Source organism: Entelurus aequoreus, linkage group LG28 (assembly GCF_033978785.1).
Source record: "Entelurus aequoreus isolate RoL-2023_Sb linkage group LG28, RoL_Eaeq_v1.1, whole genome shotgun sequence".
Lineage (NCBI taxonomy): Eukaryota > Metazoa > Chordata > Actinopteri > Syngnathiformes > Syngnathidae > Entelurus > Entelurus aequoreus.
This window is the reverse complement of record NC_084758.1, coordinates 35,614,934-35,759,112: the sequence shown is the minus strand read 5'-3', so window position 1 is coordinate 35,759,112 and position 144,179 is coordinate 35,614,934. Positions and strand designations below refer to the sequence as shown.

Below are 144,179 nucleotides of genomic sequence, written 5' to 3'. Positions count from 1 at the left end.
TCCTCACATTTGCACATTGTTTACACCAGCAGCGAGAGCGATTCGGACCGAGAAAGCGACGATTACCCCATTAATTTGAGCAAGGATGAAAGATTTGTGGATGAGGAACGTCAGAGTGAAGGACTAAAGTGCTGTGCAGGACATATCTTTTTTCGCTCTGACCGTGACTTAGGTACAAGCTGGCTCATTGGATTCCACACTTTCTTCTTTTTCTATTGTGGATCACTGATTTGTATTTTAAACCACCTGGGATACTATATCCTCTTGAAAATGAGAGTCCAGAACGCAAAATGGACATTCACAGTGACTTTTATCTGCACGACAATACATCAGTGAGGCACGGAGCTAACGGGATAGCATCGTGCTTAAATGCAGATAGAAACAAAAGAAATAAGCCCCTGACTGGAAGGATAGACAGAAGATCAACAATACTACTATCAAGAGACACCGAACCAAACACTGGACCTGTAACCACACGGCTAATGCTGTGCCGCCTGTCGAAAACTAGCAATGCTGTTGCTAACGACGCCATTGAAGCTAAGTTAGCTAAGGGCCAAGATAAAAATATTAGCGCTCCACCTACGCCAGCCCTCATCTGCTCATCAACACCCGTGCTCACCTGCGTTCCAGCGATCGACGGCGCGACGAAGGACTTCACCCGATCATCGATGCGGTCGGCGGCTAGCGTCGGATAGCGCGTCTGCTATCCAACTCAAAGTCCTCCTGGTTGTGTTGCTGCAGCCGGCCGCTAATACACCGATCCCACCTACAGCTTTCTTCTTTGCAGTCTCCATTGTTCATTAAACAAATTGCAAAAGATTCACCAACACAGATGTCCAGAATACTGTGGAATTATGTGGTGAAAACAGAGCTGTTTGTATTGTGATACAATGTGTCCCAATACTTCCGGTTTAACCATTGACGTCACGCGCAAACGTCGTCATATCGAAACGTTTTCAGCCGGAAGTTTGCCGGGAAATGTAAAATGTCACTTTATAAGTTAACCCGGCCGTATTGGCATGTGTTGCAATGTTAAGATTTCATCATTGATATATAAACTATCAGACTGCGTGGTCGCTAGTAGTGGCTTTCAGTAGGCCTTTAAGGCGCCTTATAATCCGCTGCGCCTTATATAGGAAAATAAATAAAAAATAGACCATTCATCGGCAGCGTGCCTTATAATCCGGTGCGCCCTATGGTCTGGAAAATACGGAATTTAAACAATATGTTTGATATAACTGTGGTAGTTTGAAGATGGATCACACAGAGTTGTTTTTGGTTACTGTAACACGTCGTGTTGCGGAGTTCGCTGTGAACCGGAAGAAGCCGGCTGTTTAGCAGGATTTTGAGTTATTTTTATTCTATTTCCTATTTCTGGTTGTAGTAGAATTTCTGACCTTTGAACTATATTTTATGTCTGTCAAGAATGTGCGCTCATTTCATTTCTCTTCTATTGTGTGCCATTGAATGGACCGGGTGTGGGACAAAGTTGAATATGAAGTCGTGCCAACCTGCCTACAGAATGTTTTGATTGTCTAAGTAAGATGAAGGGATTCAAGGATGTTGCAAAACAAACATGTCAAAAACCACAAAGCCGTGACGCACAAGGAAAACAGACTGACGCACGAAGAAACAGATAAAACTGGCCAGGAGACCAGGACTCGAGAGAGATTGCTTTTTTGTGTGTCCTCCGGAGGACGTCTTTTTGTTTGCGGGGACAAAACAACCCAACTTATGCACTTTTGACTGTGAGTAAATAAACTTGTTGTACTAAATTCACTTTTGTTGCTGTTTAAAGGCCTACTGAAATGATTTTTTAAAATTTAAACGGGGATAGCAGATCCATTCTATGTGTCATACTTGATCATTTCGCGATATTGCCATATTTTTGCTGAAAGGATTTAGTAGAGAACATCGACGATAAAGTTCGCAACTTTTGCTCGCTGATAAAAAAAAGCCTTGCCTGTAGCGGAAGTAGCGTGACGTCACAGGAGCTAGTATTCCTCACAATTCCCCGTTGTTTACAATGGAGCGAGAGAGATTCGGACCGAGAAAGTGATGATTACCCCATTAATTTGAGCGAGGATGAAAGATTCGTAGATGAGGAACGTTACAGTGAAGGACTTGAGAGGCAGCGATGGACGTATCTTTTTTCGCTCTGAGCGTAACTTAGGTACAAGCTGGCTCATTGGATTCCACACTCTCTCCTTTTTCTATTGTGGATCACAGATTTGTATTTTAAACCACCTGGGATACTATATCCTCTTGAAAATGAGAGTCCAGAACGCCAAATGGACATTTAAAGTGCCTTTTATCTCCACGACAATACATCGGCGAAATGCTTTAGCTACGAGCTAACGTGATAGCATCGTGCTTTAACTGCATATAGAAACAAAAGAAATAAACCCCTGACTGGAAGTATAGATAGAAAATCAACAATACTATTAAACCGTGGACATGTAAATACACGGTTAATGCTTTCCAGGCTGGCGAAGGTTAACAATGCTGTGCTAACGACGCCATTGAAGCTAACTTAGCAACCGGACTGCACAGAGCTATGCTAAAAACATTAGCTCTCCACCTACGCCAGCCAGCCCTCATTTGCTCATCAACACCCGTGCTCACCTGCGTTCCAGCGATCGGCAGAAGGACGAAGGACTTCACCCGATGCGTTTGGCGGCCCGGAGACGTAGGAAGTCAAGGTGAAGTCGGCGGCTAGTGCGGCTAGCGCTCCAACAAAGTCCTCCTGGTTGTGTTGCTGTAGTCCACTGCTAATACACCGATCCCACCTACAACTGTCTTCTTCGCAGCCTTCATTGTTCATTAAAAAAATTGCAAAAGATGTCCAGAATACTGTGGAATTATGAAATGAAAACAGAGCTTTTTGTATAGGATTCTACGGGGTACCATAACTTCCGTTACTCGTACTTCGTCACGCGCATACGTCATCATACCGCGATGTTTCAGCCGGATATTTCCCGGGAATTTTAAAATGTCACTTTCTAAGTTAACCCGGCCGTATTGGCATGTGTTGCAATGTTAAGATTTCATCATTGATATATAAACTATCAGACTGCGTGGTCGCTAGTAGTGGCTTTCAGTAGGCCTTTAAGCTTTGGACAATCCACTACATGGTCTCTCTTTCTCTTCCTCACGCTCCGTCTCTCTCTGTCTCTCCGGGCTCCTCTCTCTTCTCCGGACCCTCACGCTGCTTAAATAAAGAGACAGGTGATTAGACAACCTGTTCCAGCTGGGTTGTCCACTCACCTGCAGCTGCTTTGTAGCCAGGAAGAAGATAAAAACTTAGAAACTTCTTCTCCATTAGACCTCATTGGAGTGTGTGAGTGGTCCTGGTGTTGTGGTCAGTGTGCATATAAACACAATCTAGATAATGTATCATTGCTCATCTTTGCTCATCAGATGATGAAAGGTCTTTTTTATTCCTGCTGTTGTTAAATTCAAGCGCTCATGAAAAATGCAAAGTGTGTTGTTTGGCATAAATCACGCCAGATGGCACGCGGTGTGACTTTAACCTTTTGTCAGCACATTAATTCCCCAGAGGAAATAATGGAGATACGGCAAACATAAGGGTTGAAGGTGATAATTAGTCATGATGAGTTAAAGATGGCCGCGTTTGGGGACAGAAAAGTAGACAAAGTGGACGCCAACAAGGTTCTTTCCGTCCCAGCACTCGCTCATGGCCGCCGCATTTTGTATTGGGTCATGTGATCAGTCACAGGAAGTCAAGTAAGGAGCTGAACATTTCCACAACACTTTGGAGAGTGTGTGTGGGAATTGTTGTGAGGTGAATGCTCCGACAATCCATCAAGCGGTGCGGCTTAATAGCTTACCTAAGTTTGTTGTTGCTTTTTAGGATCTTTTTTTTTGAACAGCCGTCATATTGCAGTCCACACGTATCTCTTAAGTGTGACTGCCATCATATTGGAGTTCACACGTATCTCTTATGTGTGACTGCCATCATATTGCAGTCCACACACGTATCTCTTATGTGTGACGGCCATCATATTGCAGTCCACACGTATCTCTAATGTGTGACGGCCATCATATTGCAGTCCACACGTATCTCTTATGTGTGACTGCCATCATATTGCAGTCCACATATCTCTTATGTGTGACTGCCATCATATTGCAGTCCACACGCATCTCTTATGTGTGACTGCCATCATATTGCAGATTACACGTATCTCTTATGTGTGACTGCCATCATATTGCAGTCCACACGTATCTCTAATGTGTGACTGCCATCATATTGCAGTCCACACGTATCCCTTATGTGTGACTGCCATCATATTGGAGTCCACACACGTATCTCTTATGTGTGACTGCCATCAAATTGCAGTCCACACGTATCTCTTAAGTGTGACTGCCATCATATTGGAGTCCACACGTATCTCTTATGTGTGACTGCCATCATATTGGAGTCCACACATATCTCTTATGTGTGACTGCCATCATATTGCAGTCTACACGTATCTCTTAAGTGTGACTGCCACCATATTGGAGTCCACACATATCTCTTATGTGCGACTGCCATCATATTGCAGTCCACACATATCTCTTATGTGTGACTGCCATCACATTGCAGTCCACACGTATCTCTTATGTGTGACTGCCGTCCACTGGTCACACTTATTACACCAAGTACCAAATAAAATTGCTTCGGGGTCGGTAAGCACAACCAGAATTAATCCGTACATTAGGCGCACCGGGTTCTAAGGCGCAATGACGATTTTTGAGAAGATGGAAAGATTTCAAATGTGCCTTATAGTCAGAAAAATTCGGTAAATGAGATAACGTAGTCAGTGCAAAATTACATCATTATTTGTTTCTGTGATTTTATATCGTTTGAGGATGATTCCCCGAGAGCAACAACACTTGAAAAACACTACATTTAAAATTTTACCGAACACACTGGATATGTTTGCACAAAGTATCGGATCGGTATCACTGATACCAGCCTGAATTATTGTCAGGTGTATTTATAACGACATGGCTTCCCACACTTGAAAAGGAAGGACTCGATGAGGCTCAGGATTTCACTCGTATTTCAGTTTATTAACTGGAATCTTGGAAGGTGAAAAACCTTTAAACACACAAGAATAAAAGCTTTTAAATAAAATACAGCATTTTGCAACAAACAAAGTAAGTACATTAACTCAGGTATTTTATAAAGGTAAGTACATTTTTAACATTAATTAATACACATTAACCAGCATTTCACTTAACTTAATTAACTTAGATTAATAAGGTAAATTAGGCATTAAATAAACAGAAATATAGTTCACATGTTAGAACCATCTACTTTTAAAGCAACGTGTTTTACCTTAAGTTTTAGCCTAAATTATTTTATACAGACTTTAGACATGAATTTCTACAACAAGTTTAACTTGACACTTCTCTATTAATTCATATGAAATCAAGCATTTTAAACCAATATTACTGTAGTTTTTAACATAAACACTTTTAACAGAAATACTATTTTTATACATGAATTAAATGTTTTACTTTGCCTTTTAATAAAGCAAAATCCACTCTCTATATTAATATACTTCAAATTACATTTACAAGGCTTTAAGCGCCCTAATTGCCCATTTCTTGTCTCTACAAGTAAAACAAATATTTGTGGTGAATAAGATAAAGAAAAGAAACAAAATAAGCACCAATTGTACCTTATTTAACAGTTCAATTATCTAAATAAACATTCTTCTGAAGTTGAGCTCTGCCATCAATCACAGCGCATAAACTTCAACAGTCGGATCATGATTAAACAGTCCAGTGGAAAGAGGTGAGCTCACCGGTAGTCCGTTTGGTTTGAGTCCTTTTTCCCATGCGTTTGTGAAGTGCTTTCGTGGTTTTAGTGATCGTCTCTGTCTCTGCTGCTCTCAGCTCCGTCCTGCACACTGAATGAAACGGGTGCATTTGTTTGCTTTGTCCTGTCTGCGCTGCTCATCAGTCTGATTGCGCTCACCTGCTGGAGAGCGCACCTGGTGAGGCGCGCCGCGGAGCAGCGCTTCTGCTGTGACGCGCATGCAGCGCTTCTGCTGTGACACGCATGCAGCGCTTCTGCTGTGACGCGCATGCAGCAGCACAGCCGCTGTCACACACACACCTTCAGCCGCACCTCCAGGCAGATCGCCGCAACACCTCCCACTCGATCTTTGCAGTGTAACCTGGAAAGATCGCACCTCTCAGGCGAGCTGGTCTCCCCTGACCTGATCCTCCGCCGGGATGAGGACGACAAGGCGTCGGACGTCTCGATGCAGTATGGTGCCCTGGAAGTCCTTCTCCTTAGACCTGGACTCTTTAACGACAGGGTTTGGAGTCTTCACCTGAACGCACCCACTTGGAGAGACTTTCACGTGGACATCTCGGACAATGCCTTTGGGATCTGCGTTCACACTGACAACTCTTGCTAGCTTGAACTGACCCCTCAGTGCATTTTGGTCGCAGAGCCACACTATGTCTCCAATGGCAGCATTTCTTTCAGCAGTATGCCATTTACTGCGGATGAACAGGTTTGGACCTGCGAGTTGGCTCCAGGACTTCCAAAAGTAGCTGACTTGCATTTGAATCTCTTGCAGCCTTTTGAAGGGGTAAGTTGTGTAGTCGAATGTTTTGAAATCTCCACTTTGTGTGGCTCGACCAAGCAACAGGGTGTTTGGAGTGATGTATTGGATGCCGTCCTCACGGCACTGGACTCTGGCGTCGATAGGCCTTTCGTTGGCAAGGTTGGCGGCCAGCTTGAGTACAGTCAGGAATTCACTGAAGGCAAGGCCTTCTCCTCTACCAAGGCTTTGTAGAGCTCTTTTGGTGATCTTGACAGCAGCTTCGGCGGCACCGTTTCGGTGAGGTGAATCGGCTGGAAGGATTCTCCACATCCAGTCGGTCCCATTCCTGGCAGCATATTCTTCTAGTGATCCTTTGTTTTGTCGTCTCAGGTAACTGTACATCTCTTCAAGGACAGGTTTTGCTCCAATAAAGTTCGTACCTGGATCGGACCAGATCTTCTGAGGATGGCCTCGGACAGAAGTGAACCTCTGGTAAGCAAGTAGAAAGCTCTCCGTTGTTAGCGTGTTTGCCAGTTCGACATGGTTGGCTCGGCTGGACATGCAGCAGAAGAGCACGCCCCATACTTTCATGCTCACCCTCCTCTTGACATCATCCTTCACTTGGTACGGTCCGAACAGGTCGACAGATGTGAATTGAAATGGTGCAGCCGGATTCGATCTCTCCTCAGGCAAGTTTCCCATTATTTGCTGGCAGGTCTTTGCTTTTGCTTTCTTGCACACGACACACTTGTCAACAACTTTTTGGGCAATAATTCTTCCTTTGATGACCCATGCTTTCTTTCGCATCCGCAGTGTAGTTCCTGCCACTCCTTCATGTCCCTCACTGTGTGCTTCCCGGGCTAGGAGGGTGGAGATCCAGGCCTGGAACGGTAGCAGGGGAACAGCTCTGTGGTCTTCTCTGAAGGTCTGGATCCTGCCACCACACATCAGGAGTCCGCTTGTTTGGTCCTTGTAAACAACCAGTCTGTCTGTTGTTGTGTTTGGAAAGTGTACGCCCTCCTGTGCTGCCAAGCATAGGTCTCTGAACACATCTTCTCTTTCGTTCACAGTGATGACACCAGATGAAGGTACTGCCTCCCACTTTTCTTTATCGCCGGGGCACAGGAATTTCTTTACTGCTCTCCAAGTCCATACTATTGTCCCGACCAGCCGTCTTAGATTGCTGAAGCGCCTTTCGTCCAGTAGCTTTTGGACTGCTGCTGCTGCAGGTGGTCTTCTGAATCTGGACTCTGTTTCTTGGACTCTTTTTGGGTCCTGTGCTTTCTGTTGACTTCGGGTGAGTACGGCGACAAATGTTTTCTTCTGTATTTTTGTGATATTGTCTCTTGCTTGTGCGGCGACGTCTTTGGCTGATTTCTTCGGCCACTCACTTTCAGGAAGTCGAAGGAACTTTGGACCTGACTGCCACTCGGATTCCTCAGTTAAGTCATTTGGACTGGCCCCTCTGGTTATGATATCTGCAATGTTCTCGGGCCCTGGAATCCACCACCAGTCTTGGACATTTGTGCTGCTTTGGATCTCGCCGACTCGGTTGGCAAAGAAGGTCTGGTAACCATAACTCTCCCGCTGGATTGCGCCTAGGACGGTCTGACTGTCGACGAGATGGTACCACTTCTCAACATCGATTCGGCAGTGTCTCTGGAAGTAGTTCTTCAACCGGGCGGCAAAGACTGCTCCACACATCTCCGCCTTCACAGGGTCACCCTTGTGGTCGAGAGGGGTCAGCTTGGCCTTAGATTCAACTAGCCTCACAACAACACCATGGCTGCAGCTCCAGCGTAGGTACAGCACAGCGCCATATGCGTGCTCACTGCCATCAGAGAAGGTGATGCCACTTGGTTTTGCACGTGGATTTGGTGGTGTCAGGGGTCTGGTGAATCTGAGTTGGCTCAGCTCTGCATAGTCTTCTAGGAGCTTTATGGCATCTTCTCTGAGTCCTTTGGACAAGGCGGCATCCCAGGTGTCTTCTATGCAGTACATGACTTTTGCTTCTTGAAAAGCTCTTCGGATGAGGATGGCTCCCTTCTGCTTTGCAGGAGCCACGAGGCTGAGTGGATCATAGAGACCAGAGACTTGGCTCAACAGTTCTCTTCTGGTGAATGGATCTGGGGTTTGTCTTCTTACTTCATCTCTCAGTAAGTCCTGACCAAGGCGCATTTTCCTCTTCTTCTTGGAGAAGTTCACTGCAACCATGACATGTAGTGTGTCATCCTCAATGGTGTAACCAAGGCCGAGGGCTTTGTTATCCTCTTCAGTGAGCTGGTTTGGCAGGATCATGGTCTTTGACTCCATCTTCTCACCTCTCGGCCCTTTCCTCCCACTTTGATCGGAGTAGACCCAGGGCTTCATGATGAATCCTCCAGCTTTAAGGATCTGTTCGATGTTGGATGTGAGGAGTTTGAGGTGCTGGAGGTTATTGTGAGAGGTCAGGATATCATCCACGTATGCATCTTCCTCTATCACACGTTTCTCTTCTTTGAAGTGTTTGAATGAAGGCAAGTTGGCGGTCTCTCTCATGGCGACTTGGGCTATGCAACCAGCAGGTTTGTCTCCCATGTTGACCCTTGTTATGGCGAAGTCTGCTATTTCAGCCTTTTCAGTGTCACGCCACAGGAACCTGTGCAGGTGGACCTCTCTCTCTTCCAACCAGACAGAGTTGTACATCTTGCGGATGTCACCGAGGGCAGCAAAGACACCAGCTCGGAACCTCAGTAGGACAGCTCTGATTGGGTTCAGGACGTCAGGACCTTTGATTAGTATGTCGTTCAAACTCAGGCCTCTGTACTTCTGGCTGCTGTTCCATACTAGCCTCACTGGGGTGGAGACTGAATGTGGATTTGGTGCAATCAGGTGACTTATGTACCACACTGGCCCAGTCCAACTCTGCAGAACCTCTTTGGATAGCTTCACTGCAGCTTTGCGATGAAGCATTTCATGGACTTGTGACATGTAGGCTGTCTTCAACTCCGGTTCCTTTGCCAGCTGCTTCTCTGTCCTGAGGAATGTGGCTTCAACCGCTCTCCTGTTGTTGGGTAGAGATGCTGGATCTTCTGTCCAGGGATACTTGGCATGCCAGTGGGGATCAGGGCTGTGATGGTCTCCATTCACATACATCAACCCGTTCTTCACTATCTCCATCTCTCTTTCTTCAGCCAGTGTCATTTCTTTTCCCCCGGGTTGGCAATTCCCACAGCGACATCCTCCACATCTTGGCTCACAAGCAGCTCCAATACTTTCCCACTTCCACCACTTCAGAAAGTCTCTGCTGCTAGTGGCTGTATTGGACTGGGTGTGGGGCTTGTCGGGAGACTGGCAGGAGATTGGATCTCTACAGATGAGTTCACTGTATTTGACTGCTGCAGTTCTCATGGATCTTGCGAAGTGTGTCTTTGATGTGTGGGCCATTAAGGTGACTTCTTCAAAGAGGTCCGGGTGTGTGCCTCCGATCGTCTTGCCGAGGGGGCCGTCCCAGAGCACAAGGTTGCCAACAGAACGAACCTTCTGGGGTACTAGCTGGCCTTCCTTGTGGCTGATCAGGAGTTGCACCTCTTTGGGTCTAGCAAGGTCTCTTAGGGGAACATCTGGGAAGATTTTCTGTAGCTTAATAGCTGGAACATGTCTGTGAAACTCTGCAATCTTATCAAGGCCATAGCAGATTAGTTGATGTGACCTGAGGGTCCCTCTCGGAGTGTTGACCCGAATCTTGAGGAGGTAGCGCTTAGTTGCAACAGACACCTTCATCCCTCCAACGCCGTAAACCACCAGTGTCACATCTTCACCTCTCAGGTTCAACTTGCTGGCAGCTCTATGTGTTATATAGTTCGTGTCTGATGCCAGGTCGATGAGGGTCCCAATTCTCTGTCCATCGTTGGCAGTGACATCAAAGAGCATCAGGATCACTGGATACTCATGCAAGCCATTTTCCTCTAGAAGACCTCTTTCAACTGCTGTGGTGTTGTATGCTCTGGATGTGACGTTGCAGAAGGTGTCTCGACACTGCTGCGCCAGCTCAGGGGTAAGCCTGGATAGGAAGTCTTTTTGAGCTTCGGTGTATCTTTTCCCCTCAGCTCTCACTGGACTGGATTTAGGTGTTCTTTGGGACTGGGGTCTGGCAACTGGACAGAGAAGGTAATGGTGTTGGTCTTTGCACTCTGGGTTCCCGCACAGATACGTGGTGTTTCTGCAGGGGTCGCTGCTGTGGACCTCGAGACATCTCTTGCAGGCACCGAGCTGTTGTGCTGCATCCCTCTTCTCCGATGGCTTTAGGTTGATCCTAAACCTTCTGCAGAAATAGAGTCTTCTTCTGTGCTTTGGGTCACCACAAATGATGCAGCCTGCTGTTTCACTGCTGGACTTGGCTGACTTTGTTCTGGCATACTTGATGAGCTTAGTCTGCTCCTTGGCGGGTTCAAAGACGTTACTCAGTTGATCTAGTTGCTCATATATAGATTCTTGGGACTTTAGGAATGTGATGAGCTTGTCGAAGCGGTTCTGGGGGTTAACAGTGTTTCCTCTGTCAGCAGCATAGGTGAGCCAGTCTTTCTTCAGAGTTTCTGGGAGTTTGCTCTCGATGGATCTAATCACCAGTGGGTTCTTTAAGGCGTCTGCATTATCCAGTTCGTTTAGATCATAAAGGGCCTTTTCCACAGTTTGGATGAGCTCTACGATTTTCCTTGGATGGCCGCTCCTGGCTGATGGTCTTGCTTGTAGCTCTTCTATGATCTCAAGAGCAATGCTGGCTTGGTTCCCAAACCGGTTTTCCAGGACTCTGAAGATCTCATCTGCTGAGCTGTACGTTGACAGACGTAGTTCCCTGGCCACCTTTTCATCAAGGCTATCCAGTAGTTGGAATTTCTTAACCTCTGAAGATCCGGTTGGTTCACCTTGCTTCTGCAGAGCCTCCCATTCCTTCCTCCATCTGTAGTAGTTTCGCTGGTTGCCGGCAAACTTTGGTAAGGCTGTGGCCTTTAGCTTTATCGCTGCCACTGGAGCTGAGCTGCGGGCTGAGATGGGCTGGGGTCCAGCGTCTTTCTTTATACTTGCTGCTTGGATGAGGGGGGCCTTCTGTGACACCAGCTTGGGAAGGACCACCTCGAGCTCTCTTAAACGGTAATCAAAGTCCTTTTTCTCGGCAAGCGGAGCCCAGTGGTTCCAGTTCTGGTGCGCTTCCTTTGCCTTGTCCACCAACTTCTGTAGGTGGGTCAGCATGAACTCACAAGCCTCCAGAGTTGTGTCTGGCTGGAAGGAGACGTTCCTGAATTCGGCCTCTGCAACTTGTAGAGCCAGGGAAAGTTCCTTTTCTCCATATGTGGTCCAGAGCGTCTCTCGGATTAGGAGTTTGACTTCTTTCGTCTTCTGCTCACATTCTTTCTCCGTCTTTGCTATGTCGGCTTTCTGGGGGTCGCTCAGCTCCTCAGCGTCTGCCATGTAAGCGGCTTCCACTTCTTCGTTTGCCTCGAAGACACGAGAGCTCTCTAGCATCAGCTTCTTGAAGTTCTCCTGTAACTCCTCCTTAGACATCTCTATGTAGGTTCTCGTAATGTTGTTGGCAAGGCGGGAGAACTGTCTCTTAGCTGTGGTCCTCTCCACTTTCAGTTCATCTGTTGGCTTTGGATCAGCCATCTTGCTCTCTTTGGCTGACAGACAGCAGTCTTTGTCCTCCAGGCCCCAGGTGGAGTGTCCTCCCTCTCGGTGGTGGCCGCAAGTGGAGTCTTTTGCTGGTCACAGACGGTTTTTCACTGTCAGGTGTATTTATAACGACATGGCTTCCCACACTTGAAAAGGAAGGACTCGATGAGGCTCAGGATTTCACTCGTATTTCAGTTTATTAACTGGAATCTTGGAAGGTGAAAAACCTTTAAACACACAAGAATAAAAGCTTTTAAATAAAATACAGCATTTTGCAACAAACAAAGTAAGTACATTAACTCAGGTATTTTATAAAGGTAAGTACATTTTTAACATTAATTAATACACATTAACCAGCATTTCACTTAACTTAATTAACTTAGATTAATAAGGTAAATTAGGCATTAAATAAACAGAAATATAGTTCACATGTTAGAACCATCTACTTTTAAAGCAACGTGTTTTACCTTAAGTTTTAGCCTAAATTATTTTATACAGACTTTAGACATGAATTTCTACAACAAGTTTAACTTGACACTTCTCTATTAATTCATATGAAATCAAGCATTTTAAACCAATATTACTGTAGTTTTTAACATAAACACTTTTAACAGAAATACTATTTTTATACATGAATTAAATGTTTTACTTTGCCTTTTAATAAAGCAAAATCCACTCTCTATATTAATATACTTCAAATTACATTTACAAGGCTTTAAGCGCCCTAATTGCCCATTTCTTGTCTCTACAAGTAAAACAAATATTTGTGGTGAATAAGATAAAGAAAAGAAACAAAATAAGCACCAATTGTACCTTATTTAACAGTTCAATTATCTAAATAAACATTCTTCTGAAGTTGAGCTCTGCCATCAATCACAGCGCATAAACTTCAACAGTCGGATCATGATTAAACAGTCCAGTGGAAAGAGGTGAGCTCACCGGTAGTCCGTTTGGTTTGAGTCCTTTTTCCCATGCGTTTGTGAAGTGCTTTCGTGGTTTTAGTGATCGTCTCTGTCTCTGCTGCTCTCAGCTCCGTCCTGCACACTGAATGAAACGGGTGCATTTGTTTGCTTTGTCCTGTCTGCGCTGCTCATCAGTCTGATTGCGCTCACCTGCTGGAGAGCGCACCTGGTGAGGCGCGCCGCGGAGCAGCGCTTCTGCTGTGACGCGCATGCAGCGCTTCTGCTGTGACACGCATGTAGCAGCACAGCCGCTGTCACACACACACCTTCAGCCGCACCTCCAGGCAGATCGCCGCAACAATTATATCATGTACTAGTATGCTTAAAAAACATGCTCATTGTAGCCATTAAACCTTTTCGCATGTCAAACGCTTTGTCCAGCCGAAAACAACGCAAGCACAGAGCATTTTTATTCGATAAAGACTAACTGGCGCCTAGTACCCATTAAGAACAGATCCTGGCTTGACCATCACGCATATTAATGAGCTGGACATGAGCCAGACGTGTCGTCATTTAAATCCAAGCAATTGGTGCCATTTTGGGGTCCTTATGCACACACCATAATAATATGTGAAGCACAGTACGTCTGACTACCATAGCCGTAATGCTCCGACAATCCATCAAGCGGTGCGGCTTCGTAGCTTACGAAAGTCGTATTAAAACATTTTGACAGATTTTGACCCCCCACCTCAAGCCAAGACCAAGACCCCCCACGCCAAGACCAAGACCAAGACCCCCCACGCCAAGACCCCCCATGCCAAGACCCCCCAAGCCAAGACCAAGCATTGCCATGCCAAGACCCTCCAAGCAACCAAGACCCTCGCCAAGACCAAGACCCTCGCCAAGACCAAGACCAACCATGCCAAGACCAAGATCAAGACCAAGACCCCCCCATGCCAAGCTTCGCCGCCTGACGCGCCACGCCAAGCTTCGCCGCCTGCCATGATGACGACGCGCCTGCCTCCTCGTCTGCCACGGAGGTGGCCACTGCCTGGTCGTCCGCCACGCCAAGTGCGCCCACCTCATCGTCGGCCACGCATGTGGCCCTTTCCGGGCCGCCCACCTCGCCTGTGGCATAGTCAGGTGGCGGCGGCGTTCCACTCGCCGCCGCCACCTGACTATGCCTCGGTGGATTCGGGGCCACTTGGCCTGGCGACCCACCGCCATGTCCCCCTCCCGCCCTCCCATGACTCTTGATCCTGTTTTTTGTTTTTTGGACATCTGGGATCTGTCCGTAAGGGGGGGGGGGGGGGGGGGGGGGTTCTGTCATGTCTGTTCATGTTTTTGTTTTGGCCATGTGTTTGTTTTTTGGACTCATTTTTAGTTCCTGGTTGCACTTCCTTGTTTTGTTGGTTTCCATGGTCACCCATTAGTTTTCACCTGTCATGTCACGCACCTGTTTCACGTTTTGAGTCACGCACCTGTTGTTAATCATGTCTGTGTTATTTAAGTCGCCAAGTGCCGCCAGTCGCAGCGCCACACCGCCAAGTGCCGCCAAGTGCCGCCAGTCGCAGCGCCACGCCGCCAAGACCAAGACACCCCAAGCCAAGACCAAGACCCCCCACGCCAAGACCAAGACCAAGACACCCCAAGCCAAGACCAAGACCCCCTACGCCAAGACCAAGACCCCCCACGCCAAGACCCCCCACGCCAAGACCAAGCATCGCCATGCCAAGACCCTCCAAGCAACTAAGACCCTCGCCAAGACCAAGACCCTCGCCAAGACCAAGACCAACCATGCCAAGACCAAGATCAAGACCAAGACCCCCCACGCCAAGCTTCGCCGCCTGACGCGCCACGCCGAGCTTCGCCGCCTGTCATGATGACGACGCGCCTGCCTCCTCGTCTGCCACGGAGGTGGCCACTGCCTGGTCGTCCGCCACGCCAAGTGCGCCCACCTCATCGTCGGCCACGCATGTGGCCCTTCCTGGGCCGCCCACCTCACCTGTGGCGGCGGCGTTCCACTCGCCGCCGCCACCTGACTATGCCTCGGTGGATTCGGGGCCACTTGGCCTGGCGACCCACCGCCATGTCCCCCTCCCGCCCTCCCATGACTCTTGATCCTGTTTTTTGGACATCTGGGATCTGTCCATAAGGGGGGGGGGGGGGGGGGGGTTCTGTCATGTCTGTTCATGTTTTTGTTTTGGCCATGTGTTTGTTTTTTGGACTCATTTTTAGTTCCTGGTTGCACTTCCTTGTTTTGTTGGTTTCCATGGTCACCCATTAGTTTTCACCTGTCATGTCACGCACCTGTTTCACGTTTTGAGTCACGCACCTGTTGTTAATCATGTCTGTGTTATTTAAGTCTTTCTTTCTGTTCTCTCGTCCTGCCTGCATTGTCTTTGTCACACCAGTTCATGTCTCTTGCTGACCAAGTCAGTTTTCAAAGTCCATGTCATAGCTTCTGCTAACTAGCAGCTTCATTTGTGTTTTAGGCACGCTTGCCTTTTTTGTTGTATTTTTGTGGTTATGGTAGTGAGTTATTTATGTGAAATCAATCCAAGCCTACCTTCACGCTGTCGTCCGGAGCCGTCTTTGCACTGGAAGAACAAGCTGCGACCTTCCCTTCTTGACAAGATCTTGTCTTTGCAGTCTATTCAGTTTAATATAAGTTGAGGAGGATTTGCAAATCATTGTATTCTCTTTTTATTTACCATTTACACAACGTGACAACTTCACTGCTTTTGGCTTTGGTAGAAAGCCAGGACATGTTAAAGTCATGCTGTGTATGTTAATGTAAAACGTGCCTGGAGTTTGATAAAGTCAATAAAGTGTTGAATGCTCAGCATGCCAGACTACATTTCTATCTTGATTACTCTCACTGTCCTATATAAAATATGTTGATCAAAAAATGACTGGAATACTAAAAACTATGTACGGTGTGCTTTTGAACTTTGATCCACACGGCTTTAGGTCAGGAGAAGGGAACCAAATAATTCAGAAGAAATACGCCGTAAAGCTGCCTCGCGCATAAATCACACAAGTCTTTGCCTTGGTAATACGACTACCAACAATTTAACAGAGAAAGCAAAAATATGTTTTATTTGTATTCTAGTTTGGGTTGTACAGTATACCGTTACTAGTATAGCACCACAATGCTAATTAATCATATTCGGTACTATACCGCCTCTAAAAAGTACCGTCTCGCAACCCCCACCCCTCTGTCGTCGTCACGTGGTGACATTGCTGGTTTTACGAGCAGAGGAGCATGTTCGGCAGTGCGCACACAAGCCAACATCTGTTCTAAATGGGTCATAGGCGACATTTAGCCTTTCTCAAATAAAACTCCCCTATGCTTGGGTGGTTTTCAGCTGTGTGAACCGTTCAAATCGCGAAAATACTAAACATTTCTTTAGAGTTCCTCGAAAGGTCATCAAAAAGGGCGAAAGATTTTAAGAGTTTACGAAACGACATTGAGGAAAAATGGTGTGCATTCCGCATGTTGTCCGCATTCTGGAGGGTTAGACTTGCTGTTGAAGCACTAAAAACGACAGGTGCAACAAAGGTGACGGGGAAAAGACGCTGTCGAAGTGGAGGCACGTAAATAACAGCGTCCTAAAGAGCAAGCGACTTGAAAATGATGTGTAAAACATCATCTATGTAACATTTTGAGCAAAGAACCACCATGACATGTTATGTAGACCACAAGGAAGTCTTTTATATGTCGAAGAAATATGGAGGGTTGAGGGTTCCAGGTTCGATCCCCGCTTCCGCCATCCTAGTCACTGCCGTTGTGTCCTTGGGCAAGACACTTTACCCACCTGCTCTCAGTGCCACCCACACTGCTTTAAATGTAATTTAGATAATGGCTTTCACTATGTAAGTCGCTTTGAGTCACTAGAGAAAAGCGCTATATAAATATAATTCTCTCTTCTCTCTCCCTCCAATGTGACCCTTTTAATGCACCTCATACTCTTGTGCGCCTTTGTATGAATATAGATTGAATAAATCCGCTCATCAGCACTGTGCCTTATAATCCGGTGCGCCCTACGGTCAGAAAAATACTGTACTAGAACTAAAGTTGCTCCAAAATGTATTTCCATACTTTTCGGTACATTTCGGTACTTTTCTAAATAAAAGTGACAACAAACATTTGCATTATTGGCTTTATTTCAGGGTACATGAAACATATGTTTATTATTGTAATTTAGTCCTTCAATAAAATAGTGAACATACTAGACAACTTGTCTTTTAGTAGTAAGTAAACAAACAAAGACTCCTAATTAGTCTGCTGATGTATGCGGTAACCATACTTGCCAACCTTGAGACCTCCAATATCGGGAGGTCGGGGGTGGGGGGTGGGTGGTTGGGGGCGGGGGGTGTGGTTATTTACAGCTAGAATTCACCAACTCGAGTATTTCATATATATTTCATATCAATATATATATGTGTATGAAATACTTGACTTTCAGTGAATTCTACCTATATATATATATATATATATATATATATATATATATATATATATATATATATATATATATATATATATATATATATATATATATATATATATATATATATATATATTTATTTATTTTATTTACATAGAAATAAAAAAACAAAACTTGAATTTCAGTGTTCCGGTGGCTATCCATTAGATGGCAGAATTGTCCTGTTTAACTTCTCCGTTCATGATGAGTATATCATTTCGGCCACCGTGTTCAATGGAGAAGTCTGTTCTACAAAATTTACAGGCAACATACACCTTCCCCTTCCAACTGTCCTGGATGAACTGAAATTCTTGTTTCCATTCGTTTTGGAACTTGCAAGCGTATTTCTTCATCTTGCTCGTCGACGGCGTCGCCATGTCTGTAACTTCCTCGTTCTTCTGCTTCGTCTCCTTGTTGTGTGCGCAGTTGTGCACTCTACTCTCTAAAAGCCCTAGATGTTATGACGTCATTGGGCAGTGATGGAACGAGATATTTTCCATATATCCATATTTAAGTGTTACTTCTTTCTAAAAACTCCTATAGTCATATTTACATCAGCTAATGTCTCGTGTGGTACAAAGTGCTTGGATTCGAGTGTCCTTGAGTAGACAGGCAGAGCGCTGTTGAGACTGCCATAACATTCCTGAGATAACGAGCACAGGGGAGACCGAGCTAGACCGATCTGGACCGGGCTAGGGAACGCTTGGGTGCTGGATTGGTCTCATTATTGCCAAAGCTTTGACAATAAACAACGAAATACCAACTACTGCTTTTGGTGGTCAATTTAACATCAGCCTATTTGCCATTAAAAGAACTTGGGAGTGGACAGCAGACTTTGACTTCCTTGGGAGGAAGAGCTGTCGACGCAACAATTTGGGGGCTTCGTCCGAGATGGCACGCTGTTGATCGATGACTTCTTGCAATCTTCTGGACAGACTCAATTGGCCAATTCAAGGTGAGCAGAACCTTTCTTTTTAGATAAAATCTGCGTTAGGAGTCTGTCCTGAAGTCTGTAAGTCAAACACTATATTGTACCCCAGACGCAGAGTTGTGATTTCGATAGATTGATTGCATTTTTGCCGAGCCTGCCATTGCATTAAAATTGTAAATAAGTGGTCAACTCACGGCATTGTGTCTCGATTACCGTGACGGGCAGTTTCATTGACGAGTGAACTAATAGTTGGGTGTGGCTCACCCTGGGTAGTTGGTCGCCGCCTAAAAGAGCAACGGGGTGATAGATCCCAGTGTGATAAGACACTAAAACTAAGGAAGCGGGTTGATAGATCCCAGTGTGATAAGACACTAAAACTAAGGAAGCGGGTTGATAGATCCCAGTGTGATAAGACACTAAAACTAAGGAAGCGGGTTGATAGATCCCAGTGTGATAAGACACTAAAACTAAGGAAGCGGGTGATAGATCCCAGTGTGATAAGACACTGAAACTAAGGAAGCGGGTTGATAGATCCCTTTGCGTTGAGGGCACTAAAATTAAGAAAATATAGACACAATGGCCTTGGAGTGTGCAACTCACGGCATTGTGTCTCGATTACCGTGACGGGCAGTTTCATTGACGAGTGAACTAATAGTTGGGTGTGGCTCACCCTGGGTAGTTGGTCGCCGCCTAAAAGAGCAACGGGGTGATAGATCCCAGTGTGATAAGACACTAAAACTAAGGAAGCGGGTCGATAGATCCCAGTGTGATAAGACACTAAAACTAAGGAAGCGGGTTGATAGATCCCAGTGTGATAAGACACTAAAACTAAGGAAGCGGGTTGATAGATCCCAGTGTGATAAGACACTAAAACTAAGGAAGCGGGTTGATAGATCCCTTTGCGTTGAGGGCACTAAAATTAAGAAAATATAGACACAATGGCCTTGGAGTGTGACAAACAGAAATGTGATGGCGGCGGGGCAAAATGTGATGATTGGCTACCGTTCAATGATCAATTGAATGGACGGTTGTCGACAATGGAACTAGCAGGTAGAGAAAAAAAAAAAAAAAGAAAAAAAAGGAGAACGTTCCTTGAAAGGGTTAAGAGGGAGTTTACAATACTCGAAAAGTCGTGAACTCAAACGTCTGGTAAAATAAAATACAAAATAAATTAAAAAAAAGTAACTGGAAGTTTTATGGTAAAGTGAAACGCAGAGATAAGGGTAGGTGCAGCTTTTTCTTGTGTGTGTGTGTGTGTGTGTGTGTGTGTGTGTGTGTGTGTGTGTGTGTGTGTGTGTGTGTGTGTGTGTGTGTGTGTGCTGCAGGTTGCGCATGCTCGTGTGTGTGCGTAAGCGCTTGCTTGCTCATGTGCTTACATGTGTGTGTGTGTGTGTGTGTGTGTGTGCGCGCGCTGGTGAAAATGGAACACTCAAGGAGAGAATTTAAGAGTTTGGCGTATGATAAAAGTAAACGGGGATTACGTGGAAAAACGAAATGCAGCAAAAGAAACGATGATTAATGACAGAATGAACTGATTGGTTTTTTGTCTGCCGCGCATGCGCAAGACAATTCAAACGACCCGCCCAGACTTTGACTGACACCGCCCCCTACTCCAGTGACAAGAGAAGGAGGTATTAACACGCCCCCTCTAAGATTGATCTTGCCTCCGAAAATTAACCCCTTCTACACGTCTGTCCATTTTCCTACGGCAGACATTTTTGACAAATGACATTAACAATAGGGGAAAAGGATGTTTATAACCTTACGTTACGTGAATGGTTTCTAGGACAACAGAAAATAGAAACATTGTGTGAAGTGTAAGGAAGAGTTAGGGAACAGGAGGTTGTTTGTAAAGGAAAACGAAAGTGAAAGAAAGATGAGAAAGTGACAAATGAAGGTATTCGTAAATGGTATGCTGTTGATTGTGGTTAGCTGCAAGTTTGTTTATTTGTTTGTTTGTTGTTTGAGTGAAATGGGAAGAAATCAATAGGAATAATTAGATGCAAAATGGAATAAAACTATGAGTGCGATAGAAAATGAATGAATAAATGAAATAAGTTTATTTCGGTCATATAATCAACCATCAACCATCAACCATCAATCAATCAATGTTTATCTATATAGCCCTAAATCACAAGTGTCTCAAAGGGCTGTACAAGCCACAACGACATCGGCCTATCCTATACATTCACTGAACATTAAATTACCTGGAACATCAACGTTAAAAGAGAAAGTATTAACCGCTTATTTTGCAAGTCTGACCATTTTCCTCCAGCAGAGGGCGGTGCATACCAGACATTTTTGACACATGACAATTATAGGGGCCTACTTTAATATAAGTCTCTTGCCGATGCATACATGCAAGCCATTGTTGACCTTGTTTTCCCACCTGTACCTCCGGGAGGGAACCTTTGGCCAAACACTTTGGACAAAGTTAACCCTGATATACACGGTGCCAAAAACAATATATGGCAGGACATTTTATTCATCCCATGGAAAATAGGGCTAATGACAGAGCAACAAGGAAACGACTACTTAAATTACAGATCGCTGAAGATAAAAGGTTAAAAGAACCAAAAGGTCAAAGATCAGCTAGAGTATATTCGGCAGTAGGTGACCTTGCTTTTGAGTTCCAACAGGTGGAGGAAAGAATCCTCAACAGACGTGCGGTTGGACTCGGGTGGTGGACAACACGATGCTTCAAAGCCAGTCTGGGGTAGACACTGTTTCAGCTGTGACCAGCCTGGTCACTGGAGTAGTGACTGTCCGAACATTTCCGAACAGGAAAGGTTCCGTCGTGCCAACAAACGAACACGAAGGCGTGTAAGAGGACGCCCACATCAGGAGCCGCAGCAGGAAGTACAGACAGGACCCCTGCTGGACATGAGTGTCAACGGACAATTTTATCAGCCACCCATTCGATTCTGAATGCAGAGGTACCAAAAAAAAACTGTGTGCTTCCTCTTTAAAGGTCGAAGGCTTCGCTGGGGTCACAAGAAGGTTACCTGTCACCAAACCACTTCCGGTTCAGATTGCTGGACCTCCTTTACAGACTGTACCCTGACATTCAAATCGCAAAGAAGGAACATTCCTGGTGTTACCTGACGGCTGAACCACCCAGCTGCGACACCACTACCAAGCATACCACAGCCTGAAACAACAGGAATGGCTCTAACGGTGAAAACCCTGACTGACTGAGATGCTTCCGTGTGTTCTGCCACCCGACTCGCCATATGTTATGATTATTTATATATGTTGGAACTCAAGGTGTGGCTGCTCATGTTGACCTATCTTTGCAACAGCTAGCATGGTATAAGATGGACACAATAGTGTCCCACATTGTTCCCTTGCTCTCTGTCTCGCCTACAAAACCAAAGAACTTAGGTGCAATGATAAGACACGGCGTAGCTGCCAAACATTACACCGACACCCAAATACCACATTTTCAATTGTTTAGGTTTAGCCCATGGTTATGTTAAACACATAATTATGGGCTGCACTTTAGACACCTGTAGGCTATGAGGAGCTAGCAGCTACACAACAGCTGAGCTAAAACGACACATTACACATTTAAGCATATCAAATAATTATAGTTGCTCATTACATACACAAAGTTGCCATGGCAGAAGTCTGATAGAAAGTATTCAGTAACAAACGTGTCCGCATCATTCAACTTTCTACAACATGAGCTTGACTTAATGAATTATTGGGGCTACCAGGTGTGGTAAAATTTCAAAATACTATTGCTAAAGCATTCGCCACAAGGGTAGTATTTTTCTAGTATTGGTGACAATATAAATATAAGCATATTTGTTACTTTCACCATATTGAATAAGTTACATAAAAGTTAGGGTTTAGTTGAGTTTGAGTTATTTGTGATATCGCTAAGGGGTCCCCTACCCTAACAACACCCCCCAGTGGACCATAGAGGCTAAAGAGACTTTCATTGACCTCAAACATGACCTGTCCTCCGCTACTTGACTATTAGCTGACCTTTTTCTTAGATGTTTCTGAAAGTGATAGTATGACTAACACAGTCCTTTTTTCAGAAACAAAAGGGGGTGAGTGAGGGTGGATACAGACTCCTTGGAACAAAATCGACAATCATCCGACTCTGACACATTCCATAGTTTTAACGTTTTTACCGTGGGTAAGAAGTTAGAACTAATTTTAATTTGAAAATAACGATTTTACACATCGATAGTAGTTTAATAGATCAAATTTAGAAAATGGAGGAGGTGAGGGTGAACCAGGTATAGTCTTTGATTTCACTGATATGATCAATACGGTACAAGGGAAAAGGTACGTACTGACTTGTGTTGACAATCACAGTGGTTGGCCGGAAGCAACAACAACCTCAAAAGAGGATGCAATATCAGTAATTAAATGACTTGTGAATGACCTAGTACCCCGACATGGTTTCCCCAAAAAGATTAGGTCAGACAATGGCAACCATTAAAAAAATACTCACTTAGCCTTGGTCGAAAAGGCTTTCGGACTAGAACACAGGTTTGGGGTACCATCCTGAGTCCCAAGGCAAGGTTGAAAGGATGGACCAGAACATAAAAAACTAATTGGCTAAAATCTGTGCACAGACCAAATTTAATTGGATTGGCATGTTGCAATTAGTGTTAATGATCATTCGAAGGTCCGTGAATAAAACTGTTTTACCGCCCTTTGAGTTTTTCACCCTATGAGCTGCATACAGGTCAGCCATTCCAAGGACCAGCAGCCCCCATGGAAGGAGGACTCAGTGTAAAACCAAAATGGTATTTTACACAAAAAATTGCAGAATTTGTGTGCCAGTTCTTCTGTACAGATTCCCTTCCGCCCGCTGAGAGGGTCAAGATCAAGGTCATCAAACGCAAGTGGATGGAGCTCAGGTGGACTGGTCCCTTCAAGGTCGTGGAACGGACGTCCCACGCCCTTCGACTGGCTGGTGGAGGGGACACCTGGTACCACCTCTCCCTCTGCACTACAGCTGAAGAACCTGACAGATTACCAGCGGATGTCATTGCTGACATCGCCACAACATCTGCCCCACAGCCCAGGAGACGAGAGAGATTTTCTACCTACATTACTCTTTTCAACTTCTATATTGTATATCCTTGTGTGAGACCAATCCAGTATGCTAAATGTTTCTTAGTTTTTCTTGCTTGTTTGCAGCATAACTATCTGTGTCGTTACATTAAGTGAAAAGTTTGATGTTTATCCCCGTTTTGTTACCTAAATGACTCTGATATTGATAGACGAAAGGCAGGATGTTGCACCCGGTAGTGTTCCCTGACGGACTGGTGCTTGGGCGTGTTCTACTGTCTTTGTGTCTCAGTTCATCCTTCCTGACGACAGTGACTGACAAGTGTCTAAGAACATACAGCGGACTTTAAATAGACTGGGTCAAAGGGGATAGCAAGACTTATTTTTTGACCTGTGCAGTGTGATTAATTACGGGGGACACAATAGCTATTACCGTGGTAATAACCTCTATATTTGTTACGACTCAACCCTGAACCATTGGTGTCGGATGCAGACAACATACTCTGGTAAGTTGTGCCCATCTTCCCTTTTATGTTGTTTTGGGGCTTGACCTGACTGATACAGACGCTAAAGGAATTATTAAAATTAATGTCCTTGAGAGGGCGTTAACTACCTCTACACCCTCTGTAGCACCTAAAGTACCACCCCACCTCGGTGGTGTTTCAAAGGCTCACATCCGTGCGTGCTAATGACATCACCACCGAAGGCCTGGTAACTTTGACCTTTGACCTTAGGAGCGGGTGCAGACAACCTGTGGCTCAGGTGGATGCCAAAACCTGGGTGACTGTGTTGCTTCTTCCGCTGGACGTCCCTTTTCCCACACTTAACCCGCCCCTTTTAAGTTGACTGACATGTGTACCCTTCTGTTGACAATGCCACCCGACTTCTTCCCTTTGTGGCCCAAAAGCTGAATTACACGCGTTTTCAAATTACAGGACCCTCTCCGTCCCCCAACAAATTGGGTGACATCAACCATTACTGGTGCACCACACTGATAGATGGCTCTAGGATAGGCCCTTAGGCACGAGCTGACTTATTCTGGTGTTGTGGGAAGCACAGATTGTACATTAGAATCCCGACGTCAGCCGTTGGGCTTTGTGCTATGGTTAGACTGGTGACCCCACTCACCAAATTAACATCCCTTGGAACTCCGGTTTCAGCGGCCTCTCTAACTCCCCGCCGCCGTTGAGACTAACCAACCTGACTTGTGACGCCGTTGAGGGACTTGCTGAACAACTTGCCCCGACCTTCATTCCTAACAACACTACCCCCGATGGCTCAGTTCAGAGGGCCTTAAAGGGCCTCCAGGCCCTGTCTAGGGACACATTAGGCAGGTGGACTGACCTAATTAAGTCTGTCTTGGTCTCCATTCGGAGCTTTTTTGGCCATCATAGCCTCATGCGGTTGCTTTATCGCCCCTTGGGCTAAGTGTCACTAAAGGGGGTCTAGCAAAGTGGTGACTTTAAGACTTTCGAGAATTGTTGGTTTACTTCCCTGACCATGATGACATTGACGTGGACTCCCTCCATCTATCTCCCATGTAAATAAGCGGTTGTTTTATTGCTAGCTTGCTCAAGGAAAAAAAAACAGCACCTACTTTAATGTGGGGCGTGCTTTAGAAGTGTTTAACTAGTAGTAAAAGATCTTATAAGAAGATCTTAAAGGGGGAGTGATGGAACGAGATATTTTCCATATATCCATATTTAAGTGTTACTTCTTTCTAAAAACTCCTATAGTCATATTTACATCAGCTAATGTCTCGTGTGGTACAAAGTGCTTGGATTCGAGTGTCCTTGAGTAGACAGGCAGAGCGCTGTTGAGACTGCCATAACATTCCTGAGATAACGAGCACAGGGGAGACCGAGCTAGACCGATCTGGACCGGGCTAGGGAACGCTTGGGTGCTGGATTGGTCTCATTATTGCCAAAGCTTTGACAATAAACAACGAAATACCAACTACTGCTTTTGGTGGTCAATTTAACATCAGCATATTTGCCATTAAAAGAACTTGGGAGTGGACAGCAGACTTTGACTTCCTTGGGAGGAAGAGCTGTCGAGCAAGGCTGTTTATATTGTGGGAAAGCGGACCTGAGAACAGGCTGTCCCCACTCAGTCTCAGGTCCGCATTGAGCTGGAGGGGGCGTGGCCTCCAGCTCCGGCTGAATACCGGGAGTTTGTCGGGAGAAAATCTCTGCCGGGAGGTTGTCGGGAGAGGCGCTGAATACCGGGATTCTCCCGCTAAAACCGGGAGAATTGGCAAGTATGGCAGTAACATATTGTGTCATTTATACACCTATTATTTTGTACGCATTATGAGGGACAAACTGTAAAAATGCATTATTAATCTACTTGTTCATTTACTGTTAATATCTGCTTATTTTCTCTTTTAACATGTTCTATCTACACTTCTGTTCAAATGTAATAATCACTTATTCTTCTCTTCTTTCATACTTGACATTAGTTTTGGATGATACCACACATTTAGGTATGGATGTGATACCAAGTAGTTACAGGATCATACATTGGTCATATTCAAAGTCCTCATGTGTCCAGGGACGTATTTACTGACTTTATAAATGTGGAAGGGGATGTAGGTTGGAGTAAAGGTCAGCGCCGCTGTCCAGGGTGCTGAAAACAGCGCGCCATCAGACGGGGGCGTGGCATGTGCTGACCGAGAGACACAGCTGGCAGATGATTAGTTTGCGCAGGTGGTACGTGTTAAACTAATCATCTGTTGTCTTTAACAGTGAGCGGCCGGGTGCGGGAGGAGGAAGTTGGGAGAGAGACTGAAAAGTAAAAAAAAAAAAGAGCAGAGTATTTGATGGTGGTGTTGAAAAACATTAACAAACTATTGTAAACTCTATGCGCTTGGTCACTTTGACGTGCATCTGTGCAACCGCAAGACTGCAACTTCTACAAGTTAAAGGCAACAGATGATTAGTTTAACACGTACCACCTGCGCAAACTAATCATCTGCCAGCTGTGTCTCTCCGTCAGCACATGCCACGCCCCGTCTGATGGCGCGCTGTTTTCAGCACCCTGGACAGCGGCGCTGACCTTTACTCCAACCTACATCCCCTTCCACATTTATAAAGTCAGGAAATACGTCCCTGGACACATGAGGACTTTGAATATGACCAATGTATGATCCTGGAACTACTTGGTATCGGATCCATGTGTGGTATCATCCAAAACTAATGTCATGTATCAAAGAAGAGAAGAATAAGTGATTATTACATTTGAACAGAAGTGTAGATAGAACATGTTCAAACAGAAAATAAGCAGATATTAACAGTAAATGAACAAGTACATTAATAATCCATTTTTACAGTTTGTCCCTCATATTGTAGACAAAATAATAGGTAGATAAATGACACAATATGCTATATCAGGGGTCACCAACGCGGTGCCCGCGGGCACCAGGTCGCCCGTAAGGACCAGATGAGTAGCCCGCTGGCCTGTTCTAAAAATAGCTCAAATAGCAGCACTTACCAGTGAGCTGCCTCGATTTTTTAAATGTTATTTATTTACTAGCAAGCTGGTCTCGCTTTGCTCGACATTTTTAATTCTAAGAGACAAAACTCAAATAGAATTTGAAAATCCAAGAAAATATTTGAAAGACTTGGTCTTCACTTGTTTAAATAAATCCATTAATTTGTTTACTTTGCTTCTTATAACTTTCAGAAAGACAATTTTAGAGAAAAAATACAACCTTAAAAATTATTTTTAAACACATATACCTTTTTACCTTTTAAATTCCTTCCTCTTCTTTCCTGACAATTTAAATCAATGTTCAAGTAAATTAATTGTTTTAATTGTAAAGATTAATAAATACTTTTCAATTTAATTTTTCATTTTAGCTTCTGTTTTTTCGACAAAGAATATTTGTGAAATATTTCTTCAAACTTATTATGATTAAAATTCAAAAAAATTATTCTGGCAAATCTAGAAAATCTGTAGAATCAAATTTAAATCTTATTTCAAAGTCTTTTGAATTTCTTTTAAAATTTTTGTTCTGGAAAATCTAGAAGGAATAATGATTTGTCTTTGTTAGAAATATAGCTTGGTCCAATTTGTTATATATTCTAACAAAAGTGTAGATTGGATTTTAACCTATTTAAAACATGTCATCAAAATTCTAAAATTAATCTTAATCAGGAAAAATTACTAATGATGTTCCATAAATTATTTGTTAAATTTTTTCAAAAAGATTCGAATTAGCTAGTTTTTCTCTTCTTTTTTTCGGTTGAATTTTGAATTTTAAAGAGTCGAAATTGAAGATAAACTATGTTTCAAAATTTAATTGTCATTTTTTCCCGTGTTTTCTCCTCTTTTAAACCGTTCAATTAAGTGTAAATATCATTAATTATTAATAATAACATCGAGTTAAAGGTAAATTGAGCAAATTGGCTATTTCTGGCAATTTATTTAAGTGTGTATCAAACTGGTAGCTCTTCGCATTAATCACTACCCAAGAAGTAGCTCTTGCTTTCAAAAAGGTTGCTGACCCCTGATATGCTACATGCATACGTCAGCAGACTTTGTTTGTTTACTTACTACTAAAAGACAAGTTGTCTAGTATGTTCACTATTTTATTTAAGGACTAAATTACAATAATAAACATATGTTTCATGTACCCTAAGATTTTTATCTAAAATAAAGCCAATAATGCAACTTTTTGTTGTCAGTTTTATTTAGAAAAGTACCGAAATGTACCGAAAAGTATGGAAATACATTTTGGTGCAACTCTAATTCTAGTACAGTATTTTTCTGACCGTAGGGTGCACCGGATTATAAGGCACACTGCAGATGAGCGGATTTATTCAATCTATATTCATACAAAGGCGCACAAGAGTATGAGGTGCATTAAAAGGGTCACATTGGAGAGAGAGAGAGAAGAGATAATTATATTTATATTGCACTTTTCTCTAGTGACTCAAAGCGATTTACATAGTGAAAGCCAATATCTAAGTTACATTTAAAGCAGTGTGGGTGGCACTGGGAGCAGGTGGGTAAAGTGTCTTGCCCAAGGACACAACGGCAGTGACTAGGATGGCGGAAGCGGGGATCAAACCTGGAACCCTCAACCCTCCATATTTCTTCTCCAAACCCCATTTCCATATGAGTTGGGAAATGGTGTTAGATGTAAATATAAACGGAATACAATGATTTGCAAATCCTTTTCAAGCCATATTCAGTTGAATATGCTACAAAGACAACATATTTCATGTTCAAACTCATAAACTTTATTTATTTTTTTGCAAATAATAATTAACTTAGAATTTCATGGCTGCAACACGTGCCAAAGTAGTGGGGAAAGGGCATGTTCACCACTGTGTTACATGGCCTTTCCTTTGAACAACACTCAGTAAAGGTTTGGGAAGTGAGGAGACACATTTTTGAAGTGGAATTCTTTCCCATTCTTGCTTGATGTACAGCTTAAGTTGTTCAACAGTCCGGGGGTCTCCCTTCTCACATTGCAGGTGCCACACATTTTCAATGTCTGGACTACAGGCAGGCCAGTCTAGTACCCGCACTCTTTTACTATGAAGCCACGTTGATGTAACACGTGGCTTGGCATTGTCTTGCTGAAATAAGCAGGGGCGTCCATGGTAACGTTGCTTGGATGGCAACATATGTTGCTCCAAAAGCTGTATGTACCTTTCAGCATTAATGGTGCCTTCACAGATGTGTAAGTTACCCATGTCTTGGCCACTAATACACCCCCATACCATCACACATGCTGCCTTTTACACTTTCACCCTAGAACAATCCGGATGGTTCTTTTCCTCTTTGGTCCGGAGGACACGACGTCCACAGTTTCCAAAAACAATTTGAAATGTGGACTCGTCAGACCACAGAAAACTTTTCCACTTTGTATCAGTCCATCTTAGATGAGCTCAGGCCCAGCGAAGCCCACGGCGTTTCTGGGTGTTGTTGATAAACGGTTTTCGCCTTGCATAGGAGAGTTTTAACTTGCACTTACAGATGTAGCGACCAACTGTAGTTACTGACAGTGGCTTTCTGAAGTGTTCCTGCGCCCATGTGGTGATATCCTTTACACACTGATGTGGCTTGTTGATGCAGTACAGCCTGAGGGATGGAAGGTCACGGGCTTAGCTGCTTACCTGCAGTGATTTCTCCACATTCTCTGAACCCTTTGATGATATTACGGAGCGTAGATGGTGAAATCCCTAAATTCCTTGCAATAGCTGCTTGAGAAAGGTTGTTCTTAAACTGTTCAACAATTTGCTCAGGCATTTGTTGACAAAGGGGTGCATACTTGCCAACCTTGAGATCTCCGATTTCGGGTGGTCGGGGGTGGGGCGGGGGCGTGATTGGGGGCGGGGGGCGTGGTTGAGGGTAGGAGTATATTTACAGCTAGAATTCACCATATATATATATATATATACATATATATATATATATATATATATATATATATATATATATATATATATATATATATATATATATATATATATATATATATAATATATATATATATACATATATATATATAAATATCTATATTCTGAAAATATGCAAACAAATCTGTGTTTAGATAATTGATACTTCAAACTTGCATAAATAGATCTTAAGGAATATAACATAACTTGGCTTTTGAGAGCTTCAAAATGTAATGAATAGAATGCTAAAGTTGTTGATAAACAAGCAATTATTTTAATAATTAAATATGGTCATTTTAAATGAATTATTATGATAGTTTAAAATTTATTATTTCAAATATGTTTATTTTAATGTATAATTCTATGACTGGATGTAAAAAGGAGTCAGAAAAAATACAAATAAAAATACAATTAATTTGGATGTTTTTAGAAAAATATAGAAAACACGTATTTAGTTGTTTTTTTTAATTAATAAATATATTTATTTTTAGGTAAGATAAACATAATAATACAATTTATCTCTAGTCTGGATGATTTAGTTCTTGTCACCCTGTTGTCCTCCCGTTTCCTCCCCAAGGATGGCTCCATGAGCTGGGCAAACGCCTGGAGATGCCCTAGTTACTATGGTAATCTGATGAGTTACTATGGTCATGTAATTAGTTACTATGGTAATGTAAGTCACAGCAGCTCGGACGAGGCACCGAGCAGTGTGGGTGGGGGAGCTTTTCCACAGTATTTTTCTCTTTACTGTAAAATATGTGGATGGAGAGGTGGTGTGTTGTTGTCAATATTCAGTGTTTTATCGTTCATAGTTAATATTTGAAATCAAACATTCTTTATTTCCATGTACATTCTGGGTGTGTCATTCGGTCGAAGGGGCCGTAGGTGCAAATTGGCAGCCACGCTTCCGTCAGTCTACCCCAGGGCAGCTGTGGCTATTAATGTAGCTTACCACCACCTTTAAGTGTCTGGTTGATAGAGAGAAAAGCGCTATGTAAAAATTGAATCCATTATTGTTATTATTATTAGGGCCCCGGAATAACAGTGTTACCGATGTCTTGCTTTTTCCTCTTCCGCTTTCCTGAAGCGTAAGTTTGTTGTATTTTTCAACCATACAGTAGTTTGACGCGCAGAGTCAGCAAACGTTCAGATTACCTCGCGACGAGTGGCCGCGCACATCCTTTTCCAAGAGTGTTTTGGTTGCCGGGAGGGCTCCCCTTGAGGGGGATTCTGACAGTGTCTTTCACATTGTCATTGTATTTGCCCGTCATACAATCACAAAGTTGTTGTAACTGTTCAATTTCAATACATAGCGAGTCATTGTCTGGGGGGCCTCCTTTCAGCTGGGGCTCTAAACAATGACCTATTTTACCCACCCGGGTGCGACGGGGGCCTCAGCATACAGTGCATATGGAAAGTATTCACAGCACTTTGCTGTGAATGGTGTAACCTTATTAGATTTTAGATTGTTTTTGTGATTGTATTTCAAATAAAAAATAAATGACATACATAAGTATTCACAGCCTTTGCCATTAAGCTCAAAAGTGAACGGAGGGACATCCTGTTCCAACTGATCATCCTTGAGATGTTCCTACAGCTTAATCCAATCCACTCTATTTATATAGCACATTTACACAACAAGAATGTTTCCAAAGTGCTGCACTGCCATGTTAAAAACAATATTAAAAACACAATTAAAAACAATATTAAAAACGATATTAAAAACAATATTAAAAACAATATTATGCTACACCAATGACTGAATAAAAACAAAGAATAAATGAATAGAAAACCAATACAGAAACAATATTAAAAAAAAATGATTAAAAACGATTTTAAAGGGTAAAACCAATTAAAACAGTAAAATAGACATCAAAATGTATAAAAACCACAGAGGATAACAGAGGACAGAAGACCACACAACTCACGTAGTGTTAAAAGCCAAAGAATAAAAGTGGGTCTTAAGACGAGACTTAAAACAGTCCACTATGGGAGCAGTTTGAACATGGAGGGGCAGAGTGTTCCAGAGCTTAGGGCCGACCACAGAGAAGGCCCTGTCTCCCCTGGTTTTAAGTCTGGTCCTGGGCACCACGAGCTGGAGCTGGCTCTCGGACCTCAGAGCGTGCGCAGGAGTGTAAATTTGGATGAGGTCCGAGATATACTGAGGTGCCAGTCCATGTAAAGCTTTAAAAACAAACAGCAAGGTTTTAAAATCAATTCTAAAATGAACAGGGAGCCAGTGCAAACTCCGAAGAATTGGGGTTATATGCTCACGTTTCCTGGCCCCTGCTAAAAGTCGTGCTGCCGCGTTCTGGACTAACTGCAACCGGGAGAGAGCTTTTTGGCTAATGCCAGCATAAAGTGCATCGCAGTAGTCCAGGCCACTTGATATAAAAGCATGCACCACTTCTTCAAAAAGGTTCAAAGATAAAAATGGTTTTACCTTTGCTAAAAGACGAAGATGATAAAAACACGATTTTAAAACGCCATTGACTTGTTTGTCAAATTTAAAATGGCTGTCTATAGTGACGCCAAGGCTGGTGACTTTGGGACGCACATGATTTTGCAATGGTCCCAAGTCAGTGAGGGCCGGACCAAAAACTGAAATTTCCGTTTTTCCCTCATACATTATTAAACAATTCTGGGCTAACCAAGCCTTGACATCACATAGACAGTTGAGAAGGCGTGTCAGGGGGCCGTGGCCTTTTCAAATTGGCATATACATTTGGCAGTCTTCTGCATAAAAGTGATAAGACACTCCATGTTTCTTAAAAATCTCTCCAAGAGGGAGAATGTACAAGGAAAACAGGATGGGGCCTAGAATGGATCCCTGGGGGACACCACAGTAAAGCGGAGCAGAAGAAGAGGAGGCGTCCCCCAGCCTGACAGAGAAGGACCTCTCTAGGATCTGAACCACTCTAATGCAGTCCCCCTGACACCCACACAGTCTCTCAGGCGCTCTACAAGAATTGTGTGGTCGACTGTGTCAAAGGCAGCTGTAAGATCTAAAAGCACTAAAGTGGCAGAGTTACCAGAATCAGACATTAAAAGCAAGTCATTAAAAACCTTTAAAAGTGCAGATTCAGTACTGTGCAAAGCTTTGTATCCATGAATTGGAGTCCACCTGTGGTAAATGCAGTTGGTTTGACATGATTTGGAACAGCACACACCAGTCTATATACTGTATGAGGTCCCACACTAGACAGTGCTTGGCAGAACACAAACCAACAATGAAGTCGAAGGAATTATCTGTAGACCTGCGAGACAGGATTGTCTCTGGCACAATTCTACATAAACATATCAGCTACCACAAAACACCAGGGGCCGTACTTATCAAGCTTCTTAGAGTGCCATTTTACACTGAAGTCCTGAACATTTGCCAAATTTAGTCCTACTCTCAAACTTAAGAATAAAAGCTTTTTATCAACGTTCTTAAGTCTAAGAATCACTCCTACTCTCCACCATATTTAAGAGACCTTCAGAGGTGTCTTAAGTGGTTAGGAGTTGCCAGCAGGGGGTGGCACTGAGGCGAGAGAGACGTGCGCCAACATTCATCTTTGTTTTTTTTTTTTTTTTTTTTTTTTTTTATAATGTCCTGCCCAGCTTCTCGGGCAAATGCCATTCATCTTTGTTTGATGACGAGCAGCTGATCAAACGGTATCGTTTAGACAGAGCAGGTATTATTTTTGTCACAGATTTAATACTTTTCCATTCCTTGTTGATTTCTGTATGTGTCTGCAGTGGACTAGTATATATAGAGCCACCCACACCACTTTCAAATTGGTTGCCTAATTAATGAATTGGAAAGAAAATGTTATGAGTGTAGCGTACGCTAGGTTACAGAGGTGAGTGACGTCAGTGAGTGTGTGGGCGAGAGAGAGAGGGAGCGGTATTGTGAGTGCGAGCGGGGACTAGTTTGTCTTGTGTTGGATTGGCTGTGTGCAAGCAATCAATAAAGCAAGATTTGCAACCAATCGCCGGACTCATCATTCACTCTAAAGTCGTCCGCTGTGGTGAGCCACTGTCGGGTAAAGTGAAGGGTGTTGCCCCGAGCATACATCCTGGAGAAGTGTCTCCCCTGCCTCTTTGTTACGGTCTGGGAGCAGGAAGCAGGAAAGGTGCAACAAAAAGGAAACATTTATTTTTGATTCATTGCCAATATTGTTTATTTGTTTTGTATTATTTTGTAGTTTATTGTCAAAATATACACTCCCATTGTCCACTTAAATATTTCCAAGATATTTCTTTATTCTGAGACAAGGGATTCCCTTCCGTGATTGGTCATTTCTATGGACACAGAAATGACGTCACCTAAAATTGCGTTTACGGCACATAGTAATGTCGTAATTCAGCTCTGAGTGTGACACTTAAGATTCAGTCCTACACTTCGCTGAAAGTGTGAGTAAGACGCTTGATAACTAACTTTTAAGTGCAGCTTTCAGCCAAGAATTTATTTACTCTTAAGTCAACTCTTAGCAGACTTCTTAGGAGTCATTCTAAGAAGCTTGATAAGTACGGCCCCAGATTGTTTTGTGGTTGTTGGGTGTCCGGTCTTTAGAATGCACCAGTCTCTGTCTCAGGGTGTGTCCTGGTTTGAAATGTGCTGGGATGTTGTGTTGGTTAAAAAATATTCTGAGTTTCTCAGATAGACCTGACACATATGGCATGACAATAGTTTTGCGTCTATCATCTTTTTTCCTCCTCATTCAGTCTGTTCTTGTTATTTCTGGAACTGGATGCACTTTTCACAAGCGACCAGTTGTGGTGACCACAGCTTTTGAGGGCTTCCCTCAAATGCCTATGCTCCTTCTCTTTGGCCTGTGGGCTGGTAGGAACATTATCAGCTGTGTTGTAGGGTTCTGATAACGCCCACTTTGTGTTCCAGTGGGTGGTGTGAGTCAAAAAGTAGGTATTTATCAGTATGTGTGGGTTTTCGGTAAACCCCGACATGGAAGCCCCTGTTCTCTCCAATGTGGACATCACAGTCCAGGAAAGGCAACTTACCGTCTTTGACATCCTCGCAAGTGAACTTGATGTTTTTGTCCACTGAGTCTATGTGCTCGGTGAAGTCTTGCACTCCTTGGTTTCTGATTTTCACCCACGTGTCATGCACATACCATGAATTGATTAACGTGGACCCCGACTTAAACAAGTTGAAAAACGTATTCGGGTGTTACCATTTAGTGGTCAATTGTACGGAATACGTACTGTACTGTGCAATTTACTAATACAAGTTTAAATCAATCAATCAATCAAACATATCTGTACCAATGACTTGGTGCTGATCCCTTAAACGAGCTCTCTTTTCCATGTCCTCCATGTAAAGTTTTGCTACGATTGGGGGTACAGGTGATCCCATGGCACAACCATGTTTTTTTTGGTAAAACATTCTCATGAATTGAAAGTACCTAGTATTAAAGTCCTACTGAAAGCCACTACTAGCGACCACGCAGTCTGATAGTTTATATCTCAATGATGAAATCTTAACATTGCAACACATGCCAATACGGCCGGGTTAACTTATAAAGTGACATTTTAAAATTCCCGCCACACTTCCGGTTGAAAAACTCCTTTAGATATGATTTATGCGCGTGACGTCACAGAATCCACGGAAGTGGTTGGACCACATCGAACCCGATACAGAAACTTCTTGTTTTCTTCAACAAAATTCTACAGTATTCTGGACATCTGTGTTGCTGAATCTTTTGCAATTTGTTTAATGAACAATGGAGGCTGCAAAGAAGAACGTTGTAGGTGGGATTGATCGGTGTATTAGCGGCTAAGTACAATACTTACAGCAACACAACAAGGACTACTTACTACGCCTAGCCGATGCTTGCCGCCAAACCCACGGATGAAGTCCTTCGTCGCGCCGTCGATCGCTGGAACGCAGGTGACCACGGCTGTTGATGGGAAGATGAGGGCTGGCTGGCGTAGGTGGAGCGCTAATGTTTTATCATAGTTCTGTGAGGTCCGGTTGCTAAGTTGCTAAATTAGCCTTAGCGTCATAAGCAACAGCATTGTTAAGCCTTACCAGGCTGAGAATTATTAACCGTGTAGTTACATGTCCATGGTTTAATAGTATTGTTGATCTTCTGTCTATCCTTCCAGTCAGGGGTTTATTTATTTTGTTTCTATCTTCACTTGAGAACGATGCTATCACGTTAGCTCAGCAGCCAAGTGTATCACCGATGTATTGTCGTGGAGATAAAAGTCACTTTAAATGTCCATTTCGCGTTCTGGACTCTCATTTTCAAGAAAATATAGTATCCCAGGTGGTTTAAAATACAAATCCGTGATCCACAATAGAAAAAGGAGAGAGTGTGGAATCCAATGAGCCAGCTTGTACCTAAGTTACGGTCTGAGCGAAAAAAGATACGTCCATCGCTGCCTCTCAAGTCATTCACTGTAACGTTCCTCATCTACGAATCTTTCATCCTCGCTCAAATTAATGGGGTAATCATCGCTTTGTCGCTCCGAATCTCTCTCGCTCCATTGTAAACAACGGGGAATTGTGAGGAATACTAGCTCCTGTGACGTCACGCTACTTCCGCTACAGGCAAGGCTTTTTTTTTATCAGCGAGCAAAAGTTGCGAACTTTATCGTCGATGTTCTCTACTAAATCCTTTCAGCAAAAATATGGCAATATCGCGAAATGATCAAGTATGACACATAGAATGGATCTGCTATTCCTGTTTAAATTAAAAAAAATCATTTCAGTAGGCCTTTAAAGTTCGCAACTTTTGCTCGCTGATAAAAAAAAAGCCTTGCCTGTAGCGGAAGTAGCGTGACGTCACAGGAGCTAGTATTCCTCACAATTCCCCGTTGTTTACAATGGAGCGAGAGAGATTCGGACCGAGAAAGTGATGATTACCCCATTAATTTGAGCCAGGATGAAAGATTCGTAGATGAGGAACGTTACAGTGAAGGACTTGAGAGGCAGTGCAGGACGTATCTTTTTTCACTCTGACCGTAACTTAGGTACAAGCTGGCTCATTGGATTCCACACTCTCTCCTTTTTCTATTGTGGATCACGGATTTGTATTTTAAACCACCTGGGATACTATATCCTCTTGAAAATGAGAGTCCAGAACGCCAAATGGACATTCAGTGCCTTTTATCTCCACGACAATACATCGGCGAAATGCTTTAGCTACGAGCTAACGTGATAGCATCTTGCTTTAACTGCATATAGAAACAAAAAAATAAACCCCTGACTGGAAGGATAGATAGAAAATCAACAATACTATTAAACCGTGGACATGTAAATACACGGTTAATGCTTTCCAGGCTGGCGAAGGTTAACAATGCTGTGCTAACGACGCCATTGAAGCTAACTTAGCAACTTAGCAACGGGACCTCACAGAGCTATGCTAAAAACATTAGCTCTCCACCTACGCCAGCCAGCCCTCATCTACTCATCAACACCCGTGCTCACCTGCGTTCCAGCAATCGGCAGAAGGACGAAGGACTTCACCCGATGCGTTTGGCGGCCCGGAGACGTAGGAAGTCAAGGTAAGGTCGGCGGCTCATTAAACAAATTGCAAAAGATGTCCAGAATACTGTGGAATTATGAAATGAAAACAGAGCTTTTTGTATAGGATTCTACGGGGTACCATAACTTCCGTTACTCGGACTTCGTCACGCGCATACGTCATCATACCGCGACGTTTCAGCCGGATATTTCCCGGGAAGTTTTAAAAGTGACTTTATAAGTCAACCCGGCCGTATTGGCATGTGTTGCAATGTTAAGATTTCATCATTGATATATAAACTATCAGACTGCGTGGTCGCTAGTAGCAGGTTTCAGTAGGCCTTTAAGGCAAAATTACAGCAAAAGGCAAATCTGTTCTGGGTTTAGTGTGGATCTTTTGGCACCAGCTGCTAGACAAGATGTGACCAATCTAAGCCTAAAACTAGATTTGATCAATTTAAGCCTTATACTAGATCTGACCAATCTAAGCCTAAAACTAGATCTGACCATTCCAAGCCTAAGACTAGATCTGAGAAATCTAAGCCTAAGACTAGATCTGACCAATCTAAGCCTAATACTAGATCTGACCATTCCAAGTCTAAGACTAGATCTGAGCAATCTAAGTCTATTAGCATGAACTGATGAAGCCTACTTGGATGAGAGGCGAAACGTCTTCTAGGACAAACCAAACAATCCAGTTGTGATTGATTGAAGTCAAACAAAAAGTATCAACATCCCTCAGTCCACAATCTATTTACACATATAAGATTATATCAAGAAACATGTTTGGGTGTTCCTATTGTGTTCCACTGAATGGAGTTGTTCTCATCATATTTTTTGGCATCTTCCAAACAAAAAGCAGAGTTGTGTTGGATGCTAACACGCCCAGAGGGGCCGCGCTGGCAGAGCTGCAATAGATTCTGATGTTGTTGCAAAAATGACTTCCCCCAAATCTTTTCTGTGATCTCGGCTAAGGAGATTGCATTTTTATTTATAACTTTGCTGCTTTACAATGCAAATCCCTCTCAGTGGTTTATAGAACATGCTAACATCTGACAGTGTTGGAAAGGGAGACATCCACATGCATTTTTCCTTTCATCCTTGACAGCTGTCATTGAGGGGCTTTAAATATATTGATTTTAAAAAAATACATTTTTTGCACTCTAAATGTTTAAATCAGGTGTGTCTAAACCTTTTGACTTGGAGGCCACATTGGGTTGAAAATATTGTCTTATTCCACTCTTGTGCTCGCAAGTTCCCCCTCTGTCTTATTGATGTATAAAACAATATTGACATACATACTGAACAAAAATATAAATGCAACACTTTTATTTTTGCTCTCTATTTTCATGAGTTGAACTCAAAGGTCTAAAACTTTTACTACATACACACAATATCTATTACTCTTGAATATTCTTCACAAATATGTGAGTGACAACTTCTTTGCCAAGATAATCCAACACAGATGGACATCATGTGTGTGTGTGTGTGTGTGTGTATATATATATATATAAATATATATATATATATATATATATATATATATATATATATATATATATATATATATATATATATATATATATACACTACCGTTCAAAAGTTTGGGGTCACCCAAACAATTTAGTGTTCGAGCCTTCATTTCTAAGAACAAGAATAGACTGTGGAGTTTCAGATGAAAGTTCTCTTTTTCTGGCCATTTTGAGCGTTTAATTGAGCCCACAAATGTGATGCTCCAGAAAGTCAATCTGCTCAAAGGAAGGTCAGTTTTGTAACGAGCTAAAGTGTTTTCAGATGTGTGAACATGATTGCACAAGGGTTTTCTAATCATCAATTAGCCTTCTGAGCCAATGAGCAAACACATTGTACCATTAGAACACTGGAGTGATAGTTGCTGGAAATGGGCCTATGTAGATATTGCACCAAAAAGCAGACATTTGCAGCTAGAATAGTCATTTACCACATTAGCAACGTATAGAGTGTATTTCTGTAAAGTTAAGAATAGTTTAAAGTTATCTTCATTGAAAAATAAGGACATTTTAATGTGACCCCAAACTTTTGAACGGTAGTGTACATATACATATATACAGTGCCCTCCAAAAGTATTGGAACAGTGAGTCCAATTTTTTTATTTTTGTTGTAGACTGAAAACATTTGGGTTTGACATCAAAAGATGAAAATGGGACAAGAGATCAACATTTCAGCTTTTATTTCCAGGTATTTACATCTGGATCTGATACACAACTTAGAAGATAGCACATTTTGTTTGAAACTACCCATTTTTCATCAGAGCAAAAGTATTGGAACATGTGACTGACAGGTGTGTTTTGTTGCCCAGATGTCTCCCAATTACATTGATTATTCAAACAATAAATAGCACTGAATGTCTGAGTTCAGTTTCAGATTGGGTAGGATAGGTTTTGCCTGTGCAGACTGCATTTAGAGGTAGAACCAACATGAAAACCAGAGAGCTGTCTATGGGTGAAAAAGAAACAATTGTGAATCTGAGAGAAGATGGACAATCAATCAGAGCCATTGCACAAACATTGGCCATAGCCAGTACAACAATTTGGAATGTCCTGAAGAAGAAAGAAACCACTGGTGTACTAAGCAACAGATGTGGAACAGGTAGACCAAGGAAAACATCAGCAGTTGATGACAGAAACATTGTGAGAGCTATAAAGAAAGACCCTAACACAACCGTTAGTGACATCAGCAACAACCTCCGGAGGGCAGGAGTGAAGGTATCCCAATCTACTGTTCGCAGAAGACTTCATGAACAGAAGTACAGAGGCTACGCCAGAAGATGCAAACCACTCATTAGCAAGAAGAATAGGAAGGCCAGGCTGGAATTTGCCAAAAGGTACAGAGATGAGCCTCAAAAATTCTGGGAAAAAGTTTTATGAACTGATGAGACAAAGATTAACTTCTTCCAAAGTGATGGAAAGGCGAAAGTTTGGAGAAAGAAAGGATCTGCTCATGATCCCAAACATACAAGCTCATCTGTGAAACACGGCGGAGGTAATGTCATGGCTTGGGCTTGCATGGCTTCTTCTGGGACGGGCTCTTTCATCTTTATTGATGATGTAACACATGATGGCAGCAGCAAAATTAACTCAGAAGTCTACAGAAACATTTTGTCTGCTAATTTAAAGAAAGATGCAACCAAACTGATTGGGAGATACTTCGTCATGCAGCAAGATAACGACCCAAAACACACTGCCAAAACAACAAAGGAGTTCATCGTGGGCAAGAAGTGGAAGGTTTTGGACTGACCAAGTCAGTCTCCAGACTTAAACCCAATAGAGCATGCATTTTACCTGCTGAAGAGGAGACTGAAGGGAGTAACCCCCCAAAACAAACAACAACTGAAAGAGGCTGCGGTGAAAGCCTGGAAAAGCATCACAAAAGAAGAATGCAAAAGTTTGGTGATGTCAATGGCTCACAGGCTTGATGCACTTATTGAAAGCAAAGGATTTGCAACTAATTATTAAGTCTTATTCACTTTAATCTATTTTAAGTTTATATGTTCCAATACTTTTGCTCACCTAAAAATGTTGTGTTCCATTACAATTAATGCTATCTTCTAAGTTGTGTATCAGATCCAGATGCAAATACCTGGAAATAAAAGCTGAAATGTTGATCTCTTGTCTCATATTCATCTTTTGATGCTAAACCCAAATGTTTTTAGTCTACAACAAAAATAAAGGAATTGGCCTTACTGTTCCAATACTTTTGGAGGGCACTGTATATATATATATATATATATATATATATATATATATATATATATATATATATATATATATATATATATATATATATATATATATTTGTTTTTTATGTATACACATGTGTATACATGTTTATGCATATATATATATATATATATATATATATATATATATATATATATATATATATATATATATATATATATACACACACATACACAAAGATATTGTCACACCTGGGTGAAGTGTGGTCTGGGTGAAGTCTGGTTTCATGTTGTTTTGTCATTTCCTGTTTTATTTTGAAATGCTGACTCTCCCTCTCGTTTCAGGTCACTTGCTCTTCCTCCTGTTTCACTGGTCTGACGTCTTTCCTGATTTCCTGATTGCGCCCACCTGTGTCACCCTCCCTCATGTATATAAATGTCTCATCGTCCTTCTGTCCTGTGCCAGAGTGTTTTGTATCGTCTTGTGCGTACCTCCAGCGTTCCTTGCCACAGTCTTGTCTTCAGCCATAGCCACGTTTTGTGTACCTTTTTGGATCCACGGGAGTATTTTGGTTTGTAAGTTTTCTCAGGTCAGATTAGCTTCCTAGCATCACCTCCGTTGGAGCGCTTTTTGTTGTATTTTGTAGTTTTAGTTCTTAGCCCCTTTTTCCCTCCATAGCCGGAGCGTTTTTAGTTGTTTATATTTTTGTTAGTTTAGTGGTCAGGCTAGATCTGTTTTGATAGCCTGTTTTGTTTCTCCCGTTTTGGACCCCTCCCCTTGTGAGAATAAATAACTGTTTCTCAAATCCTGCATCTGTGTTCAGAGTCCTGTTCTGGTCGTGACAGTACACTCTGGCCAGTATGGACACAGCAGGATCAAAGCAGTGGGGTGCGGCGCTTCACACGCAGGAATCCTGCCTCTCCGCTGATGAGGAGCGGGTGGCAGTTTTGGGTCAGGGAATCCAGAGGATCGCCCGAACCCAGGAGAACTTCCGGACCGCTGTAACCACCCAGGTGGGCCAACTTGCGGAGCAGGTGCAACTTCTGCTCACGCAAGTGACCAGGCCTGGTCCCGCACCCCCTGTGCCCGAGCCACCGCCAGCCCCCATGACTCAGGTACACCCCACCATTCAAAGTGGAGTGGGAGCCCGTTGGCCCCTCCTGAACGCTTTGCAGGCGAACCCGGACAATGCAAAGTATTCATCATAAACTGTGCGATGCATTTTGAGCTTTCGCCCCACGCATTTGCCACCGACCGTGCTAAGGTGTCCTTCATGATCTCTTATCTGGCTGGGAGAGCAAGGAAGTGGGCCATGGCCGAGTGGTCCAGGGGCTCTCACATATGCAGCTCACTCCGAGACTTCACAGAGTCTCTCCAAAAGACTTTTGATCCTGTCTCTTCCGAGCGCGAAAGGGCTAGAGAGCTCCGCGGGATTCGTCAAGGGAGGGAATCAGCTTCAGATTATGCCATTGGTTTTCAAATCCTGGCTGCGGAGAGCGGATGGAACACTACAGCACTCTATGACGTCTTCCTCAAGGGGCTGGCCGGCCCGCTTCTGGAGCGACTTCTAACCACAGACCTACCCGCAAACCTGGACGACCTCATCACACTCGCCATCAGGACAGACCAACGAGTGGGAGAGTCAGCATTTCAAAATAAAACAGGAAATGACCAAAGAACATGAAACCAGACGAAACCCAGACCAGACTTCACCCAGGTGTGACAGATATACTTTATATTTATGTATATACAAACACAATGTCATTAACTAATTTTATACAGTTCTAAAGTTAGTTTAGTGATGTAGATTGATAAATATATCTGTAATGTAATTAAATAAGCATCTTAATACATTTGATATTGAAATCACTACACTAACTTCAGGTTTTGTTTTTATTATTTATTCCAACTCTGTGCTGATTTGTGATCAGGTGTTTTACACATAATCAGCGTCTGCATAATAATTTCAGTTGTAGAGGGAAGTTTGCCAAACATTCAAGAATAAAGAATAAAACCCAATTTTCAAGGGTAATTGCCAATACGCGTTTTTACGGATGCGCGAGCACGCACACCCACAAGCACACGGAACACTTTTTTACGCCACACAGCAGAGCGTTGATTGTGACAAAACAACAATCATTTGTACCAAAATAAGGAATGTGGGCTTGACAATATTTTGAGGAAATGATCACACACTTCAGTTTGCATTGATTTAAGTGAGCTAAACAGCAACACATAACTTCAAACACTGAAATATTAACACACCCCCCCCCCCGCTCCCTCCCCCCACCCACACACACACATCAGACGACGACATTGCAATATGAAGTATAAACGATAAACCATTGAATATTAAGAGTATGTTAAAGTTCGACTCCTACCTCTTTTACTTTCATGACAACATCCTTAACGTTTTATAATCAAACAGAAATATCACGCAGCTAAAATGTGTAAAATGTGGGCAAGTGTGGAGACAGTGTTTTGCATATCACCCATCATGCATTGCAGTGGATTTACATGGGTGTTATTTTAAAATATGTGTGGTGCTTGGCAATGTTTTATAATGTCCACAAAGGTCAATGAGCAGTGCGTTATGTGCGACAAGATCTGCCAGGGGACGCGGTCATACGCCTTCTCCAAATCCACAAAGCACATGTAGACTGGATAAGCATATTCCCAGGCCTTCTCCAGGATTCCCGCAAGAGTAAAGAACTGGTCAGTTGTTCCACGACCAGGACGGAATCCACATTGCTCTTCTTGAATCTGAGGTTCGACTATCGGCCAGACCCTCCTTTCCAGTACCTTGGCGTAAACTTTCCCAGGTAGGCTGAGTAGTGTGATACCCTTGTAATTAGCACACACCCTCTGGTCCCTCTTTTTGAATAGGGGAACCACCACCCCAGTCTGCCACTCCCTCGGCACCATCCCAGACTTCCATGCAATGTTGAAAAGGCGTATCAACCAAGACAGCCCCTCAACACCCAGAGCCTTCAGCATTTCTGGACCGATCTCATCAACCCCCGGAGCTTTGCCACTGTAGAGTTGTCAACAGCCTCAGTGACTTCTCTCCGAGAGATCGACGTCGATCCCCCATCATCTTCAGGGTCCGCTCCTGTCAGGGAGGGTGTGTCTCATGTAGTTGGGTTCAGGAGTTCCTCAAAGTGCTCTTTCCAACGCCCTACAACTTCCTCACTTAAAGTCAGCAGAGTCCCATCCCTGCTGTACACAGCTTGGATGGTTCCCTGCATCCCCCTCCCGAGGTGCCGTATGGTCTTCCAGAACAGCTTTGGTGCCGCCCGATAGTCCTTCTCCATGGATTCCCTGAACTGCTCCACACCCTCTGCTTAGCCTCGTCCACAGCCACGGCCGCTGCCCTTCGGGCCTGTCGGTACCTTGCAACTGCCTCCGTAGTCCCCTGGGATAGCATACACTGGTAGGACTCCTTCTTCAGTCGGACGGCTTCCCTGACCACTGCTGTCCACCAGGGTGTTCGAGGGTTACCGCCCCTTGAGGCACCTAAGACCTTCTGGCCACAGCTCGCAGCTGCAGCTTTAGCAATAGAGGCTTTGAACATTGCCCATTCCTGTTCAATATCCCCAACCTTCACAGGAATGGCAGAGAAGTCCCGCTGGAGGTGGGAGTTGAAGTCCTTCCAGACAGATGACTCCTCCAAACGTTCCCAGTTCACCCGCACTACACGCTTGGGTTTGCACGCCTGGTTAGCGCCGTGCATGGCAGCTCCCGCCATCAGTGTGTGAATGTGTGTGTGTGAATGTGGAAATAGTGTCAAAGCGCTTTGAGTTCCTTAAAAAAAGGTAGAAAGAGCTATACAAGTACAACCCATTTACCAGGTCTGTCCAGAGGTTCCCCCCGCCATCTGACCCAACTCTCCACCAGATGGTGATCAGTTGACAGTTCAGCCCCTCTCTTCACCCGAGTGTCCAAAACATACGGCCTCAGATCAGCTGATACGATTACAAAATCGATCATTGATCTTTGGCCTAGGGTGCTCTGGTACCAGGTACACCTATGAGCATCCTTATGCTTGAACATGGTGTTTTTTATCGCAAGTCCATGACTAGCACCGAAGTCCAATAACAATCCACCACTCAGGTTCAGATCAGAGAGACCGTTCCTCCCAATCACGCCAGTCCAAGTATCACGGTCATTGCCCATGTGCGCGTTGAAGTACCCCAGCAAGACTATGGAATCCCCTGCCGGCGCCCCATACAGGACCCCATGCAAGGTATCCAAGAAGGCCGAATACTCCGAACTCTTGTTTGGTGCGTACGCACAAACAACAGTCAGAGTTTTCCCCCCTCCGACCTTAAGGCAAAGGGAGGAGACCCGCTTGTCCACTGGGGTGAACTCCAACATACAGGCACTCAGCCGGGGACTCGTGAGTATCCCCACACCCGCCTGGGCCCTCACACCCTGAGCAACTCCAGAAGTGAACAAGGTCCATCCATTGTCCAGGAGTGTGGTTTCAGAGCCCCACCAGATCCAACCGTTAGCGCTCCACCTCCCGCACCAGCTCAGGCTTCTACCCCACCAGCGTAGAGACGTTCCATGTCCCAAAAGTCAGCCTCTGCTGCCCCGAATTGGTCCGTCTGGAGCCTCCACTTTCACTGCCATCCACTTGGCAGCGCACACGACCCCACTGATTCCGACCGCGGATGGTGGGTCCACGTGGCGGAGAGGATGGTGTGTCCACGTATCTTCTTCCGGCTGTGCCCGGCCGGGCTCCGTGGCTAGCCCGGCCACCAGGCGCTCGCTGACAAGCCCTGACTCCGGGCCTAGCTCCGTAGGAGGGCCGGGTAACGCATCCTCTCTTAGTTTCTTTCATGGGGGGCATTGTAACCCTGAAAGGGGGGGCATTCGGGTGCTACACCTTGCCCAAGGGTGACAAAGAGGAAAAGAACCATCCGGATTGTTATAGGCGCAAAGTTGAAAAGCCAGCATGTGTGATGGTATGGGGGTGTATTAGTGCCCAAGGCATGGGTAACTTAAACATCTGTGAAGGCACCATTAATGCTGAAAGGTACATACAGCTTTTGGAGCAACATATGTTGCCATCCAAGCAACGTTATCATGGATGCCCCTGCTTATTTCAGCAAGACAATGCCAAGGCACCTGTTCCAACAGCGTGGCTTCATCCTAAAAAAGTGTGGGTACTAGACTGGCCTGCCTGTAGTCCAGACCTGTCTCCCATTGAAAATGTGTGGCGCATTATGAAGCCTAAAATACCACAACAGAGACCCCAGGCTGTTGAACAACTTAAGCTGTACATCAAGCAAGAATGGGAAATAATTCCACTTCAAAAATGTGTCTCCTCACTTCCCAACATAGTGGTAAAAATGCGCCTGTGACAACTTTGCTTTCATGATGTGCAGCACACACTAAGGAGGGTAAACACAAGCAAAGCTGCTGGACCAGATGGCGTACCTGGACGTGTAAAAAAGACCTGTGCAGACCAGCTGGCTGTTGTCTTTACCAGGATTTTCAGCCAGTCCTTGTCCCAGTACATTGTCCCACCCTGTCTAGAGGACTCTGTTATTGTCCCACTACCAAAAAAAACTGCAGTAAACAGCTTGAATGACTACCGTCCAGTGGCACTTACACCAATCATTATGAAGTGCTTTGAAACTCTGGTTCGGGGGCACATCACCTCAAATCTGCCACCTGCATTGGACTCTCACCAGTTTGCGTACAGGGCTAACAGATCTACAGAGGATGCTATCGCAACAGCCCTCCACACTGCTCTAAGTCACCTAGAGCAGCAGGGGAGCTAATCAAGGCTACTTTTTGTTGATTTTAGCTCTGCGTTCAATACCATCCTCCCCCACAGACTGGTGGCCAAAACTGACGGGGCTGGGACTGTTTTACTCCATCTGCCACTGGATCTTGGACTTCCTGACAAATCGCTCTCAGAGGGTGAGAGTAGGCTCTCACCTCTCAGCATCAGCACCGGCTCCCCCCAGGGCTGCGTGCTAAGCCCCCTACTCTACACTCATGACTACACCCCTGCTCATGCCAGCAATACCACTATTAAATTTGCAGACGACACCACAGTAGTGGGACTCATGTCTGGGAGGGATGGGTCTGCCTACAGAAATGAAGTGGAGCGGCTGACTGGGTGGTGCAGGGAAAACAACCTGGTCCTTAACACCACCAAGACGAAGGAGCTGATCATGGACTTCCGGAAGTAAAAAAACGATAAACATCCAACCACTGTACATCAACGGGGACTATGTGGAAAGGGTCTCTAACTTCAGGTTCCTGGGCATCCAGATCGAGGAAGACCTGTCGTGGAGTATGAACACCTCAGGGACCATCAAAAAGGCACAGCAGAGACTTTACTTTCTGAGACTCCTCAAAAAGAACCACCTGTCACAAAAACTGCTTGTGTCCTTCTATCGCTGCTCGATAGAGCGTGTGCCGACATACTGCATGTGTGTATGGTATGACATACTGCATGTGTGTATGGTATGACATACTGCATGTGTGTATGGTATGACATACTGCATGTGTGTATGGTATGACATACTGCATGTGTGGAATGCGCTCCCAACAGGTATAAAATAAATGACATCTCTATCCTCCTTCAAAACCGCAATAAAAGTACACCTTCAGGCAGCTACAACCCTAAACTAACACCCTCCCCGGATTGTTGATAATCAAATGTAAATCAAATGCAGATACTTTTTCTTATGCCTTCTGATCTCTCTCTCTCTCTCTCTATGCCCACTACTTGCTGTACATATCCTACCAAGTCAGACCTACACTGTTCCAACATCCATATGTTCTCAATTGTTGATGACTGATAACAACCAAACCTAACCCCGGCTTAAACAAGTTGAAAAATGTATTCGGGTGTTACCATTTAGTGGTCAATTGTAGGGAATATGTACTGTACTGTGCAATCTACTAATAAAAGTCTCAATCAATCAATCAAAAGTGTATGGTATGCCAGCAGAGAGAAATGCACTTCAGAGGGTGATAAAAAGTGCTATGAAGATGACTGGCTGCTCTCTCCCCTCCCTAGATGAAGTGTACAGTGCCAGGTGCCTCAAAAAGGCCCAAAACATCATAAGGGACCCATCTCACCCTGGACATAAACTTGTTGAACCGCTGCCCTCGGGGAGGAGATACAGGACAATTAGATGCCGGACAAACAGATTTAAGAACACTTTTTACCCGAGAGCAATAGTGTCGCTGAACACGAGGCATAAACAAGAATGACTGTGCATGTGAGCTTTGTGCTTGCTATTTTTATGTATTTTTATCTATTTATCTGAGTACCATGTTCTTATGTTTTTTATGTGTCATTATGAATTTGCACTAAATTAGTTTGCTTGCAATTTCGTTGTACAATGTACAATGACAATAAAGATATATTCTATTCTATTCTCTATTCCAGTGGTCCCCAACCACCGGGCTCGATTGGTACCGGGCTGCAGAATAATTTTTTAATGTATTTATTTTTTAATTATTATTTTTATTTCTTTTTTAAATTAAATCAACATAAAAAACACAAGATACACTTACAATTAGTGCACCAACCCAAAAAACCTCCCTCCCCCATTTACACTCATTCACATATCAATATATATCAATACAGTCTGCAGGGATACAGTCCGTAAGCACACATGATTGTGTGTGCTGCTGCTCCACTCATTCTAACTTTAATCGCCAATATTTCCATAGCAATAATAAATAAGTATAGAGACAAAGGGCACCCTTGTTTTAGACCTCTTAATAGAGGTATTGTCCCTGAGATGTATCCATTATTGATCATTCTACAGCAAGTTTTATTATATAGCGTCTTGATCCAGTGTAATAAGCAGTTGCCAAACACAAAATAATTAGTTATTTCTGTTTTATGTCGTTAAAGTTATCAACCACATCAAAGCACACGCACTTAACTCGCACCTGTTTGAGCAGCTTTGTGAGGAGATGGACGTGGAGCACAGACGCCTTCTCTTATACACAGAAATAAGATGGTTATCCTGTGGGAAATCACTGGCCAGAGTATTTGAATTACGACAGCCACTGCGAAGATTTCTCTCAGAAAAGAAGTCACCGCTGGCAGAACATTTCAGTGACGAGGAACGGGTCGCAAAACTGGCTTACTTATGCGACATATTCAGCTTGCTCAATGAACTCAGTCTGTCACCTCAGACAAGTGTATTTAAATTGGCAGATAAAGTAGCTGCATTTAAAGTCTAACTGGATTTGTGGGCACGGCGTGTGAACAGAGGCATATTGGACATCAGGCCTGGCCCTAACCAATCTGGCGCCCTAGGCAAGATTTTAGGTGGCGCCCCCCCACATCGGCAGTGAAGTGTATATACTCACAAGAAACCGAATAGCTTTGTCTTTGACCTTTTTTTTTACTTAAAGAAAGCAAATTAACATATTATATGAGAATGTTATGTTATGATTATCTTTAACCGAATCACAGCAGTGCTCAAATTAAAAAACAGCATTCCCTCTCATGTGATATTGCTTAAGTAACATTAATGATGTGCACTTTAACAACTAGGCTTACAACTATATCTAATATATAAAGTGGTGGAAAAGTGACTATTACCTGCAGGGCAAACATTAGCTAACCAGAAGGCAATAACAATGTAAAAAAAACACCTGCTTAAAAGATCTAATACAAATGTCCCTGAGGAATGTAAGGTGGGAGTACTGTAATTACCTAACGTTACATTATTATTGTCCATAACAATTTAGCCCCCTCCACAATATTAACCCGACGTTAAAGCAGAACTAGCTATTTATTGATTAGCAATTGCCGCATCATGTAACATTAGCTTAATGCTTAAAAGCCAGGTTACTATCACATTCTGTAACAGACAAATAATTTCATGTAGGCCAACGTTACCTACCTGCTACCTCTATCTTTTTCTCGTTTCTCCTCTTCTTTTCTCTTTTTTCTTCCCTTAAGCACCTGAGAGTTTTGCCCGTTTTGACATCTTGTGTTGATTTTTTGGTGGTGACGTCCAAAAAGAGTCATGATACGGGAAGGGAGGGGGCGCACCGTGGGGGTTGAGGGGGGGGGGCACGTAATGTTGTAACAAATAATATTTCTATTAAATAGGCTTTACTTTGCATTTTAATTAACGTGGGATTATTTTTTGTATTTAGAAATAATAGTACCACCTTTTTTTTTTTTTTTTTTCCTCCAACATTTGTGGCACTGGCGTGGCGCCCCCTGATGGACGGCGCCCTTAGCATTTGCCTATACGGCCTATGCCACGGGCCGGCCCTGTTGGACATGTTTCAAACATTGTATCCCTTGCAGACTGTATTGATATATATTGATATATAATGTAGGAAGCAGAATATTAATAACAGAAAGAAACAACACTTTTGTGTGAATGAGTGTAAATGGGGGAGGGAGGTTTTTTGGGTTGGTGCACTAATTGTAAGTGTATCTTGTGTTTTTTATGTTGATTTAATAAAAAAAAATAAAAAATAAAAAAATAAAAAAACTATACCGATAATTTAAAAAAAGATACCGATAATTTCCGATATTACATTTTAACGCATTAATCGGCCGATAATATCGGCCTGCCTAAATAAAAAAATAAAAACAATTCTACTCATGTTATGTTGTTGGCGTAATGTGCTAATAAAGATCCATATGAGTACACAGTGGATTCACGTTTATTATTTTATTTTTTTCATGACAAAAAAATAAAAACAGGGATGTCCGATAATGGCTTTTTGCCGATATCCGATATTCCGATATTGTCCAACTCCTTAATTACCGATACCGATATCAACCGATATCAACCGATATATACTGTCGTGGAATTAACACATTATTATGCCTAATTTGGACAACCAGGTATGGTGAAGATAAGGTACTTTTAAAAAAATTAATAAAATAAAAAAGATAAATAAATTAAAAACATTGTCTTGAATAAAAAAGAAAGTAAAACAATATAAAAACAGTTACATAGAAACTAGTAATGAATGAAAATGAGTCAAATGAAGTGTTAAAGGTTAGTACTATTAGTGGAGCAGCAGCACGCACAATCATGTGTGCTTACGGACTGTATCCCTTGCAGACTGTATTGATATATATTGATATATAATGTAGGAACCAGAATATTAATAACAGAAGGAGACAACCCTTTTGTGTGAATGAGTGTGAATGGGGGAGGGAGGTTTTTTGGGTTGGTGCACTCATTGTAAGTGTATCTTGTGTTTTTTATGTTGATTTAATATAAAAAAACAACAAAAAAAAAAAACTATACCGATAATAAAAAAAACGATACCGATAATTTTCGATATTACATTTTAATGCATTTATCGGCCGATAATATCGACAGGCCGATATTATCGGACATCTCTATATAAAAAAATTAAAAAAATTCTACTCATGTTATGTTGTTGGCGTAATGTGCTAATAAAGATCCATATGAGTACACAGTGGATTCACGTTTATTATTTTATTTTTTACATGACAAAAAAAATAAATTAATAAATTAAAATAAATAAAAAATCCGCAGCTACACAAAGGTTGGAGACCACGGCTCTATTCTATCCTTTTTTGCAATGTGTTGCTGCCATTAAATTCTAAGTTAATGATTATTTGCAAAAATATAAAAAATGTTTCTCAGTGTGAACATGAAATATCTTGTCTTTGCAGTCTATTCAATTGAATATAAGTTGAAAAGGATTTGTTGTATTCTCTTTTTATTTACCATTTACACAACGTGACAACTTCACTGATTTTGTAGTTTGTATTATCCGATACTTGTTTTGCTGATATCGCACCAGGACACACCTCATTCTTCAAGTATAGCATATTGGTATGCAAAATTGAGCTCCTCTTCTACTTTTCAGTGAGCTTGTTCTTGTAAAGCAATTTGAGGCAAGCAGCAGACTGGAGCCATAATGATTGTCATCTAAAACTAGAAAGGGCTGAAGATGGAACAGCAGCTGCCTTGCTCTTCATTATCACGGTCCGTGGTCCATGGTCCTCACCACTAACACAACGAGGCAGGCGGTGGACATGACTTTAGGAGCACAAGCACCTCTCCATGCCTGATTGGAGCCAATCACTGGCTAATGTGAGTGACTGTTAAACTGTTGGCTCACCAAGTACACCAACAACTCCAGCAAGCACCTCAATCTCAGGGCATTAAACCCATCAACCCAGCAGCAGGATCAAGTGCATCTTGGTAGCAAAACAACACATAGGGGGAATGTATTCATTATGTACAAACCCCGTTTCCAGATGAGTTGGGAAATGGTGTTAGATGTAAATATAAACGGAATACAATGATTTGCAAATCATTTTCAAGCCATATTCAGTTGAATATGCTACAAAGACAACATATTTCATGTTCAAACTCATAAATAATCATTAACTTTACAATTTGATGGCAGCAACACGTGCCAAAGAAGTTGGGAAAGGTGGCAATAAATACTGATAAAGTTGAGGAATGCTCATCAAACACTTATTTGGAACATCCCACAGGTGAACAGGCTAATTGGGAACAGGTGGGTGCCATGATTGGCTATAAAAGTAGATTCCATGAAATGCTCAGTCATTCACAAACAAGGATGGGGCGAGGGTCACCACTTTGTCAACAAATGCCTGAGCAAATTGTTGAACAGTTTAAGAAAAACTTTTCTCAACCAGCTATAGCAAGGAATTGAGGGATTTCACCATCTACGCTCCGTAATATCATCAAAGGGTTCAGAGAATGTGGAGAAATCACTGCACGTAAGCAGCTAAGCCCGTGACCTTCCATCCCTCAGGCTGTACTGCATCAACAAGCCACATCAGTGTGTAAAGGATATCACCACATGGGCTCAGGAACACTTCAGAAAGCCACTGTCAGTAACTACAGTTGGTCGCTACATCTGTAAGTGCAAGTTAAAACTCTCCTATGCAAGGCGAAAACCGTTTATCAACAACACCCAGAAACGCCGTCGGCTTCGCTGGGCCTGAGCTCATCTAAGATGGACTGATACAAAGTGGAAAAGTGTTCTGTGGTCTGACGAGTCCACATTTCAAATTGTTTTTGGAAACTGTGGACGTCGTGTCCTCCGGACCAAAGAGGAAAAGAACCATCCGGATTGTTCTAGGGTGAAAGTGTAAAAGGCAGCATGTGTGATGGTATGGGGGTGTATTAGTGGCCAAGACATGGGTAACTTACACATCTGTGAAGGCACCATTAATGCTGAAAGGTACATACAGCTTTTGGAGCAACATATGTTGCCATCCAAGCAACGTTACCATGGACGCCCCTGCTTATTTCAGTTACATCAACGTGGCTTCATAGTAAAAGAGTGCGGGTACTAGACTGGCCTGCCTGCAGTCCAGACCTGTCTCCCATTGAAAATGTGTGGTGCATTATGAAGCCTAAAATAGCATAAGGGAGACCCCCGGACTGTTGAACAACTTAAGCTGTACATCAAGCAAGAATGGGAAAGAATTCCACTTCAAAAATGTGTCTCCTCACTTCCCAAACCTTTACTGAGTGTTGTTAAAAGGAAAGGCCATGTAACACAGTGGTGAACATGCCCTTTCCCAACTACTTTGGCACGTGTTGCAGCCATGAAATTCTAAGTTAATTATTATTTGCAAAAAATAAATAAAGTTTATGAGTTTGAACATGAAATATGTTGTCTTTGTAGCATATTCAACTGAATATGGCTTGAAAATGATTTGCAAATCATTGTATTCCGTTTATATTTACATCTAACACCATTTCCCAACTCATATGGAAACGGGGTTTGTAAAAGTGAAAATAACTATGCCGGATTTGCACCTTTATCAGGATCTGCACCAATGTTTTGTCATGATTTATGTAGTTAGGATGCACACCAAAAAAAAAGGAAATGTTTCCATTTAGTTCACTTTTGCCAGTGGCTTTATTGATTACGGTACGGAGAAACATAATATATTCTACTGCAGATCTCTCAAAAGCAAATGTTGACGGATGATTTCCTCCGAGGGATTGACAGCGTGACACAAGAGCGGCGACGCTGAGCAACAGTTTAAGTGTGACACAACATCAGCATAACGTCTGTGCAAACTCTCCATTTTTTCTTTCTTTCTTAAATGACATGATTTCCTATAAAAATGCACAGTGTGTCTCGAGTGTGCAGACAAATGTGCAGTGACTCACAACATGACTCGGAGAAGAGTTGGTATATATTTGAAGTCAACAGCAGACAGGCTTTGTGTCACACTTTGGAGATGGCCGTCAACAAGGAGCCAGTCAGCGCCACGCAGGACGCCAGACAGAAGATGAAGCAGTTCATTAACCCCTGAGGATGTTGTGATAATTAATAAACATGTCCATATGTTTGCTACCTTTACATAGATCGTATTTCCCGGACTATAGGGCACACCGGATTATAAGACGCACCGCAGATGAATGGTCTATTTTTCATATTTTTTCATATATAAGATTATAAGGATTATAATTAAAGGGGTATTATTATTAAAAAAATGTTTTAAATGTAAAAGACTTCCTTGTGGTCTACAAAACATTTAATGGTGGTTCTTTTGGTCAAAATGTTGCATAGATGATGTTTTACGCATCATCGTTGAAGCTTGCGCTGTGGAAGGCGGCTGCATTTCCAGTAGCTCTGTAGTTCTTTTAAACTTATCTTTTATTATTATTTATTAGATATTTTCAACTTATCCTTTATCTTTTTTATGTTTTCCATGAAGACATAGTGGATACTTTTGGCAGTTCTAAAAGACCAGGGGCCGTACTTATCAAGCTTCTTAGAATTACTCCTAAGAAGTCTGCTAAGAGTTGACTTAAGAGTAAATAAATTCTTGGCTGAAAGCTGCACTTAAAAGTTAGTTATCAAGCGTCTTACTCACACTTTCAGCGAAGTGTAGGACTGAATCTTAAGTGTCACACTCAGAGCTGAATTACGACATTACTATGTGCCGTAAACGCAATTTTAGGTGACGTCATTTCTGTGTCCATAGAAATGACCAATCACGGAAGGGAATCCGTTGTCTAAGAATAAAGAAATATCTTGGAAATATTTAAGTGGACAATGGGAGTGTATATTTTGACAATAAACTACAAAATAATACAAAACAAACAAACAATATTGGCAATGAATCATAAATAAATGTTTCCTTTTCTTTCCTTTTTCTTTTCCAATTCAGATATCGAAGCATTGTGATGACCTTTAGTTCTGGGGCCGTACTTATCAAGCTTCTTAGAGTGCCATTTTACACTTAAGTCCTGAGAATTTGCGAAATTTAGTCCTACTCTCAAACTTAAGAATAAAAGCTTTTTATCAACGTTCTTAAGTCTAAGAATCACTCCTACTCTCCACGATATTTAAGAGACCTTCAGAGGTGTCTTAAGTGGTTAGGAGTTGCCAGCAGGGGATGGCACTGAGGCGAGAGAGACGTGCGCCAACGTTCAGGGAACGGAACAATGTTTTTTTGTTTTTTGATGACGAGCAGCTGATCAAACGGTATCGTTTAGACAGAGCAGGTATTATTTTTGTCACATATTTAATACTTTTCGATTGCAGTGGGCTAGTATATATAGAGCCACCCACACCAGTTTCAAATGAGTTGCCTAATTAATGAATTGGAAAGAAAATGTTATGACAGTAGCGTATGTGTGTGGCCGTGAGGTGAGTGACGTCAGTGAGTGTGTGGGCGAGAGAAGAGAGGGAGCGGTAGCGTGAGTGCCGGCGGGGACTAGTTTGTTTTGTATTATTTTGTAGTTTATTGTCAAAATATACACTCCCATTGTCCACTTCAATATTTCCAAGATATTTCTTTATTCTTAGACAAGGGATTCCCTTCCGTGATTGGTCATTTCTATGGACACAGAAATGACGTCACCTAAAATTGCGTTTACGGCACATAGTAATGTCGTAATTCAGCTCTGAGTGTGACACTTAAGATTCAGTCCTACACTTCGCTGAAAGTGTGAGTAAGACGCTTGATAACTAACTTTGAAGTGCAGCTTTCAGCGAAGAATTTATTTACTCATAAGTCAACTCTTAGCAGACTTCTTAGGAGTAATTCTAAGAAGCTTGATAAGTACGGCCCCTGCTGTGAAAGCTCTGCTGCGTGATGTTGCTGATGAGATGACGCCCCTTATTAAATCTGTGACTAAAATAATACCCGCTCTGTCTAAACGATACCGTTTGATCAGCTGCTCGTCATCAAACAAAGCCAGGACATCCTTCCGCTCCCTGAACGTTCGCGCATGTCTCTCTCGCCTCAGTGCCATCCCCCGCTGGCAACTCCTAACCACTTAAGACACCTCTGAAGGTCTCTTAAATATCGTGGAGAGTAGGAGTGATTCTTAGACTTAAGAACGTTGATAAAAAGCTTTTATTCTTAAGTTTGAGAGTAGGACTAAATTTCGCAAATTCTCAGGACTTAAGTGTAAAATGGCACTCTAAGAAGCTTGATAAGTACGGCCCCAGAACTAAAGGTCATCACAATGCTTCGATATCTGAACTGGAAAAGAAAAAGGAAAGAAAAGGAAACATTTATTTATGATTCATTGCCAATATTGTTTGTTTGTTTTGCATTATTTTGTAGTTTATTGTCAAAATATACACTCCCATCGTGCACTTAAATATTTCCAAGATATTTCTTTATTCTTAGACAACGGATTCCCTTCCGTGATTGGTCATTTCTATGGACACAGAAATGACGTCACCTAAAATCCCGTTTACGGCACATAGTAATGTCGTAATTCAGCTCTGAGTGTGACACTTAAGATTCAGTCCTACACTTCGCTGAAAGTGTGAGTAAGACGCTTGATAACTAACTTTTAAGTGCAGCTTTCAGCCAATAATTTATTTACTCTTAAGTCAACTCTTAGCAGACTTCTTAGGAGTCATTCTAAGAAGCTTGATAAGTACGGCCCCTGCTGTGAAAGCTCTGCTGCGTGATGTTGCTGATGAGATGACGCCCCTTATTAAATCTGTGACAAAAATAATACCCGCTCTGTCTAAACGATACCGTTTGATCAGCTGCTCGTCATCAAACAAAGCCAGGACATCCTTCCGTTCCCTGAACGTTGGCGCACGTCTCTCTCGCCTCAGTGCCATCCCCTGCGGGCAACTCCTAACCACTTAAGACACCTCTGAAGGTCTCTTAAATATCGTGGAGAGTAGGAGTGATTCTTAGACTTAAGAAAGTTGATAAATAGCTTTTATTCTTAAGTTTGAGAGTGGGACAAAATTTCGCAAATTCTCAGGACTTAAGTGTAAAATGGCACTCTAAGACGCTTGATAAGTACGGCCCCAGGAGCCAGCTTGCTTTCTTATCCGAGAGAGGAGCTGCTCACTTTGAAAACAACGGGGCGTGCTGGCATAAGACACTCCATTCCAGCGGAGCTGAGGAAGAATCCCTGGGGCTGCAGAGCGGGGGCTAAGCTAAAGGCTAAGCGAGAGGAAAATCGACGGTGCTACAAACCATCTATTCCTTCCGTCATCACGGGGAATGTCAACTCGCTGCCGAACAAGATCGACGAGCTTCATGGACTAAAAAACCAGCGTGCATATCAAGAAAGCAGCCTGTTTATCTTCACTGAGACGTGGCTAAACCATATGGTACCGGATGCTAACGTGGACCTGCAGGGATTCACCGCAGTGAGAGCTGACAGAGACAGTAAAGCAAAGGTGGGGGGCTCATCATATACGTTAACAACCGCTGGTGTAACCCGGGACACATCTCCGTGAAGAAAGTCTTGTGTTGCCCGGACCTGGAGCTACTAGCTGTTAGCCTCCGGGCATACTATCTGCAGAGGAAGTTCAGTCACGTGATCTCCCTCTGTGTTTACATTCCCCTGAGGGCAGATGCAGCCAATGCATGTGAGATGATCCACGCCATCACATCAAGGCTACAGACAAAACAGCCTGAGGCTTTTTTCATCATTTCTGGGGACTTCAATCATGCTCCTTTGGACTTTGGAACGTTAGCTGCTTTTTACCAGGCTGTGGATTGTCCCACGAGAAACAACAGGACAATTGACCTGCTGTATGCTAATGTCAGTGATGCATACAAGGTCACACCCCTCCTCTCATTAGGGAAGTCTGACCACAATCTTGTTCATCCATGCATCCATCCATTTTCTACCATTTATTCCCTTTGTGGTCGCGGGGGGCGCTGGAGCCTATCTCAGCTACATTTGCAGCCGAAATACACACCCCTGGTCCAAAGACAGCCTGTTAACACTTGCTCTGCGAGGAGGTGGTCCTCAGGGACTGCTACAACACCACCGACTGGGATGTGCTGCTTCCACAGGGTGAGGACATTGATTGGCTGACTCACTGTCTCACGGATTACCTCAACTTCTGCGTGTACGTGACCTGCCCTGCTAAGACTGTTCGGTGCTACCCTAATAACAAACCCTGGGTAACACAGGAGGTTAAAGTTGTCCTCAACAAGAAGAAAGCTGCCTTCAGGAGTGGAGACAGAAAGGCAATGAGAACAGCACAGCGGGAGGTAAAACGACGCGTGAGGGGGGTAAGGACAGCTACAGGAAGAACAACATGAGGGGAGGTCTGGGAAGGTGTGAAAACCATCACAGGCCACAAGACAAGTAGGGGGTACAATAGAGAGGGCCAATGAGATGATTAACTTCTTCAACCGGTTCAACCAGCCTGTGTCTTCCCCACCCCCCACTCCTCATCGTAGCCACCCCCTCTTCTGCTCCCCTCAACACACCTCCCCCCAGCCTCCTCCTCTTTCTCTTCTTCCTCCTCCTCCACCACCTCTACGCAGACATTAGTCATCTCTGGGGACCAGGTCAGAGGTCAACTGAGTTAAGTTAAGTTAAAGTTAAAGTACCAATGATTGTCACACACACACTAGGTGTGGTGAAATTTGTCCTCTGCATTTGACCCATCCCCTTGGGGAGCAGTGGGCAGCAGCGGCGCCGCGCCTGGGAATCATTTTGGTGATTTAACCCCCAATTCCAACCCTTGATGCTGAGTGCCAAGCAGGGAGGTAATGGCTCCCATTTTTATAGTCTTTGGTATGACTCGGCTGGGATTTGAACTCCAACCTACCCATCTCAGGGCGGACACTCTAACCACTAGGCCACTGGAAGCTACAACCTACGAAAGCAGCAGGCCCAGACAAGGTGTTCCCCCGACTCCTGAAGACCAGTGCTGCAGAACTGGGTGAACCACTCCAGCGGATCTTCAACCTCAGCCTGCAGCTGGGGAGCGTGCCCACCCTCTGAAAGATGTCGTGCATCGTTCCAGTTCCCCCCAAAAACTGCCACAGTGAGCTGAATGACTACAGACCAGTGGCGCTCACCTCTCATCTAATGAAGACAATGGAGCGACTCTTTCTCAGCCTCCTCAGACCACAGGTGCAACATGCCCAGGACAGCCTGCAGTTTGCGTACCGGGCAGGCAATGGTGTGGAGGATGCTATCCTTTACCTGCTGCACCGAGCCCACTCACACCTGGATAAAGGAAATGGCACTGTGAGGATCCAGTTCCTGGACTTCTCGAGTGCCTTTAATACTATCCAGCCCCGCCTTCTCTAGGACAAGCTGGGCAGAATTCGAGTGGACCCCTGCCTGGTTGCCTGGATTTCAGAGAAGAGGCAGAGAAGAGGACTGTGGACAAACTAGTGAGCATCCTGGATGATGCCAGTCACCCTCAGTAGCCAGAGGAGCCTGTTCAGTGCTAGACTGCTTCATCCCAAGTGCAGGATTAATGACTCAAAAACTCCTGTGTCCCACACGCCATTAGACTGTACAACTCCTCTCTGAGGGGATCAGGGGGTACTAGGATGACAGGGGATGCAAAACAATAACGATACTTAAATAAACTGCAACAAAAACAGCGCAATTAACAGTCCAAATAACAGTGCAATACTTTTTCATAACATGATCACTACTGCCTAGTTTCTCTTATTTTTACTGCTATATTTTAATTCTTATTGTTGCTTTTTATTTGTATTTTTATTGTAATATTTTCTATTTTATTTCCATTTATACCCCCATTATTTACTTGTTACTTTTTTAATTTGATCTCAATTCTGCACACTGCTGCTGGAATTAATAAAGTACTATCTATCTATCTTCAAGTCGCTTTCTGACAGTCGCTTCAAGATGCGCCGTTTTGGGGGCGGTCTTATTTACGTGCCTCCACTTGGACAGCGTCTTCTCCCCGTCATCTTTGTTGTAGCGGTGTAGCGTGCAAGGACGGGAGTGGAAGAAGTGTCAAAAGATGGCGCTAACTGTTTTAATGACATTCACACTTTACTTCAATCAATAACGGAGCAGCATCTCCTCATCCGGAAACAACAACACAGGAAATGTGTCCTGTGAAAAAACGTCCGACCGAAACTCTCTAATAACTGAAGTTCCTTGGGTGAATAATGTAAAAGTCACTACACCGGTATGTTTTAGTGCTTTCATGGTGAGTTTACTGACAGATATAAGTAAGAACTTTACACTACTTTATATTAGAAATGGCAACAGTGGAGGATGAATGTCACATAACAAGAAGATAGAGAAAAAGAAGAAGCTTATCAACTACAGTGTCGGCACGGACTACAATGGTGGATTTGCGCAATTTTTCAGGACTTATGCAGATCCCAAATACAGATCAGCAGGTACCAGAAGGTAAGAAAAGTTGCCTTTGCATAATATTGCGAAACAAAACGGCAGATAATGTCTTTCCTTATACACCATCATCATCGGCAGTCACTCGTAGTCGAGTATGACTGTCCTCAGAATGGATGGGTTCCCATTCGGGAGGACGCCTGCGCGTGACGTCTTTTAGCGTGGGGAGACTGATGCGCCTGCAGCCACCACACGGTCCTTGGCAGAGAGGGGCCTTGATCCAGTGGCATGGATCCATGACGACTGGAGACCACTCTCTGTTGCAGCCTTCATCCGCCTTCAGTGCCGTTGTGACATGCAGTGTCATCCTCCGCCACTTCCACCGTTGAGGTCTTTGAAATGCTATTCAACCCATAGCTGGGACCCTGACAGGTACTACCACCCCGGGTCAGAGTGGACCATGGAGCAATGATGACTGAGGGGTAACTCCACCTTCCCCAAAACTCCAGAACTCCCGAACTGAAGCCTCATCACTGGATGCAGTTTTGAGTCATACCCAGGACACACACCATAATAATACTCCTATGTTGAAGCACAGTACAATCCATCAAGTGGTGTGGCTTCATAGCTTACCAAAGTCCTACTAAAACATTTTAATAGATTTTTGAGCACCGTGTGTAATGTTGTATATTTTCAATGGAACATATACAATGTTGGTGTTGTTTACTTGAGTCTTATTGCAGTCTACACATATCTCTTATGTTTGACTGCCATCTACTCGTCACACTTATCATTACACCATGTACCAAATAAAATTGCTTCGAGGTCGTTAAGCAAAACCATAATTATTCCGTACATTAGGCGCACCGGGTTGTAAGGCGCACTGTCTAGATTTGTTGTTTTTTAAAAATATTTTAAGTGTGCCTTATAGTCCGGAAAATACGGTATGTATTCATACTTGTGTGTTTTTACCTTAATCTCCCGGAACACCAGGCTCCCCCAAAGTGCTGCAACCAGGCCGTACCCCTGTTGAGGACAAGCGCTATCAGCAGAGCACAGCATTTTCCTATTCAAATCAAGCTTTGCAATTATGAACCGTGGCAGTGCTTTCCTTGGAGTTTAAAATGGTGCATTTAAACAGAGTCACGCCTTGTAAAATGCCGTGTGAGAGAAGAGCAGCAGCGGGCTGGCAAACAGCACCTGTGCCGCTGGAGGATTTAGATAGACGGGTTGCAGATGAAAAAGGTAAACATAAAACACTTGGAGAAAAAAACAACACATACACCATTTACACCTTGATTAGTTTCTTTTGAACTTTTGGCCTACCATGCTGCAGCCTGCATTAACAAACTCCACTGCTATTAACAGCAATTAACAAATCATTAAGTAAAGATTAAAACAAAGTGTTACACAAAATAACATGTGTTAGTGTAAAAAAAAAAAAATCTTGCCTTTGTATAACCAAACAAAAAGCTAAATTACTAATTATTTAAAAGGGAACTGCACTTTTTGGGGTGTAATGTCATTAGCAATCTTTATGGAAGAAAAAAACATGTTTCCTTTTTTATGCTTTCTAACTCGCAAATAAACATTAGCATAAGTTAGTTAACATCGGATGATATTGAGAATCACTCTGTTCCACCTATAAAGTTGTATATAAATGCTGTGAGTATATATGTCATGTAGTAACATTCATAATAACATGTAATATATACATGATGTAAGTATATATGTCATGTAGTAACATTCATAATAACATGTAATATATACATGATGTAAGTATATATGTCATGTAGTAACATTCATAACATGTCATATATACATGATGTAAGTATATATGTCATGTAGTAACATTCATAATAACATGTCATATATACATGATGTAAGTATATATGTCATGTAGTAACATTCATAATAACATGTAATATATACATGATGTAAGTATATATGTCATGTAGTAACATTCATAATAACAAGTAATATATGCATGATGTAAGTATATATGTCATGTAGTAACATTCATAATAACATGTAATATATACATGATGTAAGTATATATGTCATGTAGTAACATTCATAATAACAAGTAATATATACATGATGTAAGTATACATGTCATGTAGTAACATTCATAATAACATGTCATATATACATGATGTAAGTATATATGTCATGTAGTAACATTCATAATAACATGTAATATATACATGATGTAAGTATATATGTCATGTAGTAACATTCATAATAACATGTAATATATACATGATGTAAGTATATATGTCATGTAGTAACATTCATAATAACATGTAATATATACATGATGTAAGTATATATGTCATGTAGTAACATTCATAATAACATGTAATATATACATGATGTAAGTATATATGTCATGTAGTAACATTCATAATAACATGTAATATATACATGATGTAAGTATATATGTCATGTAGTAACATTCATAATAACATGTAATATATACATGATGTAAGTATATATGTCATGTAGTAACATTCATAATAACAAGTAATATATGCATGATGTAAGTATATATGTCATGTAGTAACATTCATAATAACATGTAATATATACATGATGTAAGTATATATGTCATGTAGTAACATTCATAATAACAAGTAATATATACATGATGTAAGTATACATGTCATGTAGTAACATTCATAATAACATGTCATATATACATGATGTAAGTATACATGTCATGTAGTAACATTCATAATAACATGTAATATATACATGATGTAAGTATATATGTCATGTAGTAACATTCATAATAACATGTAATATATACATGATGTAAGTATATATGTCATGTAGTAACATTCATAATAACATGTAATATATACATGATGTAAGTATATATGTCATGTAGTAACATTCATAATAACATGTAATATATACATGATGTAAGTATATATGTCATGTAGTAACATTCATAATAACATGTAATATATACATGATGTAAGTATATATGTCATGTAGTAACATTCATAATAACATGTAATATATACATGATGTAAGTATATATGTCATGTAGTAACATTCATAATAACATGTAATATATACATGATGTAAGTATATATGTCATGTAGTAACATTCATAACAACATGTAATATATACATGACGTAAGTATATATGTCATGTAGTAACATTCATAATAACATGTAATATATACATGATGTAAGTATATATGTCATGTAGTAACATTCATAATAACATGTAATATATACATTATCTAAGTATATACACTACCGTTCAAAAGTTTGGGGTCACCCAAACAATTTAGTGGAATAGCCTTCATTTCTAAGAAGAAGAATAGACTGTCGAGTTTCAGATGAAAGTTCTCTTTTTCTGGCCATTTTGAGCGTTTAATTGAGCCCACAAATGTGATGCTCCAGAAACTCAATCTGCTCAAAGGAAGGTCAGTTTTGTAGCTTCTGTAAGGAGCTAAAGTGTTTTCAGATGTGTGAACATGATTGCACAAGGGTTTTCTAATCATCAATTAGCCTTCTGAGCCAATGAGCAAACACATTGTACCATTAGAACACTGGAGTGATAGTTGCTGGAAATGGGCCTCTATACACCTATGTAGATATTGCACCAAAAAGCAGACATTTGCAGCTAGAATAGTCATTTATCACATTAGCAATGTATAGAGTGTATTTCTGTAAAGTTAAGACTAGTTTAAAGTTATCTTCATTGAAAAGTACAGTGCTTTTCCTTCAAAAATAAGGACATTTACATGTGACCCCAAACTTTTTAACGGTAGTGTATGTTACAAGGGGACAAGACGGGACCGCCAACGGATCAGCCACTTACAGCGCTCCTTAAAAAGGTGGGAAAAAGGTGACATTGGGAAAGGGGGAAGAGTAAAAAAAATATCAGTCTGAGGCTGGACCCTCAGGAGTGGTCCAGACTGAGTCCGGGGAAAAAACCTCACATAGCATGGCACACGTACATGTAATCACAACAACTCGCAACAGAGGAGGGGGGAGTTGGGACCCTGGAGGCCGGCTGCCGCTATTAAAGTGCTACTCAGCCCCCACAACCCCTGAGGAATTAAGCAGTGGTGAAGGCGTTCAGTTCAGACAAAGACAAGGACACAAGAAAGCAAGCAGGGAAGGAGGGAGCGGAGAAACCGCCCTCACCAAGAGGCAAGACAGAAAAATGCAAACAATGCAGGTAATGGAGGTTGAGCTATTCCACTTTAAAACCCCTCATACTGTTAGAGGTTTTTTGATTTTTTTAATGTGCTGAAAGTATTTAGTAACGGGTACATTCATGTAAGATGTACAGTTCGATCCCCGTCTTCCGCCCTCCTAGCCATCCTAGTGTCCTTGAGCAAGACACTTCACCCTTGCTCCTGATGGGTCGTGGTCAGCTCCCGCCATCAGTGTGTGAATGGGTGAATGTGGAAATAGTGTCAAAGCGCTTTGAGTGCCTTGAAGGTAGAAAAGCGCTATACAAATATAACCATTGTACCCCTGGTAGCTCTAAACAAGCCAGACAGCTCAAAGACGAAACCCAGTCCAGCTAGCTAGCCTGGCAGCAGGGGCTTGTTGGCCAGGTTCAGGGCATGTCTGCTGTGCCAGGAACAGAACTGACTTGTCTCGGTCGCCCTGTGAGCAGAAGAGCACATTGCCAATGGTCTCAGGGCAATAGACCCAGTTAGTTGGTCACTGCGGGGCAACTCAAAAACTACACCAACTGTCACCTACGTGTTCTATTGGAACCTGCAGTAGTGAGTCCAGAGGTGGAAGTTTGTCTCGAGCAAGCATGCTTTCACAAAATTCTGCCCCGGCGCTCTCCATTATGAGCATCTCTTCCCTCCATGAGTTCAAATATTATGACTGGCAACTCGGCAAGGCCCGCGTGTACGGCCGACCTCGTCGACATCCTGCAACTGTCACATATACGTCCATTGCATGCCGGATGGCGTTGGATCTGAGATAGACCACGCCTCACCTCGCAAATCAGCCCTCATTGATGCAGAACTACTTCGCCCTCAACATCTCTGTCGCTGCCCTTAGTGCATACTTGCCAACCTTGAGACCTCCAATATCGGGAGGTGGGGGGTAGGGGGTGGGGGTGGGGTGTTGGGGGCGGGGGGCGTGGTTGGGGGCGTGGTTATTTACTGCTAGAATTCACCAACTCGAGTATTTCATACATATATATATATATATATATATATATATATATATATATATATATATATATATATATATATATATATATATATATATGTATGAAATACTTGACTTTCAGTGAATTCTAGCTATATATATATATATTTATTTTATTTACATAAAATAAATACTTGAATTATCTATCCATTAGATGGCAGTATTGTCCTGTTTAACTTCTCCGTTCATGACTGAGTATATCATTTCGGCCACCGTGTTCAATGGAGAATTCTGTTCTACATATTTACAGGCAACATACCCCTTCCCCTTCCAACTGTCCTGGATGAACTGAAATTCTTGTTTCCATTCGTTTTGGAACTTGCAAGCGTATTTATATTGTGGGAAAGCGGACGTGAGAATAGGCTGTCCCCACTCAGTCTCAGGTCCGCATTGAGCTGGAGGGGGCGTGGCCTCCAGCTCCGCTGTCGGGAGAAAATCTCTGCCTGGAGGTTGTCGGGAGAGGCACTAATCTCTGCCGGGAGGTTGTCGGGAGAGGCGCTAATCTCTGCCGGGAGGTTGTCGGGAGAGGCGCTAATCTCTGCCGGGAGGTTGTCGGGAGAGGCGCTAATCTCTGCCGGGAGGTTGTCGGGAGAGGCGCTAATCTCTGCCGGGAGGTTGTCGGGAGAGGCGCTAATCTCTGCCGGGAGGTTGTCGGGAGAGGCGCTAATCTCAGCCGGGAGGTTGTCGGGAGAGGCGCTAATCTCTGCCGGGAGGTTGTCGGGAGAGGCGCTAATCTCTGCCTGGAGGTTGTCGGGAGAGGCGCTAATCTCTGCCGGGAGGTTGTCGGGAGAGGCGCTAATCTCTGCCGGGAGGTTGTCGGGAGAGGCGCTAATCTCTGCCGGGAGGTTGTCGGGAGAGGCGCTAATCTCTGCCGGGAGGTTGTCGGGAGAGGCGCTAATCTCTGCCGGGAGGTTGTCGGGAGAGGCGCTAATCTCAGCCGGGAGGTTGTCGGGAGAGGCGCTAATCTCTGCCGGGAGGTTGTCGGGAGAGGCGCTAATCTCTGCCTGGAGGTTGTCGGGAGAGGCGCTAATCTCTGCCGGGAGGTTGTCGGGAGAGGCGCTAATCTCTGCCGGGAGGTTGTCGGGAGAGGCGCTAATCTCTGCCGGGAGGTTGTCGGGATTCTCCCGCTAAAAACGGGAGGGTTGGCAAGTATGCCTTAGTGAGACCCGGCTGACTGGTGTTGGCTCTGTCCAGGAAAAAAAAATACACTTTATTCCAGAATGGATTCCCAGATGGCGATGGACCAATGCATGGCCTCGGCTTTGCAATTTAAAACAAGCTCTTGTCCTCAGTGGAAAAAACCTGTGCCTATCTCCCCACGCCTCTCCTCACTGCGCCTTCCCACAAACATTACAATCACAGCCACTTATGCCCCTTCAGTGACCTCTGACCTAGAGTCAAAGGACATTTTCTACAATCAACTAAACTCAATTATTCAAAAGACCCCCTCAACCGAACGCCTGTTGATTCTTGGAGATGTCAATGCCCGAGTGGGCGTGAACTCCAGTCCTGACATGAATGACAATGGAACTCTGCAGCACACACCAACTCTATATTCCCTCTTCTTTCTTTCAGGGCTCAAACCTGGTGACACCCTTGTTCTAACCATGGTGTCACCATGTGCTAGTGAAGTGTGAGGACTTAAAGGCCTACTGAAATGAGATTTTCTTATTTAAACGGGGATAGCAGGTCCATTCTATGTGTCATACTTGATCATTTTGCGATATTGCCATATTTTTGCTGAAAGGATTTAGTAGAGAACATCGACGATAAAGTTTGCTACTTTTGGTCGCTGATAAAAAAGCCTTGCCTGTACCGGAAGTAGCGTGACGTCCAGTGACGTGCAGTCAGTAGAGGCAGGGGAGGCGGGGCCTCACCTGCCATCATGGAAAGAAAAAAAACATAAATAAAAAATAATAAATTGTTATATGTATCCAGTGATTATATTAAAGTTATTTTCCAATTAACTTCACCAGTTTTAGATTATTTTTATTTTCACATTTGCCATTCAAATAGTGAGAAGAGACGGTGCGGTGATCAGCAGCCAGTTGAGGCGTCACTCAGTTGTGCCTCAACATGGATTGCGCAATGACTCGGTTAACTGCTGGCCTGCTGTGCAGTGAGACCGTATTGCTATATGAATTATATTATACATTTCCATAGTTGAGTTAGCTGAGGTATATAATGTACAGTGTATTTTGTCAACAACTGTATGTGTGTAACGTATTTCTTGTGCTGAGCATTCATAAAACTGCTGCAAAAGACGTACTGGCTGAGGCTCGCAGTAATCCGGCCTCCTGGTGGTAGAGGGCGGTAGTGATCTCAGAGATCATTCCTCGGCCGCAGAAGAAGAAAAAAATAAATAAATAAAATAAGTTAGCAATAAGTGCAGCGATTGTTTATTTCCTCTCGCCTGAACTTTTATTAAAAACATGGAGGATTACATATGTAAAATAAAACAGTTTTCTAAACTGGACTTTCAATTGAAGCTGGAGGTAATAATTAAAGGTAGACCAACGCCGGAGCTAAAAGGTTTGCTTTTGACTTCGGGACAGAAGACCCTTTCTTTTCAAACGGTGTAGTACACACGCAAAGGCTGGCTGTGTGGATGTCCAGCAAGAAAGGTAAGACCATAATAATGTTTTTTTTTAATTAAATGTGCTTTTTTGTGTGCTACAGTTTGTATGTGTAAAGAATGCTGGTATGAGCTTTTAAACATAACCCGTTAACTGCCGCCAATCAAATGGTGAATAAGATACTCTTTAGGGTTCATATGTTTGTAAATCTGACTGTGATGAAGTCAGTGCCTCACCAGACATGAACCTCACCGCACGTCACTGGTGACATCACAGGTTGTGGAGCGCCTCACATCTGCACATTGTTTACAATCATGGCCACCAGCAGCGAGAGCGATTCGGACCGAGAAAGCGACGATTACCCCATTAATTTGAGCGAGGATGAAAGATTCGTGGATGAGGAAAGTGAGAGTGAAGGATTAGAGGGCAGTGGAAGCGATTCAGATAGGGAAGATGCTGTGAGAGCCGGGGGTGACCTGATTTTCAGCTGGGAATGACGGAAACAGTAAATAAACACAAGACATATATATACTCTATTAGCCACAACACAACCAGGCTTATATTTAATATGCCACAAATGAATCTGCATAACAAACACCTCCCCCCTCCCGTCCATATAACCCACCAATACAAATCAAACACCCACACAACACACTCAATCCCACAGCCCAAAGTATCGTTCACCTCCGCAAAGTTCATATAGCACATATATTTCCCCAAAGTCACATACGTGACATGCACATAGCAGTACGCAAGTATAGGCAAGCGATCAAATGTTTGAAAGCCGCAGCTGCGTACTCACGGTAGAGCGTATCCAACTCAAAGTCCTCCTGGTAAGAGTCTCTGTTGTCCCAGTTCTCCACAGGCCAATGGTAAAGCTTGACTGTCATATTTAGGGAATGTAAACAATGAAACATCGGCTGTGTTTGTGTTGCTGCAGCCGGCCGCTAATACACCGCTTCCCACCTACAGCTTTCTTCTTTGCTGTCTCCATTGTTCATTGCACAAATGGCAAAAGATTCACCAACACAGATGTCCAGAATACTGTGGAATTTTGCGATGAAAACAGACGACTTAATAGCTGGCCACAATGCTGTCCCAAAATGTCCGCTACAATCCGTGACGTCACGCGCAAACGTCATCATACCGAGACGTTTTCAGCAGAATATTCTGCGGGAAATTTAAAATTGCACTTTACTAATCTAACCCGGCATGTGTTGCAATGTTAAGATTTCATCATTGATATATAAACGATCAGACTGCGTGGTTGGTAGTAGTGGGTTTCAGTAGGCCTTTAAAAAATGTAACATTGCCGCTCACTGCATTCAGCAGACTGTGACACTGATCGCGCCTTTGTACGCTGCAAACTAAGGTTGACCCCAATAAAGCTTGATCACGTCAGGCCCAAGCCCTCTCCTCGCCTGGATGTTTCTGCTACCTATGCAGCATGCATTACAAGAAGTACTTGTGTCTGGCTATGCCACCTCATCACTGCATGCAGATACCACTGACCACTCCCTCTCACCTGCGGACATCACCTCTGCCTGGCAGCACTTTCACTATCACCACAAAGTCTGCATTCTCCACCTTTAGAAAGCTATCCAGGTCACAGCCAGACTGGTTTAAAGCTCATGCCAGCCTGCATTGATGCCTAACTCATGCCTAACTACCCGCAATTGCCCTGAAAGCCCTAAGGCAGACTGTCCAGATTGCAGCATAAAACTCGCTCAAATAGCATGGAGCGTGGCATGGAGGCAGGCATGTCGCAATGTCCAAAAGGCCACTCGTACTGCCATGCAAGACTACTGGAACACACTATGTGACCGTCTCGAGTCATGTGCATCCAGTGGCAATATCCAAAGTGTCTTCATAGGCCTGAAAGAAGCTTTAGGCCCAGTCCCCAAAAAGTCCTCTGCCCTCCGTTCCCTAGCTGGTGAATTCCTCACTGATCTGGAATCTCAGCTGACCCGTTGGGCTGAGCAGGAAAGCATTCTCTATGGCCAGCCTGTCACACTGGCAATAACTGCAGCTGCCCCTGAGTTCCCCTTTCTGACTGACCTGGATGCTGACATCCCCATTGAGGAAGTCAAATCTGCCATAAACGCTCTTAAAAACAGCAAGTCTCCCGGCGCTGACAGCCTTCCTTCTGAGGTTTACAAGGCAGGTGGGGGTGCACTCATCTCTGTTTTACACCATCTGTTTGTGTCTTGGTAGAACAATGGGTATCTCCCATATGTCTTCCGAGATGCTAACATAATCACCGTCTGTAAAAACAAAAGGGGACCGTGCAGACTAACAACTACAAAGGAATTTCTTGTTGCCGGAAAGATATTTGCCCGAACTGTTCTACAAGTTCTTGCAGACCGTATCCTCCCTGAAAGCTACGGTGGGTTTCGTATCGGTCGCTCCTGAGTAGACAACGGTGTTCTGTGTTCCATGATTACAGGAACAGTGCATTGAACAACAGTTGGTATTTGTGTAAATTTAATATACGGAAATCATTGTCTAATTACAAAAACATTTGAAAAGTACGTAATTAAGAAGACAATGAATCTTTTTGAGCAAAATAAATGGTATTTGTGGACTTGACTATGGCCTTTGACTACATCAGCCGATTTGGACTCTTTTTAGACTTGACTGCCCCCTTAAACTGCTGAAGGTGATCACTGAATTTCATGATGGCATGAAGGCAACGGTAAAATATGAAGGCCCTTGCTCTGACAAATTCCAGATGAGATGTGGGGTGAAGCGCGGTTGTGTTCTTGCTCCTACCCTCTTTGGAATATTTTTCTCTGCCCTATTACGTTGCGCATTCCCCGAAGACTCTGGCATCCTCTTATATATCCGCAGCTCAGGAAAACTTTTCAAGCTATGCAGACTGCGGGATAAGACGAAAGTAAGTCATGTCAACTGTGAACTGCTTTATGCGGACGATGCTGCCTTTGCCACCCACTCAGAGGCTGAACTACAACTTTTTTTTCTTTAGCCTTTATTTAACCAGGTAAAAATCCCATTAAAATCAAATATCTCTTTTCCAAGAGAGACCTGGCCAAGAGGGCAGCAGCAAGGTTACATTAAAAACAGTTAACAACACATAAAACATCCAATTTACATTAAAACTTGCTGACATAACACATGTGCATACAGACAAGGTAGACTGCAATCCTTTCACAGAAGCTTTAAACTCATTCAATGTAACAAGAGTTTGAAGTTGAATATTCAATTGTAGGTTATTCCAAGCCTTCACTGCTGAAAACCTAAATGCTTTCTTGCCCAGTTCAGTTCTTACTTTGGGGACGACAAATTGCAGAACATTCATTGAACGAAGATTGTGACTTCCTTGTGTCTTTGTTAAAAGACAAGACACATAAGATGGAGTGATACCCAGAATGGTTTTGTAGATGAAAATATACCAATGATTGAGGCGTCGAGCACTTAAAGACGTCCAGTTAACCATTGAGTATAATACGCAATGGTGAGTAAGGGGAGCGCAGTTGGTGATGAATCTCAGTGCACCGTGGTACGCACTATCCAGCTTGTGGAGACAACCAGCTCCGCACATCCTTTGACTCTGCATGCCAAGAGTTCGGCCGGCAGATTAGCTTAAAAAAGACAGTTGTCTTTGCCCACCCAGCAACCCTGAACCCTGCTATCTTCATCTCCAACACACCTATCTGTGGTGGATACATTCACTAACCTGGGATCTGCAGTCTCCAACACCAACTACCTTGATGCAGAAATTGACAAACGCATTGGAAGGGCATCGTCAATTTTTAGCAAATTGAGAAAGCATGTCTGGCAAAACAAGAACCTTTCTTTGCTCCTCAAAGTACATGTATACCACACACGTGTACTTAGTACCTTACTATACGTATCTGAGTCATGGACAACATACCGCAGGCACGAACATTGCCCTAATGCATTTCACTTCCGCCTCCCTTTGTTCCATACTGGGTGTTTGTTGGAAGGACCATGTGTTAGTTGATTTTAAAAACTGTTTGTAAAAGTAATCTGTTGATTGATCTAACATGATAGTTCTAAAGAACACAAGGAGACTACAATGCATCTTTTGTTCAACAGACAACCAGGACAGGCGTGAATGCATAGATGAAATATTAGCACGCAAAGAACATTTTAGGAACCAGTCTAGCCGCTCTGTTCTGAACAAGTTGCAGTTTGTTCAGGTCAGACTTAGTCGTAGCGAACCATATTATAGGACAGTAATGAAGATGACAGAAAACCAAGGTATGACTTGAGCCATTGTTTAGGATGTCAAGAAGGTGGAACACTTCCTGACCATGGCTAAACCTCTTCATTGAAATACCATCAATATGATCAGACCATGACAGTTGACTGTCTAATAGCACACCAAGCAGTTTTGCTTTTTTAACCTGCTCAATAGATATGTCTGACATTGAAACATGAAGCTGAGGGTCATCAACAAGCATATGACTGGATCTAAAAAGAATGCTTTTTGTTTTGTCAATTTTCACAACAAGTTTACTATCATTTACCCAGCGTGACTCTCTCCAGGTCCTGATTGAAGTTATTTTCTAGGTCATTTAAGGTAGAGGCAGTACTGTACGGAGTTGTGTCATCTGCATACGTAACCATATTGGTGTTTGTTGTAACACAGGGAAGATCATTAGTAAAAATAATACAAACCCCGTTTCCATGTGAGTTGGGAAATGGTGTTAGATGTAAATATAAACGGAATACAATGATTTGAAAATCCTTTTCAAGCCATATTCAGTTGAATATGCTACAAAGACAACATATTTCATGTTCAAACTCATAAACATTTTTTTTTGCAAATAATCATTAACTTTAGAATTTGATGGCAGCAACACGTGATAAAGAAGTAGGGAAAGGTGGCAATAAATCCTGATAAAGTTGAGGAATGCTCATCAAACACTTATTTGGAACATCCCACAGGTGAACAGGCTAATTGGGAACAGGTGGGTGCCATGATTGGCTATAAAAGTAGATTCCATGAAATGCTCAGTCATTCACAAACAAGGATGGGGCGAGGGTCACCACTTTGTCAACAAATGCCTGAGCAAATTGTTGAACAGTTTAAGAACAACCTTTCTCAAGCAGCTATTGCAAGGAATCGAGGGATTTCACCATCTACGCTCCGTAATATCATCAAAGGGTTCAGAGAATGTGGAGAAATCACTGCAGGTAAGCAGCTAAGCCCGTGACCTTCCATCCCTCAGGCTGTACTGCATCAACAAGCCGGTATAGGCGGTATAGCTCGGTTGGTAGAGTGGCCGTGCCATCAACCTGAGGGTTGCAGGTTCGATTCCCGCTTCCGCCATCCTAGTCACTGCCGTTGTGTCCTTGGGCAAGACACTTTACCCACCTGCTCTCAGTGCCACCCACACTGGTTTAAATGTAACTTAGATATTGGGTTTTCACTATGTAAAGCGCTTTGAGTCACTAGAGAAAAGCGCTATATAAATATAATTCACTTCACTTCAAGCCACATCAGTGTGTAAAGGATATCACCACATGGTCTCAGGAACACTTCATAAACCCACTGTCAGTAACTACAGTTGGTCGCTACATCTGTAAGTGCAAGTTAAAACTCTCCTATGCAAGGCGAAAACCGTTTATCAACAACACCCAGAAACGCAGTCGGCTTTGCTGGGCCTGAGCTTATCTAAGATGGACTGATACAAAGTGGAAAAGTGTTCTGTGGTCTGACGAGTCCACATTTCAAATTGTTTTTGGAAACTGTGGACGTCGTGTCCTCCGGACCAAAGAGGAAAAGAACCATCCGGATTGTTCTAGGCGCAAAGTGTAAAAGGCAGCATGTGTGATGGTATGGGGGTGTATTAGTGGCCAAGTCATGGGTAACTTACACATCTGTGAAGGCACCATTAATGCTGAAAGGTACATACAGCTTTTGGAGCAACATATGTTGCCATCCAAGCAACGTTACCATGGACGCCCCTGCTTATTTCAGCAAGACAATGCCAAGCCACGTGTTACATCAACGTGGCTTCATAGTAAAAGAGTGCGGGTACTAGACTGGCCTGCCTGTAGTCCAGACATTGAAAATGTGTGGCACCTGCAATGTGAGAAGTGAGACCCCCGGACTGTTGAACAACTTAAGCTGTACATCAAGCAAGAATGGGAAAGAATTCCACTTCAAAAATGTGTCTCCTCACTTCCCAAACCTTTACTGAGTGTTGTTCAAAGGAAAGGCCATGTAACACAGTGGTGAACATGCCCTTTCCCAACTACTTTAGCACGTGTTGCAGCCATGAAATTCTAAGTTCATTATTATTTGCAAAAAAAATAAAGTTGATGAGTTTGAACATGAAATATGTTGTCTTTGTAGCATATTCAACTGAATATGGCTTGAAAAGGATTTGCAAATCATTGTATTCCGTTTATATTTACATCTAACACCATTTCCAAACTCATATGGAAACGGGGTTTGTAAAAAGCTAAGGACCTAAGCAGCTTCCTTGAGGCACGCCGCAGTAATTGTACTTGCGTTCAGATAGGCTACCATTAAAACACTCTCTGTAATCTTCCTGATAGCTCAACATCCAAGAAAGTGACATACTATTAAAACCATATTTTCTCAGTTTGGAGATCATTATGTGGTGATGTACCACATGGAATGCTGCACTAAAGTCAATCAGGACAGTACCAAGCATCTTCTTGACATCCATTTGTGTCAGCCAGTCATCAGTCAGCTGAGCTAGAGCAGTAGATGTTGACTGACCTTGCCTGTAAGCATGCTGGGAACACCACACCACTTTGTTGTAGGTAAAGTCATCTTGAATTTGTTGGAAAACAACTTATTCCATCAATTTACTAAGAACAGGAAGTAAGCTTATTGGTCTACTGTTTTTGCCAGTAACATCTTTCTTTTTGTCCTTGGCTAGAGGGATGACCTTGGCCTCCTTCCAAACCCCAGGACAGACTCCATATCTTACTGACTTATTAAATATATGACAAATCAGAGTTGATACATGGCATGCCGCAAGTCTTAACAATTTGCCATCTAGCGTGTCCGTCCCAGCAGGTTTATCAGATGGCAGTGATGACAACAATTTCTCAATAGCAGAACTACTAAGTGGTACAAAATTCAACCTGCAGCTTTTACCCTCCATTATATGATTTTCAATTAATGTGCATGAGCCATCAGAAGGCTTCATATTTACTCTCAGATTTTCCACCATGTTTGTGAAGTAATTATTCAAATATGTGGCAATTTCCATTGGCTTAGTCAGGTAAGCTCCATCAACTTCTACATACGAATTTGTTTTACATGAAGCTGATCTTCCCATTATTTGATTTAAGATTTTTCACAATTGTTTCCCATCATGTCTAAAGTCATAGATCTTTGTCTGATAATACACCTTTTTATTACCTCTATTTATTTTAGTTACACGATTTCTTTTACTATTAGTTTAGTTTATTAGCACTAAATTAGTTTTGCTTGCAGTTTCGTTGAACAATGTACAATGACAATAAAGATATATTCTATTCTATCATCTCATCAGAAAGTAGACCAGGGGCCGTACTTATCAAGCTTCTTAGAGTGCCATTTTACACTTAAATCCTGAGAATTTGCGAAATTTAGTCCTACTCTCAAAGTTAAGAATAAAAGCTTTTTATCAACGTTCTTAAGTCTAAGAATCACTCCTACTCTCCACGATATTTAAGAGACCTTCAGAGGTGTCTTAAGTGGTTAGGAGTTGCCAGCAGGGGATGGCACTGAGGCGAGAGAGACATGCGCCAACATTCAGGGAGCGGAACGATGTTTGTTTTTTTTGATGACGAGCAGCTGATCAAACGGTATCGTTTAGACAGAGCGGATATTATTTTTGTCACAGATTTAATACTTTTCGATTCCATGTTGATTTCTGCATGTGTCTGCAGTGGGCTAGTATATATAGAGCCACCCACACCAGTTTCAAATTAGTTGCCTAATTAATGAATTGGAAAGAAAATGTTATGACAGTAGCGTATGTGTGTGGCCGTGAGGTGAGTGACGTCAGTGAGTGTGTGGGCGAGAGAAGAGAGGGAGCGGTAGCGTGAGTGCCGGCGGGGACTAGTTTGTTTTGTATTATTTTGTAGTTTATTGTCAAAATATACACTCCCATTGTCCACTTAAATATTTCCAAGATATTTCTTTATTCTTAGACAAGGGATTCCCTTCCGTGATTGGTCATTTCTATGGACACAGAAATGACGTCACCTAAAATTGCGTTTACGGCACATAGTAATGTCGTAATTCAGCTCTGAGTGTGACACTTAAGATTCAGTCCTACACTTCGCTGAAAGTGTGAGTAAGACGCTTGATAACTAACTTTTAAGTGCAGCTTTCAGCGAAGAATTTATTTACTCTTAAGTCAACTCTTAGCAGACTTCTTAGGAGTCATTCTAAGAAGCTTAATAAGTACGGCCCCAGAAGAATCCGCCAACTTTTTAGCCTGGTTACGTTGCTTCATAAGTGCTTTGAGCTCATTCCCTAACCAGGGGGCGCCATTTGCCCTGACAGTTGTTTTTCTGACGGAGCATGCTTATCTGCAATCTCCAAAAATAACTTCATGAATGTGCTCAAAACAGCTTCAGGATCCTCCTCAAGACACACATTTTCCCAGTTAACATGTTTCACATCATCTATACATTTTACCTCATTAAAATATTTATAAGACCTTCTATGTATAGTCACACTAGGAGCATTGGAGAGCTTGGTCTTCCTCCTTATTGCAATCAAGTTGTGGTCCGTAAAGCCAAGAGCTATTGATAGTGTTTTAGTGCATTTATCAGGAACATTAGTGAATAGGTGGTCAATGCATTTGATGACTTTAGCCTATTTCTATGTATAGTTGATCTGGTTGGTAGTGTAATGGTCTGTGTGAGGTTACAGGCATTAGCTCCAGCAATACATTTATTTTTCAGCGGGCACATAGCAGATCAATCAATGTTTGTGTCCCCTGTAAAATATATCTCTGTTCTCATCACTAGATTTATCCAATATCTTGCATATTTAATCCAGGTATTTTATATCGGCACTAGGTGGTCTATAACAGCACCCCACCAGTATGGGTTTGGTCTGTGGCAGGTGAACCTGGATCCACAGGGCCTCAATATCAGCCAACATTAAATCATGTCTTACTTTCACAGGAATGTGACTCTGCACATACACAGCTACACCGCCACCACATCTGGTTCTATCCTTCCTAAAATTTGTGTATCCATCTACAGCTAATTCAACATCCTCAGAAGAGGAGTCATGATGAGTTTCAGATGTTGCCATAATGTGTATATCATTAGACTTCATTATCAGACATAAATCTGGGATTTTATTTCTTAAGCTACAGATATTCAAGTGAGCTATCAGTAGGCTTTTGCCAGGTAGTTTAAGATTGTATGAAACCATGATTCAGTTGAATATGCTACAAAGACAACATATTTCATGTTCAAACTCAAACTTTATTATTTTTTTTGCAAATAATAATTAACTTAGAATTTCATGGCTGCAACACGTGCCAAAGTAGTTGTGAAAGGGCATGTTCACCACTGTGTTACATGGCCTTTCCTTTGAACAACACTCAGTAAAGGTTTGGGAAGTGAGGAGACACATTTTTGAAGTGGAATTCTTTCCCATTCTTGCTTGATGTACAGCTTAAGATGTTCAACAGTCCGGGGGTCTCCCTTCTGCTATTTTAGGCTTCATAATGCGCCACACATTTTCAATGGGAGACAGGTCTGGACCACAGGCAGGCCAGTCTAGTACCCGCACTCTTTTACTTGATGTAACACGTGGCTTGGCATTGTCTTGCTGAAATAAGCAGGGGCGTCCATGGTAACGTTGCTTGGATGGCAACATATGTTGCTCCAAAAGCTGTATGTACCTTTCAGCATTAATGGTGCCTTCACAGATGTGTAAGTTACCCATGTCTTGGCCACTAATACACCCCCATACCATCACACATGCTGCCTTTTACACTTTGCGTCTATAACAATCCGGATGGTTCTTTTCCTCTTTGGTCCGGAGGACACGACGTCCACAGTTTCCAAAAACAATTTGAAATGTGGACTCGTCAGACCACAGAACACTTTTCCACTTTGTATCAGTCCATCTTAGATGAGCTCAGGCCCAGCGAAGCCCACTGCGTTTCTGGGTGTTGTTGATAAACGGTTTTCACCTTGCATAGGAGAGTTTTAACTTGCACTTACAGATGTAGCGACCAACTGTAGTTACTGACAGTGGGTTTCTGAAGTGTTCCATGTGGTGATATCCTTTACACACTGATGTGGCTTGTTGATGCAGTACAGCCTGAGGGATGGAAGGTCACGGGCTTAGCTGCTTACGTGCAGTGATTTCTCCACATTCTCTGAACCCTTTGATGATATTACGGAGCGTAGATGGTGAAATCCCTCAATTCCTTGCAATAGCTGCTTGAGAAAGGTTGTTCTTAAACTGTTCAACAATTTGCTCAGGCATTTGTTGACAAAGTGGTGACCCTCGCCCCATCCTTGTTTGTGAATGACTGAGCATTTCATGGAATCTACTTTTATAGCCAATCATGGCACCCACCTGTTCCCAATTAGCCTGCTCACCTGTGGGATGTTCCAAATAAGTGTTTGATGAGCATTCCTCAACTTTATCACTATTTATTGCCACCTTTCCCAACTTCTTTGTCACGTGTTGCTGCCATCAAATTATAAAGTTAATGATTATTTGCTAAAAAAAAAAAATGTTTATCAGTTTGAATATGAAATATGTTGTCTTTGTAGCATATTCAACTGAATATGGCTTGAAAATAATTTGCAAATCATTGTATTCCGTTTATATTTACATCTAACACCATTTCCCAACTCCTATGGAAACAGGGTTTGTACAATTGACCCTGAAACACAGTAGTGTAGGCCTGCTTTGAGGCATAAAAAGCCGTACAGGTAGACATATATAACAACGCCCAACTAGTACATAGGCATGACAGAATAAAGAATAAAGAATAAAAACAACCTAAAGAATAAAAAAGGGAAACAATGAGTGAGAGTTGTTATGTGTGTGAGAAAGTATCCATGAGTAGACACAGGGGTCCTACATCGCCACAGATAGTTCCTCAGACATCGAATTTGTCCAGATCATTGATGTCGTTCATGACCATGACTTTCTCATCTTCTGAGGTGGTACCATTCAGCCTGATAAACACTTGATATGGATGACGCTCGCCTCCCAGAACTCTTATTGTATGGCCAACTAGCAAAAGCTCCACAAACTAGGATGCCCACGCCAACGCTTTAAAGACATAATCAAGAGGGACCTTGAATATTTCCCCATCAATATTGCTCTTGCAAGTGCAAATCCAACTGTCGTGCAGCACTTAATGGCAGCCGAGTCTCTCAGGAGGCACACAAGTCATGCTTGGAAGAGAGACGCTTGAAAAACAAGAAGCAGTTTGTCGCATCCGACAGGAACGGCCACAGTAAAAGTGGTAGGCATGGAAACGCACAATTGTTGTTAGTTTTGGATGTTTTTCCGTATTTTCCGGAACACATGATTATAAGGCGCACTGCCGATGAATGGTCCATTTTTGATCTTATTTCATATAAAAGGCACACCGGATTATAGGGCGCATTAAAGAAGGCTTTTTTTTATTTTTTTGTCTACATGTAAAAGACCTTGGACTCCGCCAAGGCTGCCCTTTGTCACCCATTCTGTTCAGAACTTTTATGGACACAATTTCTAGGCGCAGTCAAGGCGTTGAGGGGATCTGGTTTGGGGGCTGCAGGATTAGGTCTCTGCTTTTTGCAGATGATGTGGTCCTGATGGCTTCATCTGGCCAGGATCTTCAGCTCTCACTGGATCGGTTCGCAGCCGAGTGTGAAGCGACTGGGATGAGAATCAGCACCTCCAAGTCAGAGTCCATGGTTCTTGCCCGGAAAAGGGTGGAGTGCCATCTCCGGGTTGGGGAGGAGACCCTGCCCCAAGTGGAGGAGTTCAAGTACCTCGGAGTCTTGTTCACGAGTGAGGGAAGAGTGGATGGTGAGATGGACAGGCGGATCGGTGTGGCGTCTTCAGTAATGCGGACGCTGTATCGATCCGTTGTGGTGAAGAAGGAGCTGAGCCGGAAGGCAAAGCTCTCAATTTAGCGGTCGATCTACGTTCCCATCCTCACCTATGGTCATGAGCTTTGGGTTATGACCGAAAGGACAAGATCACGGGTACAAGCGGCCCAAATGAGTTTCCTCCACCGGGTGGCGGGTCTCTCCCTTAGAGATAGGGTGAGAAGCTCTGTCATCCGGGAGGAGCTCAAAGTAAAGCCACTGCTCCTCCACATGGAGAGGAGCCAGATGAGGTGGTTCGGGCATCTGGTCAGGATGAACGCCTCCCTAGGGAGGTGTTTAGGGCACGTCCGACCGGTAGGAGGCCACGGGGAAGACCCAGGACACGTTGGGAAGACTATGTCTCCCGGCTGGCCTGGGAACGCCTCGGGATCCCCCGGGAGGAGCTGGACCAAGTGGCTGGGGAGAGGGAAGTCTGGGCTTCCCTGCTTAAGCTGCTGCCCCCGCGACCCGACCTCGGATAAGCGGAAGAAGATGGATGGATGGATGGATGTAAAAGACTTCTTTGTGGTCTACATGACATGTAATGCTGGCTGTTTGGTCAAAAAGTTGCATTGATGATTTTTTTTGTTTTTTTTGTTGATGTTTTACACATCATCTTCAAGTCGCTTTCTGACAGTCGCTTCAGGATGCGCCGTTTTGTGGGCGCTCTAATTTACGTGCCTCCACTTGGGCAGCGTGTTCTCCCCGTCATCTTTGTTGTAGCGGTGTAGCGTGCAAGGACGGGAGTGGAAGAAGTGTCAAAAAGATGGAGCTAACTGTTTTAATGACATTCACACTTTACTTCCTCATCCGGAAACAACAACAATAAGGCCGGACATGTGTCCCGTGAAAAACCGCCCGATCGGAACTCTCTAATAATCCTTGGGTGAATAATATAAACTCACTACACCGGTATGTTTTAGTGCTTTCATGGTGAGTTTACTGACAGATATAAGTAAGAACTTGACACTACTTTATATTAGAAATGGCAACAGTGGAGGATGAATGTCACATAACAAGAAGATAGAGACAAAGTAGAAGCTTATTGACTATGGCGTCAGCTACAAAAGACTACAAACGTTTTCAGGATTAATGCAGATCCTAAATACAGATCAGCAGGTACCAGAAGGTAAGAAAAGTTGCTTTTGCATAATATTGCGAAACAAAACGCCAGATAATATGTCTTACCTTATACACACACCATAATAATACTCCTATGTTGAAGCACAGTAGGCCCTGCGATGAGGTGGCGACTTGTCCAGGGTGTACCCCGCCTTCCGCCCGATTGTAGCTGAGATAGGCTCCAGCACCCCCCGCGACCCCGAAGGGAATAAGCGGTAGAAAATGGATGGATGGATGGATGAAGCACAGTACAATAGATTTTTGAGCCCCGTGTGTAATGTTCTATATTTTCAATGGAACATATAAAATGTTGGTGTTTACCTGAGTCATATTTCCATCCTATTGCATTCCACACGTATCTCTTATGTGTGACTGCCATCTACTGGTCACACTTATCATTACACCATGTACCAAATAAAATTGCTTCGAGGTCAATAAACAAAACCAGAATTATTCCGTACATTAGGTGAGAAGGCGCACTGTCGACTTTTGAGGAAAAAAAATATTTTAAGTGCGCCTTATCGTCCGCAAAATACGGTAGATGACTTCTCATTATCTGCATTGTTAGCCGCCTCTTGCCAGCTGTTTTTCCACAATCTTAAACACAGAAAAGACACGTGTTCTGAACTCAATGTGACAGCATGTACAAAACCCAAAACCAATGAAGTTGTCACGTTGTGTAGACGGTAAGTAGAAACAAAATACAATGATTTGCAAATCCTTTTCAACTTATATTCAATTGAATAAATTAAAATTTAAATTTAAGTTAAAGTACCAATGATTGTCACACACACACTAGGTGTGGTGAAATTTGTCCTCTGCATTTGACCCATCTGGAATTGGGGGTTAAATCACCAAAAATGATTCCCGGGCGCGGCTACGCTGCTGCCCACTGCTCCCCTCACCTCCCAGGGGGTGATCAGACTGCAAAGACAAGATATTTAACATTCAAACGGGTAAACGTTGTTATTTTTTGCAAATATTAGCTCATTTGGAATTTGATGCCTGCAACTTGTTTAAAAAAAGCTGGCACAAGTGGCAAAAAAGACTGAGAAAGTTGAGGAATGCTCATCAAACACTTATTTGGAACATCCCACAGGTGTGCAGGCTAATTGGGAACAGGTGGGTGCCATGATTGGGTATAAAAGTAGATTCCATGAAATGCTCAGTCATTCACAAACAAGGATGGGGCGAGGGTCACCACTTTGAGAACAAATGCGTGAGCAAATTGTTGAACAGTTTAAGAACAACATTTCTCAAGCAGCTATTGCAAGGAATTTAGGGATTTCACCATCTACGCTCCGTAATATCATCAAAAGGTTCAGAGAATCTGGAGAAATCACTGCACGTAAGCCATGATATTACTGACCTTCGATCCCTCAGGCGGTACTGCATCAAAGATTGACATCAGTGTGTAAAGGATATCACCACATGGGCTCAGAAACACTTCAGAAAACCACGGCCAGTAACTACAGTTGGTCGCTAAAGCCAAAGCCATTTATCAACAACACCCAGAAACGCAGCCGTTCGCTGGGCCCGAGCTCATCTAAGATGGACTGATGCTAAAGTGTAAAAGTGTTCTGTGGTCTGACGAGTTCACATTTCAATTTTTGGGGGAAATTGTGGACGTCGTGTCCTCCGGACCAAAGAGGAAAAGAACCGTCCAGACTCTTCTAGGCACAAAGTGTAAAAGCCAGCATGTGTGATGGTATGGGGGTGTATTAGTGCCCACCATTAATGCTGAAAGGTACATACAGCTTTTGGAGCAAGATATGTTGCCATCCAAGCAACGTTATCATGGACGCCCCTGCTTATTTCCACAAGACAATGCCAAGCCACGTGTTACAACAGCGTGGCTTCACAGTAAAAGAGTGCGGGTACTAGACTGGCCTGCCTGTAGTCCAGACCTGTCTCCCATTGAAAATGTGTGGCGCATTATGAAGCCTAAAATATCAGAAGGGAGACCCCCGGACTGTTGAACAACTTAAGCTGTACATCAAGCAAGAATGGGAAAGAATTCCACTTCAAAAATGTGTCTCCTCACTTCCCAAACCTTTACTGAGTGTTGTTCAAAGGAAAGGCCATGTAACACAGTGGTGAACATGCCCCTGTGTTAACTTTTTTGCAATGTGTTGCTGCAATTAAAATCTAAGTTAATGATTATTTGCAAAAAAAAAAAAAGGTTGTCAGTGTGAACATGAAATATCTTGTCTTTGCAGTCTTTTCAATTGAATATAAGTTGAAAAGGATTTGTTGTATTCTGTTTTTATTTACCATTTACACAACGTGACAACTTCACTGATTTTGGGTTTTATAATAGGTACGTCGGTCAACTGGATAGAAAAATACCGATAGCAGTATCGTTAGTCTAGAATCTTCACAGTCCTCAAGGACTGACCTAATTAGGAAACAGTACCAACATATACAGGTTTTCGGTATACATCCCTATGTTTAAGTCACTTTTTTAGCGGACTTTTCCGAGATCTCGTGAATCCGCGCGTAATCACGTGAAGTTGTAGTAAAGCGAACCACAGACCGTTTTATCTGTCCTTGTCACTACTCGGTCGTTAGAAGAAGACACGATCGGTCCACGCTCGCACGGAGAATACCTCATTTCTGTCAACTTCATTCACAGCAGTTATTTTCCGTGCATGCCGTTACGGTTAAAAACTGTTTTCTTTTTTATTCTTTATTTGAATAACAATGTCGTATAAAAGATTCCATACGGAACAAAACAAACGTTACTTAAGAACACAGTATTTATTTGGAAACCTTGCAGATCCATACAGAAACCTGAACTATGTACTCGGCAGCCTTAAAAGGCAAAGAAATCAATCTTGTTTGTTACTTTATTTACAGGAGTCAGCAGCGCCCCCTGTTAGTCATTCATTGCGATGACAGAAGAGTAAAAGTAGTTAAAATTGTGGCGACAATACGTTATTTATTTTTAAATGTTTTTAAGAAACAACAACTCCCCTTCTTTCCCGGTCCCTGTATCAGCTGGTGTTGGACACAGACCCCCATATTCCCAAATAGCTGCCCAGGATATGCCTGTAGATTATTCTTTCTTTTTGGACCTCCAGAATCAGCATGTCCTCATCCAATTGGGTCAACAACTTGAAATGATGTCTGGAAATCTTTGACACGTTGACTTTATGTGCATTATGACAGTGGTATTTTATTTTGAAAGTAAACCGGACTGTCTGATTGTGGCGGTCCGCTCCCTGTACGATCAGAGTCAGAGCTTGGTCCGCATTGCTGGCAGTAAGTCGGACCCGTTTCCAGTGAGCGTTGGACTACGCCAAGGTGGCCCTTTGTCACCGATTCTGTTTATAACTTTTATGGACGGAATGTCTAGGCGCAGTCAGGGCGTTGAGGGGATCTGGTTTGGTGGCTGCAGGATTAGGTCTCTGCTTTTTGCAGATGATGTGGTCCTGATGGCTTCATCTGGCCAGGATCTTCAGCTCTCACTGGATCGGTTCGCAGCCGAGTGTGAAGCGACCGGGATGAGAATCAGCACCTCCAAGTCCGAGTCCATGGTTCTCGCCCGGAAAAGTTTGGAGTGCCATCTCCGGGTTGGGGAGGAGACCCTGCCCCAAGTGGAGGAGTTCAAATACCTCGGAGTCTTGTTCACGAGTGAGGGAAGAGTGGATCGTGGGATCGACAGGTGCGGCGTCTTCAGTAATGCGGACGCTGTATCAATCCGTTGTGGTGAAGAATGAGCTGAGCCGGTAGGCAAAGCTCTCAATTTAGCGGTCGATCTACGTTCCCATCCTCACCTATGGTCATGAGCTTTGGGTCATGACCGAAAGGACAAGATCACGGGTACAAGCGGCCCAAATGAGTTTCCTCCGCCGGGTGGCAGTGATCTCCCGTAGAGATAGGGTGAGAAGCTCTGCCATCCGGGGGGAGCTCAAAGTAAAGCCGCTGCTCCTCCACATGGAGAGGGGCCAGATGAGGTGGTTCGGGCATCTGGTCAGGATGCCACCCGAACGCCTCCCTAGGGAGGTGTTTAGGGCACGTCCGACCGGTAGGAGGCCACGGGGAAGACCCAGGACACGTTGGGAAGACTATGTCTCCCGGCTGGCCTGGGAACGCCTCGGGATCCCCCGGGAAGAGCTGGACAAAGTGGCGGGGGGAGGGAAGTCTGGGCTTGCCTACTTAGGCTGCTGCCCCCGCGACCTGACCTCGGATAAACGGAAGAAGATGGATGGATGGATGGATGGATAAACCGGATAACTTACTGTGTTTGCGCATGACTTCTTGTTCAACACAAGCAGATTTTGACTGAATCCAACGGATTTGTTGCGGTGACCAGCAAATATAGAAGTTTTGTGTCTATTTAGCGCTGGGATACGGAACGTCAACAGCATTTCGGTAATGTCCCGCAGGAGGGGGAAACAGACACATTGACTTAAAAAAAAAAAACGTAAGGAGCCCGCCACAGTGTTAGCGCTGTTCCATGGCTGTTTCACATCCGGTGGAAATCCAGGGATACAGAGCTGAAGTGGCAAGAGATCCATTGTCATTTCTGTTATTAATATCTACTTCACCAACTGGTTCCTTGCAATCATTTATCGTATCATATTTGAAAAAATCCAGCAGCTCAGGCAGGAACTGAAGAGTTTAAGGCAGCAGTTCAAGGTTGCAAGTGAAGAGGATAGGGGGGCTCTTGTGGAGCTACGTTGTATAATCCGCAAGAAGCTGATGACCTTGAGGAGAGCAGAGTGGCACAGGAGGAGGAGGAGGAAGGAAAGGTCCAGGAGGATAGCTGCCTTTCTGGCGAATCCATTTGGAGTCACAAAACAGCTGCTAGGACAGAAGCGAAGCGGTAAACTGGCCTGCTCCAAAGCTGAGGTCGACCACCACCTCAAGCAAACCTACAGCGATGGATGTAGAGAGCAAGACCTAGGCCCCTGCAGGTCCTTGATCAATCCACCAACACCAACGCTAGACTTCGATGGGAAAGAGCCGCGCTGGAAGGAGATCCAGGAGGTGGTCCGAAGGGCAAGGAAGAGCTCTGCTCCAGGGCCCAGTGGAGTACCTTACAAGGTCTATAAGAACTGACCAAGACTACTCCGCAGACTCTGGAAAATCCTGAAGGTGATCTGGAGGAGGGGCAAGGTAGCACACCAGTGGAGAGGGTGTGTGGATCCCAAAGGAGGAGACGTCTCAGAACATCAACCAGTTCCGAACCATCTCGTTGCTGAGTGTTGAAGGGAAGATCTTCTTCAGCCTCATTGCCAGGCGACTGACAGACTACCTCCTGAAGAACTCGTATATTGATACATCAGTCCAGAAAGGAGGGATCCCAGAGGTATCTGGATGTCTGGAGCACACAGGCGTGGTAACTCAGCTCATCAGGGAAGCCAGGGAGAACAAGGGGCACTTGGCTGTTCTGTGGCTGGACCTCGCAAATGCCTATGGATCCATACCCCACAAGCTGGTCGAAGAGGCACTGAACCGGCATCACATCCCAAAGAAGTTCAGAGACCTCATTCTGGACTACTATGCCAACTTCCATCTGAGAGTGTCCTCCGGAAAAACAACCTCCGACTGGCACAGGCTTGAAAAGGGGATCATCACTGGCTGTACAATCTCAGTCATCCTCTTTGCACTCGCCATGAACATGCTGGTGAAGTCTGCAGAAGTTCAGTGCAGAGGGCCCCTCTCCAGGTCTGGAGTCCGACAGCCACCCATCCGAGCCTTCATGGACGACCTGACAGTGACCAACTGCGCAGGTGGCTAGGACTGCCGCGAAGCCTGAGCAGAATTGCTCTATACGGGCACAACAACAAGCTGAAGCTCCCCATGACTGTCCCAAGCTGCAGGTGGATCTTGAATGGCCTTCAGGAGGTGATTTCCTGGGCTCGCATGAGCTTCAAGCCGGCCAAGTCCAGGTCCCTTGTGCTAAAGAAAGGGAAGGTTACAGGCAAGTTCTGCTTCTCACTTGGCACCACCAAAATACCATCACTCACCGAGGAACCTGCGAAGAGCTTGGGAAAGATGTTCAATTGCAGCCTGACAGACGCAGTCTCCACAAAATCGACCAACTAAGACCTGGAGACCTGGCTGACCATGGTGGACAAGTCTGGCCTTCCTGGCAAGTTCAAGGCCTGGAATTACCAGCACATGATTCTCCCTCGGATCCTCTGGCCCCTCATGGTGTACGAAGTCCCCATTTCAACGGTGGAAGGCTTTGAGATGAGGGTCAGTAGGTTCCTGCGCAGGTGGCTGGGACTGCCGCGAAGCCTGAGCAGCATTGCTCTATACGGGCACAATAACAAGCTGAAGCTCCCCATCAGCAGCCTGAGCGAGGAGTTCATGGTGACACGGTCCAGGGAGCTCCTACAATATCGGGAGTCCAGTGGCCCAAAGGTTGCCCAGGTTGGGATTGAAGTCAGGACGGGGCGGAAGTGGAGAGCTGCCGAGGCTGTGGATGTCGCAGAGGCAAGGCTACAGCAAAAGGTGTTGGTGGGAACAGTGGCGCAGGGGAGATCTGGCTTAGGTAGCAGAAGAACACCTCGCTATGATAAGGCGCAGGGGAAAGAGAAGAGGTCAATGATCCTCGAGGAGGTGCGAGCAGGAGTTGAGGAAAGGCGAGCCTGCCAGATGGCGGGAATGCGGCAACAGGGTACGTGGACCAGATGGGAACAAGCAGCAGAGCGCAAGGTCACATGGACCGAGCCCTGGAAAGCCGAACCCCATTGGATAAAGTTCTTGATCCAGGCGGTCTACGACATGCTGCCAAGTCCATCCAACCTCTTCACCTGGGGGAAGGTGGAGACACCAGCGTGGCCCCTCTGCCAGAGGAGAGGAACCTTGGAGCACATCTTAAACTGTTGTCCGAAAGCTCTGGGTGAAGGGCGGTACCGCTGGCGACATGACCAGGTCCTGAAGGCCATAGCCGATACCATCTGCAGGGGAGTCAGTCACAGCAAGAGCCTCCGCCCAGTGAAGAGCACCGCTTTCATCAGAGCTGGGGAGAAGTCAACACCGGCTGCCCGGAACACCTCTTCTGGTCTGTTGGCAACAGCACGCGACTGGGAGCTGTCAGTTGATCTGGGCAAGCAGTTGAAGTTCCCTGACGTGGTTGCCAAAACAACACTAAGGCCAGATATTGTGCTTACCTCAGTGGCCTCCAAGCAGGTAATCCTCCTGGAGCTCACAGTGCCTTGGGAGGAACGTATGGAGGATGCCAATGAGAGGAAGAGCGCAAAGTACTCTCAGCTTGTAGAGGAGTGTCTGAGCAATGGGTGGCAAGCGATGTGCCGGCCCGTTGAAGTGGGATGTCGAGGGTTTGTGGGCAAATCCCTCCGCAGGGCCTACAGAATGCTTGGCATCACAGGGGCCAGCCAGCGAAGGGCCATGAAGTTAGCCACAGATGCAGCAGAAGTGGCATCAAGGTGGCTGTGGATCAGGAGGGGAGAGGCGTGGCATGCAGGGCGGTAGCGCTACCTGGACACAGGCTGGGGCCTGATCAACCCTAGCTGGATCGCCTAGGGGAGGGGGTCTGATTGTTGAAAGACCCGAAACCCCCTGTGATCCTAGGTTACATCACTGAGGATGTGTCCAGTTGCACCATTGGTGTATTTAAAAATAATATATAGCATTTGCTGATGTTCTGTTGTCTGTGTTCTCTAGTCCCCACAATTTACCCTCTGTCTTACTTTCCATCACCTCCAGCAAACATTGAATAGATACATTTAATAAAGTCAAATACAAACAAGGCAAGAGAAGTATCCAACACTATTCTGTTCTAAAGCAACTCTGTATATTACCCTATTGACATCTACATCAACAATATTTGCCTGAGTGGCTGGACGCGACATGTTTAAAAGAAAAAAAAAAAAGAAAGGCGCACAAGATTTGCTGAAGTCTGGTGTTGTTGCGTCACTCATGACGAGTGTTTGACTTGGTGTATTTTTCCCAGAACATGATGGTTGAACTCAAATGGTAACATTTTTAGGGCGCTCAATTTTGAAGTTGACACTGTAATTGGAATTTTCAATGACCGTAACAAAAAAAACTTTATCTGGGGGACAACTGACTGACTTGCACTATTTTCGTGACTATAAGGCGCACATAAAATATTTATTTTTTTCTTAAAAACTCAACAGTGCGCCTTATAACCCGGTTCTGGTTGTGCTTACCGACCTCGAAGCTATTTTATTTGGTACATGGTGTAATGATAAGTGTGAGCAGTAGATGGCAGTCAAACATAAGAGATACGTGTAGACTGCACTATGATGGCAGTCACACATAAGAGATACGTGTAGACTGCACTATGATGGCAGTCACACATAAGAGATACGTGTAGACTGCAATATGATGGCAGTCACACATAAAAGATACGTGTAGACTGCAATATGATGGCAGTCACACATAAAAGATACGTGTAGACTGCACTATGATGGCAGTCACACATAAGAGATACGTGTAGACTGCACTATGATGGCAGTCACACATAAGAGATACGTGTAGACTGCAATATGATGGCAGTCACACATAAAAGATACGTGTAGACTGCACTATGATGGCAGTCACACGTACGGGACGGCGTGACAAAGTTGGGAGAGTGGATGTGCCAGCAACCTGAGGGTTCCTGGTTCAATCCCCACCTTCTACCATCCTAGTCACGTTCGTTGTGTCCTTGGAGCAAGACACTTCACCCTTGCTCCTGATGGGTCCTGGTTAGCGCCTTGCATGGCAGCTCCCGCCATCAGTGTGTGAATGTGTGTGTGAATGGGTGAACGTGGAAATATTGTCAAAGCGCTTTGAGTTCCTTAAAAAAAAGGTAGAAAAGCGCTATACAAGTATAACCCATTTACCATTTACACATAAGAGATACGTGTAGACTGCACTATGATGGCAATATGACTCAAGTAAACACCAACATTTTATATGTTCCATTAAAAATATATAACATTACACACGGCGCTCAAAAATCTATCAAAATGTTTTAGTAGGACTTTGGTAAGCTACGAAGCCACACCGCTTGATGGATTGTCGGCGCATTGAACATATAAGTATTATTATGGTGTGTATAAGGTAAGACATTACCTAGCGTTTTGTTTCGCAATATTATGCAAAATCAACTTTTCTTACCTTCTGGTACCTGCTGATCTGTATTTGGGATCTGCATAAATCTTGAAAAATTGCTCGCGTCCGCCTTTGTAGTCCGTGACGACACCGTAGTGGATAATCTTCTTCTTCTTGTTATGTGACATTCATCCTCCACTGTTGCCATTTCTAATATAAAGTAGTGTAAAGTTCTTACTTATATCTGTCAGTAAACTCACCATGAAAGCGCTAAAACATACCGGTGTAGTGAGTTGACATTATTCACCCAAGGAACTTTAGTTATTAGAGCGGTCGGGTCTGGTCGGACACATTTCGGGCGTTGTTGTTGCACTAGTGAGCCATGGATGAGGAGATGCTGCTCCGTTATTGATTGAAGTAAAGTGTGAATGTCATTAAAACAGTTAGCGCCATCTTTTGACACTTCTTCCACTCCCGTCCTTGCACGCTACACCAAAGATGACGGGGAGAAGACGCTGTCCAAGGTGAGCGCCCACAAAACGGTGCATCCTGAAGAGACTGTCAGAAAGTGAGTTGAAGATGATGAGTAAAACATCAATTTAAAATGTTGAGCAAAGAACCAGCATTACATGTTATGTAGACCACAGAAGTCTTTTACATTTAGGAAAAAAAAAGACTCCTCTAATGCGCCCTATAATCCTGTTCGCCCTATGGTCCGGAAAATACATTAGTCAAAGACAGCAGCCGTGATATGATCAGAATGTGAAAGGTTACGCGTGTGATCGCAAGCTGGGGTGTCAGAACCTTCATTGCAGCGTTCGATTACCTGCAGAAATGTAATGAGGAGGACTTGGAACGGGCCAAATGAACAAGACGGCACGAGACATTAGAATTGTAACACTGCTGACAGGTTGTTGGAGTGTCAGGTCACATGTCTGGTAAAAGGCAATCATGTTCTTGCATGGAGAGATGCGCGGCCTCAGGAAGTTTGCAGAAGTGGACAGCGGGAGATGAGGATCAGTACTCACAGCCGTGACGATGGGAAAAGTAACAACGGCACTCAGGTAGTCGTTGGCCAGGAACCAGCAGTACGTGGCCAACGTCCACATCAGCCCGGACATCAGGCCTGCAAAACCAAAGCATTTTATCGTTGTTAATGCGGATAGTCTTAATTGTATTAATAATGTGGTGATTTTATTAGAATGTTATAATATTTTGTCAATTTTTATTATATGTACCAACAATTACAATAAAATGCATTTTAATAGTATTAGTACTAATATAACAATAAAAACAACATCAGACCTGCAAAATAAAATCATTTTTATTGTTATTGTTTATATACTTAATACAAATATTGTGGTTATTTTATTATAATGATAGCAATATTAATATTTACTTTTTTATTGTACTACAATATTACCAGCAATTAATTATAATAAAATACATTTTAATACTAATACCACTATTATAATTATTATTATAACAACAACAGACCTGCAAAATGTAAGCATTTGTATTGTTGATGATGTTAATTTAATAATAATAATAATGATAATACAAATAATGCCGCTCACACCGGTGAATGAATGATAGGTGGTGGTCGGAGGGGCCGTAGGCGCAAATTGGCAGCCTCGCTTCCATCAGTCTACCCCAGGGCAGCTGTGGCTGCGAAAGTAGCTTACCACCACCAGGTGTGAATGAATGATGGGTTTTTAACATGTAAAGCGACTTTGGGTACTTAGAAAAGCGCTATATAAATCCCAGGTATTATTATTATTATTATTATAATAAATGTTGTGGTTATTTTATTATAACAATGTTGATAACATTATTAGTAATGTCAATAATTGTATTTCATTATATTATTAATAGATTTTTTATATAAAATAATACACCATCATCATGACTATAGTCTGTTTATTTTATATATACACACACGCGCACACACACATATATACACACACGCGCACACACACATATATACACACACGCAAACACATGTACATACACAAACACACACATATATATATATATATATATATATATACACATATATATATATATATATATATATATATATATATATATATATATATATATATATATATATATATATATATATATATATATATATATATATATATATATATATATATATATATATATATATATATTTATACAGTATATATACATACATATACACATTTACATACATACACATATATACATATACACAGTGTTGGGCTAGTTACTGAAAACCAGTAACTAGTTACAGTTAATAGTTACTTTAATTCAAAAGTAACTCAGTTACTAACTCAGTTATTTACATCAAAAAGTAATGCGTTACTGTGAAAAGTAACTAGTTACTTCTTTTTTAAAATTGTTTTCTATTTAAGGCTCCCATTAATGCCCTTTTAGCCTTCATTTCAGTACTGTTATTGCACTGGTGAATAATATTGCTAAGCAATGTGGTCTACATACAACACAAACAAAGTGGTCTACATACAACACACAAACAAAGTGGTCTACATACGACACAAACAAAGTGGTCTACATACGACACAAACAAAGTGGTCTACATACAACACAAGCAAAGTGGTCTACATACAACACAAACAAAGTGGTCTACATACGACACAAACAAAGTGGTCTACATACAACACAAACAAAGTGGTCTACATACGACACAAACAAAGTGGTCTACATACAACACAAACAAAGTGGTCTACATACAACACACAAACAATGTGCTCTACATACAACACACAAACAAAGTGGTCTACATACAACACACAAACAAAGTGGTCTACATACGACACAAACAAAGTGGTCTACATACAACACAAACAAAGTGGTCTACATACGACACAAACAAAGTGGTCTACATACAACACAAACAATGTGGTCTACATACAACACAAACAAAGTGGTCTACATACAACACAAACAAAGTGGTCTACATACGACACAAACAAAGTGGTCTACATACGACACAAACAAAGTGGTCTACATACAACACAAACAAAGTGGTCTACATACAACACAAACAAAGTGGTCTACATACGACACAAACAAAGTGGTCTACATACAACACAAACAAAGTGGTCTACATACAACACACAAACAAAGTGGTCTACATACAACACACAAAGACAAAGATATGTTTTAAAGGGCCAATTTATTTTGGGACAGAACAAATTGACAAAACTATTTTAAATAGCTGCAACATAACATACATAAGTAACAAACCACATAACAACATATCACAACATAGCTGTAAACCTGGCTACACCCAAGGAAGGCACACATGACATGATTATATGTCATGTCACTATATACCGCACACATACTGCTATACACAAAGCCTAACCTGGCGTTTTTTTCTCTCAAGGAATTGTGAAATAAAATAATGTCTTCAGGAAATCAACACTGTACTGAAGCCCAGAACACTCTACGCATTTCCCCAGTTTGGCCTGGCCCACTAGGATCCCTCTTTATGTTTGTGAACTTTATAGTCTATACATTTAGAGTGATGTGATAAACACTCTAGAAGTGTAGAATGAAAGAGTATATTAGAGAATTACAGAGTGTGTGTACCTTCAGTGATGAATGATGAGCAGAGGCACAGTTTGGAGTGTCTTCTTTAGCTCGCTTTCCATTTTTATGTAATCACTGTCCACTGTGTCCAGGAACTTGGAAAATGTTTTTTTTGCCATTTGCCTTTTTTGACGCCTGCTATCATGCTAATTAGCTGCCTGAAAGCGGGTGACTCCACTGTAGAAATAGCCTGCATGTCTTCTAGCACATACGCTGCAATGGTTCTATCAATGTTGTCCTGGCTAGCAGTCCCTCCGTTAAAATCCTTAGGTGGTGGTGAAGTGGCATCAGAGTCTGTGTCTCTTTACTAGCTTCGGCGAAGCATGTTGCTTTTGTAGCTGTTTCAGCAGATTTTAATTGCTGTTTTGGGCAGTAGATAGGATCTTTGATCCAAGACACAAGTTACATTTGACTAAAATGTTATTTTCTTTGTGCTCGACAAAAGGAAAGTATTGAGAATATCTCCATGTTAACAAACTCAGCTTCGGCTCCGCCATGATGTCTTGTTAGTAAACACAGACACGCCCCCCTGCCCCACACACACCGCGCCTCTTCTCTCCCTTGTGACACAAGAAGATTCAGAAGGACGACACCGCAGCAATAAAACACACTCAGATCTTCTCAGTTTCTAGCCGATACTATGTAAAAAATAACTTCAAATAACGCAGTAACACATCATGTAGTAACAATAACTGAGTTACTGAATATAAAAAATAACACGTTAGACTACTAGTTACGCCGAAAATAACGGCAGTGTTGGGACTAACGCGTTATATACACATATATATCTACATATGTATACATATATACATACACACACATATACATATATATATCTACATATATTTACACACACACACACACACACACACACACACACACACACACACACACACACACACACACACACACACACACACACACACACACACACACACACACACACACACACACACACACACACACACACACACACACACACACAAACACAAATAAATAAATATAAAACAACGTCGGAAATGTGTCCCGTGAAAAATCGTCCCACCGGAACTCTCTAATAACTAAAGTTCCTTGGGTGAATAATGTAAACTCACTACACCGGTATGTTTTAGCGCTTTCATGGCGAGTTTACTGACAGATATAAGTACGAACTTGACACTACTTTATATTAGAAATGGCAACAGTGGAGGATGAATGTCACATAACAAGAAGATAGAGAAAAAGAAGAAGCTTTGTAGTCGGCACCGACTACAAAAGGCGGAAGAGCGCAATTTTTCAGGATTTATGCAGATCCCAAATACAGATCAGCAGGTACCAGAAGGTAAGAAAAGTTGCTCTTGCATAATATTGCGAAACAAAACGCCAGATATGTCTTACCTTATACACACACCATAATAATACTCCTATGTTGAAGCACAGTACAATCCATCAAGCGGTGTGGCTTCATAGCTTACCAAAGTCCTACTAAAACATTTTGATAGATTTTTGAGCGCCGTGTGTAATGTTCTATATTTTCAATGGAACATATAAAATGTTTCTGTTGTTTACTTGAGTCATATTGCAGTCCACACGTATCTCTTATGTGTGACTGCCATCATATTGCAGTCTACACATATCATTTGTCTGACTGCCATCTACTGGTCATACTTATTTCACCATGTACCAAATGAAATAGCTTCGAGGTCGGTAAGCAAAATCAGAAATATTCCTCACATTTGGCGCACTGTCGAGTTTTGAGAGAAAAAAAATGATTGTCTGAAAAATATGTTTCTTAATTTTTGTTTCCTTTTTGAGTGGATAAGTGGATTGCTACAGGGAAGTTGAGGAAGCGCCGTGGCGGCGGCGGTGAATTAAGTGGCGTTCACTTGAAACTTATTTGAGAAACTTTTGAGGATGAATCGTGGTGTTGCTTCCTGTTTGTTGTTCTAACAACTGATGTGAACCGAATGTGACGACGTGTCATAATCACGACAGTAAGCGCAATGAAAAAATACAGGTAGCAGTACCGTTAGTCCAGAGTCTTCGGACCTGATTAGGAACCGGTACTAAATAATACCTGTCATCGGTATACATCCCTAATCAGGACACTCCTAGTGTAAATGCAGCCAACGACGACAGTTGCAGCTAAAAACCAAGGGTGAGCAGATCCAAATATCAACAGTATCGATGCCAACAGTAGGGGTGTATCAGATCAATTGATATTTTTAAGATTGATGTGCTTGTTTTTTTTTCCCAAACAAAAACTCCCAACAGGGAATGTATGCGTCCTTGAACACCGAAGGGCTTCTGGTGGGCAGACAGTCAACACATTTAAATGACTACCAGTAGGAGATTTTTGCATTTACAGAAGAATTTTGCACCCTTTGCTTTTTTTTTTTTTGCACAAACTGTTATATGCAATAAAAGGGAATAACAACATTGTTATCCTTTTGTTGGTATTGTTTCATTTATGTTAAAAAAAATGTGTGTTGAAACTATTTCTCTCAGTAACATTATTGTCCTGTCTTTTGTTCTACAAACCCCGTTTCCATATGAGTTGGGAAATGGTGTTAGATGTAAATATAAACGGAATACAATGATTTGCAAATCCTTTTCAAGCCATATTCAGTTGAATATGCTACAAAGACAACATATTTCATGTTCAAACTCATAAACTTTATTTTTTGTTGCAAATAATCATTAACTTTACAATTTGATGGCAGCAACACGTGACAAAGAAGTTGTGAAAGGTGGCAATAAATAGTGATAAAGTTGAGGAATGCTCATCAAACACTTATTTGGAACATCCCACAGGTGTGCAGGCTAATTGGGAACAGGTGGGTGCCATGATTGGGTATTAAAGTAGATTCCATGAAATGCTCAGTCATTCACAAACAAAGATGGGGCGAGGGTCACCACTTTGTCAACAAATGCCTGAGCAAATTGTTGAACAGTTTAAGAACAACCTTTCTCAAGCAGCTATTGCAAGGAATTGAGGGATTTCACCATCTACGCTCCGTAATATCATCAAAGGGTTCAGAGAATGTGGAGAAATCACTGCACGTAAGCAGCTAAGCCCGTGACCTTCCATCCCTCAGGCTGTACTGCATCAACAAGCCACATCAGTGTGTAAAGGATATCACCACATGGAACACTTCAGAAACCCACTGTCAGTAACTACAGTTGATCGCAACATCTGTAAGTGCAAGTTAAAACTCTCCTATGCAAGGCGAAAACCGTTTATCAACAACACCCAGAAACGCCGTTGGCTTCGCTGGGCCTGAGCTCATCTAAGATGGACTGATACAAAGTGGAAAAGTGTTCTGTGGTCTGACGAGTCCACATTTCAAATTGTTTTTGGAAACTGTGGACGTGGTGTCCTCCGGACCAAAGAGGAAAAGAACCATCCGGATTGTTCTAGGGTCAAAGTGTAAAAGGCAGCATGTGTGATGGTATGGGGGTGTATTAGTGGTCAAGACATGGGTAACTTACACATCTGTGAAGGCACCATTAATGCTGAAAGGTACATACAGCTTTTGGAGCAACATATGTTGCCATCCAAGCAACGTTACCATGGACGCCCCTGCTTATTTCAGCAAGACAATGCCAAGCCACGTGTTACATCAACGTGGCTTCATAGTAAAAGAGTGCGGGTACTAGACTGGCCTGCCTGTAGTCCAGACATTGAAAATGTGTGGCACCTGCAATGTGAGAAGGGAGACCCCCGGACTGTTGAACAACTTAAGCTGTACATCAAGCAAGAATGGGAAAGAATTCCACTTCAAAAATGTGTCTCCTCACTTCCCAAACCTTTACTGAGTGTTGTTCAAAGGAAAGGCCATGTAACACAGTGGTGAACATGCCCTTTCCCAACTACTTTGTAAAATAAAGTTTATGAGTTTGAACATGAAATATGTTGTCTTTGTAGCATATTCAACTGAATATGGCTTGAAAAGGATTCACAAATCATTGTATTCTGTTTATATTTACATCTAACACCATTTCCCAACTCATATGGAAACGGGGTTTGTATTTAAAATCAACAAATTAAAGACCAAAAAAATACAAAAATATTTCAATGATAACTACAAATTGGGGCTGGTATTTGTGATCAGCATTACTTGGAATTTAAATTCAGATACAATTTGCGGCATTGCCAACCCCCTTTGAAAAGTAACCTGGTAGAACGACTCTGGGGTAGATCCTTGGCCGACTCTTCATGACGGCGCAGTAGAAGGCGAAGTACACAGTGCTGGCCAGGAAAATCCCGCAGCAAAGCGCGTAGACGTAGTCCAGATCTGAGAGGGAGGGGAAACAACATTTTAGCTCCGAAATTGTCGATTGACAACCCAATTCAATATTTGCTTCTTTTATCCGAGGGGGTAAACACACGTACCGTAAAGACTGGCACCGTGGAAGATGCTGTCACGACATGATGAATGGCTCTTGATGTATAGGACGGGCGTGAAGCAGGACCCGTACAACACGCCTGACCCCACAGCCAGCATGCAGCCTCTGAGGACACACGCATGCAGCGGAACTGATGAAGCATATGACACAAGTGTTTGTGTCTTCTACGTGTATGACCGGGGGCTTGTTGTTCTTTTCACTTTTCAATTATTCCACTTTGTTTGACCTGTCACTTCTTACCTTTTGCAAGTCACATCAACATACCATTTCATGTGTTCCGAAACATGACTAATAGGCAAACCATCAAAAGGCATCCAAACCCATTGACGTGCAGTCAGGGGAGGCTGACTGAGCATTTCATGGAATCTACTTTTATACCCAATCATGGCACCCACCTGTTCCCAATTAGCCTGCACACCTGTGGGATGTTCCAAATAAGTGTTTGATGAGCATTCCTCAACTTTATCACTATTTATTGCCACCTTTCCCAACTTCTTTGTCACGTGTTGCAGCCATCAAATTATAAAGTTAATGATTATTGGCACAAAAAAAAATGTTTATGAGTTTGAACATGAAATATGTTGTCTTTGTAGCATATTCAACTGAATATGGCTTGAAAAGGATTTGCAAATCATTGTATTCCGTTTATATTTACATCTAACACCATTTCCCAACTCATATGGAAACGGGGTTTGTAAGTACTCTGTGTGTGTGCGTTGCCGAACATGCTCCTCTGCTCGTAAAACCAGCAATGTCACCACGTGACGATGACGCGCCGTTAAAATAAGGGAGGGGGGGAGGGGGGACTGGTACTTTTTAGAGGCGGTATAGTACCGAATATGATTCATTAGTATCGCGGTACTATACCAATACCCGTATAACGTACAACACTCTATACTCACCTATACAGAGTTTTTAATATGTTTGTTTAAAAAAAAAAAAAAAAAATCTATCTTTGTTGGAAAGGCTTTGAACATGTCAATAACAGCTGGACTAGCTAATCAAACCCATCATTGTTAAGGTGTGAAGGCTTACACAAGGCGTCTGCTCTTGGGTGCGATGTAGTCCATCCAGAACTCTGAGGACCTCGGCCTGTAGCTGCCTGAGCTTGCTCCCTACAAAAAGAAGACAAAGTCTAGCCAAATGATCGTCCTGATATCTTTGAGGAGAAGATGATTGGCGTGTACCAACCCCGTCCAGGAGTAGTGGAACCGTCTCGGGGTTGGGATGCAGCTGCACGTCCGCTTTCACAAAGAAAAAGATGAGTCCGCTAGAACATAGAAAACCACCATGTTTCAATTTGGTTGATGTAGGGAAGATCCCATCAAGGTTTCAAGCTGCCAGTGTCGATCATCCATGAGTGTCGATCAGTCAATCTAATTACTCTCCTATCTTGTATACACCGATACCATACTAAGGGTCGACCCCCCCGCCCCGCACTTTACATTGAAGCTCTAGACCAGGGGTCGGCAACCCAAAATGTTGAAAGAGCCATATTGGACCAAAAAAACAAAAACAAATCTGTCTGGAGCCGCAAAAAAATAAAAGCCATATTACATGTGTCATGAGATGTAAATTTAATTAAGAGGACTTAAAGGAAACTAAATGAGCTCAAATATAGCTACAAATTAGGCATAATGATGCAATATGTACATATAGCTAGCCTAAATAGCATGTTAGCATCGATTAGCTTGCAGTCCTGCAGTGACCAAATATGTCTGATTAGCACTTCACACAAGTCAATAACATCAACAAAACTCACCTTTGTGCACTCATGTACAACGTTAAAAGTGTGGTGGACAAAATGAGACAGAAAAAGAAGTGGCATAAAACACGTCCTAGAAAGTCGGAGAAAGTTATGCATGTAAACAAGACTATACGGTGAGTTCAAGGACCGCCAAAATAAGTAGGACAAAACGGCGCTCGCCAAATACTTGAATCAGTGAAGCATATTTAATATAAACAGTGTGATTTATAACAATTACGGAGGTTTGTGTCATGTTTGTCCTCCTACAGAAACCATACTAAAACAAAAAAATTGATTTTTTTCCCCCTCATCTTTTTCCATTCTTCATACATTTTTGAAAAATCTCCAGAGAGCCACTAGGGCGGCGCTAAAGAGCCGCATGCGGCTCTAGAGCCGCGGGTTGCCGACCCCCGCTCTAGACCAAGGGTGTCAAACTCAAATACTAAGTGGGCCAAAATGTCAAAGTGAACAAAGCCGCGGGCCAAGGTTGGACAAATGAACCTTTTAATAGGGACCCAAACAAGTTTTAATAGGGACCCAAACAAGTTTTAATAGGGACCCAAACAAGTTTTGCATAGAATTTTGAACAAGCAAAGCTTATAAAACTTTATAGTGACATGCAACATCCAGTTTCAAATAATAATGAAAACAATATCAATGGCATATCAAATACAATTTAAATAAAAATTGAATGCCTCTTTTCTATTTGCAGCCTTCTGAGGTAAATATCAACATGAACTTTTTCCACAGGCTAATAAATTAGAAAATAAAATAACAATGAATAAAACAACCATTCAGGACTTTAAAGTGCTCAGTTTGCAACACACTGATCTAATCTGATGTGCCCAAGCCAGATACCTGACATCTTTTCTGGGATGCTAGCTCATTCATGTCGGGGCTCAGGTTTTGAGCTGAGGCAACCCTCATTATCCAACCAAGGTGTTCATCAGTCATTATATCTCCTAGTCCGCCGGGGGCGTGCCTTAAAGGCACTGCCTTCAACGTCGACTACGAGCTGTCGTCACGTCCGCTTTTCATCCATTCTAACAACGTGCCGGCCCGATCACAAAATATGTGCGGCGTCTGTATGCGCAAACATGAGGTCGCAAGGCATACTTAATCAACAGCGATACAGGTTACACTGAGGGTGGCCGTATAAACAACTTTAAAGGCCTACTGAAATGCGATTTTCTTATTTAAACGGGGATAGCAGATCCATTCTATGTGTCATACTTGATCATTTTGCGATATTGCCAAATTTTTGCTGAAAGGATTTAGTAGAGAACATCGACGATAAAGTTGGCAACTTTTGATGGCTGATAAAAAAGCCTTGCCTGTAGCAGAAGTAGCGTGACGTCACAGGTTGTGGAGCTCCTCACATCTGCACATTGTTTACAATCATGGCCACCAGCAGCAAGAGCGATTCGGACCGAGAAAGCGACGATTACCCCATTAATTTGAGCGAGGATGAAAGGTTTGTGGATGAGGAAAGTGAGAGTGAAGGACTAGAGGGCAGTGGAAGCGATTCAGATAGGGAAGATGCTGTGAGAGGCGGGTGGGACCTGATATTCAGCTGGGAATGACTACAACAGTAAATAAACACAAGACATATATATACTCTATTAGCCACAACACAACCAGGCTTATATTTAATATGTCACATAACAAACACCTCCCCCCTCCCGTCCATATAACCCGCCAATACAAATCAAACACCCGCACAACATACTCAATCCCACAGCCCAAAGTACCGTTCACCTCCGCAAAGTTCATACAGCACATATATTTCCCCAAAGTTACGTACGTGACATGCACATAGCGGCACGCACGTACGGGCAAGCTGCGTATTCACGGTACCGCGTCTGCTATCCAACTCAAAGTCCTCCTGGTAAGAGTCTCTGTTGTCCCAGTTCTCCACAGGCCAATGGTAAAGCTTGACTGTCACCTTTCGGGAATGTAAACAATGAAACACCGGCTACGTGTTTGTGTTGCTGCAGCCGGCCGCTAATACACCGCTTCCCACCTACAGCTTTCTTCTTTGCTGTCTTCATTGTTCATTATACAAATTGCAAAAGATTCACCAACACAGATGTCCACAATGCTGTGGAATTTTGCCATGAAAACAGACGACTTAATAGCTGTCCACAATGCTGTCCCAAAATGTCCGCTACAAACGTCATCATACCGAGACGTTTTCAGCAGGATATTTTGCGGGAAATGTAAAATGTCCCTTTATAAGTTAACCCGGCCGTATTGGCATGTGTTGCAATGTTAAGATTTCATCATTGATGTATGAACTATCAGACTGCGTGGTCGCTAGTAGTGGCTTTCAGTAGGCCTTTAACACGGTTACAAATATACGCCACACTGTGAACACACACCAAACAAGAATGACAAACACATTTTGGGAGAACACCAGCACCGTAACACAACATAAACACAACAGAACAAATACCCAGAACCCTTTGCAGCACTAACTCTTCCGGGACGCTACAAAATACCCCCCCCCCCCCACACACACACACACACCTTGTAATTACCAAATGTGGCCCACGGGCTAGAGTTTGACACCCATGCCTTAAAGCAGGGGTGTCCAAACTTTTTCCACTGAGGGCCGCACACTGAAAAATCAAAGCAAGCGGGGGGGGGGGGGCCATTTTGATATTTTTTATTTTAAAAACCAATACAATATATGTATAAAAAATATACATTTAGGCCTCCACTCAGGCTTGATACCTGGGACTCCAAAGGGTTTAGGTTAAAAAAAATTAAAAAAGTCATTATTTAGTATTATTAGTATTATTATTATTCAAAGTTTAAATATCTAGATCAATATTAGGTCTATCTGTCAATATAATGCTTTTTTTTTTTTTTTAAGATTTAAGTTGTATGCCCTTTTTGTCAAAGAAAACCCAGTTTTTTTTGGAAAAAACACAAAATATGAAATATTTTCCCCCAATAAAATTTTAAAGTGGAACATTTCATATGATTTAATAATTGGAGCTCATAACATAACTCATAACAACATTAATTTTAATGTATTATAATTTTTTGAGCAATGACACTTAAAAAAAAAAAAAGTCCCACTACAATTATTGGGGATCCAAAAGGGTCCTGCTCGGTAAAGTGTTAAAATAAATCGTAATTTTAAAAAAACTATTATTAACACAATAGTCTCGAGATCAACTTCAGATCTATCTGTCAATTATAACTTGAATTGTTGTTTATTATGTTCCTTGTTTGTTCATTTTAGGCCCTTCTTTTAAAAAAAACAACCCAAAAAACTGTTTTTTTATATGGCAAACACAAAATATGCAACATTTTCCCCCAAAAATATCTCAAAGTGGAATATTTAATGTGACCTAATTGGAGCCTTGAATAGGTCAATAATTCATCATGACATTGTTTTTGATTCATTATTATGTTTTAAAGAAAGAAACAGCCTGCATGACAGCTTAGTATTATTAGAGTCAACATAGCAACATTTTATTGTCACCTGCTTACTCTTTAATACTACTTCTTATGTTTTTTTTTTGTTTTTTTTTAAATCGTATTTTTAGAATGTGCCGTGGGGCCGTTCAAAAATAACCTGCGGGCCGCACTTTGGACACCCCTGCCTTAAAGAAACCACTACAATAGAATATTCATACACATTGGCCCCCCACACACGTTTTTTTCTATCAATCTATCAATTATTGACCTATTCAAGGCTCCAATGACGTCACATCTGAGATATTTTGGGGGAAAATGTTGCATATTTTGTGTTTGCCGTATAAAAAACTGAGCTGTTTTTTTTTTTATAAAGGGCCTAAAACGAACAAACGAAAAACATAAACAACAATAAAACGTATAATTGACAAATAGATCTGAAGTTGATCTCGAGATTATTGTGTTAAAAGTCAACAGTAAAAAAAAAATATAAATGATATTTTAACACTATAATTATTTGGATCCCCAATAATTTCAGTGTGATTTGTTTTGAAGTGTCATTGCTCAAAAAATAATAATGAATTAAAATCAATATTATGAGTTATTGACCTTTTTAAGGCTCCAATTATTATATAATCTCAAATATTCCACTTAAAAATTTTATTGGGTGAAAATATTGCATATTTTGTATTTTTTCCATAAAAAAAACAGGGTTTTCTTTGACAAAAAGAGCATAGAACTTAAATCTTTAAAAACGCTATATTGACAGACAGACCTAATGTTGATCTAGAGATTTAAAACTTGAATAATAATAATAATAATAATACTGAATAATGACACGTTTTTAATATTTTTTTGATCAAAACCCTTTGGGGTCCCCGAGATCAAGCCTGAGTGGAGGCCGAAATGTATATTTTTTATACATATATTGTATTGGTTTTTAAAGGCCTACTGAAATGATTTTTTTTTATTTAAACGGGAATATCAGAATATCAGTATGTCATACTTGATCATTTCGCGATATTGCCATATTTTTGCTGAAAGGATTTAGTAGAGAAAATCGACGATAAAGTTGGCAACTTTTGCTCGCTGATAAAAAAAAGCCTTGCCTGTAGCGGAAGTAGCGTGACGTCACAGGAGCTAGTATTCCTCACAATTCCCCGTTGTTTACAATGGAGCGAGAGAGATTCGGACCGAGAAAGTGATGATTACCCCATTAATTTGAGCGAGGATGAAAGATTCGTAGATGAGGAACGTTACAGTGAAGGACTAGAGTGCAGTGCAGGACGTATCTTTTTTCGCTCTGACCGTAACTTAGGTACAAGCTGGCTCATTGGATTCCACACTCTCTCCTTTTTCTATTGTGGATCACGGATTTGTATTTTAAACCACCTGGGATACTATATCCTCTTGAAAATGGACATTCAGTGCCTTTTATCTCCACGACAATACATCGGCGAAATGCTTTAGCTACGAGCTAACGTGATAGCATCGTGCTTTAACTGCATATAGAAACAAAAGAAATAAACCCCTGACTGGAAGTATAGATAGAAAATCAACAATACTATTAAACCGTGGACATGTAAATACACGGTTAATGCTTTCCAGGCTGGCGAAGGTTAACAATGTTGTGCTAACGACGCCATTGAAGCTTACTTAGCAACCGGACTGCACAGAGCTATGCTAAAAACATTAGCTCTCCACCTACGCCAGCCAGCCCTCATCAACACCCGTGCTCACCTGCGTTCCAGCGATCGGCAGAAGGACGAAGGACTTCACCCGATGCGTTTGGCGGCCCGGAGACGTAGGAAGTCAAGGTGAAGTCGGCGGCTAGCGCGGCTAGCGCTCCAACAAAGTCCTCCTGGTTGTGTTGCTGTAGTCCGCTGCTAATACACCAATCCCACCTACAACTGTCTTCTTTGCAGCCTTCATTGTTCATTAAAAAAATTGCAAAAGATGTCCAGAATACTGTGGAATTATGAAATGAAAACAGAGCTTTTTGTATAGGATTCTACGGGGTACCATAACTTCCGTTACTCGGACTTCGTCACGCGCATACGTCATCATACCGCGATGTTTCAGCCGGATATTTCCCGGGAAATGTAAAATGTCACTTTATAAGTTAACCCAGCCGTATTGGCATGTGTTGCAATGTTAAGATTTCATCATTGATATATAAACTATCAGACTGCGTGGTCGCTAGTAGTGGCTTTCAGTAGGCCTTTAAAATAAAAATATCAAAATGGCCCCCGCTTGCTTTGATGTTTCAGTGTGCGGCCCTCAGTGGGAAAAGTTTGGACACCCCTGCTTTAAGCTCTTGCACTATTTTTTACCCTTAAAAAGTTTGTCAAAATAAATATCATCAGAACATTTGAGCATTATGTTTGTGTTCAATTACAGTGTTTTTATCCTAAACATTCCTGCCACTATATGTTACACACTTTTGTTTACAAAAGCCAAAAGCAGTGAAGTTGGCACATTGCGTAAATGGTAAAAAAACAAAACAGAATACAATGATTTTCAACCTTTATTCAATTCAATAGACTGCAAAGACCAGAAACTTAACATTTAAACTGGAAATGATTTAAAAAATTTTTGTGCAAATATTAGCTCATTTGGAATTTGATGCCTGCAACATGTTTCAAAAAAGCTGGCACAAGTGGCAAAAAGGACTGATAAAGTTGAGGAATGCTCATCAAACACTTATTTGGAACATCCCACAGGTGTGCAGGCTAATTGGGAACAGGTGGGTGCCATGATTGGGTATAAAAGTAGATTCCATGAAATGCTCAGTCATTCACAAACAAGGATGGGGCGAGGGTCACCACTTTGTCAACAAATGAAGTGAAGTGAATTATATTTATGTAGCACTTTTCTCTAGTGACTCAAAGCTCTTTTACATAGTGAGACCCAAATATCTAAGTTACATTTCAACTCGTGTGGGTGACACTGGGAGCAGGTGGGTAAAGTGTCATGCCCAAGGACACAACGGCAGTGACTAAGATGGCGGAAGCGGGGATCGAACCTGGAACCCTCGAGTTGCTGGCACGGCCACTCTACCAACCGAGCTATACCGCCCTACAACAGCAACAGAGGAATTTAGGGATTTCACCATCTACGCTCCGTAATATCATCAAAAGGAGAATGTGGAGAAATCACTGCACGTAACATTAAATGCCCGTGACTTTCCATCTCTCATCATAAAGCGACATCAGTGTGTAAAGGATATCACCACATGGGCTCAGGAACACTTCAGAAACCCACTGTCAGTAACTACAGTTGGTCGCTACATCTGTAAGTGCAAGTTAAAACTCCACTATGCAAAGCCATTTATCAACAACACCCAGAAACATCGCTGGGCCTGAGCTCATCTAAGATGGACTGATGCAAAGTGGAAAAGTGTTCTGTGGTCTGACGAGTCCACATTTCAAATTGTTTTTGGAAACTGTGGACGTCGTGTCCTCCGGACCAAAGAGGAAAAGAACCATCCGGATTGTTCTAGGGTGAAAGTGTAAAAGGCAGCATGTGTGATGGTATGGGGGTGTATTAGTGGCCAACACATGGGTAACTTACACACCTGTGAAGGCACCATTAATGCTGAAAAGGTACATACAGCTTTTGGAACAACATATGTTGTAATCTAAGCAACGTTACCATGGACGCCCCTGCTTATTTCAGCAAGACGATGCCAAGCCAGGTGTTACAACAGCGTGGCTTCATAGTAAAAGAGTGTGGGTACTAGACTGGCCTGCCTGTAGTCCAGACATTGAAAATGTGTGAAGGCAAAAATCTGAGAAGGGAGACTGTTGAACAACTTAAGCTGTACATCAAGCAAGAATGGGAAAGAATTGCACTTCAAAAATGTGTCTCCTCACTTCCCAAACCTTTACTGAGTGTTGTTCAAAGGAAAGGCCATGTAACACAGTGGTGAACATGCCTCTGTGACAACTTTTGTGCAATGTGTTGCTGCCATTAAATTACAAGTTAATGATTATTTGCAAAAAACAAATTCCCAGTGTGAACATGAAATATCTTGTCTTTGCAGTCTATTCAATTGATTATAAGTTGAAAATGATTAGCAAATCATCGTATTTTGTTGTTATTTACCATTTAAACGTGACAACTTCACTGCTTTTGGATTTTGAACGGTACTGCAATAATATCATACCTCGGCCTAGCAATGGCCTTATTCTTGTCTGCTTCTGCTTGCTCTTACTTGGTATGTAACATGTTTAACTGCGTCCTCCAGTGATAATGCTACTTCTAAAGAAATGTAGTTAATTTGCCACAATGGCGGTGACCATTATGAACTCAGGGGAGCAGCTCCACACCGTGTATGGACGTACCAGAGCCGCCTTAATTGGCCGGTGTTGTCCAGAACATAGCCTTTGTGCTGGAAATTGGCGGGTTTAAAGATTCTAGTCAGCCCTTTGGGAAATGGAAGGTTCACCTGAGCAGACATAATGCAGCACCACAGTCATTCAAGACGGGCCTGGAAACATCCTCAGCAGCAATCCCAAACCAGCCGAACCTGAGAGACAGCGAGAAGCTTCCATTAACCCGAGACTCCAATCAGACACGCGGATGATCACTAGACTCTAGCAGAGGGCACGCTTGATTAGAAGATGGACTAACTCACCTTGACGTGGCCCAGCCAATCAGCAAACTGGACGACCCCCAAATCAAAATCCCCAGGCCGAGGCCAATGGCCTTAACGATGGGAACGGCCGTTATACTCCCTGCAAGTGACAAGACATACCATGTTCAACCCACCAAACTTGACTAACGAGTACAAGTGACAAGACATACCACGTTCAACCCACCAAACTTGACTAACGAGTACAAGTGACAAGACATACCATGTTCAACCCACCAAACTTGACTAACGAGTACAAGTGACAAGACATACCACGTTCAACCCAACAAACTTGACTAACGAGTACAAGTGACAAGACATACCACGTTCAACCCACCAAACTTGACTAACGAGTACAAGTGACAAGACATACCACGTTCAACCCACCAAACTTGACTAACGAGTACAAGTGACAAGACATACCATGTTCAACCCACCAAACTTGACTAACGAGTACAAGTGACAAGACATACCACGTTCAACCCACCAAACTTGACTAACGAGTACAAGTGACAAGACATACCATGTTCAACCCACCAAACTTGACTAACGAGTACAAGTGACAAGACATACCACGTTCAACCCACCAAACTTGACTAACGAGTACAAGTGACAAGACATACCACGTTCAACCCACCAAACTTGACTAACGAGTACAAGTGACAAGACATACCATGTTCAACCCACCAAACTTGACTAACGAGTACAAGTGACAAGACATACCATGTTCAACCCACCAAACTTGACTAACGAGTACAAGTGACAAGACATACCATGTTCAACCCACCAAACTTGACTAACGAGTACAAGTGACAAGACATACCACGTTCAACCCACCAAACTTGACTAACGAGTACAAGTGACAAGACATACCACGTTCAACCCACCAAACTTGACTAACGAGTACAAGTGACAAGACATACCATGTTCAACCCACCAAACTTGACTAACGAGTACAAGTGACAAGACATACCACGTTCAACCCACCAAACTTGACTAACGAGTACAAGTGACAAGACATACCACGTTCAACCCACCAAACTTGACTAACGAGTACAAGTGACAAGACATACCATGTTCAACCCACCAAACTTGACTAACGAGTACAAGTGACAAGACATACCACGTTCAACCCACCAAACTTGACTAACGAGTACAAGTGACAAGACATACCACGTTCAACCCACCAAACTTGACTAACGAGTACAAGTGACAAGACATACCATGTTCAACCCACCAAACTTGACTAACGAGTACAAGTGACAAGACATACCATGTTCAACCCACCAAACTTGACTAACGAGTACAAGTGACAAGACATACCATGTTCAACCCACCAAACTTGACTAACGAGTACAAGTGACAACACTCCTCGCATTTTAATCAAACATTTGTTTATGACGTTTTATCTTGTCCAGGCATACAACGGAAAGAAAAACTGCTCACTGTAATGTGGACATCATTAGACAAGTACCATATTTTGCGAACCATAGGGCGCACCGGATTATAAGGCGCATTAAAGGAGTCTTATTATTATTATTAATTTCTAAATGTAAAAGACTTCCTTGTGGTCTACATAACATGTAATGCTGCTTCTTTGCTCAAAATGTTGCATAGATGATGTTTTACTCATCATCTTCAACTCACTTTCTGACAGTCTCTTCAGTTTTGTGGGCGCTCTTATTTACGTGCCTCCACTTGGACAGCGTCATCTTTGTTGTAGCGGTGTAGCGTGCAAGCTAACTGTTTTAATGACATTCACACTCTACTTCCTCATCCGTAAACAACAGTAAGGCTGGAAATGTGTCCCGTGAAAAACCGTCCGACCGGAACTCTCTACTACCTAAAGTTCCTTGGGTGAATAATGTAAAGTCACTACACCGGTATGTTTTAGTGCTTTCATGGTGAGTTTACTGACAGATATAAGTAAGAACTTTACACTACTTTATATTAGAAATGGCAACAGTGGAGGATGAATGTCACATAACAAGAAGGTAGAGAAAAAGAAGAAGCTTATCGACTACAAAGGCGGACCCGCACAGTTTTTCCTCGACTTATGCAGATCCCAAATACAGATCAGCAGGTACCAGAAGGTAAGAAAAGTTGCTTTTGCGTAATATTGCGAAACAAAACGCCAGATAATACGTCTTACCTTATAAACACACCATAATAATACTCCCATGTTGAAGCACAGTACAATCCATCAAGTGGTGTGGCTTCATAGCTTACCAACGTCCTACTAAAACATGTTGATACATTTTTGAGCACCATGTGTAATGTTCTATATTTTCCAATGGAACACATTATGTTTTTGTTTTAGTCTTGTTCGGTTTTGTTTTTGGACTCTTTGTGCACTCTTGTTTGTTTTGTCACCATAGCAACCCATTAGTTGTCACCTGTCATGTCACGCACCTGTCTCACGCGTTGCACTCGCACACCTGTCACTAATCATGTCACTGCCTGTCTGTTGATCGTCCTGGTGACATTATCTATCCTATAGCTACTTCTGACACCCCTGCTACCTCGTTTTGTCTTCATGCTACCAGAGTTCCATGCCAAGTAAGTTTTTGTTTATTGTTCATAGTTTCTGCCTTTGTGCAAGTTTTGTTTCATTAGTCAAGATTGTTCTCCGCCATTGTGCGAGCCTTTTGTTTGCTTCCTTTTTTGTAGTCTGTTAGTGTTTACCATAAAAGATGTACTTACATTCACGCCTTGCCCGCGCCAACTTACCTTTGCATTCTGGGAAAACAAAACAACCCAAGGTCCACGAATTGACACATATAAAATGTTGGTGTTGTTTACTTGAGTCATATTGCCATCATAGTGCAGCCTACACCTATCTCTTATGTTTGACAGCCATCTACTGGTCACACTTATCATTACACCATATACCAAATAAAATTGCTTTGAGGAGGGTAAGTTCAACCAAACTCTTTCCTTACATCAGACACACCGGGTTATAAGGCACACTGTTGAGTTTTGAGGAAGAAAAATGATTTTAAGTGCGCCTTATAGTGCGTAAGATATGCTATTTTAAATCACTAAGGCTGTCAAAGTTATTGCAACAGCGCGTTAACTATAAATTACGTTAACAGCACAATTTTTTTTTTCACCCTCACACACCGTAGTGTGGAGTAAGGTATTGTAGATAAGTTAACGAGTTACAGATGAGCCACAAGCAGGAAAATAGAGAGCAGTAAAGCATAAAGGGTACATTTTTTGAAAGCCCAGGTCCAAGGCCGTGGCAAGAACGTTCTCCCGACAAGACAAAACCTTTTTTGTTTTTCCAACGATCGCCGTGAAGCGTCGCAATGGTGCAACTTCAAGCTGCCGCGCTTGCATTCAGACAGGTAGGTGTAGCTTCACGTCCGTGTTTCAATGAGTTTAGTGCATTGATAAGAGCAAATATACAAACCCCGTATGAGTTGGGAAATGGTGTTAGATGTAAATATAAACGGAATACAATGATTTGCAAATCCTTTTCAAGCCATATTCATTTGAATATGCTACAAAGACAACATATTTCATGTTCAAACTCATAAACTTTATTTATTTTTTTGCAAATAATCATTAACTTTAGAATTTGATGGCAGCAACACGTGACAAAGAAGTTGGGAAAGGTGGCAATAAATACTGATAAAGTTGAGGAATGCTAATCAAACACTTACCGTAATTTCCGGACTATAAGCCGCACCTGACTATAAGCCGCACCAGCTACATTTAGGGGAAAATACAGATTGCTTCATATATAAGCCGCACCAGCTACATTTAGGGGAAAATACAGATTGCTTCATATATAAGCCGCACCAGTAATTAGTAATTAGCGTAGTATATAGTGTAATTAGCGTAGTATATAGTGTAATTAGCGTAGTATATAGTATAATTAGCGTAGTATGTAGTGTAATTAGCGTAGTATGTAGTGTAATTAGCGTAGTATATAGTGTAATTAGCGTAGTATGTAGTGTAATTAGCGTAGTATGTAGTGTAATTAGCGTAGTATGTAGTGTAATTAGCGTAGTATATAGTGTAATTAGCGTAGTATGTAGTGTAATTAGCGTAGTATATAGTGTAATTAGCGTAGTATGTAGTGTAATTAGCGTAGTATATAGTGTAATTAGCGTAGTATATAGTGTAATTAGCGTAGTATGTAGTGTAATTAGCGTAGTATATAGTGTAATTAGCGTAGTATGTAGTGTAATTAGCGTAGTATACAGTGTAATTAGCGTAGTATATAGTGTAATTAGCGTAGTATATAGTGTAATTAGCGTAGTATATAGTGTAATTAGCGTAGTATGTAGTGTAATTAGCGTAGTATATAGTGTAATTAGCGTAGTATGTAGTGTAATTAGCGTAGTATGTAGTGTAATTAGCGTAGTATATAGTGTAATTAGCGTAGTATGTAGTGTAATTAGCGTAGTATATAGTGTAATTAGCGTAGTATGTAGTGTAATTAGCGTAGTATGTAGTGTAATTAGCGTAGTATATAGTGTAATTAGCGTAGTATATAGTGTAATTAGCGTAGTATATAGTGTAATTAGCGTAGTATATAGTGTAATTAGCGTAGTATATAGTGTAATTAGCGTAGTATGTAGTGTAATTAGCGTAGTATATAGTGTAATTAGCGTAGTATATAGTGTAATTAGCGTAGTATATAGTGTAATTAGCGTAGTATGTAGTGTAATTAGCGTAGTATATAGTGTAATTAGCGTAGTATATAGTGTAATTAGCGTAGTATGTAGTGTAATTAGCGTAGTATATAGTGTAATTAGCGTAGTATGTAGTGTAATTAGCGTAGTATACAGTGTAATTAGCGTAGTATATAGTGTAATTAGCGTAGTATATAGTGTAATTAGCGTAGTATATAGTGTAATTAGCGTAGTATGTAGTGTAATTAGCGTAGTATATAGTGTAATTAGCGTAGTATGTAGTGTAATTAGCGTAGTATGTAGTGTAATTAGCGTAGTATATAGTGTAATTAGCGTAGTATGTAGTGTAATTAGCGTAGTATATAGTGTAATTAGCGTAGTATGTAGTGTAATTAGCGTAGTATGTAGTGTAATTAGCGTAGTATATAGTGTAATTAGCGTAGTATATAGTGTAATTAGCGTAGTATATAGTGTAATTAGCGTAGTATATAGTGTAATTAGCGTAGTATATAGTGTAATTAGCGTAGTATATAGTGTAATTAGCGTAGTATATAGGGGTTCCTGCTACCACGGAGGGGATTGTCGGGACAGAGATGACTGTTTGGGAACGCAAAGCGTCCCATTTATTAACAATAAATCTTTCAATCAAACTTTCACATCTTTGACATGGCGAACAGCATTCGTGCAGAGTACAAATAATACAACGCTGCAAAGTAATACAAAGTGCTCGCCTGTACGTTATCAAAATAAGCAGCCTACCTGTATATGAAAAGTCAGTCTTTAATCATTGTGTCATCGTCTTCCTCCTGCGTACTAAAACCACCCAAATCCTCTTCGTCGCTGTCGGAGAAGAACAGGCCGTATATAAGTCGCACCCTTGTATAAGCCGCAGGGACCAGAACCAGGGGAAAAAGTAGCGGCTTATAGTCCGGAAATTACGGTATTTGGAACATCCCACAGGTGAGCAGGCCAATTGGGAACAGGTGGGTGCCATGATTGGGTATAAAAACAGCTTCCCAAAAAATGCTCAGTCATTCACAAGAAAGGATGGGGCGAGGTACACCACTTTTTCCACAACTGCGTGAGCAAATAGTCAAACAGTTTAAGAACAACCTTTCCCAAAGTGCAATTGCAAGGAATTGAGGGATTTCACCATCTACGCTCCGTAATATCATCAAAAGGTTCAGAGAATCTGGAGAAATCACTCCACGTAAGCAGCATGGCTGGAAACCAAAATTGAATGAGCGTGACCTTCCATCCCTCAGACGGCACTGTATCAAAAACCCACATCAATCTCTAAAGGATATCACCACATGGGCTCAGGAACACTTCAGAAAACCACTGTCAGTAACTACAGTTGGTCGCTACATCTGTAAGTGCAAGTTAAAACTCTACTGTGCAAAACGAAAGCCATTTATCAACAACACCCAGAAACGCCGCCGGCTTCTCTGGGCCCGAGATCATCTAAGATGGACTCATGCAAAGTGGAAAAGTGTTCTGTGGTTTGACGAGTCCACATTTCAAATTGTTTTTGGAATTATTCAACATTGTGTCATCCGGACCAAAGGGGAAGCGAACCATCCAGACTGTTATCGACGCAAAGTTCAAAAGGCAGCATGTGTGATGGTATGGGGGTGTATTAGTGGCCAAGACATGGGTAACTTACACATCTGTGAAGGCACCATTAATGCTGAAAGGTACACACAGGTTTTGGAACAACATATGCAGCCATCTAAGCGCCGTCTTTTTCCCGGACGCCCCTGCTTATTTCAGCAAGACAATGCCAAGCCACATTCAGCACGTGTTACAACAGCGTGGCTTCGTAAAAAAAGAGTGCGGGTACTTTCCTGGCCCGCCTGCAGTCCAGACCTGTCTCCCATGGAAAATGTGTGGCGCATTATGAAGCCTAAAATAGCAGAAGGGAGACCCCGGACTGTTGAACCACTGAAGCTCTACAAAAAACAAGAATGGGAAAGAATTCCACTTTCAAAGCTTCAACAATTAGTTTCCTCAGTTCCCAATCGTTTACTGAGTGTTGTTAAAAGGAAAGGCCATGTAACACAGTGGTGAACATGCCCTTTCCCAACTACTTTGGCACGTGTTGCAGCCTTGAAATTCTAAGTTCATTATTATTTGCAAAAAAAAAATAAAGTTTATGAGTTTGAACATGAAATATGTTGTCTTTGTAGCATATTCAACTGAATATGGCTTGAAAAGGATTTGCAAATCATTGTATTCCGTTTATATTTACATCTAACACCATTTCCCAACTCATATGGAAACGGGGTTTGTATTACAAACTTGTCTGTCTGGGGTACAATAATAATAATGATGAAAAATGACATCTATCTGCGATCAATCGTGGTTAATATTGAGTTAACTATGAACAAAATGTGATTAATCACAATTAAATATTTTAACCGTTTGATGGCCCTAACAATAATTATATGAATGCACCAATGAGTGCTCTAATACATACAAAGTGCTTATGTAAGCTACTTTTTAAAAACATTTATTTTGTTAGCACAGATGCACTGGTATTGTTAAGTTAAAGTTAAAGTACCAATGATTGTCACACACACACTAGGTGTGGTGAAATTTGTCCTCTGCATTTGAACCATCCCCTTGTTCACCCCCTGGGAACATCTATACCTGAACCCTGAACAACCAGCAGAGGGCACTGCAGCCAGAGCCACACATTGCACTGATAAGAGATGAGTATCTGCATCGGGACAAGGTCAGTAAACGGCATTGATACCATAAAATAAGTAGCTAGCACGGTCTTTCAGATAAACCGGATACATTAGCATTAGCTAATACAACGCTAACATTAGCTAGCTCAGGCTCGTTGTGCGTTCTCTTTGTAAAGACATGGATTGTTTTTGTGCAGAGAACTCCGGGCATTTTGCATATAATGCAATATAATGCTCTGTGACCCAGACCGCTCTGGCTGCAGTGCCCTCTGCTGGTTGTTCAGGGCAGTGTGTAGGTCACATTTATTCGTGCATCTGGTTTGTGGGAGGAATGTCTCATCGACACAAAAGCAAAAAAGCGATCCACATATGCAAATTCAATACAAAAACAAATACAAAATCAAGCATATTTATATTCAAATCTCAAAAATATATTTATAAATACACATTTATTCATAAAAATTCTTGATTTATTTTTATGTCACATTTTTATATTTATATACATTTTATTTTCAAATATCAAAAATATATTTACAAATATGCGTTTATACAAATTATTTATTTATTTGTATATCACGTTTGTATATTTGTAAATATATGCATATGTATTAATATCATATTGATATATATAAGTTGATGTGAGACAATTCTACTTCCATAAATGAGCGGTCCTGATCAACATTTTTGGCCTCCAAATTGATCTAAACTTCGAGTCCCGATCCGATACTTCAACAGTAGTTTATAGAACTGAAAATGCTTTGGAGAAAGTAACTAAAAAGTTATCTATTTTAGAAAGCGCATACTATTACATTTATAAGTTGCTAGTATTGTTGTGAATCAGATTATGTATTAAATGTGTGGTATTAAATGCTACTTACCGTATTTTCCGGACTATAAGGCGCACTTAAAATCTTTTTTTTCTTCTCAAAACTCGACAGTGCGCCTGATGTACGGAATAATTCTGGTTTTGCTTACCGATAGGGCTGCAACAACTAATCGATTAAATCGAATTTAAAAATAGTTGGCGATTAATGTAGTCATTGATTCGTTGGATCTATGCTATGCGCATGCGCAGAGGCTACTTTTTATTTATTTTATTTTTTCAATAAAACTTTATTTATAAACTGCAACATTTACAAACAGCTGAGAAACAATAATCAAAATAAGTATGGTGCCAGTATGCTGTTTTTTTTTCAATAAAATACTGGAAAGGATAGACATGTAGTTGTCTCTTTTATCCGATTATTAATCGATTAATCAAAGTAAAAATCGACAGATTAATCGATTATCAAATTAGTTGTTAGTTGCAGCCCTACTTACCGACCTCCAAGCAATTTATTTGGTGCATGGTGAAATGATAAGTGTGACCAGTAGATGGCAGTCACACATAAGAGATACGTGTAGACTGCAATATGATGGCAGTCACACATAAGAGATACATGTAGACTGCAATATGACTCAATTAAACGACAAAATTCCAGCATCAACTCATTTCCCCAGACAAACGTTTTGTATCATCACGATGACAGCCTATCAATCATTTATGTCAATCATTTATGTACTCCATTGCGTTTTTTTTGGCCAATTCCATGATTCTATCGCCGCTTCTGTTAACGGGGAAATGACGGGTCCCCGGCTAAGTAGTCCGCGAAAATGACAACATTCAGCTTGGGAGTTAGTGCAGTACCTGTAGCCCAGATGACACCTCCGAGCATGGCAAACGGATGGAACTTTGGAGAGTGCAGCATCAGGTCTCCCAACATGGACACCACCCATATGGCCGCACAGTTCACCCACTGGAAAAACATGCCTGCCCAGACAACACAAACTGTTACTCCAAAAAGGTACACCGTCTATTCCTGTCCCTTTATGGACTATTAACACTAAAGTCAACCACAAAATAATTTTTTTTTTATAAATGATCAGACAACATTTGACGGCAAACCCCTTAACACTTAAATAAGAGGAAATTAATTTGCCTTAGCATGAAAAGTAATATAAAACATACACACATATAAATACATATACCGTATTTCCTTGAATAGCCGCAGGGGCGCTAATTAATTTAAACCCTCCTGTCACTCCGGCGCTTACCAGAAGCCTGCGAGATGGCCATGCATGCGCTAATTATTTTAAAACCTCTTCTCACTCCGGCGCTTACCTTATCATGAAAAGCACATTTAATAAAAAAAACATTATTATGGTCTTACCTTTAGGTATAAATGAGTCCATGCCAGCTCCTTTTGAAGAAAAGCATCGATATAGAAGTCTTCCTTATCTTTCTTCAGTTTTAAAAGTCTCTCTGTCTCAATGGAGATCTTCCTTTTAAGTATTACCTCCTGCTTCGATTGAAAGTCCAGTTTAGAAAACTGTTTTATTTTAGATATGTAATCCTCCATGGTAAAAACAATGGCTGCGCACTCTTGCTGCGTGTTGTCTTCTTCTGCAGTACCAGCAGTCGCAAGAAGGATCTCAAGCGCCCTCTACCACCAGTAGGCGGGAGTCATTTAGTGACTCATATTTGACCCGGCGGAAGTGCCAAGCATGCGCTAATTATTTTGCGAAACGAGTTTGACCCGGCTGTAATTCTAGGCATGCGAATACCATATTCCCGGCGCCAATTCAAGGAAATACGGTAAATGGACTTCGTAATAGCAGTTGCAATAAATAAAATATGTGCATGATGATTTTGGAGGCTAAAAACCATTAGAAGTAGCCATAGAGCACCACAATCAACGTGTTTTGCTAAGAATACTTGCCAGGGGTGCCGAGTGGGGGCCACGGGCCCTTTTTAGCTCACAGCATGTTTTTTTATGTGCTTGGCACACTCTGAAAATGTAAATGAATTCATCATTAATAAGATACACTATTAGATGGAACATTGCGAAACAGCGGAGGAGTCCGTTTGGATTTTGTTATACCCAAGCACAGTAAAGTGAGGATTTATTTTGGTATTTATAAAAATTAAAAAAAGAAGAAATAAACGGACGTATCAATATCAGAGTTCAATATCATTTATTCATTTATTGTTTGAGTCACACATTAAGAGTGTTACTAAAACGGCCTTCTTTTATCTCCATAATATTGCTAAAATTCGTTCCATTTTGTCCACCAGCGACGCTGAGATCATTATTCATGCGTTCGTTACGTCTCGTCTCGATTACTGTAACGTATTATTTTGGGGTCTCCCTATGTCTAGCATCAAAAGATTACAGTTAATACAAAATGCGGCTGCTAGACTTTTGACAAGAACAAGAAAGTTTGATCATATTACGCCTATACTGTATATACCTTTATATACATATATACATATGTATATATACCTATACTGTATATACCTTTATATACATATATACATATATACCTATACTGTATATACCTTTATATACATATATACATATATATATATATACCTATACTGGCTCACCTGCACTGGCTTCCTGTGCACCTAAGATGTGACTTTAAGGTTTTACTAGTTAGGTATAAAATACTACACGGTCTAGCTCCATCCTATCTTGCTGATTGTATTGTACCATATGTCCCGGCAAGAAATCTGCGTTCAAAGAACTCCGGCTTATTAGTGATTCCCAGAGCCCAAAGAAAGTCTGCGGGCTATAGAGCGTTTTCTATTGGGGCTCCAATACTATGGAATGCCCTCCCGGCAACAGTTAGAGATGCTACCTCAGTAGAAGCATTTAAGTCCCATCTTAAAACTCATTTGTATACTCTAGCCTTTAAATAGACCCCCTTTTTAGACCAGTTGATCTGCCGTTTCTTTTCTTTTCTCTTCTCCTCTGCCCCCCCCCCCCCTCCATTGTGGAGAGGGGGAGGGGGGGGGGGGGGGCACAGGTCCAGTGGCCATGGATAAAATGCTGGCTGTCCAGAGTCGGGACTCGGACCGCTCGCCTGTGCATCGGTTGGAGACATTCTCTGCGCTGCTGACCCATCTCCGCTCGGGATGGTCTCCTGCTGGCCCCACTATGGACCCGACTCTCACTATTATGTTAGATCCACTATGGACTGGAATCTCTCACTATTATGCTAGATCCACTATGGACTGGACTCTCACACTATTATGTTAGATCCACTATGGACTGGACTCTCGCACTATTATGTTAGATCCACTATGGACTGGACTCTCACTATTATGTTAGATCCACTATGGACTGGACTCTCACACTATTATGTTAGATCCACTATGGACTGGACTCTCACTATTATGTTAGATCCACTATGGACTGGAATCTCTCACTATTATGCTAGATCCACTATGGACTGGACTCTCACACTATTATGTTAGATCCACTATGGACTGGACTCTCGCACTATTATGTTAGATCCACTATGGACTGGACTCTCACTATTATGTTAGATCCACTATGGACTGGACTCTCACACTATTATGTTAGATCCACTATGGACTGGACTCTCACTATTATGTTAGATCCACTATGGACTGGACTCTCACACTATTATGTTAGATCCACTATGGACTGGACTCTCACTATTATGTTAGATCCACTATGGACTGGACTCTCACTATTATGTTAGATCCACTATGGACTGGACTCTCACAAAATTATGTTAGATCCACTATGGACTGGTCTCTCACACTATTATGTTAGATCCACTATGGACTGGACTCTCACACTATTATGTTAGATCCACTATGGACTGGACTCTCTCACTATTATGTTAGATCCACTATGGACTGGACTCTCACACTATTATGTTAGATCCACTATGGACTGGACTCTCACACTATTATGTTAGATCCACTATGGACTGGACTCTCTCACTATTATGTTAGATCCACTATGGACTGGTCTCTCACACTATTATGTTAGATCCACTATGGACTGGACTCTCACACTATTATGTTAGATCCACTATGGACTGGACTCTCACACTATTATGTTAGATCCACTATGGACTGGACTCTCACACTATTATGTTAGATCCACTATGGACTGGACTCTCACCCTATTATGTTAGATCCACTATGGACTGGACCCTATGGTGTCGCTATGTGGCTCTAGAACTGCGGGTTGCTGAGCCCCGGTTTAGTGCATGTTAAAATACCAAGTGTGTGTATGGGGCGGTGACATTGGGTACAAGGTAGGGTGGGGGGGCCAGGAGTCTTGTTTCCGGGTGCTACCTCCCTGCTGAGAACTGTTTGCTTTGACCCAAATCTTCCTCAAACAGCTTAGCACGGGTATGTCAAGGTGGTTGTCATTGAGGGCCACATGGCAGTTATGGCTGCTTGTATCAGCCAATAATGTATGAATTTGCCTCTGGATTTCATTATTAATTAAATACATTGTTTTAAGTAGACTGTTGATTTTACAGTTATGGAAAAAACTGGTAGCTTAGTTGCCAGAATGTTTGTGTTAAATTGACACTGGTTTTTACAACTTGATACAGTACAGGTTATTTTTTTAAATAATAATAATAGATTTTATTTGTATAAAGCACTTTGTATTGAGTAAACAATCTCAAAGTGCTACAGTGTATTAACAAAAAAATAAAATAAATTAAAAAAAGATAAAGAAATAAATAAAAATAAAAACTAGAACAGCCAAATAGTTATAGCTAGTATGCACATATCTAAAAAAAAGGCTTTTTAAAAAGAAGGGCATCCACAGTCTGTGGTGCCCTCAGGTGGTCAGGGAGAGTGTTCCACAGACTGGGAGCGGCGGAGCAGAATGCCCGGTCCCCCATTGTTCGTAGCTTTGTCCTCGGAGGTTAGCCTGTCTGATCCGGCAATTTACCTGCCAGTTTTTCTACCGTAAAAACAAACGTACCGTCTTTCCATTTACAGCAATACACCGTTAAAAACAACAACTGTAGATTTTACAGTCAAAAACTGGCAGCTCAGTCAACAGAATTTTCACGCAAAATACTGTAGTAGTTTTTTTCAATGGACAGTAATATGCTGTAAAGAAGAACACACAATATACTGTCATTTGTATTCATTTAATGGGTAGTTTGCTATAAAGTTACGTATTTTATGTATTTTTTATTTAGACAAAAACATGTTTGATAATATTCTGTAATATTTGTTGCAATAATGGAGTTTATTTGGAACATGCATGACACATCACAATTTCCAGTTTGTCAATTCAACATTACCTTTACGTAGCAGTTGCTAAACCTTTTGCAATGTTGACACAAAGCTGCCATGCAGGCTGTTTTTTTTTTATTTTGTCTATCTTTATTTTTCTTTTTTTTTGCCATTGCTCAAAAAAATGAATTATTGACCTATTCAAGGCTCCAGTTTTTTCAAATATTTCACTTTTAAATGTTTTATGTGGAAAATATTGCATATATTGTGTGGTTGCCATAGAAAAACATCAACGTTTTCTTTGACAAAAGAGCATAAAACAAACAAAGTAATAGTTCAAAGGTAAAATGGACAGATATAACTGAAGTTGATCTCGTAACTTAAGTGTGGAAAGTAACCTAATAAAAAGGTATCACTTTATGAATGGGGGACATTTTGGATCCCAAATATATTTAATGGGATTTTATTGATCTTTGCACTGCGATTACTCAAAAATATTAAATAATTAAAATCAATGGTGTCCTGAATTATGAATTATTGATCTTTTTAAGGCTTTAATTACTTCACATCAAAAATTGCTTACTGAATGTTTCGGGCAGTGGGAGAAATACTGCATATTTCACTTTTACTATAAAAAAAAGTTGTCTTTGACAGAAAAGGCATAAAATCTCTGTTTTTTTAACTTTATGTCAACCTGAAGTTGATATACTGTAGAGATTTACTGTAAGTGTTAAATACAAAATAAATAAATAATAATTTGACTTGTTTTTAACATTTTAATGACTTGGAGCCTTTATGGTCCCCGGGAGCCCTAAGGGTAAAAAACAAAGAAAAATCCATATATTTTGTTATGGTTTGAAAAGGAAAAATATCAAAATGGCCCCCACAGGATGAACTCTAATATTGTAATAGATGGAAAGTCTTTCTTTTGGAAAAATATGTTTGAAAGAGGAATCATTTTTGTCAATGACATTATCAATGAGAATGGTAAAATTATGAAATATGATGAATTTAGAGCTATGTATGGTGATGCTTGCTCAAGCTTTTCATTTCTTCAACTAACTGGAGTCATTGGGAAAAGATGGAAACAAATTAATTATGGAACTACTAAATTATTAGTTTGTAAACCCTTAATAAGAAATTCTAGTTGGCAAAAAGGAACTAAAATAAATAGAAAAATATATAATTTTTATTTAATAAAGAAATCTTTGAAGGCTGCCTCATACAACACAAATGGAAAATGGGAGGACTTTTTTGACTGCCCGTTGCCGTGGGATGCTATATTCAAATTAATCTACAAAACTACTATCGATGTGCAAAATCGTTATTTTCAAATTAAAATTATTTATAACTTCTTACCCACGGGAAAAATGTTAAAATGATGGAATATGACAGAGTCAGATGATTGCCGATTTTGTTGTCAGGAGCCTGAATCCACCCTGCATTTGTTTTGGTATTGTCATATTGTTTCTTTGTTTTGGGTGGAAGTTGAAAAAATGTGTTTAAAGATTGGTTTGTTTATGAAGCTTAATGTGGTTTCTGTTATTTTAGGAGAGTTCATTGACAATCATGATTTAGTCAATTTAATTATAGTACTTGGTAAAATGTTTATTTTTAAGGCCAAAAACAGATATTCACTTAGTATTACTTTCTTTAAAACATTTATTCAGTATTTTTTAACTTTAGAAAATTATATGGTTGAAAACGATAATGATGCCAAAAAACATGAACAAAAGATGGGAAGTCCTCAAAGGCTTATTTTGAAAGTATAATTATGTTTATAGATATGATATGATATCTGTTGTTGTGTTCCCTATTTGAAGTGTACATAAATGAAGGTGTGTGTTGCTGAGTTCGACTTGGATGTGATCAGGGGCCGTACTTATCAAGCTTCTTAGAGTGCCATTTTACACTTAAGTCCTGAGAATTTGCGAAATTTAGTCCTACTCTCAAACTTAAGAATAAAAGCTTTTTATCAACGTTCTTAAGTCTAAGAATCACTCCTACTCTCCACGATATTTAAGAGACCTTCAGAGGTGTCTTAAGTGGTTAGGAGTTGCCAGCAGGGGATGGCACTGAGGCGAGAGAGACGTGCGCCAACATTCAGGGAGCGGAAGGATGTCCTGGCTTTGTTTGATGACGAGCAGCTGATCAAACGGTATCGTTTAGACAGAGCGGGTATTATTTTTGTCACAGATTTAATACTTTTTGATTCCATGTTGATTTCTGCATGTGTCTGCAGTGGGCTAGTATTTATAGAGCCACCCACAATTTATAGAGCCACCAGTTTCAAATGAGTTGCCTAATTAATGAATTGGAAAGAAAATGTTATGACAGTAGCGTATGTGTGTGGCCGTGAGGTGAGTGACGTCAGTGAGTGTGTGGGCGAGAGAAGAGAGGGAGCGGTAGCGTGAGTGTCGGCGGGGACTAGTTTGTTTTGTATTATTTTGTAGTTTATTGTCAAAATATACACTCCCATTGTCCACTTAAATATTTCCAAGATATTTCTTTATTCTTAGACAAGGGATTCCCTTCCGTGATTGGTCATTTCTATGGACACAGAAATGACGTCACCTAAAATTGCGTTTACGGCACATAGTAATGTCGTAATTCAGCTCTGAGTGTGACACTTAAGATTCAGTCCTACACTTGGCTGAAAGTGTGAGTAAGACGCTTGATAACTAACTTTTAAGTGCAGCTTTCAGCCAAGAATTGATTTACTCTTAAGTCAACTCTTAGCAGACTTCTTAGGAGTCATTCTAAGAAGCTTGATAAGTACGGCCCCTGGACAGTACATGGGTGCTTCATTTGAAAATGTATTTTTGTTTGTGGATTGTATGCAACCTGTTGTGTTCCCTGGTTTTTGGTGTACATGGGTGAAGGTGTGTTGTTGCTAAGCCCGATCGGGACGTCATCTGAACTGGACCTGGTTTTAAGAACCCTTTTGAACAATCTGACTTCATTGACAACCTGGTCTGGTGAAGTTAAAGTCCTTTGTTTGTTTTGTTTGAAAGTAAAGCAATATAAAAACAATGACATAAAAATAGTAATTAATGAACATGTTAGTGGACCAGCAGCACGCACAATCATGTGTGCTCTAAAGACCGTGTCCCTTGCAGACTGTATTATTCTATATTGTAGGAAGCAGAAGTGTTTTAATAACAGAAAGAGACAGCCCCTTTTGTGTGGATGAGTGTGAATGGGGGAGGGAGGGTTTACTTGGGTTGATGCACTAATGGTAAGTGTATCTTGTGTCTTTTTTTATGTTGTTTAAAATAAAATAAAATACAAATAAAATAAAAAATGGCCCCCACATGCTTTAATTTTTCCGTGTGCAGCCCTCAGTGGAAAAAGTTTGGACACCCCTGGTGGAGAACATGTTTTGCTATATTCATTATTGATGTGTTTCTTGCTACTTTATGTGTATGTTTTATACATGAGATTTCCAATTCAATTTATCATCAATCTTTATACCTAGAAATGTGGTTTCATTTACTCTTTCAATTTATATTCCGTCTATTTGTATTTGTGTTTGACTTTCCCTTCTACTGTTACCAAATAGCATTATTTTACTTTTACTGTGATTTAAAGATAGTCTGTTTTTTGTCAAAACATCTTTTTATTTTGTTAATTTCTTCTGTTACCGTATTTTTTGGAGTATAAGTCGCTCCGGAGTATAAGCCGCACCGGCCGAAAATGCATAATAAAGAATGAAAAAAACATATATAAGTCGCACTGGAGTATAAGTTGCATTTATTGGGTAAATGTATTTGATAAAAGTCAACAGCAAGAATAGACATTTGAAAGGCAATTTAAAATGTGTAAAGAATAGTGAACAACAGGCTGAATAAGTGTACGTTATATGAGGCATAAATAACCAACTGCTATGTTAACCTCACATATTATGGTAAGAGTCATTCAAATAACTACAACATATAGAACATGCTATATGTTTACCAAACTATCTGTCACTCCTAATCGCTAAATCCCATCAAATCTTATACGTCTAGTCTCTTACGTGAATGACATCAATAATATTATTTATACGTCTAGTCTCTTACGTCAATGACATCAATAATATTACTTATACGTCTAGTCTCTTACGTGAATGACATCAATAATATTATTTATACGTCTAGTCTCTTACGTCAATGACATCAATATTATTTATACATCTAGTCTCTTACATCAATGACATCAATAATATTATTTATACGTCTAGTCTCTTACGTCAATGACATCAATAATATTATTTATACGTCTAGTCTGTTACGTCAATGACATCAATAATATTACTTATACGTCTAGTCTCTTACGTGAATGACATCAATAATATTATTTATACGTCTAGTCTCTTACGTGAATGACATCAATAATATTATTTATACGTCTAGTCTCTTACGTGAATGACATCAATAATATTATTTATACGTCTAGTCTCTTACGTCAATGACATCAATAATATTATTTATACGTCTAGTCTCTTACGTCAATGACATCAATAATATTTATACATCTAGTCTCTTACGTCAATGACATCAATAATATTATTTATACGTCTAGTCTCTTACGTGAATGACATCAATAATATCCTTTATACGTCTAGTCTCTTACGTGAATGACATCAATAATATTATTTATACGTCTAGTCTCTTACGTCAATGACATCAATAATATTACTTATACATCTAGTCTCTTACGTGAATGACATCAATAATATTATTTATACGTCTAGTCTCTTACGTGAATGACATCAATAATATCATTTATACGTCTAGTCTCTTACGTCAATGACATCAATAATATCATTTATACGTCTAGTCTCTTACGTCAATGACATCAATAATATTACTTATACATCTAGTCTCTTACGTGAATGACATCAATAATATTATTTATACGTCTAGTCTCTTACGTCAATGACATCAATAATATTATTTATACGTCTAGTCTCTTACGTCAATGACATCAATAATATTATTTATACGTCTAGTCTCTTACGTCAATGACATCAATAATATTACTTATACGTCTAGTCTCTTACGTGAATAAGATCAATAATATTACTTATACGTCCAGTCTCTTACGTGAATGACATCAATAATATTATTTATACGTCTAGTCTCTTACGTCAATGTCATCAATAATATTACTTATACGTCTAGTCTCTTACGTCAATGACATCAATAATATTATTTATACATCTAGTCTCTTACGTGAATGACATCAATAATATTATTTATACGTCTAGTCTCTTACGTGAATGACATCAATAATATTATTTATACGTCTAGTCTCTTACGTGGATGAGATCAATAATATTATTTCATATTTTACGCTAATGTGTTCATCATTTCACACATAAGTCGCTCCTGAGTATAAGTCGAAAAAAACTGCCACTTATAGTCCGAAAAATACGGTATTTGTTTTAGCTTCTGCGTGTTCTCTCCTGAACAGAACGCCGTTGTATCATCTGCGAATAATACTAACTTTACATCTTTTGTAACTTTACAAATGTCATTTATACAGAGATTTAACAATTTTGGTCCTATTATTAGGGATGTCCGACAATATCGGGCTGCTGATATTATCGGCCGACAAATGCTTTAAAATGTAATATCGGAAATGATCGGTATGGGTTTCAAAAAGTAAAATGTAAGACTTTGTAAAAGGCCGCTGTGTACACGGCCGTAGGGAGAAGTACAGAGCGCCAATAAACCTTAAAGGCACTGCCTTTGCATGCCGGACCAGTCACATAATATCTACGGCTTTTCACACACACAAGTGAATGCATCATACTTGGTCAACAGCCATACAGGTCACACTGAGGGTGGCCATATAAACAAGTTTAACACTGTTACAAATATGCGCCACACTGTGAATCCACACCAAACAAGAATGACAAACACATTTCGAGAGAACATCCGCACCGTAACACAACATAAACAAAACACAACAAATACCCAGAACCCCTTGCAGCCCTAACTCTTCCGGGACGCTACAATATACACCCCCCCTCAACCTCCTCATGCTCTCATGTCCCAAATTCCAAGCTGCTGTTTTGAGGCATGTTTAAAAAAAGAATGCACTTTGTGACTTCAATAATAAATATGGCAGTGCCATGTTGGCATTTTTTTGCATAACTTGAGTTGGTTTATTTTGGAAAACCGTGTTACATTGTTTAATGCATGGGTGTCAAACTCTGGCCTGCGGGCCAAAATTGACCCGCCGTGTAATTTCACTTGGCCCTTGAGGCGATATCAAACTAACTCTAGAGCTGGCCCGCCGGTGCCGCGGTAACACCGCATTCACCGCTAATTGTCATACTTGCCAACCCTCCCGGGAGACTCCCAAATTTCAGTGGCCCTCCCGGAAATCGTCACGTCCGCTTTTCATCCAGTCCAACGAGTGCTGGCCCAGTCACATAATATATGCGGCTACTGCACACACACAAGTGAATGCAAGGCATACTTGATCAACAGCAATACAGGTTACACTAAGGGTGGACGTATAAATAACTTTAACACTGTTACAAATATACGCCACACTGTGAACCCACACCAAACAAGAATGACAAACACATTTCGGGAGAACACCCGCACCGTAACACAACATAAACACAACAGAACAAATACCCAGAATCCTTTGCAGCACTAAATCTTCCGGGACGCTACAAAATACACCCCCGCTACCACCAAACCCCCCCCCACACACACATTGTAGCGTCCAGGAATAGTTAGTGCTACAAAGGATTCTGGGTATTTGTTCTGTTGTGTTTATATTGTGTTGCGGTGCGGATGTTCTCCCGAAATGTGTTTGTCATTCTTGTTTGGTGTGGGTTCACAGTGTGGCGTATATTTGTAACCGTGTTAAAGTTGTTTATACGGCCACCCCCAATGTAACCTGTATTACTGTTGTTTAAGTATGCATTGCATTCACGTGTGTGTGCGTATAGAAGCCGCACATAACTTGTGACTGGGCCGGCACGTTGTTAGAATGGATGAAAAGCGGACGTGACGACAGCTTGTAGAAGACCTTAAAGGCAGTGCCTTTAAGGCACGCCCCCAAGACTGTGGTCCCGGCGGACTAGGAGATATAATGACTGATGAACACCTTGGTTGGATAATGAAGGTTGCCTCAGCTCAAAGCCTGAGCCCCGACATGAATGAGCTAGCATCCAAGAAAAGATGTCAGGTATCTGGTTTGGGCACATCAGATTAGATCAGTGTGTTGCAAACTGAGCACTTTAAAGTCCTGAATGGTTGTTTTATTCATTGTTATTTTATTTTCTAATTTATTAGCCTGTGGAAAAAGTTAATGTTGATATTTACCTCAGAAGGCTGCAAATTGAAAAGAGGCATTACATTTTTATTTAAATTGTATTTGATATGCCATTGATATTTTTATTATTATTATTATTATTATTATTATTGGAAACTGGATTTTGCATGTCACTATAAAGTTTTTTAAGCCTTGCTTGTTCAATATTCAATGCAAAACTTGTTTGGGTGCCTATTAAAAGGTTCATTTGTTCAGTTTTAAATTTTGGCCCACTCTGTATTTGAGTTTGACACCCCTGCTTTAATGCATCCAGCGGGGCATCACAACTAAGTTAGGCATAATAATGTGTTAGTTCCACCACTGTATATATCGCTATCGCTTGATATCGGAATCGGTAATTAAGAGTTGGACAATATCTGAATATCGGCATAAAAGCCATTATCGGACATCTCTACCTATTATTGATCCCTGAGGTACACCACAGAATATATTTAGTGTTGTAGACGCGTGTTCACCTCGCTTCAGGTATCGTTTCCTGTTTGTTAAATAACTTCTAATCCAGTTTAAGACCAACCCTCTGATGCCATACTGTTCTAGTTTAGTTTAGTTCTAGTTTAAGACCAACCCTCTGATGCCATACTGTTCTAGTTTAGTTTAGTTCTAGTTTAAAACCAACCCTCTGATGCCATACTGTTCTAGTTTAGTTTAGTTCTAGTTTAAGACCAACCCTCTGATGCCATACTGTTCTAGTTTAGTTTAGTTCTAGTTTAAGACCAACCCTCTGATGCCATACTGTTCTAGTTTAGTTTAGTTCTAGTTTAAGACCAACCCTCTGATGCCATACTGTTCTAGTTTAGTTTAGTTCTAGTTTAAGACCAACCCTCTGATGCCATACTGTTCTAGTTTAGTTTAGTTCTAGTTTAAGACCAACCCTCTGATGCCATACTGTTCTAGTTATTGCGACTCATTTTGTCAAATGTTTTAGTAAGATCCATCAACACCGCTGCCGGATACTATAATGGATACTATTACAATTTAAAAGGTATGCAATTTCAAAATGTCAAAATGAAAAAAAAAAAATGTTACATTTAATGAGAAAATGTGAAGTACTTTATTGACACATCATTTCCAGGCCAGATAAAATGATGTGGCGGGCCAGGCGTGGCCCCCAGGCCTTGACTTTGACACCTTTGGCTTAGCATCTCCTACTAAATGTTTAAAAATGGCTGTTGCCATTTTTTACATTTCCCCGCGACCCTGAAGGGAATAAGGCAGGGGTGTCCAAACTTTTTCCACTGAGGGCTGCTCACAGAAAAATGAAAGCATGTGGGGGCCATTTTGATATTTTTCATTTTCAAACCATTACAAAATATATGCATTTTTTATTTTACCTTTAGGGATCCCGGGGACCATAAAGGGTCTCAGTCATTAAAATGTTAAAAATAAGTCAGATTATTTTTTTTTTTAAAATTATTTAACGCTTACAGTAAATCTCTATATCAACTTCAAGTTGATATAAAGTAATTCAAATTAAAAAAAATGTTTTATGGCTTTTCTGTCAAAAACAACTTAGTTTTTTTTATAGTAAAACTGAAATATGCAGTATTTAGTAATAAGAGCCCTAAAAGATCAATAATGCAGGACACCATTGATTTTAATTATTTCATATTTTTGAGTCATCACAGTGAAAAGATAAATAAAAAATCACTAAATATATTTGGGATCCAAAAGGTGCCCCACTCATAAAGTGATACATTTTTATTAGGTTTTTCTTTTACATTCAACACTTAAGTTACGAGATCAACTTCAGATAAATCTGTCCATTTTACGTTTGAACTATTATTTTGTTTGTTTTATGCGCTTTTGTCAAAGAAAACTTTGATGTTTTTATATGGCTACTACACAATTTTTGCAATATTTACCACATAAAACATTTTAAAGTCAAATATTTGAAGTAATTGGAGCCCTGAAAATAATTCATTACATCATGGATTTTTTGTCATCATTTTTTTTTTTTTTGAGCAATGGCAAAAAAAAAGAAAAATGAAGACAAAAGAAAAAAAAAAACAGCCTGCTTGGCAGCTTTTGTGTCAACATTGCAACTTTTTCTCGTTAGATTTCACCTCATTCCACTTTTTGTAATGTTTTTTTTAATTTTTACAATAGTATTTCCAGAATGTGTGAAGGGCCGGTAAACAATTAGCTGCGGGCCGCAAATGGCCCCCGGGCCGCACTTTGGACACCCCTGGAATAAGCGGTATAAAATGGATGGATGGACGTAAGCCTCAATGTGATGGAGCCAAACTACTGCACTGGAGCTGGTACAACTTCTTGTACTCCTGACATTTGTTCACTTGGATTCCAAAATCATTCTTCAAAAAGGACGTTGTGAAAAATGAATCCAAGAAACGTCACTCACCATCTCCCGTCTCGATTCTTTTGACGGGAACAAAGTTGCTGCCGTACAGCAGCACCGCGGCCACGTTGGCAGCTATGCCGTACACAAAGCGCGTCATGTTGGTAGAGTTCCTACTCGGCGTGTCGTCTTCCGTCCCATCGTGGCCTTCGTGAGGGGGGTAAAAATGACACTTGTCAAATGTTGCCGTGAACGACCATGAAGCTGCCGCTCTCTGCTAACCTGGCCTTGGCCTCCTTTCGTTGCCATGGCAGCCGGCCAGCAACAGTGCAATTGCGGATAAAAGACACTTTGCCAGCAGCATGTTCGAGTTAGAATCCACACATCCACGGCAGGCAGACGTGGAGGGGAGCTGGGGCCACACAGGTGCTGTCAATCATACCAATCACTGCACATGTGCAGCCAGGAGGGGCCGGGGTTCTAACTCAGTGGTTCTTAACCTTGTTGGAGGTACTGAACCCCACCCTTCTTTAGTGAAAAATAATGTTGTTTTTTTTTCAAATTCAAGTTAAGTTAAGTTAAAGTTAAAGTACCAATGATTGTCACACACACTAGGTGTGGTGAAATTTGCCTTCTGCATTTGACCCCCCCCCCGTCTGTTGCGAGTTGTTGTGATTATATGTAACATGTTTATGTGTGCTATGCTAAATGAGTTTTTTTCCCTTGGACTCAGTCTGGACCCCCTCCCGAGGGTCCAGCCTGTTGCGTTCACCAGCTCTTCCTCCAATGGGAATTCAAATTGCTATTCACTCCCAAGTTCTTTTTATGGCACGTAAGCTGAAGTTTAAATTGATCACCAGGCAGTAGTTGGTATTTTGTGGTTCATTCTCAAAGCTTTGAAAACAAACGTGAGACCAATCCAGTACAGAAGCGTTTCTTAGCCCAGCCAAGATCGATCTCCCTCCAAAACCCAAGGAAGTGCTGTGTTCTTCAATCCGTCCCTCGCTCCCACCCCCCAGAGACGTTCTGTTCTACCCCCTTCTTCCCCTCCCTCCTCCCCACCTGTTGTCTCCTAGCCCAGCACCGCTTTGTCCTCTTATCTTAAGAATGTTATGGGAGTCTCAACAGAGAGAATATTCAAGGCTCTGACTCTCTCCGCAAGGACACTCATAATGCAAGCACTTTGTACCAGACGAAACATTACCTGATTAAAATATGACTATAGGAGATACAAAAGAAGTAACTATTAAATATGGATATATGTAATTATCCACTTCCGTCAAGCCTAAGACTGATATTTTTTACTCCCCCCCCCTTTCCCAATATCACCTTTTTCCCACCTTTTTTAAGGAGCGCCGTAAGTGGCTGATCCGTTTGCGGTCCCGTCTTGTCTCCCTGTAACGTATGTCTGCTCTTAGTGGGACTGTGCCCAAAATGAAATGTCAGTTCTTATGTGTCTTGTACATGTTAAAGAATGGACAATAATAAAGCATCCTGAATCCTGACCTTGATGCTGAGTGCCAAGCAGGGAGGTAACGGCTCCCATTTTTATAGTCTTTGGTATGACTCGGCCGGGGTTTGAACTCACAACCTACCGATCTGAGGGCGGACACTCTAACCACTAGGCTACTGAGCAGGTCAAGACAGAGTTATATGTATTTTTTACTGGTGCACAAAATGAAGCGTGCATGAACATCACCTTGTTCAATGAACAAAACCAACACAGTGCATGAAGTCACAACAAATGACACACCTGCACATCAGATGGAAAATTAGAAGGAATATAGTTTGGGGGTATCCATAATATGTCGATAGGAAGAAGTTTGTGTTTACACGATGAGTCGGGTGCGTCTTGACCTCCGCGGTGGAGGCTCCGCCGAACCCCTAGGGTTCGATCGAACCCAGGTTAAGAACCACTGCTCTAACTAGATGAGGTCATTCCTTCATGTGAATGCTCCAGTGCTGATAGAAAATGTGGGAATTGTGGCACTTTGAAGAATGTCTCATTGATTTCAATTGGAATAGCCCAAAGAATTGGGGAATTTCGGGAAAAGGGGGAATTTTTGGGAAAATGGTAAAAAAAACTTGAATGGTCTAAAATCATACTTGCCAACCTTGGTATGACTCGGCCGGGGTTTGAACTCACAACCTACCGATCTCAGGGCTGACACCCTAACCACTAGGCCACTGGGTAGGTCGAGACAGAGTTATATGTTTTTTTTACTGGTGCACAAAATGAAGCGTGCAGGAACATCACCTTGTTCAATGAACAAAACCAACACAGTGCATGAAGTCACAACAAATGACACACCTGCACATCAGATGGAAAATTAGAAGGAATATAGTTTGGGGGTATCCATAATACGCCGATAGGGAGAAGTTTGTATTTACACGATGAGTCGGGTGTGTTTTGATCTCTGCCAAACCCCTGAGGCCGACTCACCGAACCCTTAGGGTTCGATCGAACCCAGGTTAAGAACCACTGCTCTAACTAGATGAGGTCATTCCTTCATGTGAATGCTCCAGTGCTGATAGAAAATGTGGGAATTGTGTAGCTTAAAAGAATGTCTCATTGATTTCAAAGGGAATAGCCCAAAGAATTGGGGAATTTTGGGAGAAGGGGGAATTTTTGGGAAAATGGTAAAAAACTTGAATGGTCTGAATGAGTTGAAATCATACTTGCCAACCTTGAGACCTCCGAATTCGGGAGTTGGGGGAGTGGTGGGGGTGGTGTGTGGTCGGGGTGGGCGCGGCCAGGGGGCGGGGTTAAGGGGGGAGGAGTATATTTATAGCTAGAATTCACTGAAATTCTAGTATTTCTTATATATATATATAGTACAGTACACAGTAATGAAAACACAGTTGTTCTACTAACTGTACTGTACTTGCTGCTTACTAACTTACCTTTCACTATTTGAGTAGCCTTTGTTCTGCCATTTGAGTACAGGCGAGCGATCTCTGAATCCGGGAACATATCCTTCACGGATTTGTTGAAAACATCTGCAAATGAGAACGGGATGTTTCTTGCAGCTATCAGCATAGCCATCTTTGTCTCGGCATACACCCTCTGGTCTCCATTTAGCAAGGTGGCCCATAATACTGCGTTGCCGCCGCCTTGTGCTTCTATGACCATTCATGAGTGACTATATCCATTCGGCCACCGTGTTATGGGTTATAGATAAACCTATGGATAACGGAGACGTATATAATAGTCTTCTTTTCAGGTGAGAGAGGACGCTAAAGGCAGTGCTTTTAAGGCACGCTCCCAATAATGTTGTCCGGCTGGAAATCGGGAGAAACTCGGGAGAATGGTTGTCCCGGTAGATTTTCGGGAGAGGCACTGAAATTCGGGAGTCTCTCTGAAAATTCGGGAGGGTTGGCAAGTATGGTTGAAATGGTTGGTGTTGGAACTTATCAAATTGGTCGAGAAATGTTGAAGTAGTAACATTTTTAGTTGAGAAATTGTATTAAAGAATTCCTGGAATTTCGGGAAAACCGGGAATTTTTCCAGTTCGAAAAAACAACTTCATTTTTGTCCTGATTAAGAGGAATATTTAGACGGTGAAACGGTTGAAGTGGGTTGAAAAACGTGGAAGGAGTAGTCGCCAGAATAAAGGGTCAAAAAAGGGTTTGAAAAAACGGGAATTCTGGCAATTCCTAGAAATTTGTTGAACTTTGATGAATGATCATTTGAATTTCCAGGATGGGGGAATGTGTTGAAGGTGTAATGGTTTGAATCGGTTGAAAAATGTGGAAATGGTGAAAGTTAGAAAAATGACCAATTCATTTTTAATGGGAAAAATGTCCCGGAAATCTGGGAATTTTTGGAAGTTGTTACGATTCCCGAATAGGCTGAACAGTTTGAAGTTGGAACGGTTGGTTATCGGGTGAAAAATGTGGAAGGTAGAGAGCGCCAAAATCTGGAGAAGAAGAATAAGTTTAACGAGAACAGGCAATTCCTGAAGGAATTGCGTGTGAATGCTCCAATGCTGGAGTTGAAGTGAAATGCTGACAGAATGTAGTATGAATGTAAGAATAGTTTCAATGTTGGATTGGTTTGAATGTTGAAAAGCTGACGCTCAACTGAAATGCTAATGGAACGTAGGACGAATATAGTCATGTTTTAAATGTTGAAATTGTTTAAACGCTGAAATGGTTTGAATGTTGGAATGGTTTGAATGTTGAAGAGTTTGAATTTTCAGGGAAACCGGAATTTGGTTTGGAACTTGGGAAAGTGTTGGTTTGAATGTCCAAGATGAGAGGAATGTGTTGATGTTGGGATGGTTTGAATAGGTTGAAAAATGTGGGAATTGTGCAATTTGGAAAAATGTCCAATTCATTTCAATGGGAACTTCCTGGAAATTTGGGAATTTTGGGAAAAGCAGGATTTTTTTGAAAATGATTAGGATCATGAATGTCCTGAATGAGCTGATTGGTTGGTGTTGGAATTGTTTAAATCGGTCAAGAAATGTTGAATTAGTTATAGTTTTTAATTAAGAAATTCCTGGAATTTTGGGAAAAAAATGGAATTTGTGTAGTTCTTTAACCAACTTGGTTTTTGTCCTGAATATGAGGAGTGTTTTGACAGTGGAATGGTTGAAATGGGTTGAAAAATGTGAAAGGAGTAGTCAAACTTAAGAAGGGTGGAAATAGGTTACCAAAAAACTTGAATTCCTGGAAATTTCTTGAATGTGGAAATATGGTAGCTTCAATTTACAAGATGAGTTGAATGTGTTGAAGGTGGATTGTTTTCAATCGGTTGAAGAATGTGGGAATTGTGGAAGTTTGCAAAATTGCCATTTCATTTTTAATGGGGAAAATGCCCCCCAAAAAGGAACTATGGGAAATCCGGGAATTTTTTTTTTCGAATTGTTGAAGTAGAGCACACAATTCCTGAACAGGCTGAATATTTTGAAGTTGGAACATTTTGAATCAGATGAAAAATGTGGGAATTGTGGAACTTTGAAGAATGTCCTATTGATTTCAATAGGAATTTCAGAAAAAATGGGTATTTCGGGAAAAGCGGGAATTTCTTTGAAAATAGTAAACAACTTGAATAGTCTGAATTAATTGAAATGGTTGGTGTTGAAATTGCTCAAATTGGTCGAGAAACTTTGAAGTAGTAACATGTTCAAATGAGAAATGGTATTACAGAATTCCTGGAATTTCGGGAAATCCGGGAATTTTTCCAATTCAAAAAAACAACTTTTTTTTTTGTCCTAATCAAGAGACATTTTTTTACGTTGGAACTGATGAAGTGGGTTGAAAAATGTGGGAGGAAGAGTCACCAGAAAAAAGGGTGGAAATAAGGCTTTGGAAAACCAGGAATTCTGGAAAATCCTGGAATTTTTTTGAACTTGGAAAAGGGGTAGTTTAAATTTCCAGGATGGTGGAATATATTGAAGAAAGAATTGTTTGAATGGGTTGAAAAATGTGGAAATGGTGCAAGTTTGAAAAATTATCAATTCATTTTGAAAGGGAAAAATGTCCCGGAAAACCTGAAATTCTGGGAAATCTCGGAATTTTTGGAATTTGTCAAGGGAAAACCCGCATGATAATATATCATATTGTAGGTGTTTATTACACTTTGCATTCATATTTTGCTGTTTTTTTTACATTTTTGTTGTGTTTTGCTTGGTCTGAGAAGTAAAAGATGTTGTTAATATTCAGTGTTTTATTGTTCATAGTTAATATTGTAAATTCCATGTTCATTATTTTCATGTACATTTTGGGTGTCCCATTCAGTAAAAAATGGTAAAATTCCATTCCGTTTCTTTAGGTGGTCTGTCAAAGATCCTTCATATGACAGGAGCATCTTGCTGTTTTACGTAACTGCTGCTGTAAAAATAAAACAATAAAACTGCTAGTCAAAGATCCTCCACCTGACAAGAGTGTTTTGCTGTTTTTAAGGTTCTGCTGCTGTAAAAATAAAAATGCTAGTCAAAGATCCTCCATATGATACAAGTGTTTTGTTGTTTTTAAGAATCAGATGCTGTAAAAAATAAAAAATAAAACGCTAGTCAAAGATCCTCCATATGCTTGTTGTGTTTGTTTGGTCTGAGAAGTAAAAGAGAACTCCAAAACGCTCCTGTCATCTAGAGGATCTTTGACGAGCATTTTTATTTATTTCATTTTGACAGCAGCAGATCCTTAATCAGAATCAGAAATACTTTAATAATCCCCGAGGGGAAATTAAGATTGTCAGCACAATCCCATTCAAAACCAGACAAACATTACAGGGTGACAGAACAGGATCAAACATTACAGGGTGACAGAACAGGATCAAACATTACAGGGAGACAGAACAGGATAAAACATTACAGGGAGACAGAACAGGATCAAACATTACATGGAGACAGAACAGGATCGCTGACGGGTCTGCCAACTTCCAGCGGCCCTTACAAAAAAGGTGAGAAACAGCTAAAAATTGGGGGGGGGGCTGAGAAAATTAAAAAATGGGTCTAAGCCTGGGCCCCTGGGAAAAAACAACTCAGAGCCAACGTTCCCTGTAAGGTGCGCGCCTGTGCAAGTGCGCACTGCTCAAGCGTCCTCTGCGCACGGCAAATCTATGCCACGCACAAAATCAAATAAAAAAATGAGCGCATAACAATTTCGACACACGGACACGACGGAGAAAACAGTTTTCGTCATCATTGTTCAAATATTGTAACGTCTGTCGAGACGCTTTGAGGACATGAATTCCATCCATCACTTTACTGAGCAAAACTCTTTATTGTCGGCCATAAACACATCACCAAAACATTAGTAAAAAAAAATGATATCCAGCAAAAGTGGTCATTTTCTGCAGTACAAACCAGACCAAAAGCAACTTTGTTATATCAACAGCACCCGCTCGCTCTTTCTCACTTGCGCCAACACATGCACATATGGCACTTGGCCAGTGATGCGTTTACAGACACACAAAAAGTGGGACAACTCCAACACCACACATAAAGTGTCATTCCAGGTCGTTACACTATGATTTACCAATCAAATGTGTGCTTATTATAGTGTCAGAATTTTTTTTATTTATTTATTTATTTTTTTATGAAATTGACATAAAAAACACAATATATACATTATATATCAATATAGATCAATACAGTCTGCAGGGATACAGTCCGTAAGCACACATGATTGCATTAATTTATGTAAAAAAAAAAAAAAAAAAATTTTTTTTTTTTTTAAATACACCCCCCCCCCCTTCCCCCCCAACGGTCCGTGGGACAAATTTTCAAGCGTTGACCGGTCCGCAGCGACAACAAGGTTGGGGACCACTGATGTAGACCACAAGGAAGTCTTTTACACTTACAAATTAATAATAATAATATGACTCCTTTAATGTGCCCTATAATCTGGTGCGCCTTATATATGAAAAAGATCAAAAATAGACCATTTGTCGGCAGTGGGCCTTATAATCCAGTGCGCCCTACGGTCCGGAAAATACGATATGTGTATTCTCTTTTCATTTACCATTTACACAACATGCCAACTTCACTGGTTTTGGGTTTTGGCAATCAATTGTGTACAGACAAAGTTGTTTTGAGTAAGAGATGTCTCTTACCTACTGACAGTTTTGGCTGACAGTTCAGGCCAGGCCAGATTTTTTTTTTTAGACCCATCATACCAGGAAGCTACAACAGCTCTGACTTAGGCAGCCAGCCAAAACTGTCAGCAAGTAAGCGACATCCTTTAGGTAAAAAACTGTATTTGGTTGCAAACAATAATCTTGTACTTGTGTTTTTAACTATGCTTACAATTTTGGAAGACAACAGTTTGGCGTTTAGTCTGTGGCGTAGAATGCTAATGCTGAAAACAATACTACAAACAAGTGACTTCTAAAAAGTTGTACTGGGTTCAAGTCATACGGTATATTCCGTCCTTAATAGGGGAAAACAATTTAGGTCACCTTTGCAGAATAGATTGTCCATTAAAGTCCTACTGAAAGCCACTACTAGCGACCACGCAGTCTGATAGTTTATATATCAATGATGACATCTTAACATTGCAACACATGCCAATACGGCCGGGTTAACTTATAAAGTGACATTTTTTACATTTCCCGCTAAACTTCCGCTTGAAAAGGTCTATGTATGATGACGTATGCGCGTGACGTCACGGAGGCAACGGAAGTATTGGTACACCAATGTGTCACCATACAAACTGCTCTGTTTTCATCTCAACATTCCACAGTATTCTGGACATCTGTGTTGGTGAATCTTTTGCAATTTGTTTAATGAACAATGAAGACTGCAAAGAAGAAAGCTGTAGGTGGGACTGGTGTATTAGCAGTTGGCTGCAGCAACACAACCAGGAGGAATTTGAGATGGATAGCAGACGCGCTACCATGAGTACAGCTTTGGTTTCCAAACATTTGATCGTGACGCTATGTGCATGTCACGTACGTAACTTTGGGGAAATATATGTTCCTTGCCGACTCTGATGGCGGCCGGGGTGTCGTCGAAAGCTACAACGCCCGCCGCCGCCGCCGTTCCGTAGCTAAGTTAGCTTCAATGGCGTCTTTAGCAACAGCATTGTTAAGCTTCGCCAGGCTGGAAAGTATTAACCGTGTAGTTACATGTCCATGGTTTAATAGTATTGTTGATCTTCTGTCTATCCTTCCAGTCAGGGGTTTATTTATTTTGTTTCTATCTGCATTTGAGCCCGATGCTATCACGTTAGCTCAGTAGCTAAAGAGCTTCGCCGATGTATTGTCGTGGAGATAAAAGTCACTGTGAATGTCCATTTTGCGTTCTCGACTTTCATTTTCAAGAGGATATAGTATCCCAGGTGGTTTGAAATACAAATCCGTGATCCACAATAGAAAAAGGAGAAAGTGTGGAATCCAATGAGCCAGCTTGTACCTAAGTTACGGTCAGAGCGAAAAAAGATACGTACTGCACTTTACTCTAGTCCTTCACTCTCACGTTCCTCATCCACGAATCTTTCATCCTCGCTCAAATTAATGGGGTAATCGTCGCTTTCTCGGTCCGAATCTCTCTCGCTGCTGGTGTAATCAACAGGAAAATGTGAGCAGCCCTTCCTCCTGTGACGTCACGCTACTTTCAACCTGTGACGTCACGCTACTTCCGCTACAGGCAAGGATTTTTTTTATCAGCGACCAAAAGTTGCGAACTTTATCGTCGATGTTCTCTACTAAATCCTTTCAGCAAAAATATGGCAATATCGCGAAATGATCAAGTATGACACATAGAATGGATCTGCTATCCCCGTTTAAATAAACAAATGTCATTTCAGTAGGCCTTTAAGCATAACTCACAAAATCCTAACTAATCATCCTCAACACCAAGGTCAAGTAGACTACAACTTTCATTATGGAGACTTACAATATCTTAAGACATTTCCTCTAAATAGCATGACCAGAATCCAAACATTGATGGATTAGAAGAATTATGAGATGCAAGTAGGCCGTCAACTTCTCTCTTTTACTCTCTCAATTTGCTTTGACAGACTGTGAAAGGAGTGTCTCATCTTGTATCGCAGACTCGGGGGCGATAAACAAAGGGACTAAGATTTAGAGAATCATCAGAGGAAAGCCAAAGCTTTTAGCGACATGGGCGGAGGATAAAGACTAATCGAAAGAGCCAACAGCAAGTATCGAAATGTACCAGGCTCGGCTCATCCCGACCCGACACTGAAAGAAACGTTGCCCACGGCCGGAACATGAGCCTAAGTATTTAGTTGTCTTTGATGGATGACTCTGGAATGTGCTGACTCCACAGTTTTGAATGTGATGGAACACACAATGACTTCATTGACACTTTAACTTTATGAGTGTTGTAACATTGAAAACACAAGTTTGTTCTCAACATTGAAGTCAATTAAGTCTTCCCTGGACGTAAGACATTAAAGACAGAGTCAGGCTAACATATTATTTGTTTCTATCTTTACTGGACCTAACATACATGGTTTTGTAAACACTGAAAATAAGGAAAGTGATACATAAACATACATGTTTTAGTAAAAGCTAACATCTTCAATGAAATAGCAATCATGTAAGACAATTTATGTCATGACCCGTTGCCCGGATCATGTTTTGTTTAGTTAGAGACTACCTTAGTTCTGTTTCAGCACCCCTGGGTTTGTTTGTGTTTTGGTTACCATGGGTGCTGATGAGTTTCACCTGCCTCTGATTAGTGTTCAGGACGCTCACCTGCTTCCGGGCACTAATCAGAGAGCTACTTATTCCTGTTTTTTGCCACAATCAGTCTGACTGACTTGTTCGCTCCTGCAACAAGTTACGCGTGTTACCTTGTTTGATTCCTGAGCTAAGCTTCGCCATATGTTTGCTTTTTGGGTTTTATGCTTAGCTTTCCCTTTAGCTTTTCCATAGCTTTAAGTACTATCGGCAAGCTAGTTCGGTTTTTGTTTGTATCCTGACTGATTTATGAAAATAAATCATCTTCTTACCGCACCTTGCCTCCGGAGTTTCCGTCTGAATCCTGGGAGAACGATCCACGCAGCAGAATGCGACCACGCCGTATCAATTTACAGTCTTTAATAACCTAACAAACTTGTTTTCTGAAATATAGAATACTATTTATAGTGGTCAATGGACATACTGTACATATTTTTGTAAACAACATGCAATTGTTGGTGGAGGAGTTGAAGTATCTCTGGGTCTTGTTCACGAGTGAGGGAAAGATGGAGAAGGAAATCAGGCGGAGAATGGGAGCAGCTGGGGCAGTATTGCAGTCTCTCTGCCGCACTGTTGGGACCAAACGGGAGCTGAGCCAGAAGGCAAAGCTCTCGGTCTACCGAGCTATCTACATTCCTACTCTCACCTATGGTCATGAAGTGTGGGTCATGACCGAAAGAATAAGATCGCGGATACAAGCGGCCGAAATGAGTTTCCTCAGAAGGGTGGCTGGCATCTCCCTTAGAGATAGGGTGAGAAGTTGAGTCACCCGAGAGAGACTCGGAGTAGAGCCGCTGCTCCTTGGCTTGGAAAGGAGCCAGCTTAGGTGGTTCAGGCATCTCGTGCGGATGCCTCACCAGCGTCTCCCTAGGGAGGTCCTCGTTGCACGTCCCACTGGGAGGAGACCCCACGGCAGGCCAAGGACCAGATGGGGGGATTACATCTCCTCTCTGGCCTGGGAACGCTTGGGGATTCCCCAGGAGGAAGTTGCTAATGTTGCTCTGGAGAGGGAAGTCTGCTGGAGCTGTTGTCCCCGCGACCCCATTCCGGATAAGCGCTTGAAGATGGATGGATGGACATGCAATTGTCATTAAACCTCCGGCCAACTGCACACCAATGTAGATCGAGTCTTTGATGATTGGAATAAACGTCTGTTCTTTTAACAAAAAATACAATTTAGGTGGACATACTTACCGTATTTTCCGGGCCATAGGGCGCACCGATGAGCAGGTCTAGTCAGGTCTATTTTCATACAAAAGACGCACCAGATTATAGGGCGCATTTAAGGGGTTATATATTTTTATTTTTTTTCTAAAATGTGTCCCGTGAAAAAACGTCCAACCGGAACTCTCTAATAACGAATAATAATTATTCTTATAGCACAAAGCCACTGAGCTAGTCGCCTTGTGGCTAGAGTGTCCGCCCTGAGATCGGTAGGTTGTGAGTTCAAACCCCGGCCGAGTCATACCAAAGACTATAATAACGGGAGCCATTACCTCCCTGCTTGGCACTCAGCATCAAGGGTTGGAATTGGGGGTTAAATCACCAAAATGATTCCCGGGCGCGGCCACAGCTGCTGCTCACTGCATATATCAAGACATTTTGATATATTTTTGAGCTCCGTATGTAATGTTCTATATTTTCAATGGAACATATGGTTGGTGTTGGTGTTGGTGTCATATTGCAGTCTACACGTATCTCTTATGTTTGACTGCCATCTACTTGTCACACTTATCATTACACCATGTACCAAATAAAATTGCTTCGAGGTCGGTAAGCAAAAACAGAATTATTTTGTACATTAGGTGGTAATAAGGCGCACTGTTGAGTTTTGATTTAAAAAAATGATTTTAAGTACCTCTCCCTCATAGTCCGGAAAATCCGGTATACATTCATACTTGTGTGTGTTTTTACCTAATCCCCTGGAACACCAGGCTTCCCCACAGTGCTGCAACCAGGCCGTAGCCCTGTTGAGGACAAGACGGCCAAGCGCTATCAGCAGAGCACAACATTTTGATAGATTTTTGACCGCTGTGTGTAATGTTCTATATTTTCAATGGAACATGTACAATTTTTGTGTTGTTCACTTGATCTGTTGTGTAGGACTAGATGTTGCAATCCCCTATTGCATACTTGATGTACAGCTTAAGTTGTTCAACAGTCCGGGGGTCTCCCTTCTGCTATTTTAGGCTTCATAATGCACCACACATTTTCAATGTCTGGACTACAGACAGGCCAGTCTAGTACCTGCACTCTTTTACTATGAAGCCACGTTGATGTAACACATGGCTTGGCATTGTCTTGCTGAAATAAGCAGGGGCGTCCATGGTAACGTTGCTTGGATGACAACATATGTTGCTCCAAAAGCTGTATGTACCTTTCAGCATTA

General features: G+C 41.8%; 1 protein-coding gene across 2 annotated transcripts; it reads right to left on the bottom strand.

Moving 5' to 3' along the window:
- Positions 1 to 54,071: 54,071 nt before the first annotated feature.
- Positions 54,072 to 132,084, bottom strand: LOC133645239 (transmembrane protein 144-like). 2 transcript variants are annotated; one of them, XM_062040136.1, is made up of 12 exons: positions 131,914 to 132,084; positions 131,695 to 131,838; positions 117,618 to 117,740; positions 108,595 to 108,694; positions 108,406 to 108,486; positions 99,971 to 100,049; positions 99,815 to 99,894; positions 98,766 to 98,884; positions 98,548 to 98,667; positions 91,819 to 91,916; positions 61,728 to 61,781; positions 54,072 to 54,489 (listed from the first exon to the last, which is right to left on the bottom strand). In XM_062040136.1, exons 1-12 carry the CDS (start codon positions 131,993 to 131,995, stop codon positions 54,406 to 54,408), a joined length of 1,164 nt encoding a protein of 387 aa, XP_061896120.1. In that variant the 5' UTR covers positions 131,996 to 132,084; the 3' UTR covers positions 54,072 to 54,405. The 2 variants fall into 2 exon arrangements, with proteins under 2 accessions (XP_061896120.1, XP_061896122.1); XM_062040138.1 differs by lacking the exon at positions 91,819 to 91,916.
- Positions 132,085 to 144,179: the final 12,095 nt, after the last annotated feature.

Coding starts and splice junctions, on each gene's coding strand:
- LOC133645239 (XM_062040136.1), bottom strand. CDS start 131,995: ATGCTGCTGGCAAAGTGTCTTTTATCCGCAATTGCACTGTTGCTGGCC. Junction 117,741..131,694: donor AAGAATCGAGACGGGAGATG/GTGAGTGACGTT, acceptor TTGTCTGGGCAG/GCATGTTTTTCCAGTGGGTG. Junction 108,695..117,617: donor AGGTGTCATCTGGGCTACAG/GTACTGCACTAA, acceptor TGTCACTTGCAG/GGAGTATAACGGCCGTTCCC.